Here is a 139,295-nt window from a genome sequence, read left to right on the forward strand (position 1 = left end):
GGGTGATCAGACACAAGGTGATTAACTTAAAGGAGGAACAGCTTATTTTGGCTCATGGTCTCAAAGGGGTCAGTTCACGTCCCTCAGTCCTGCTATTTCAGGCCTATGGTTGCACAGCACATCATGGTAGCAGTGAGTGGCAGATGGCAGAGGAGGTCTGTTCGCCCCATGGAAACTGGGAAGCAAAGAGAGAAAGGTGCTGGAGACACAACATTTTCCAGCAAGAGCAACGCCATCTCCCCATGCCTTCCTACTAGACCTGCCTCCTGAAGGGTTCTGTGCCTTCTCACAACACTAAGGCTGGTGACCAAGTTATAGCCCGTGTAACTCCAGGGAACACTGAAGATCCAAAACTGCAGCAATTCTTCTTTCTAGAACATTCTCCGCATATCTGACACTCTCCTATGAATTGTCTCATATGCCGCTCAAATCCATGTGTGCAATGGAGGTGCTGTATCCTGGGTGAGGAAACAGGCACCAAGAGGTCAGACAACGAACTTGCTCACAGTCACACAGCTTGTGAGAAGTAGAGCTAGGACTGGAACCTGCAGACAAGCAGCAGCAGTCTTACCACTCTTTTTACTGCTTGTAAAAGACCAGCCTAAGGCCAGGCCTACTTAACTGCTCAGCCCCAGAACTCTCCTGGCCTCAGCCCATCCTGCCACCACCCCAACCTAGGGCCTGTCTTTGGCCTCTCTTCTGGAGAGCTCCTGAGACAGTCCCTCCTCTCCCTAGACAGGCCTGAGTTTTCTTGAGCCTGAGCTAAGTCTGGTCTGTATTCCCCCCTAGCTCCAGAAGGCTGGGGAGGGGCAGAGGCTTCCTAGGTCCTTCCCAGGGAGCTCCCCCACCCCTCCAACACAGGGAAGCTCAGTTGCTTTCCACCATCCCAGTCTTCCAAGCAGCCTCGGTCCCTCCAGGCTAGGCCTCACTAAACAGTCATTGCTGTGCTGTTGACTGGAGGAGAGTCGGCTCCTGAGTCACTGTGGCTGGCTCAAGAGGGAAGGCCTTTAGGAGGGGACTCACAGTGAGAAGACCCTTGGCCCTGTCTGACAGTTGTTGGTGAGAAATGAGCAGAGAAGTGTAGAGTGCCTGTGTGAGTCTAGGTGCTCATGAGTAGGGAACTGTGTAAGCTGCACCAGTGCCCTGCAGTTGGCCTCTGCTGACACCTCAGCTTTACCTCTCATGTTTTCCACAGCCCCTCCCTCCAGCCCCTGCCCAAGCTCTTCCTACTGTCTCTAGTTCCTTCCCCTCCCCTTCCCCTCTCCCCCCCTCTCCCTCCCCTTCTCTCTGTCCTTGCTTAATACCAGCCTGTCAGTCAAATCCCAGAATGGCCATTGCTTCTCTGGAGAGCTCTCCCTGAACAGGCAAGTCCCTAATCACACGATCTTCTGGGAGCATGTCTTATTTGCAGGATCTTAGTATTGCTGTGAGTCTTGATTTATCTTTCTCTCTACTTAGACTGTTGGTATTCTTAAGGCAGGACTAGATCATCTGCACTCTAGTACAAACCTAGAGCCAAACACATTGCACATAGTAGGTGTTAGATAAACATGAAGAACGGCTGAGAAATAAGGATGCACACTTATTGACACAGCAAATGCGCATGAGCTATTTGTATGAAGAACACAGGTCACACTATTTCCACAGCTTTCTGACATTTTTGTGAGAAGTGTATTTCTCTCTGTGGAGATATATATATATATATATATATATATATATATATATCACACAGGAAAAAACCTTGGAAGAACAAATGTAAATTAGTACAGCCATTATGGAAAACAGTGTGGAAGTTCCTCAGAAACTTAAAAATAGAAGCCCCACATGACCCAGCAATGCTACTCCTGGGTATTCATCCAAGGAAAGGGAGCCGCCAGCATGTGGAAGTGCCACCCGCATGCCAGGCGCTCAGCAGCCCTGGCCACAACAGTCAGGATGTGAAGTAACCTACGCGTCCTCCAGGAAATGCACAGAAAAAGAAAATGTGGCCTTTGTGCTGTGGAATACAATTCAGCCGTTAGAAAAAAAAGAGAGAAGTTCTGATATCTGTGCCAACACAGAAGAATCTAGAGACTGATTGTTGGGTTAAGTGAATTGAGCCAAGCATAGTCCAGGGACCAGGTGAACCACCTCATGTATGGGATCTAGGAAAGTTGATGACTAAGATATTGAGAGTAGAGGGGTCACCAGAGGGTATGAGGGAAATACTGTTGAACAGGAACAAGTTACAACCCAGTTATGGTGGCTCCCACCTATAATCCTAGGATGTAAAATCCAAGTTTGAGTTCCATAAACAGGTCTGGGCTAGCCAGACTACAGCAAGTAACCCTGTATCAACAAGTCTAAACCAAACAAATAGGAACAAGTTACAGTGTATCAGGAAGAATATTCTATGGCCTTCTCTGCTTAGACAGTTCATAGCTGACAGTAACATACTGCGGCCAAAGTAGTCAAAAGAGGTGATTTTTATATGCTGTCTTCTTAGAAATGATGGATGTTGAAGGTGACAGGTGTCATAACTGCCATGATCTGACAACTATTCAATGTATACATGTCATGAAATATCACACCCCGTGAAACTGTTTAAGGAACAGATCAATTAAAAACTCAATCATGCTAAGTGATGGAGTAGCCTGTGTCAGAGACAGTAGGCACTTGGTTTTCTCCTTGCTTATCTGTTTTCTATTCCAATCAGCTCTGACCACTACCTGAGTGATGTGAGCCCATGATCAGAAGACCCCAAGTAGATCAGGGAGGGTACAGGCCATGTGTGGAGAAGGGAGGGGAGGAGACAGTGGAAGACTCAGCTGCCTCTCCTGATGGAGGGGAAAGGGAGGGACACATAGACCATAGACCAGAAAAACGCCTCAGGCGACCATGGGAGATGAGATGGGAGGGAGGGAGGGTACAGGTTGGAACAACAGAAGGGTCAGCACAGCCAGACAGGTGCAGACAACAATTCCCTAGTGGGAGCCCCTCCTTTCCCAGCAACCAGAATCCTTGGTGCTGTCACCCTCATCTCTCTCTGAGTCAAGCTGGGAGTGGATGGCTGTTGACTTTGTCATTCAGGCCTCACCAGCAAGCAACCCTTCTGACTAATGTCGTCACTAGTCAGTTTGGAGTTTGGAGAGGGGCTCAATCACCAGCTTCACCAGGGCTCTGAGGTCTGGACTCTGAGGCCACATGACAGCACCCTGCCTGAGGATGGCAGGTTTGCTCCCTGGAGGTGTGTGGCTGCAGAGGCCACTAGGTCCCCTGTTAGACCCTGAGCACAGAGGTTCGGGGCCAAGGTAGAGGGTCTGGCAGGGCAGGCAGTACCACACCAGAATCCTAGCCTCTTCCTTTTGCCTAGAGGGCACAGGGGGGACCTGGCTAAAGAACATAGGGGGCAATGGCTGCAGATGGTTCAATGGTTAAGAGCATTTGCTGCTTTGGCAGAGGATTGGGGTTCAATTCCCAGTACCTACATGGCCACTCACAACCGTCTGTACTCCAGTTCCAGGGGCTCAGAAGCTCTCTTCTGCCCTCCGTGAGCTACAGGCATGCAAGTGGTGCACAGAGATACATGTGGACATACACTTATATACATAAAATAACAAAATGAGATTTTAAAAAAGAACAAAGGACAAAGAGGAGACAGCCCAGATTCCCCCCCAAGCCCTGTCCCTCGTCCCATGATTGACCATCCATGCTGTCCAGAGGGAATCCCATTCACACACACCTCCCCGAGAATAACCTTCCTTGTCTGTCACCAAACATTTCACATCCTGCTCAAGCACCATCCTTGGTTCCCTATAGCCTGTAGGAGTGATTTAACAACCTTCTGTTTGCTCCCTAAGAACTCTGACAGAACAGTATCCCCCACAGCTTCTCTCAGCAGCATCTGTAATTCCTCTTCCTGTGTTTAGTGGTATATTTTTATTAACAGGAAATAGAAACTATTAAGCCATTGACAAGATGAAACACAATGAGGATTAACTGTGATTAGATTATTTTATGACATGACTTGATAAAATAGGTTTTAATTATCAAATTAAATAGCCCACTCAGCCTGACATCATGTAGAATTTTATCAAGTGGATCTTATCTGCTGTGTATTCTGAGAACTGCACCAGCTCCCGCTCTAGCTGGCCCTCTCTGTGGGTGTGTCTATCTGGCCCATGCACGTTGTATTGTCAAGAATGGGTTGGCTACTGATTTACTTCTGAGTGTCTGGTACGTGACTCAGGGGACCACTCAAGTAACAAGTTCTGAAGAGAATATTGAGACCTCAGGAACTGGGGGTGGCTGTCCTGGACCCCCTAACGGGGAGGATGGAGGAAAATCTATATTCAATACAGTCTCCTCTGTCACTCATGAACAGCTGTAATGCATCAGTTTACAAGACAGAGTTGTGTGGGCTCCTGCCTATAGCCCATGTCACCTGACCCACTGCATGCTGTGGCCCTGGGATGAGGTAGACTGTGGTAATGTGTGGTAGAGCAAAGTAGCTCACCTCACATTGAGGAGCAAGGAGAGTACAGGGTCCCAACAGCCCACTCGGAGCTCACCGCAGGGACCTAACTTAACTTCCTCTGGACTCCACCTCCTGTAGATTCTACCACTACCAAGCAGTGAGTGCCACAGGCTAGCTACTAAGTTTTTATCACATGGGCTCTTGTGGGACATTTAAGATCCACAAGACCCACACAGAAAGCTAAAGAAGGAGGGAAACCATGGTTTGGATGGAAAGCACACAAGGACAATTGCCTGATGACTGGCAGAGACCAGACTGCTGCCTGCACCTTGTTGCCTGACCCACAACCCTGTGCCCCAACTCACCTGGCCTTTGCTGAAGACTCCAGTAGCAAAGTCCCTGTGCTGGGAGACTGGGAAGTGGCTGATCTTCAGGTTTCAGTTTCCTGGGTCTTACCATTTGCTTTTATTTGCTTTCAGTGAACATTTCAGTAAATGAAAGTGGTCACCTGATGAGGCGGCTGCTGAAATTCTCCACAGACTTTTATTTGCTAATTACATACAACATAAAACTTAACAAAGTAATAGCTGGTCCCAAGCCACTGCTGGCCTCTGGCTCCCTGTCTTCCTCACTCTGCAATGGCTTCATGTTAAAAACACATCTTCCCATCAATTCAGTGAGGATAAACACTAGGCAGAAATGCCATGGTGTCTATGCCTGTCTCAGCTCATGCCTGCAGCAGACAGCCCTAACACTCAAACAAATAAATAAATAATAACTAAATAAATTATTTTGGGGGCAAACTGCTTTTTGAAAATATCAACGTGCAAAGTACCAGCCTGCTCTGTGTGCCCTGTTGAAGATCCCAAGCATCCGTGTTCAATGTGAATTTTTCTTTCCTTTTCTTGCCCAGGGCCTAGGACAGACCACAAACCAGTGTCAATCAAGAAAAGATGTCTTCTGAGTGTCTGGTAAGTGACTCAGGGGACCTCTCAAGTAACAAGTTCTGAAGAGAGTATTGAGACCTCAGGAACTGGGGGTGGCTGTCCTGGACCCCCTATGGGAAGAAAAGATGGGGCAGACTGGACAGTGACTCAGCAGTTAAAGAGTGAGCACTGCTCTCCGGAGTACTTCAGGTCTGTCTAAGCATCCCACCAGGAGGCTCACAACTGCTTGTAGCTCCAGCTCCAGGGAATCTGACCTCTGACCTCCACAGGCATCTGTAGTCACATGCACACACACACTGCACACAATTATAAATAATAAAAACAGAAGCTGGAGCCATGGCTCAGTCATTAAGAGCTCTGGCTGCCTTTCTTTCTTTCTTTCTTTCTTTCTTTCTTTCTTTCTTTCTTTCTTTCTTTCCTTCCTTCCTTCCTTCTTTCTTTCTTTCTTCCTTCCTTCCTTCCTTCCTTCCTTCTTTCTTTCTCTTTCTTTTTTCTTGCTTTTCAAGGCAGGATTCTCTGTGTAGCTTTGGAACCTGTCCTGGAACTCCCTCTGTAGACCAAGTTGGCCTCGAACTCACAGAGATCCACCTGCCTCTCAAGTGCTGGGATTAAAGGCAGCTGCCACCACCACTGGGAACTGGCTGCTTCTCTAGAGGAACTGGGTTCAATTCCCAGCACCTACCTGGCAGGTCGCAACCATGCCAACTCCAGCCCCAGGGGATCCAATGCCCTCTTCTGGCCTAAGCAGGCACTAGGCACACAGATGGTGCACAGGCATACACATGCAGGCAAAACACATATACACATAAATTAGAAACAATAAAACGAATCTTTAAAAATAGAATAAAAGTTGCTTTGGAAATTCTGAAACAAACTTATTAGTTAGTGAGAAAATGAGACAGAAGGCAGATATTAAATGAGATTTAAGTTATAGTTTTCTGTTTGGTTTTAGGGGAAAAAAAAGCAAAAACGTACCAAAACCAAACCCAACCCAACCAAGCTCAGAAACCCAGAACTGTGCTACCAATTCACTTCCTGAAGTGCGTGATGGGCATCAGGTCATCACACTAGTGTTTGTGCTCTTCTGTAAAGCTGGGTTCTTGTTTTGTTTGTTAATAAAAAAGAATTTTGCCAGAGTGGTGATGCACTCCTTTAATGCCAGCACTCAGGGGGCAGACAGATCTCTGTCAGCTCAAGGCCATCCTGGTCTACAAAATGAGTTCCGGGCTAGCCAATGCTACACACTGAGACCCTGTCTTAGTAAAACAATCAAACAACAAAGCCAAAAGGAACTTTAATGGGAAATTTTACTGAAACTTTTCGATCCTTTTGAGTAATTTTCTTGTGAAAAAATTTTCTTTATTTTCTACCAGCCAGGAAGATGGCTCAGTGGCTAAAGGCACTCCCAACCAAGCCTTGGTGACCTAGATTGGATCCCCAGAATTCACACAAAGGACAAAGCCAATGTCATATAAGTTGTCCTCTGACCCCTTCAAGTAAATAAATGTAACAACAAAATGCCATTTTCTTATGAAAATATTTGCTGAACTGTTTCTTTCATAAGTTAAAATGTCTTCCCTTCTGGGTCCTCCTGAGAAGCTGCCTAACTGTGGACCTGGTGCCAGGGGCTGTGAGCAACCACCTGTTTTCCCAGGCACTATCTGCAAGTGGGCTCATCTGGGATGGGGAGAGAACACCTGAGACCCATGTGCCCATTCCACCAGCACAGGGCTCCCTATCCATGGTAGAACCTTCAAACAGACTATTGCTAGCTCTACCATATAAGCTAATGAAAGGCATGTGAGCAACATGCAGAAATTTCTCTGGGCATGAAGACCTTCTGACATTCTTTGGAGAAGCTGCCACACAGACAGGCCAAGGAAGCTGGAAAGAGGGATACAGTCTGCCACCCGTTTGTTGCTGAAACTACCTGCTAAAGGCCACTTTGCTGGTATTGGGGCCCATAGAAGTAGCTCCGTTCCATACTGACTGAAGGTCAGAGAGTTCAAACCTATCCTTGCTCTTTCAAGGTTAAAGTCCTAAGAGCTAAGGATCTAAGGTGTGGCTACTAAAGGATGTTTGGCCTAAGGTGTGCATACTAGATGTCTCAATATTCAAGGTCAGATAACAGGAGGTTTGATCTAAGGTGTGGTTACTTTGAGAATTAAATAATTAAGTCTGTTCCTTGCATCACTGGTAAGGAAGACCTTCTGCCCTCCCCTTTTGGTTGGGGTATATAAGAACTTTGAGCAATAAACTCAGGTGGATCACACTATTAACTGGATGCCCTCCCAACTCTGTCTTCTGTCTCTAGCCTGCTTCTTTCCTCAATCCACACTCCCCTCTCAGGCACATTTAAACAGGTTGGCAGGTTCCCGGATGCTGGTAAAGTGAAGACGGCAGTGAAACTGGTCTGCACTCTTTCGCCATCCCAAGGTTCCAGGTGTCCTCATCAACTTAAATCCTACAGTTCAACCCGTGTCCACATTTCAGACTGCAGATGAAGAGTTTCCAGTCAGCCTGTGTGCTGTTTAGCTTTTTTGTCAATGTAACACAAGTTACATTACTCCATCAGATCGCCTATAGACAAGTCTATGGGGCCATTTCCTCGATTGAAGATTGATGTCGAGGACCCAGCCCACTGTGGAGAGAGCCACCTGGGCATGTGGTCCTCAGCTGAATAAAAAAAAGCAGACCAAGAAAGCCCTGGAAAATGAGTCAATATCATTCTCCCATGGTCTCTTCTCCAGGGTCCTGCCCCGACTTCCCTCCATGATGGACTCTTAGAAAATCACACAAACCTTTTCCTCCTCAAGCTGGCTTTAGTCATGTTTTATCACATCCATAGGAAGCAAACTTAAGAGCTCAAATCTGTCTAACAGGTGAACATACAAAGAACAAGGCTTACAGGGTTAATGTTTAAACTTAAGAATTCTAGAGAAAAACACCTCTTTGCAATTCTGTATTCTTGGTGCTAAAAGCATCTTCTGGCACCTTCAGGCAGTGAGAGCTGCTCAGCTGGGAACCCAGTCAAGCTGTGTGGGTCCCTTTGGGTTGTCAGCATGCCCAGTCAGGTTTACTACCACAAAGATCTGGCTGTTCCCCAAAGTGCTTTGAAAGGCTGCTGGTCCCTGAGGGGAAGGAGCTTAATGGCCAGCTCTTATCAGGTCCCCAGCACTCCAGGTGGGCAGAGGGAGGAAACTCAGTATCCCCAGAAACAAAGGAGACTAGAAGACACTGCAAGAGCCAGTGGCCAGCTTCCTGACATCTAGAGGCCCTCAAGGCACAGGCCAGGAGTGGCTCAGACCTTAGCCATGGAGATGGTCAAACTGTCTGTTGAGCCCTGAAAAAGTGCCTTCAGTCAGTCCTTAGGAGACAGGAGAGTTTCGTTCTGTTCTTCTCAAGATCGTCAGGTCTGGATGTGATGTGCTGCCTGGATCCTGACAACTAACTTGCGTATCAGAGGGGTCTTACCGAAGGGCAACACCAACATCATGTGTGCTATGCCAGGCAGGCACATGTACAGTAAGTACAGTATCTCCCTAGCATTTGATACTGCTGAACACCCTCCAGCTCTCCTCATGTACAGCATTCTGGGGAGCTATGAGAATGACACCATTACTTACTCCCATATTACTACTATGCAGGAAAGGAAGTGGGGGCCACACAATATTGCTAGCATGGAGGGTGCTGCAGTAACAGGTCCCTGAGGCTAAGGAAGCACCTATCCTCCCCCCTCGACCATGTCAAATGCTGCATGAGGCAGGGGAGGGGGAGGGCGGGCAAAACACAGGGAGACAGGGACACAATGGAGCAGTTTGCTGTATATGGTGGCCAGGGATGAAAGGACAGCACCTGTTCAAGTGCAGGTCCCCCAGGAGGAATGCAGCAGGACTAGTACCTGACTTGAGAACTCCAAAAAGGTAGGTGAGACCAAGGGTGTGTGTCTGGGGAGGAGAGCAGGGTGGCAGAGAGCTGGCCTTTTAGGAGAGGGGAGCAGAGGCGTCTTCGGAACACAGCCCTGGGTGGGCAGGATAGGAAAAGGCCATTTTAAGGGCAAGAGTCAGAAATTTCAGATGACAATGAAAGAAGGAAGGAGATGGTAGAGTGATGGGAATGGGGATGGAAGGGAGTCTATGCTGTCCTCCTGCAGTCAAGGTCCTGCAACTGCCTCTGGTCTCTGGGGTAGGAAGGGAGGCCCCATAGTCAGAGAGAAGGGAAGGGTACCATTGAAAACAGGTCATCAGTCATAGTAGACACTCAGGCAGAGTCAGCACCCCAGGAACTACCACACCCTTAAGAAACAACACAGAACTTTATTAAACGAATGCAGGGAAGGCTCCATAACAGCTCCAGTCAGACATAAATCCTTTGTCCCAAGCTCCAGAAAAGTCCATCCTATGGCCCAGCCTTAAAGGATGCAAGGGATCGCACATGGCCTTCAAAGGCCAACTGAACTCTTGGTGATGTGGTGCCCACACCCATCTACTTGGAGGCAAGTCTCTGGCTGTCTCTGACAGAGCCACAGCATCTGGACCTGGAGCAGAGTGGCCATGTCCCTGAGTTCAGACATGAACAGGAGTTGTGTTCTCAAGGTATCCCCTTCTGTCCCTGGGCCAGCTAGGGGAGAGGAGAGCACGTGGGCGGTGGCTCAGATCTGCTGAGGTACTGGGTGTCTTCCACGACAGAAGAGCAGGTTGCACTGGCTCTTTGTGCTGCACAAGGCACAGCAGCTTCTCAGAACAAACGAACAGTTCAGAAGACCCCTGCCAGTGGCTCCAGCACAGGGCCAAAGGTACTCCGGCTATTCCCAAGCTGCCCAGAGAGAACAAGAGGCACTCACTCCAACACACCAGTGACCAAAGCCCTCCTGCTGTGAATCGAGATTGAGGTTCTCACCAGAGTCTGAGGTGAGGCCCACTCTGCTGAAGCTCAGCCACTCTCACAGTAAGAGGGCTCAGATAGCACAGAGCTCTGGGCATAGTCAAGGGGATATCCCAGGAGACACCCACACCTGCTTGTCCCCCACATTTCCTAGCAGCAGTAGGACAAGGAGGAGAGTAGGTTTTCATGAAGCAAAAAAAAAAAAAACAAAAACAAACAAACAAACAAACAACCCACACACAAAAGGGATGGCTCATATGTGTGTGTGTGCCTGTCTCTCTCTCTCTCTCTCTCTCTCTCTCTCTCTCTCTCTCTCTCTGTGTGTGTGTGTGTGTGTGTGTGTGTGTGTGTCAGTGGATAAGCACTTGCCTAGCAGGCATGAGACTGTGGGTTCCATGCCCAGCACCACACAAACCCCAGGAGTGATGAGAAAATCCGTTCCCTGAGATTGCTACAGTGACGTCATCTACAGACAATACAGAAACAGCTTCTAGCTACTCAAAGCCATGAGCAGGGGGTAGCTTCCATGAGCAGGGCAAACACAGGATTAAGCAGCACCCACATGGGAAGGAGGGAGCTCTCAAGACTGTGAAGGAGATTTAAAAGCAATCACATTAGAAACCCCTTGCTTGTGTGAACCAGGCAGTGGCTCAGCACAGCCAGGGCAGTGAGGATGGCCCAGGGCCCAGATGTGGTTTTGTCCTGGCATGAACATGACAGTGACCCTTCCATTGAAGTGTCAGTTTAGCTATGCAGCAACAGCAGCCCAGCACACTGGCTAGTGGGAGGCATAGGCTGGGCTCCAGAGCCCCGAGGGAGGACTGGCTTTGCGACCAGGAGGCAGTGTGTTGAACGTGGCAGGCGATGAAGCAAGATCTAGGGAGGAAGGGGGAAGTCAGCATAGAGGAATAAGAGTCAATGTCCCCACCACACTCGCCAGGCAAAATCAATATTTAAGTGCCCGCAGCATGCCAGGGGATTGTACCTGGGACAGCTGGCCCTCTGGGACAGTAGACAGAAACTGACAGGGCCAGGGGAGGCATGGGAACTATGTTGCTCAACCTGTGATTCTGTACCCAGCAGCCTTCTGTCTCCTGATTCCCACTTGAGGAAGTCTATCTCCAATGAGGAATCTATGTGGGCTAATCCTATGGATGAGTTTTACAGGGGCTTGTGAGGTTTTTGAAAGAAGATAGAAGTATGGTCCTTGGGACTTAGACTCCATATATCCACTCAGCCTGGAGCATGATCCCTAACTCCTGACCTTCCTGAGCTCAGAGTCTGAATGGGTCTCAGGACATATTGTTACCTCCCATGAGGCCAAGAGGACGGAGGAGCAGACTCTTAGGCACAATGCTGTAGTAACAAGGACCCGGAGGCAAATGGAGGGTACTTTGGGGGACAGTACAGAGACCCCACAGTAACTCCAATAAACACTGGGAGGAAGGGTCAAGAAGGGCGGGAGATTGTTGCAGAACTGCTGTGTAAGCAGCTAGGCGACAAGGACAGTCACCACCCAGCATGCTGGGATACTCAGGAGCCCTGCCTGGAAGACCAGAGGCAATACAAAGAGGGTCTGATTCTGGGGCATGTTGGGAGTTTTGTCTCCCAGGGACAGGGCTTCTGACTATAAAACTGTCCTCTGTCCAAAAACCCCTTAACATTGAGATGAACAGACACTAGCTCAAGGGCCTCTTAGACATCAGCCTACAAAATGGGAATCAGGAGACAAAGGTCAGTTGGGCACAGCAGCACGGGTAGGACACTGCACAGTTCCAGAAGACTCTCAGGGAGAGGTAGCCCAGAAGTTGGACAGGGCAACCAAGACCTTAGGCCACTAGAAACAAAAAGACTATTGAAAGGATTAGAATTTCCCATCTTTCTCTACGGGGGAATCTCTCCTCCAGACTGTCTAGAATCTCCATCCTTCCATCCCAGCTTGAACTGTCAGTGGTAGCCCTGTCTGTCTTGGAATTTACCTGCTTAGACAGCACTGCCTCTATCAAGTTCTCCCATCCCATAGCCTGCTGGGGAAGCCTTGAGTCAAGGCTATTATCTGAGTCCATGTGACACCTTCCTCCCCTGCCCCATCTGTCCCTGGGTCTAGTTGCCCCTTTTGCTCTGACACAGGCTGCCGAGACTGGGGTTTGGGGCCTGGATCCCACCCTTACCCCCGTAGATGACTCTTTGTGGAGGTTATCCAGGCTGCGCCTGTGGCTAGAGTACTCACAGTTGGGGCTGTGCTGAGGGCTGGCACGGGGTGTGAGGGCCAGGGGTGAAGCCAGTTCCCGGGGTGCACAGACTGTGTGGTAAGCTGCAAGAGCACAGGCTGGTGAGACTGGGCAGGCTGAGAGGGGGCAGGGCACAAAAGGGGATATGTGGTTTGCCTCACCTATGATGGTGACTGCTGTCCCGGCCAGCAGGGCAAAGAAGGTGAAGAACATGACTTGGTAGGAGTCCAGGAAGTGTGACAGGATGCTGGCTCCATCTGCATCAGGGGAAAGACAGACATCAGAACACCAGGTCCCCAGCTGGGTCCCACTGAGTTCCTGTGCTACTAGACCTGTGCATGGTCCACCATGCCCCACTGCCTGGGATGCAGGGGACAAGCCTGTCTTAGATGTGAGGGTGATGTGCTCAGACAAAGGCAGAATCTTACTCTGTCCCTTGGGCTATCTCTGTCCAAACTAAGTTTCCTTCCAGGAACTGTTCTTAAGCACCAGCTTGGCACATCAGGCTTTAGTGCCCTTTCTGCCAGGGAGGCAGCTAGGCTGCCCCAAATCAAGAATAGTTCTGAAAAATGCCATGTGGGTTTAGACCATGAGGGATTGGTGGGACAGAAGCTCACAGGACAGCAGCCCTTGACTCCTTGCCAAGAGCGCCTGGGTGAAGGTAGGCAGCAAGTCTGCCCCAAAGCCATCAACCTCTACGAGTGGCCTGAGTCCCAGATTCTGACACCTATCTGTTACAGTATTATACTCTCCACTTGTCCCCAAGTATTCCCAGGTGGAAAAACCACCCCGATACCAGCAGCCTCCCCCAACTTTGCCCCTCTGATCTATGCCCTGTCCCAGAGGGTAAGCATGCCCTCAGGTGACCAAAGCTTAAGGGCTAGGCCTTGGTGACTACAGGGCAAGTCTTGTACTCAGCTGGATAAGAGGCAAGTACCTCCTGGCGTCGGGAGGGCCCTGAGCTAAATGCTGTCCTCAAGTTGGACTTCTTGGGGACAGGAGTCCCAGTGGTGAATAATATTACTTCTACATAGGTTAACACAAGTCTGGGAGTGAGAGTCTAATCTGCATCAACCAGGAAGTGATACTTGAAAGACAGTCTGCAGCAGTTGAAGATATTGGTTAATGGACTTGTCTGGGGGAAATGGCATTGTATCCAGAGGAAACAGAGATACCAATGCCTCAGGTAGGGTGCCTTGTGTTCCAGAAGCAGGCAGAAGGCAGAAGCACAGGGGGAGACAAGTCCCAAATGAACAGGAGAGACCAGATGGGTCTCAGGGACCACTGGGGGATGTAGGCTTTGCCCTTGAGAGATGGAGCCATGGAGGGTGTTGAGCAATGGCATTGCTTGAGGATGGGGTGACAGGGAAGGGATGTGTGGTGCCAGTGACAGCAAGAGATTGCCACTCTGAGAGACATTCTGTGTTTCTGACTCCTCCAACCTCCACACTATAGGTGCCTGCCAACACCCAAGCTCCTCTGGCCTGTCTCTCCCTGCCCAGGTCTGGGTCAGTTGACATCTCATCCATGACTCACAGGGGCCAGGCCCACGACGATCCATCACAAAGGCCACAGTGACTGGAATGGTGATGGCCTGGTTAGTGGCAGGGCTGGAGAAGGTCAGGGCAGTGGACAGAGGGCCCTGGCTGCCAGCTGTGGGATCTGAGACACCAACTGTGTATGTGATGAAGCTGGGCAGCCCAAACGACTTCTCTTTCACGAAGGCTAGCACAGCCGGGGATCCTGATTTCACCTGCGAAGAAGGTAATGTTGAGGAAGCACGCTCTGCAGAGGCTGGACCACAAGTGGGACCGCAAGTGCTCATCTCATCTCTGGGCATGCCCTTCTAACCACACATGCTGGATTTTGCTCCCAGGACCAGGTAGGCCTTGATACCTGGAAGCATGATCCACATTTGGGGTTTGCTAAAGAGGATATGTTCAATATTACTGAATTCTAGCTAAGCACAAAAATGTTTTGCCAACTCAAAGTAGCACCTAATACCTAGTCACCATGAAGCAGTATCCACAGCCCATCAGAATACATACTTATATATAGCTGCTATATACACAGTAACTATACACTTCTCCCTCATCTCTTGTGAGCAGTTAGCCACAATAAGACAAGAGAAGCAGATCCAGGGCCCCTAAACTCCTCCATCATCACATCAGAGCTCTTCTTGTAGGCTTTCTGGACAGAAGCCTCAGAGACTAGTCATGCATCAGCCTGAAAAGGGGAAGAAGGAGGAGGAAGGAGGAAGAAGAAGGAGGAGCAGGAAGAAGAAGGAAGAGGAAGAAGAAAGAAGAGGGAGGAGGAGGAAGAAGAAGGAAGAGGAAGAAGAAAGAGGAGGAAGGAGGAGGAAGCAGCAGTTGTATCATCAAGGCACGGACAAGGTATCCCCTGTTGGAATGCTACCATGCTAACTGTTCAAAGCATGTTCTACACTTGTGCTGTTCCGACAAGACTGACTTTCTGAAGTACAAAATGAAACCAAAAGAGTGAGCAGAGGACTCCAGTACTATACAATAAAGGGCATATAAAATTACTTCAAAATTTAATTTCTAGTTTAATTTTTACCTTTGAAGAGCCCGAGCCCAGGGCTCACATGCTCTTCCTTCATTACAGTATTTACACAAACCACAGCCTTCAACCTTGAAGCCTAACCCCAACTTCTAACCTGATCCGAACACCAGCATCTAACCCTCCAAATACAACCTAAAGCTATAACCCTAATCCCTAGCCATTACATCTGAATCCTAGACCCAAGTCCCATTCCCTAACTCTAAGCTCTAACCTAACTCCAGCATCTAACTCTAACCCTAACTCTAAAATCTAAATCTAACTCAAACCACTGACCCTAACCTCTAACATGTTCCACATTCTTTAGCCCAACCTTTAACACTAACCCTAGTCTGTAAACACTGCATCTAAGCATATTCCTAATTTCAATCCCCGACTGTACCCCAGTCCTACAATAGCCCTAGACACTAGCCCCAAACCCTAACTCTAACCCAAACCCTAGCCCTAACCCTAAACCCTACCTCTAATCCCAGCCCCTGACTTCCCTGACCTGGAGCACCCACAGCTGCTTACCTCCAAGTTCTCCAGAATCTCCACAGCACCAAAGACCTTGACCTCGGAGCTGGTATAGTGGTTGCTCAAGAGGATTTCTGCCTGGTTGGCATAGAGTCCTGGACTGAAGGGAACCTCAGCTCCCACCTTCTCTACAGAGGTATGGCTGCTGGGGATGGAGGCAGTGACCGACAACGATGTCTTTTTCATGCTCAAGTGTTTCAGTTGCTTATCTGTCAGCCTGTGCATAGTAACCGAGCAGAGGTACTGGCCTGTGGAGAGAAGGCTGTTCTTCTGTGTGCACAGATTCCCCAGTCTGACCTCACTCTCTGATAGGGAAACTACTAGACATACTTGGGAGCCAGCTAAGAGGTCACCTCCTCCAGGAGGCCTTCTAGAATTACCCCTTCAGAGATGCTGGGCCAGTCTGGACACTTTCTCTGTGAACAACTATCCTCTCACTATCTCAGAATATTCTGTTCATGAGGTTTCCATCTGAATAGTAGTCTAAGAGCAGCTCAAGCCCCAGCTACCCTGGCTCAGAACAAGGGCAAATAATGGCAAACAGACACATGGTCAAGACAGAGCTGATTTCAGGTATAGCAGGAGGCCTTGTGGACTATGGCTGTCTGGATCCTGTCCTTAGTGCTTGGCCCATGGAAGATGAGCCAGGTGGAATGAGCAGGGTCTTGGGCAGCTGGCAAACTGGAATCTAGAAACCTGACTTGTACTCCATATGACACACAACTACAGGTCCCTAGATGACTTAACTTCCTTACTCAGCAAGGGCCTCTCTGTGCTAGATGCTGGGGGAGGCCCTGAGTGTGCCTTTGGGATACATTTGTACTCTCTCAGCAGCAGCAACCCCTGCCATGCAGTGGGGCCAGGCAGGCTCACCAGACTACAGTGCAGTCGTCAGCCCAACCACTTTAGTGTCGTAAGCCTTGGAGCAGCTGTGTTTCAGCATGCTCAAATACAGCCCGTGACTATGTCATAGGGAGTCAGTCATCTCTTACTTGCTCTATGCAGGCAGTAGGGGACAGGGCAAGGTATTGTCATCCTCAATCTAAAGAGGGTCAGTTTCTGTCCAAAACTGAGTGGTGGGAATATTGGAAAAGACTCCAGCTTGGGTTTGGTGCTGAGCTCTGCAGAGTATGGGTGATGCCAAAGGCTAAGCCCTCTTGGCAGACATGGAGCAGCAACAGAGACTACAGTGTGGCAACAGCCTTAGGTTAGATTCCCAACAACCCCTGCCTGTCTGGACATATGGCCATCATGAAGTACACACTTATATGACCCTAGACATCCCAGGCAGACTCACTGCATTTTAATTCTTTGCAAATTTACCCAGCGCAGAATCAAATCCTGGCTCCACAGTGAAGATATCACGAGCAGGGAAATCAAAGACATCTTGTTTGAATTGGAGTTGACAGCTGATGAGGGACTCTGGGTGTAAGGCTTCAATGACTTCTCGCTGGACAGGGGAGCACTCGCCTAAAGGCACAGGGTGGGGGCAATGATCAGGTGAGAAGGGCTTGGACCAAGCACAAGACCACCACACCCATAATGACCTAAAAAGAAGGAACAGGTCTATGGAGATTGGGCAGGCATGAATGGCATCAGTGTCCCATATTATTCCCATGCAGGGAGCTCAGGAGTTCATGGAACTTGGTGAAAGTAACATGTCTTTTATTGAAACTAAGGATCCTGATCCACGTTGGGTTACTGGATGCCGGGGCCACCTCAGATGAGAATTCCAGCATGAATGCTGAGCCTGCACAGAGGGCATGGTGGCAGGCAACCTGCTGATGTGTGGCCTGTTGCAGCTAGCAAGGAGAATGGCCATTGGCCAATTGCTTCTGAACACTGGGAGGGCAGAGACTCACCATAAACACACTGCACATAATTTTAGCAACAGCAGAGTATTTTCCCACTTGTACTAAAGGAGGAAAACAGCATTTCCATGATGTCATGAGTGTGCCCCATTAATCACCATGAGAATGGTGGAACTTAATTCATCCGTTAAGTGGTTAAAAAAAAATCTGTATCGACATATTTATTTCTGGTACTTGCTGTCCAAGGCTGTCATAGGCAAAGAGTGAGATGGAATGCTCTATGCATGACTTGGGAGAGGTAATTATAAAAATCAAAACCAGTCACCAGCCTGCGATGTCATTCGTTTCCACCATCAGCAGCGGTGGACTGTGGTTGCTCTGCCTCATGCCCTAGGGCTGCAATCACAGCTCTGACTCAGCACAGGCAGTGTCTTGGAGCTCAGCTCTTAACGAAGGCGCCTTTCACGCTTCGGCTTATGGAGGCCTCAAATTTCTTAAAAGCTGCAAAGAGTGAATGAGCTGAGGCTAAAGGGTCTCTCTCTGGAGTTAGGGGTGAGTCTGAATAAGAAAAGCAGAGCTGGGGATGTGGCTCAGTGGTACAGAATGTGCCTGTGGTGTTTTAAGGCCCTGGGTTTCATCCCCAACACCACAAGACAAACAATAAAAAACCCAAACAGATAAAACCACCCCAAAGGCACAGATGTTACTCCCCACTCTCCAAACCTGGCAAGGTAAGCCCAAACACCCAGAATCCACTTGTTCTATACCAAGCAAGTTAGAGCTCCTGTCTCCCACGCTGACAGTCACTTTGGAGGCTGTGGCTTCCTGGATACTGGTCTGGGCAGAGTGGAGGCGACGGGCCACAATCTTCTGAGGGGTGCCAACCACTATCTAGGGAGACAAGGCAGTTGTGCTAAGTGCTGATTGTGTGCTGGCCTGTGCTGGGTATTTTTCATGGCCTCACCTGCAGCTCCTATTACCTATGCTCCAGGCAACAAAACATAATGGGCTTACAGCTTAAACACCTGGCTGGAGTGTGGCAGGGTATCTGTCAGAACCCTATTGGCCACCCTAACTCTCCCACCCATGAGAGCAAAGCTGGAAGTGACAGCAAAGCCCAGGCAGGTGGTAGAACAGAGGCAGAGCTGGGATCAATGGCAGGCGCAGGGTGATAGCAGAGTGAAGCTGCTTAGTGGTCCAGGCCAGGGTGCATGCTCCTGCTGTCACCGTCCCTCTGCTCACAGGTCTGGTAAACTAATCTTGCAGCAAGGACAGAAGACCCACTTAGTTGACTATACTTACTCAGAATGCCTGACTATACTGACCCAAATGCCTACATAACAAGGCCCCTGCCAGAAGCCAGCCTGGTACTCTTTGGGCATACTCTATCCCTTCTGCAGACCTCTCTCCACTGGGATATTCCTCTATCTCTCTCTTCAAGGCCTGCAGGCCCATGTCCCTCTGCAGCTAGAATGCTGGCCACCCTTTCTGGGTGGGGGACAGTATTTTGGGGGCTCTTCTTGTAGGCCTTTCCTACAGCATGGTAAGGGCATGGCACTGTACTGCCTCCTCCCAGGAATCACCGCTGCCCAAGGAACCAACAGAGGTACCCGCCACTGCCCTCCCTGGCCCTGTCTGCCACTTCTTAAAATCTCCTCTCTTCTCTTTTCCTCCTGGCCACACTGAGTCTTCTCACATTTTCTCCTCCTCTGTCTGGAGTACTTCTGTTGTGCTCACACCCACACTCAGATGTCTCCCAACATACCATCCCGGCACTAGACAGCCCAGTGTGGCTCTAGCCTTCTGGAAGGGTCTACAGACTCACCACCTCAGCCGACCCACTCACTACCTCAGACACCCATCTCAAACCTCCCAGGACCCACTCACTATCTTCTTCCAACACCACCCATGTCACAGGAGAGAACCAGGTCACTGTGACAAAGCCAGAAGAGTTACTCCAAGCCTCCCCCACACAACGCCATCCAGTCCACCAGCTGGTCATCCTGCAGCAGCTTCACCACTATATGCCTTTGATCTTCATCATTCTAATTTAAAACTAAAGCTCTGTGTAGTGTGAAGTAAGTTACCACTCTACCCTCCCTGAACAGGGACAGCAGCAACACAGGAGGAGCAAACACTTGTGAGAGCCTAAGTGCCATTTGACTTGCCCCCTCCCCATGTTAAAGCACTATGCTGTATCACAGTGTGGTCCCCATCCCTTGAACACAGTGGCTGATCTTGGATTTGAACCTAGACAGACAATATGACTTGAGTGTCTAGGCTGTCTTAAATTCCGCCTCTCAAGGAAGTGACGCTGTGGGCATATGCTGAGCTGAGGCCACTCTTAAACCACTGCACCTAGCTCCCAGGCATTTCCTGATCTGTCCATAAAGTCAGACCTTAAGTCCCTCCCACATGTACCCTATGATCCAGCTCACCCCAGGCTCTGCTCTCAACCTTATATACCTTGGAGCCTGCTGGCCCCTCTCCTGACCATTCTCAGAGGCCTCTCCTGGGAAGCAGAGCCTTATTAATCAGAGTGCCTCTATCTGCAACCACTGTCCCGAACCACGCAGCACTAAATATGCAAACTATTAGGTTAAACTGCTGGATTCAATAAAGCACATGCTGGCTCTAAAAATGAGACAGGTTTGGAACTCAGCCAGACTAGGCTCATTGATTCATTCTCGGCTGGAGAGAAAGGTTTTTCTTCTCTTTCATACAGACTCAAAGGTGACTTGCTGGGGGAAGTTTAACTTTGCTGGTGACACCAACTCACTGGGGTGCCAATCCCATGGCCTGAACTCCCTTCAGGGAAATGCCACCCCAATGGCTGCATGGCTACACTGGTTCCCAGACAAGCATGGGTGTTGGTGGGTGGGTAGAATCAACTGGCTAGATCTCTCTTCTCGTGCTGGTTTGGCCATGACAGAGAAGCATGGGATGAACAGGGACTGGCTCCTCTCTCACACTTAGTGGGTGGCTGATTCTCCTAGATCTTGACAGCTGCAGACAGCTCTAGCAGGAGGCCTGGTTATTTGTTTCTTAAAGAAAAGGGAATCAGAGGTACAGCCAGCCTTTGTACCTGCTGCTTTGGCAGTCTGGGTTTCAGTTGCATTCAACCAACAGAAGATCAAAAATATTTAGGGGAAAAGTGTGTTTGTGCTGAGCAGGGACAGGCATTTACTAAACAATAGGCTAACAACAATTCACAAGACATGGCATCAGTTAGTTATCATAAGTCATCAGAGGTGATTTCAAACATACAGGAAGTGGAGAACACCTGGAACACAGGGACTTGGAAGATTCAGATCAAGGCCAGCCTGGACCACACAGTAAGATCCTGTCTTGAAACAGACATACAAACAAAAACACCATAAAAGAAAATAAAAATAGATAGGAGGTCTTATGCCTTTGGGCGAAGAGACCTGATCATGAGCAAATTCTGGTACCAAGGGGTACACATACTATTATGTGGTAGGGGTACAATGGTCAGGATGGTCTCAAATTCAAGACAATCTTCCTGCCTCAGCCTCCCAAGTGCTGGGATGGCAAACATGTGTCTCCAAGCCTAGTTACAGACACACACTGCCTCCAACAGTGTTGGCCACAATTGCCTCTGCCTGCCTTCAAGTCCTACCTCCTTGAAGGTCTTCAGATGTCCCGTGATCTCATAGTAAACAGTCACAGACCCTGCATCTCGGGCCACAGCCACGCCTGTCTTGGAGTCAATGTAGAGAACATTGCTGGCTGATGAGCTCCAGGTCCCCGAGACACCTGGGAGAATAAGCCCAGATATCATCCATCTTGTTCACATTTGGACACGATAGGCCAAACCTAGCTCCCCAGGCCCTGTGCCTGTAAGGGTCTCCATCCTCAGCTCAGGCAGGAATCCACATAGGCTACCTCTAAAGTCCTCCCACCTTCCTAGCTCTGGCCACCGACAGCTCTCCCACCACACCTGTTCTCAGGGGACACTGACTCCCCTTGCTCATATTTTCCCACTGGAATCTATTTTTCACATGAAGCTTTCCCAACTCCCTGTCCTGGGATAGGATGGGTGCTGTGTCTCCGGGTCCCTACCGCTCCCCAGTATTATCAGTTCCTCTTTAGAAACAGAGAGCAGACCTCACTCCTGACTCATTGATAATAAAAATAAGAATCACGGGCTGGAGAGATGGCTCAGTGGCTGAGTGCTTATGCTCTTGCAGAGGACCTGGGTTCAGTCCCCAGCAGCAAACAAACCATTCATATACATAAAATAAAAACAAACAAACCTAAAGAATATTAATTCCAGCCCAAACCAACTGAATATTCATAAAATTGCTATCTGCCGTAAATAGATAAAATTTACTCTGTAAATGCACGATTTAGTAATAGTTTAATAAAAGTATGTTAACATTTTAAAAGCGTCTCTAAAAAATTACATCCTAGGCCCAGTGTCCCACAGCACTTTGTTCCTAATAAACAATAAAAATCCAACAACCTCATTCTATCTATAGCAGTTATTTCTTTCTTCCTTCCTCCCTCCCCCTACCTCCTCTTTCTTTCTTTCCTCTTCTTGAGACAAGGTTTCACTGTAGGTTAAACCAACCAGGATCTCAATGTATTGATCAGACTGTTCTCAAACTCATATCAATCTTCCAGCCTCAGCCTCACTGGTGCTAGGATCACAGGTACGAGCCACCACACCTGGCTACTATTTCACTTCCTCTGGAAGTGAATTCATGAGGCTAAAGAAAGGAAACCAACCAGGAGAAAAGCAAGTGTCTGTGTACAAGTTACAGGAGTGTGGGGACTCATTTTCCGCTCAGGTGTCCCAGGGCCATGCTGCGTGTATGTACCACTAGTCAGTCGTTCAGTAAGCACGCACTTGCAGAGGCAACTGGGTAACAGAAGATACATACGGGACACTCCCACAACTGTAAAAATTTCTACTGAGCAGTGCTATTCCAGGGTAGGAACCAGTAGACTTTTGCTGCAAACCACCATTGAGTACTGGGCTGCATGGCCAATACTATCTCCACTGCTTCCTGGCCACAAATGAACAGGCATTGCCAAGTGGCAGGTTGAATGTGGCCTTTAGGCCATGTCCTTTGAGCATCCTTTAGGTTCTACCAGCACACCTCCTGTGGTGTGGTACCAAGCACTTCCTGGGGTGCCACACTTGAACACAAACCAGTCACATCCCTCTTACCTCCCAGGCTAATGAGAACACTAGCCAGACAGAGGATGTCACCCACCACCACAGCTCCAGACAGTTCTGGGGTGATGGCCTGTAGGACGGGTAGCGGCACGAAGTCGGAGAGGCCCAGGTGCTCCACATCCCACACACGGAGCAGTGTCAAGCCCACACTGACTGTGCGGACAATGCAGGTGTTGTTGGTGGCACCTTTGCCAATCTGCACAAAGTCATCTCTAGGGACAGAGGAAAGGAGATCTGAAGCTCAGATGAGAAGCCAGAGGGGAAATATAGAGAACATTCAGCCCTGTCCTCTACTGAGCAATGCTGCACTGACTGAGGTCCCAGATATGGCTCTACTGAAGGGGGCACAGACTTGATACCCCCTTCCTTGTCATTCTTGGAACACAACCCACAGCACCCAGTAGGATCTGCCAGCATCATTACCCTCACATTTAGAAGGGAAGCAGAGGCCCAAGGAGGAAAATGACCCAGATGACATGCTAAGGAGGTGCAGGCTGCCTTTCACTGTATGGCTGGCTCAAGCACTCCTGCACTGTCTCTTCCTGTGAAGAAGGGGCAGGGATGTACATGGTGCATCTGTTATGGGGACCAAACAAGCCTGTAGTGGGAAGGCACTCCTAACCCTCATGGTGAAGGATGCCAGAGGAGAGACTGGAGCAGGTCGGAGTGAGGGCCATGTTGTTTGCCTCAATCCCAGACTCTCCCATGTCTCTGATGCTGACCGCAGACTGGTTGCTACAAGCAGGTGCTCCTACTACACAAGGCCAGAGTGACTTCTATAGTACGGCTAAGGGCAGCAAGACCTGAGTTCTATCTCCTCCAAGGCAGGCAGACATATGGTACAGAGTCCCTCATGACCACTCTCTCATTGATGGGAGTGATGGGAGTAGGTATATTCTTTACGTGACAGGTGGGAGAACCTTGGGGAGATGAACTGCATGGTCAGACTCACAGGACCCACAAAGATCAAAGCCAGGTTTGTAAACAGGTGTCCTGCCATGCAATATACCCCTTATACCTTCCTTTAGGGTTTTTAGCCAAAGAAGACATAAGTGTTTTCAGGCCCATAAGAAGTCCAAGTTGGATGGTAACCAATACTTGGATAGTTCAAAAGGCCCCAACCCCTCAGTCAAAGTGTCTCCCTCATACTTCTGTAATGCCCCAGGGCAATGGCCATCAACCTTTAAAATCATGGAGCCCCGAGCCCTGTGGAAATGTATCCCTAACTATCCACAGAGGACTACTGATGCCAGACTGGGGATGACACTCTGAGAGCTACTGCTATCTAGTAGACTCAGACATTTGGCAGGCCCACGCTGAAGCCTGGATTCTCTTGTCACCCTCTCCATCCTCATAGCAGGACTGAGGCTGCAGCAAAAGATTAAAAAGAGCCAGCCTAAAAAAAATCACGATTGGAGCTAGGTGAATATGGTATTCAAATTCCACTTCCTAGCTGTGTAGCTCATGGTAAATGGCTTGACCTCTCTGGGTCTCTGTAACAGGGCTAGGAAAGGAACCAGAAAGATATGGCCTGTGGGCAGATGCTCAGTGACAGTGGCGTCTTCATCATGTGCCATGCAGTGTAGGGCACACACCTTATCCTTCTGCATGTGTTGGTGACAGGACTAGACTGACTGCAGCTGCTCACGTTTCCGTGCTCTTCCTTTCCTGGTCACATGGAAAGCCTTCCACGAACCCTCCCATCTCAGCGCTTAGGAGGTGTGCTCTGCTTCCTGCCCATTAGGGACTGTCATCATCTAACAGCTCCTGCCACACACAAAGGCCTGTACCTATCCTTCCTCTCACTCCCTCTGTCTCTTGACTGCATCTGCTGCTTCCAGGCCTGGTCTGTGTGGTGCAGCAAGCCATCCCTTCAACCATCCTCCCACGGCATCTGCCTTTCTTCCGTCACCAAGCTGGACCTACATATGACATCTAGACAACTGAGACCAGCCTCCCCGTGAGAAATGAAGAACGCCCATGCCTTACCTGTTAGTGGCAAAATTGAGGACTGAATTGTGAGCATGGAAGATGTCTCCAGAGTTGTCATGGAAGTGAACTGTGAAGGTCACGGTCATACCCAGAGGCAGAGCCGCCAGCGCCTCCTTGTGCTGAGTGTGCAGAACTGGGCTCATAGAGATCCTCAGGTATGAAACAGGAGAGACCTGGAGGACACCATGCAGATATGGCAATCCTGCCCAAGTGAGTCCCTATCTAAGGGACACTTAAGGGGGTGGGCTGGCTTCAGCATGTGGAGTAACAGTTTCATCACCTAATAGAGCTAGTCAACCTCTAAAATACCCAGGTGAGCCAGGATTCATGACTGAAAACTTAGGTCATGGGTCACATGGCAAGAACACCCTCTGGGCTGCGACAGTAAATGCTCAGAGTCATGGGAAGAGCTGTCTCTCAGTGCATTTGAAGTAGAAGCCATGCCCACTGGATGGAGAGGGGATGTCACTTGCCTACAGGGGTGCTTATGAAGGCCAACAGTGGGTCTGTAGAGCCATCTCTGAACCAAGTGTCTACAAAAGGCAGGTAAACATTTATCCTGACTCTAGATAAGAATCCCCACCTGGCCAAAAGTTGTCATCAAAACCCAAAGTCCACTAGGAAGGTTAACTGTTATAGGGTAAGGATATGATAAGCATCTAGTACTTTCTGTCAATCAAAAAGTAGGTAGGTGTCACCTGCCAAGGCCACTAAACAAAACAAGCTACAGCCTAGGTGTGAACCAAAGCATCTAATGACAGTGCACTTTGTCTTTAGGACTCAGAAGGTGGCAACAATGAGACAGAGATGCCCAAGGAGCAAGTCTCTGTCCCTAGTAGGCACAGAATGTCAGAATAAGACCTTGGGCATGGTGAACACAGTCCGGAGCCACTGGATAGCCTTAAGTAAGGCACTCTGAGTCAATTTCCCTGCTGCAAAATGTCCTCAGAGTTGATGCAATTATTTGCATGTCTGGCACTGAGCACCCTTCATGCTGGAAAGAACTAAAGGAACTGCACTGACGTGGGCGGGGCTCAACTGTGGATGTGGAGTCAGCGGTCAGGTGCAATGGGAGAACATCAGCACACTTGTGCTGCAACTCTGTGCTTTCAGGCTATTTGTGGACTTCACAGGGCCTCAGTTTTTCCCTGTTAGGTGGAATCAATGAACTCTCCAGAACATTTGGCTCCAACGATTCACCATCTAGCCAGGGCCTCTCCCTGTGAGTGGTTCTTGGATAAATTCCTAAGCAGAATTCCTCAGCTGAAGAGTGAATCACTTTTACACCTAAGAGAGGAAGTGTCACCTCTGACCTACTGACCTTTTACCCAGACAGGATGAAAGGCAATCCTACCTTTACAGCAACAATGACAGTTTGGTTGGTGCCAAAAGGCTCCTGTGCAATCACTTCGAGGGTGGACACTCCAATTCCAGAGCCGGACACCAGGAACCCCTTCTCATCAATGTGCACAATAGGAGGCTTTTCAGGCCCATCAAGGACACGGTAGCTCAGAATGGCCGCACCATCTCTTTGGGAAGCAAGATGATCTGTTTTTATGAGGGACCAGGGCACAGGCAGGAGCCCAGTACATTATCTTGAGATTTCACATCTGTGGCTCCAGCAGTACCTCACGCTGCTACTGCTATGCAGCCTATCAGTCACCCACAGAAGCCAATGTGGAAAACTCACAACTTAGAGCACAGGGCATATCTGAGGCTGAACCAACAGGATGGGAAACTATGAGACCAGAGTTTCATCAACCACACTTTGTAAAAAAAAAAAAAAAAAAAAGACCATTTCTATGGCAAATCATTTTCTCTTACTGAAACGAGGCAGCCTAGAGTGGAGGACAGTGTGGGGACTTTGAGTTGTATGGACCAACAACTAGCCTCTATTTGCAAGAACTGATAAGGAAGGGTTCACAGCACTTCATATGCTCCTTAACATGATAATAAAGGAGAGACCTTCAGTTACCACTGAGAGCTGCAGCAAACTGCTTGCCTATGCTAACACTACTGAACCATTCTAGATGAGCTTAAGCAAATGTGACAGCCTCTGCCTGAACGTTCTTCTACCAGCTCCCTCCTAATCTGAAGAAGTCTTATTCATCCATTAAGATGTCCATAGTTCAGGCATCTCTATCGATGATATTCCTCCCCTAAATTCCACAGAGAAGTCCTTCTCTGTGCTCCACCTGAAGGTTACACACCACTTTCTCACCATCCTGTCTCTGCACTGTGTGTCCTTCAACTTTGTGGTCAAAAAGCGTAGCATAGCATCTCGGCCTGAGTTATTTCTGACTGGATGAACCCTGAGTACTTCATGCAATATGGTTGTGTGGCTTAGAGTCCCCCACTCACCAGCTGCTACTCAAGTCTAAGTCATGTTAGGAAAAGCTTCCTTGGTGAATCCAAGGGGGGTGTTATGTTTGCAGCTAGCCTTTAAAATAACATATTGCCAGCATTGGCATGTGCCATCACTGCCTAGGGACTTTGTTAAAGTGCAGCTTTTCCTTAGGTAGCCCTGAGGTGGAGCCTAAACTTTGCATTTTATCCTGTTCCCCAGTGCCACTGCTATTGCTAATTCATGGGCTCTACTTTGAGTAGCAAGTCTTGAAAACACAGGAGCATTTGAAAAATTTAATACTTCTAAGTTTGTACTTTTGTCCCTTCTAAAGACTGAATTCAACAGTGTTTACAAAAATGAGTTTTGGCTGCAGGGAACATATGAGGGACCCAGAAGAGTGAAGGAGGAGCAGAGGTCTCCACCGGAAGAGAAGGGGGTGCAGAAGCTGCCCCAATTCAAGCACATCACCCAGAAAGCCTCCCTGCATGTACCCAGGGCACCTGACAACTTTGACAAGCGGCTTTTCGGATGGGACAAGAGTGCAGCTCTTGTCCTCACAGAAAACAAGAGCTGAGTCACATACCTGTTTGTCTGCAGCTTTATAAGTGAGTTGGGTGACATCAGTATTTGTTCTGCTTCTATTTCAGGGTTCAGCAGCCGCAGCTTTTCAAAGACCTGAAAAAGAGCGAGCCATATCCCAACCAGCTCACATCCAGTCAAAGCATCTGCTCTCCCTCAGTGAGGGCTGAGGAGAGACTGGAAGTTGCCCTCAGCACCTCCCAGGTAGCCTGGGATATAATGGGAGGGCTGGCCTTTAGGGTATGACAATGTCAGACCAAATGTGATCCCGTCACTCATAGATGTTCTGAGGCCTTGATGGGGATTTGATCCTTTCTCCATATAGTCCTTTTGTTTAGACAGTGTTCAGCTTGGCTCAAGGGCCCACACATTCTAACACTGTGTATGGAACTCCCAGTTTCTGACAAGACCAGATGGGCCTTCTGAGCAGATAAACAGTCTCTGAGGGGAAATAGCTGAAGTTACCCCTCAAGACCTCTGCGTTCATCTTCTACGGTATATTTCCATATCCACAATGTGGGTTCTGATACCACCTGTCTCCAGGAGCTGGACCTGAGGCAAATAGCAGCACATCCCAAAGGGAGCAAGAAAAACAGCCTTGGGGAGACCCAGGGGGCTTTGGTGTCAGGGGCACCTGGGGCAGAACCGGGGGCCAGGGTCACCCAGGCAGGTGGTCCCGAGCATAGAGTGGCATCACTGACTAATTAGGACCTTGACTGCACAGAGGGAGCATCCACAAACAAGTTTTTTTCCTGTTCCTTTACAGCATGTCCTCTTTTTAGATGGAGGTGAACTCACTTTACCATCAACGTGAGGGTATCAGCAGTACCAGCACCTTGGGAAGCGGCACCTGTCAGGCAGGGACCAGGGAATGGGGAGGCCTTGTAGTAAATTGGAGAGCAGGGCTCCAATAACAGGAAGGCTGGGCTTCATTCATCTGCCGATTATGTCATGTGGTAAAATCATACTGGCAACAAATAAAACACATCAGTGGGCTGGACCCCACTTCCCTGGTTTAACTTATTCCAACTCCAGTGGCTGTCAAGGAGAGGAACTGACATGGAACCATCAGACTCAAAACTACAATGCCCTGCCTATTAAGTCATGTGTTCTGTTGAAACAGGGGAGCCTGAGACAGTGTCTGTATGAGTCTGTGTATATCTGGACACACATGGTCTGTACCTGCTTGTGTCTTTGTGTAGACACGTCTATGTGTCCCTGTGTGAGTGTGTGTGCATGTGTCGGCTTCTAAGTGCTTGTGCACCTGTGCCAGAAGACGTGAGAGAGTTGGAGAACAGCTGTTTCTTTCTTTGAAAATCTGCTTCTTTGTCCCTGAGCCTAGTATGCATGAGGAGGAAGGGGGTGGGTCTTTCTTCTCTAGGAGGGGATGTGCACTTTTTTCTTTCTCCTGGTAGTCAGGGAATACTTCAGTTTTTCTTTGCAGCTTACAAGGGTTCAGGGGTTGCAGAATCCCAGATCATCAGAAAGATACCCTTGAAGCGAAACACTCTCTTCAGAGGCAAGTTATCAACTCCTCGTGTGTGTGTGTGTGTGTGTGTGTGTGTGTGTGTGTGTGTGTGTGTGTGTGTAAGTGCCCATGAAGTTGTGTCTGTGTGTGGGCTCATGTAAGTGTGTTGCAGAGATCAGAGGTCATCTTCAGGTGTTATTTCTTAGGCAACATTAACCTTGTTTTTAAAGCCAGAGACCTAGGGCTTGCAGATTAGGTGAGGCTGGCTGGCAAGCAAGACCTAGGAATCCTTCTATCTTTACCTCCCCAGTGCTGGACTACAACTACAGCCACCGTAACAGGCTTTATTTTTAATGTGTAGTAGTGTTCTGCGTACATATAAGTATGTGCACTATATGTGTGCCTGGTACCCACAAAGGTCAGAAGAGGGCATCAGATCTCCTGTAACTGGAATTACGGATGGTTATGAACTATCACGTGGGTGTTGAGACCTGAAGCTGGGTCCTCTGTAACAAGGGGCATCTCTTTAGGCCCACACCCGGCTTTTCTTTTTTTATATGTGCTAAGGATCAAACTCAAGTTCCCAGACTTGCACAGCAAGCATTCACTAAATGAGCTATTTCTCCAGCCCATCTTCCCTGTTTTACGGGACCCAGAGGTACAGTCTCATGCAGAAGCAGGAGGGAAAGGTCTAAGAGAGAGATGGGAGAAACAGGCCCTGGCAGAAGAATCTCTGGGCTAGACTGAGTTGGTCTCAGTGTTGGCCAAAGGTCCTCCCTCTCTACGGCACAGAACACCTTGACCCTTTTCCCTACGGCCTCTGATTCACCCACACATGGCCTGCCTAGGGGACTCCATGTGACCACTGGATGTGTCAATGCTAGAAGTGGGGAGGAGCAAGTCTGCCTCTAATAGGAAGTCTAGAAGTGATTTCTAAATAGATGCAGGTGATTAAAATTCAGGCATGGTGAGCTCTCATCCCTATCAGCAGTCCCTAATATCAAGAGACCCCCCGACATCAAACTAAGAGTAGGCTGCACTTCTGGGATGCTTCAAGATACTGCCAGCCTCCAGACCTCACCAACCCCTCTCATGCTCTTTGGAGCAGTAGCCAGCCCCATCTCTGCCTGCCCTGGCACCTTCTATACACCCTACTTTCTACCTGCGTCCTTCCCAGAGCACACACAGTGTGAATGTCCCTAACTCCTCAGCAGCCTAAGCACTCCCAGTGGCTGGGGTGGCACAAGGCCCCCATCCTAGAACTCCCTTTCATGTGGCTATCACCAACCTGCCCCTTACCTGAATTTGGATCTCATCCGAGAGCTCTTTGCCAAGGCCACGCAGCTGCCCAGCTGTGGGGTCCATAGCTTTGACCACCAACCGCAGTCCAGTCCGACCTTTCACCCGACCATGCACATTCATGGCAAAGTTGTACTGAGGCGGGAGCCGGATAGATGCCTGGGAAAGATATCAAACACAGTTCCAAGAGAGAGGCCCAGGGCCCCAGCATCCCTAGAAGGGTGATAGATGGACATACTGGCCCCAGATAGGTACCTGACTTTTCTCAAAGGCCACTGTCTTGCTGCCAGGGTCAGATGACAAACCCAGAGTAGAACAGAGCATGTTCTTAGGCACCATGGGCTATATTGCACCATGTGGGGATGTTTAGAAAACTCTGTGTTCACACAAGAGCCACTGTCTTTAAAACAGCACATCCTCAAGCCTCCTGTGTGTACAGGTCTGTCAGGAGTCACCCAGAGGCAAGCTGGACCATGTAGGGTTTCTTGTAGAGCCACTGATACAGGGTATCTGAATAATCACACTGCTGGTGTCCTATGCAAACAATTCAGGCAATACTCTAGCCTTCAGGCCAGGGCCCCAGGAAGCACTGGTCCTGTGTTATATAAATTTGGACAACCAGGAAATCCTTCCCTGGGCTTTGGCCTTCTGTTGCCAGTTCTGCCATCCATGGCAAAGACCAGAAGGGGTCTTCTAAAGCAACCTCATTCAGGATACTGTAACCAAGGCTGCTGTGGCCAGAGCCTAGAGACATTGGGCTAGTATTGTGTAATTTCCCCCTTGCTGAGCAAGCTCTAAACAATCCTTTCCTGTTCATGGGCTTTAATTCAAAGTCTGTCCTGTCCAGGCCCAAGATCTCAGAGGTGGCTGGGCTCCGGGAGGAGGGCTGATGGACAGGGGCTAACCCTGAGATAAACCAAAGCAAAGACCTAGGGCTGCCTGGCACCACGGCGAAAAGCAGGTGCAAAGCTACAGAGCCCATCCCAGAACCTTCTGAAAGTTAGGTGACTTTCCTGCAAGGTTGATACTCTTGCTGCCATCTGTTAGCAGTCACCTGCAGTTGTAGTTTGGCTACCGTTTGCCCCAAGGGTTCCTGCATTATAAATTTGGGCACAAGAGGCGATGTGGAAGTGGTCACAGCAAGGTAATTGCTGGGGAGGGCACTGTCCTCAGAAGGGATCAGCACAGACTCTGAGAGTTCCTGTTGATCCCTGAAAGAGTGTGTTGAGATGTATGTATGCAGGCGAGTGCGCGCGCGCGCACACACACACACACACACACACACACACACACACACACACACACACGCGCGCGGCAAAGACTCTTCCCTCTCCAAGCCCTGGCTTCCTGTCTCATGCCATCTTCTCTACACATCTCATACCGCGATGCCAACTGCCATGCTGTGACGTGACCAGCAGGCCTTCAGTGGGGCAGAGCACATACTAGTGGCAGGCTGTGAAGCTCCTAAGCTGAGAACTAAATAACCTCCTTTTCTCCATGAAACATCCCACCTCTGGTATTTTATTATGGAAACAGAACAGCAATATGTAGACTCCTGTGAGACAATGTGGTGGGATCCTAAACCAGTAAGGACGCTGGTTCAGGCAGGGAGTTGGGATTTCTGGGTGGTTACCTCATGGTGCCTCCCTCGGAGGTCCAGGACATCCCGCTTGGTGACAGACCAGTGGAAGGTCAAGCCTGGCACAGCATTGCCAAAGGAGAAAGGGCTCTGGTTGCTGGTGATCCCGGTGACGTAGACAGGCATCTGGGGAAGCAAGGCCTTGTAACAGCTGGTTCCAGCACCGGGTATCCCCTCCCCAACATCCCCATCCTTACTGGTCCCAAAGCTTCCCTTATGCAGTGGGAACTGTGCCCTGGTCTTTCCTAACTTGGCAAGGGCAGGGCAGAGGATCTGGGAGTTTGAAATAATACAAATAACACACATAGGCCACATAAAACCCACGCCCTATCACTGTCACTATCACGGGGGGGGGGAGGGCTGTTCATATAAAGTCCCTTTCTGGACTAAGTCCTGGAGCTCTAGGAGGCCCAAGTTTGTCTCACAATACTGCACAACTGCCCCACACTCTCAGGCCTCTCTCCTGCTCCAGCAGGGAGACTCTGCTGTTGGGGATGGACATAATGTGGTGAACACTTCAACCTGTGTGCTGAGCACCTTCAGGATCGTGCTGGTGAAGGTGATCTGGCTAATGGAAAAAAAAGAATACCAAGCAGGTTGCCTGGGCAATTCCTAGCCCACCACTTACCATTAGACCTCTCTAGCCCCAGGTTCCTGAGTCATGTACCAAAACAGTGCAGAAAAGACTGGGCCTGTCAGGGATACTCATGGACTTTTCCTCATCTTTATTCCCTATGCAATATGGTCTGACAGCCACACAGAAGCACTTACAGCATATTAGATGCTGTAAGTCACCCAGGCACAACTGAAAGCACACAGAGGAGATGGAAGAAAATGTCACTCCATTGTACTTTGGAGACTTGCATGTCCTCAGATAAAGAAGAACCACATCCAACAGGGTGGTCTTGGGCACAACGCCACCTTTCTGCTCATCAGTAATGTGATCCAACCCCACCTTGAGTACTATTACAATCACCCAATGGAGGAAGTGTATGGAGCATACACTGTAGAGCAAAGACCACAGACCTATGACCTGCTGTGCCAGACCAGGTGCCGGCCTAGGTGCCAGTAGCCTTAGGAACAAGCAAGTGTCAGTAAGGAAGGCCACAAACATGGAGCTTGGGGGAGTGTGTCAACCACATGAGCAAGTGATCTGAGCTCCACAGATCAACACGCTCCACAGAGGGATGGTAAAGAGGGCTCCCTCACAAGGTGCACTGTTAAGAGCCTGGCCCAGAGCCTAAGGCCTCCTGACTCATCCGGCTCCCATCTCACCTGGGTTCCGGTCCTCATTCGCGTGATTGGGGCGCGAATCCTCACTGCCTGCAGCTGCAGCACTTCTACCTCCACATGGTCCTGGAACAGAGCAGGGGGCTCAGGCTACTTGGGATGCTGAAAGCCCTCCAAGAGAAGAAGGTGTCTGCCCAGCTATGAAACACCAGCAGCATATTCATTTGTCTGAGGAGGTCTTGCTTTGGGAATGGCTCACTCCATGGGACCAGCCTTTTCTTTCCCTACACACTGGAAGTCCCAGTCTGGTCCTAGGTCTGCAGCCCCATCCTATCTGATCCAGCTGCTACAGGCCAGAACTATAGACAGGGCACCAGGACCCTGATATGCTCTTTTCTAGGCATAACTAAGACATCTACCTACTGCCCTGTTATTTAGGCAAGTTCTTGTTTAATAAGAGAGAGCCATTAAGTCCTTCCTTCCCCTTATCTTTCTCATTGCTCAATTCTAGCTGTTTCTAGACCACCCTTTGGCCTTGGGATGCTGATGTATTCAGGATGGGACAGATGGAGCCAGCAGCATCTGAGAGAATCATATGCCCAGAGTAGATGTGGAAGCTACAGGCTGAGCATCTCAGAATAGCTGGTGACAAAACCCCTATACCCTGCCAAGGACCATGATGGGAGACAGGTGAAGGAGAGGGCCCAGCAAGGTGAGAGAAGGCACAGCTGGGAGGGTCAGGGCAAGAGAAGAGAGAAGGTCATGGGGAGGGCGAGGGCTGTGCTTTCTGGCTAATGGGAGGAGAAAAAAATAGCCTATTTCTGAGGCCACAGTGTTTTCTACAGAGGAAACAGAGCAGGGCATCCTGAGGTCTTTCATTTCACTCTCTGGGATGCCTGTGTGAACCCTGGGCACCACCGGGATGGTTTTATATGCTCAGTGCTTCCTTGCCACCTCCACAAAGTCGATACACAGAACTGGGACGGCTGCCTCTGTCATTCAAAAAGACTTTGTGGTTTAAGTTGGATTCTTGGAAGCAGATACTGAAACAGCTAGATAAAGGAGCCAATCAATGAACTCAATGTCAGATCAAAGTCAGCTTCAGGGAACCAAGACTACGAGACCCATGGGGGTGGCCACTCATCAGGCCCCCAGGCATGTGCTTAGATACTCACAGTGTAGAGTAGCACAGGCTGTTCACAAGGGGCCTCCTAGAGGGATGGGGCGACCGAGACTGGAATAAACTACTGCACACCACATAAGCTCTCCTGTGAGCAGAACCACAGGAGCCTTCCAAGATATCTATGTGAGCTACTGTGGCAAAGGAGCTGTGTGTGCATGTGCAGGGAGATCCAGATGCCCTTCTGGTTGTATCATTAGGCCTTCTTGGAAGTAGAGACAATCCCCCACTGCATTCTAGAAAGGGAAGGTGTCAGTCTTTGGAAACTGACTTTCACCTGTTGTCAGCAACTCCACTGGTGTGGGTCACGGAAGGCCTCCAAGAGGAGACAACTGAGGCTCCCAGCTTTCTTGCTGGCCCCCAAAAAAGCAACTGGGAAATATGCCCACAAAAGAGCCTAGGCAGCCAGAGACAGGGGGCCAGTGAATAAGGAGCAGGTGAGCGATGACTGAACTACAAATCCAGGTCTGAAATTACACCATGCTTCCAGCACCCACCTGAGAATCTAGGCACACAGTTACACACAGAGCACCTCACCAGGACTGATCCCTTCCATCCCATCACCTTATTATCAGGACCCACTGCAGACAGTGCATAAAACAACCCAGAGCTCTGATGTCTGGCTGTCCTGGGTCAAGGCTCAGAATCACCACAACAGCTGTGGGCCTCTAGCAGGTTTGTCACACAATTCACCTGCAAAAGGGGAAGGTACCAAAACACATACCGAGGGATCCAAAGTACCATGGTCAGTGCTGCCCAGCACAAGTACCCTCATTATATACCACAGAACCTGTAGGGCTGGGGATAGTAGAGACCTTATCCCAGGGAGCAGCTGGAAGAACCTAGGAGCTTCAGTCTGGAGAAGAGCCATCTTAGGTCTGGGTGTGCTCAAGGAGGCAGAGATCAAACCCACAGAAATTTGGCCACACCAAAGCCACCCCCCCCAGGAGCCAGTAACCTATGTGATACCTGTGAAACGATGATGACCTTGCCAGTCTCAGCATCCACCGCCTGCACGACCCCCAGCACAGAGCCATTGCCAACCATGAGCCCACGCACCAGCCCAGCAGGGCTCACTGCTGCCACACTCTCATTGTTGATAGAGAAGAGGATGTTGGACTGAGGCTGGGGACCACCCTCGGAGGTGATCTAAGAAGTGAGAAACAGTGGCTCTTGTCAGGACCTGCCACACTGGATTCCTCATCATCCCCCGAGGGTGAGGATGGCAACAGTGAAGGCCTGTGTTGACCTGCAGTGGCTCCTACCTGCATCATGGCTCCAATAATCAGTGTCACCTTCCTGGGTATCAACCTGAACGGAGGGAAGACCTGGATGTGGAGGTAGGAGAGAGAAGAGATGGGCATCTGCAAGCACTGAACATGGGGTATGGACATCCCTCAGCTGAGGGGACCTGGCAGTACTGGGGAAACCTATGATCACAGAAATAAGGACCTTTGATCTCTCAGTGCAGATTTCAGTGGCCCCAACTAGCAGTACTAGTACTTCCTGATGGCATTTTGGAGACCCACCAGGAATCCTCTGGTCTAATCTACCTGAAACCTACGAAGCCATAGGTGGGTCCCTGTAATATGAGATCTGACAAGCTCTGTGGTGAATGAGGGTGTCTGGGTTCCCCAGAATCCTGATTCCTCTTTGCAGAATTGCCGCTAGCACTATTGAATAGGGCTCTAATTCAACAGCTGTACCAGTTTCCTGCAGAAGAAAGGGCCCAAGAGCAGTTAATAGCCAGGTGGACAAACCCCACCTCTGTAGCAACCTTGCCCCACAGCCCCCACAAGTTCCTGCTTGTCAAACATAATAAGTGCTCCAAGAATTGCGTGGAGACTGCTCTGTGCTGAGAATTAGTGTTGGTTGGGCTGCGCTATTTATAGGCAGAAACGAGTTCCTCACCACCAGTAGGAGGAAGGCACACTTCCATCTGGAGGCACAAACCGCCTCCACCCGCTTCTGACGGCAGATCAATGAAGCCTGCCACCCCTGTGATGCCTATGGTGCTATTGCTGCTGCTAGTGGGTACTTGAGGATTCTTGGGCAAAGTAGTCTGACCCTGGCTGCCCTGACTTCTGCCTACAGTTAATGACTATGAAAACATAGATGCAGTATAGCCTACACCACACTGAGAGACAGTATAGGGGCCTCAGAGCTCAGGTGATCCTGAACAACTTGCCCCAGGAATCCCCCTTCCAGCCCCTTCTGCCTGCACAGCCCTGGCAGGTGTTCATGGCCCTCCTGGACCTGGGCTAAGGCTCAGAATTGTCTGGAGGAGTTCTACGCAAGCTAAAATCAGTCTACGGCTTCCACCTGGCCACTGCTTTCTGGAAAGAATCTGCCTGTCCCTTTGCCATGGGACAAAGCACAGCATTTCTCTGAGCTGTCTGGACACAGAAGGAAGTCATCATCTCAAGCTCCCTCTGGTTCTGCATCTCACTGCTGCCATCCACATGCTTGGGAGCTGGTGACTGTGCCTTCTGCTCAGAGGACATCGTAAGGCACAGACTTTAATATGGCTTCTCCTTTTAGCTGAAAGCCTAGCCCGTCATCATAAAGACACATCCGACCAGGATGGAGCCCACACAGAGCAAAAGGAGCAGAACTACCTCAATTTGCTGTGGGGTGGAGCTGACTCTCTGTCCCGATTTGTCCGTCACACTTGCAGACAGGCTGGTCTGGCCAATGGCCACGCCATGTACGAGGAACGTGGCCGTGTAGTTGTCTAGAGCTTCATCGAGAGTCCTGAGACAGAAAGAAGCATTGGATTCCTTCTCCAAGAAAGAGCTGATTTAGAAGCTACAATAGCAGTCAGCCCCATCCCCATGACTCCCTTCCCAACTCCTATGAGCACTCACACCAGCGTGATTATCTGGGAGGCAGCTCGCAGCTTCAGGTCCATGAAGGTGAAGTACTTGGCCAGGAAAGGTTTCTTGTAGAAGTCCAACACGCGGACATAGGCCTTGACTGCCTTACCGATCTCCACCTAAGGCACAGGCTCAGGAGTCGTCTCTCATGATCATTCCCCCAACATGTAATACCCAAGGCTTTCAGGGATAGCATCACCAAACAACAACTCAGAGTTGGGAACTGGGGACTAGTCACCCAGATGTCTGGGCTTGGCAAATCAATGAATGAAAAATGATGAGTTCATAGTGTACGGGGGCTAGGGAGGCTTGACCATAGCACGAGGCATGAACCCCACTCTCTGCTGCTGGGCTACCAATGGAATTAGGCAGACAGGACACAGTTTAGAACATGGGCACAGAGGAGCTTAGTGTCTGAACAGCTCACATCTATGCAGCATATCAGCAGGCACTTCTGGAGAGGGCCTGGAGTGCCTACTGAAGAGGAATCTAGTGGAAAGCTGGAGGGAAGCTGCCTGTGGAGGCACTCAGGAGGCTGAGGCAGGGGCACATTGAGTTGAAGGTCAGCTTGAGATATACAGTCAACCTGCCTCCATAAGAAAATACTCAGGGGAGTATTTGAGGCTGGGCAATAGAATCTTAGCTTTAGGCTACGAAGTCTAAGCTGCCTGAACATCCCTCTTTCCATGACTAACCTCTTTGTCAGCATAGGTAAACACAGACTGGGCAGCAAGCCCTGGAAGCCTAGCTTCGGCCACCTCAGCTCTAAATCAGTTTCCCATTCACACAAAAGGAAAGCCTAGGTCTGTTGTTTATTCACGCCACACAAGCACTTAGCAGTACTGAGTTTTACTCAACTGCCCCTGAAATCCCCAGGAATCTTCGTCCTACATTCTGGGGCAAAGCTCCAGGCTCAGCAAGGTGTGTGCCAGACTGGTGAATAACCTGTGTGAGCCAGAGGACACACATTCCCAAGTCAAGGCTAATTCTGTCAATCCTGAGGGCAGGATTTACTGCCAAGCTTTACTGGTGACAACCGTGACGAAGAAATATAGCAGGGACATCAGCCTGCACTGTCCATAAGAAGCACAGGAGTCAGAGATGGCAACGTAAGCCCAGCCACTCTGGAGGGGACAGAGGTGGACAGGACCCAGGAGGAAAAGCAAAGGATATAATCAAACACTTTCCAGGACATACTGTCCCTGCTTTATGTGCATCATCAGAGTGGGACATGGGGAAAAGTGTCTACTGACCTTGTCCACCACTCGGACGTAGAGCTCCTGGATGTCCGAGACATGAATGATGGCCTTTGCTGGGGCTGGGAAGGCCAGGCATAAGTCATGAACCATGACAGTTGATGAGCCGGGGAACAGAGGATGCACCTGCAAAGCAGAGGTGGACAGGGTCACAAAGCCACAGGTCTCATTTCTGCTCAAGGGATCGTTAGCAGCATCTTGCCTCCTAAGATGCTAGTACTCAAGAACTATCTGGCTAGGAGTAGACATAGAAGATCCTCTGTCACCCCAGCAGCCAGGGCAGGAACCGAAGATGGGGTGTTAGAGCCAGAGAGATCTAAAGAAGCATTCGTCTCAATTTTATACATTCTGTAAGGGGAGAGGGGTGTTGATCAAAGTGTGATGGATGAGGACACAAGGAAACCTGGAGGCAGAAGACTCAAACCCAGGATGGCTTGGCCAGGTGGCTCTAATAACAGCAGCACACTCCTTTGAATCTCATCTCATGTGAAGCTGTAAACCAGGAGCTGGTAGAACTGGGGACAGACAGCGGCTCCCAAATGAGTTTTGTCTGAATTCACAGCACGAGAGAACTGGTAACAGATCACCCACATCACCCACCTCTGGGCTCCTGTGGGCCTGTCCATCTCTGCAACCCAGCTGTGCCTGAAGTCATGATCAACTAAGATGTTTTAGGTGAATGACCAAACAAGCTTGAATTCCCTAGTCTTTTGGCTCCCATAGTACCCCTTTATCCTTCCTTACACATGCAGCCCTAGAGACTCCCCTAAGCAACGGCAGCTCCAAGCACTGGCTCAGTTGCTGTGGCTCCTTGCAGGGGACATATGACTATCAAACATGGACTGGCCACAACATGTCCTTTAAGCATGTGTTTCAGCTGGGTGGCTTCTGGGGCTGGGCAGGCAGGGGCAGGGCAGGTGACTGACTTCGACAGTTAGATTCTGTCACAGTGGGGGCTTAGGGGTATAAATGCATTCTGCAAGCAGTTTAGAGTTTGCAAACCTAGTTCCAATACCAAGCATTAGTGAGGTGGGGGTGGGGTGGGTGCGAATAGGTTCTCCATCAAAGGGAAATAACCAACTTTCTGCCTCTTCTCCCAGCTGCTGGCTCCAATTTCAAGCCTCACTTCCCTCACCAGATAGGCATGCTCTTCCCTCCACGGGCTGAATTCCCCTCATCACTGTTTGGAATTTTTCAGCTTTCCCCTTCATGCTGACCTCCACCTTCCCAAAGACTTCATAGAGCCTGGTATCTGGCACTAGTGGCCTGCACTCAACTTCAGAGGCCCGCAGCTTTAAGTGAGTATGATAAACCAGGTGCTTAAGCCTGCGTAGCTTTGCAAGCAGAACTAGTTTGGTTAAGAATGGGAGGCTCTGAAGAATTCTGCAGACAACACAGACCCTATGGATTCTGATCCAACAGCTTTAAGATACAGAGCCCATGCCTCAAAGGCAGGGTGGAAACAGCCTGAAGGGGAACTAGAGATCCAACCCAGGGAGGCTCAGTTCCCTATTCAGGAGCACTGCCTCTTTCACAGGGAAACAGGGCCTTCAACATCCAGAACAGGAGGAGAGGAAAGGAGAGGGCCAGTAGGGAAGAGTCTAAGCTGAGAAAGGCCTAAGCCCACAGGTAGCTAGAGGTAGATAAAATTGGAAAGCTGGGCCAGGCTGCTACATGCAGGTGTAACTGAGCTCCGGGGCACATCCAAGCAGATGAGGTGTGCCTGGCTTATTTAATAAGATGGCTTAAAGTGGATTAACAAAGATCCCAGGGTGGGAATCACACTTACATTCCAAAATGATGGCTGTGGGATCTGAGCTGTTGCTGCTAGCCAGCCTGGCATTAACCATGGGTGGAGAAGCCACCAGTCATCAGGCTTTCCTGTAGATGGTTATTACATTTCCCCTAAAGAAAGCTCATGCAAAATTGCATGGAGGAATGCGCACCTCAGAGAACATGACCCGAGCCCCCAGTCTGACACGCATACAGGAGCTGTTGCTGTCAGGAGCTGGCATGTCTTTTATAACCCGAGGAAATTACACACTGCACCCGCTGCAGACAGACCCATGTGGGCAATGCAGGCGTGGGTGGGCTTTTCCTTTTTTGTTTTTCTCTCCGTCCTTCAATAAAGAAAAAAAATCACTTTGCACATTTTAAACAAAAGCATAAAATGGCAGTGGGGAAATCAATTGCTCTTCCACTTGGCTTCCCAGAAGATGGACATTCAGCCACCTTCAGATGACAGAAGGGGAGGACAGTACTGGGCTGCATGTGGGGAAGCAGCGAAGTCTGCCTCCTCCACTCACTTCAGCTCACTTGGTCCTGTAATAGAGCTTTGAGTCCGGTGCGTGAAGTCACTCTGAAGACAAAGAAGCAGCATAGAGGGAAGTAGAGAGCTGAGCACTAGCTGGTAACCACATGGAGATCCTGGACCACTCCTCACTAGACTGTGCAGGTGGCTCATTCATCTCAAGAGTCTGCCACCACATGCTTCTTGATGGACATTCAAGAACATGGAAAAAAGGCAGTTGGGGGTGCCTGGAATGAGTTCTCATTTCTAAGTGTTGACAGTGCCACCTGAGAATGTCATCAAGTACTGAGCCCAAGGGAAAGTCCTGTCATCAGTTTCGAGATGATGAATGCATTACTCCTCATTAAGAAACTGTATGGCCTATGAGCTCACCAGCCCTGCCTTCCTGGGCTCCTGTTCACACTTCCAACTTGTGGCATGTGACATTTTCAGGTGGAAAAAGACTCTAGTAATATTTCTGACCATCACTGGGACCATTTGCTTTTCTCTCTCTTCTGATGTGCTCATCAATGCCATGAAGTAAGTCAAGTTACCATGCAAAAGGACTTAGATCTATATCGTCAATCTTTCACCTGGCAGTCTACAGGGATGACCAGAGTTCCAATGAAAACCACAGGTCTCCAGGAGTCTCAGCCTGAATAAAAACTTCATGCAGTGGTCAGCTCTGACAGGTCCCCAAGAGTGAGGGTAGGGGCTAAGTACCACACCATTCACAACCAGCCTCACAGAAGATGCAGGACACACCTGAGATCAAGCCCTATAACCATCACCCCTACCAGCTCATCCCCAGTGTGCTTCTACTATGTCCCAGGACATCATGGCTAGCCATGCACTGCAGCACTGTCTGAGCAGTAAAAATGCATTACTATGGCTGGCCAGAGCACAGCCTGCAAGCATTATTCCTTGTTACCACCATACTCTGCACTAGAGCTTTGTTGAATGAACACAGCAGAAAGAAGTGCCAAGTGTTCAGGGCACATCAAGCTCTCAGTGACAGGTTAAGCTCAGAGGACTCATGAAATATGAGGAATGGTTGAGAAGGAAGAAATCCTGGGTTTAAATCAGGTAAACACTCCTCTGTGCAAACCAGCCAAAAATAAAATAAAGGCCCCTTGCAGAGGGTTCTAGTGGCTGTGTGAACAAAACTAATCAGCCTTGCTCAGCCTGGGGTTCATTGTGTGGGCATGAAAACTTCCACCACAGCCTGCTGTGTGCATGACGCACTCACATCTCTTCCAAAGACACTGAGAAGCCAACTACACACATCCAGGAGCCATTGTGGAGCCTCAACTCCCTATCAATAGGGAAGAAGGAAGCATTGTCTAGAAGCTACATGAGAACGGCTGTGGGCTTTCTTGTCTGTGAAGAAGAGAAATGAGAATGCTGCTAATTAGCAGCTGCAAAATGCCAAAGAAATGTGCAAATGTGTCCTTCAGAGACAGCCTTCTGAAGGAAGCTGGGAGCACCCGTCACAGCCCATCAACACCCTGAAAGATCCTGCAGGTTGGGAGAGGAAGAACGAAATAGGAACTGATTTCCCCTTGAAGCAGTTGGAGGAGAAAACGGAGGCCCAAGGTCAGTGTTCCATGGGACCTGCTGGGACAGAAGCTACACTCAGAAGGTCTGTCTCCATGGTGCCACTTCCCAGGGTGTCAGACTTGCCTCAAGACAGAACGGCTGCAGACCACTGAGACTCTGTGAAAATGGTGGGCACTGAATACTCACACAGTGCTAACCCAAGAAGGGCAGTGTCTGCAGGAGCTCAGAGGTCTTCTATGGGAAGCTGTAGTGCTGGAGTCCTTGAGTCTTTCAAACAAAGGTTCCAGCTTCTATTTGAATACCTCCAGATATGGTGTACTCACTACCTATACACAGAAACAAGCCCCAAACTGACTCTGAAGAGCACTTGCTCCTAGATGAAAGGTCTTTTTTCTGGCCATAGTTTCACCGTCAGCTTACTCAGGAAGGGCAACCTGACTAAGAGGAACTGTAGTTGGTTGCTGTGGCAACAGACATACGTCTCCTGATTTCAAATTCCCCTCTTCTTGATAGCGAGAAGTTATTTTTAATCTCTGAAGAACACAAAGATAAGGTATGTTTCCAGATGTGTGGATGAATTTCAGCCGAAGCTTTCTTCCTAATGTCAAGCTTTGACAAGGAACACTCACACACAGGGCTGTGCAATTGTTCCCTCTGTTATAAAGGGAACAATGAAAATGCTTGGTAAAAGTATGAGCATCATACCTACAGTTCCAGCTACTCAGAAGGCTAAGGTAAGAGAAGCTCTTGAGCTGAGAATTTCAGGATCTTAAAAATAAATAAGCTGGAGAGATGGCTCAGTGGTTAAGAACACTGGTTGAACTTCCAGAGGACCTGGGTTCTATTCCCACCACTCACATGGTGGGATTAAAAAAAATCTGTAACTCTAGCTCCAGGGGATTTGATGCCCTCCTCTGGCTTCTAAAGGTACTGCATGCATGTGATGGATGCACACACACACACACACACACACATACTGGAGCAGGCAAAACACTCATACACTAAAATTAAAAAAAAATTTTTGTTTTGTTTTTTTGTTTTTTGAGACAGTTTCTTTGTGTAGCTTTGTAAACCAGGCTGGCCTGGAACTCACACAGATCTGCCTGCCTCTGCCTCCTGAGTGCTGGAACTAAAGTCATGCATCACCTCTGCCCAGCCGCTCCCCCACCAAAAAAAGCCAAAAAACTTTTCTATAGGAAATTAAAACAGATTAGAAAACGCAGACCTAAAGCATAAGAAGATAGTAAAGGAGGAACAGAAAAACAAATGATCCCCAAGCCACGAACAGAGCCAGTGCCTCTTGTAATGCACACAATCACGTCAGAGGGCTTGGGAAAGGGAGCATTCTAGCAGCCTTAGAATCTTTCAGCAGCACGTATACATGTGTCCCTCTCATACCTGCTATGACTGATTCCCACAGGCCCTAAATCAGCTGCATTTGATGTTTCTGTGCAGGTGGACACCGAGTGTTTGCTGATCATTAATCTCACCAGTATGGTATGTAGCAGCCTTGCCCAGAGCTGAGCTAGAACACAGGTAGGAACCTGGAGTGAGGTGCACCCACAGCACTCCCCTCAGCTACCCGTTTCCATCTCCTCTCACCTAGCTTCTCTGATGCTGTCTCTTCATTAACCTAAACAAGATGCAGAGATGGCTGGTTATTAACTTGATTAGGCAGCACCACGTGCATCTGTACTCATGAGCATGTCCTTAGGTTCCTCAGCTTGCTGGTCACTGAAGCGCTGGAACTCCCCTAGGTCTGCACTAACACCATCTAAGTGTCTATGAACACCTTTGTACAAGAGCTGGTCTCCAATTCACCAATCATGGAAGAGAAAGGGGATACAGTGGGCATCTGCTCCAAGTCCAATGTCATCCAGTTTTGCAGCAGAAAGACCCATGACAACCTCAACATGTCTGTAACCAGAGCCCTACAATATGACCACACTCCTTTAAGGGTGTTCTCAAAGATGACCTGCATGGTGGAAGCAGAGGTTTACTATCTGGTCAAGGGAACAGTATCATGTCCAACACCCTGCACCCTTCTCTCACAGGTGGAGAGATAAGTCTTGGTCAGAGGCAGGGCAGGCAGCTTCAGGAAGAACTCCATTCATTTCCCACTGGAAGCTCTGGGAATCAGATAAAACCTTGGAGGAACTGAGTCTGTTTCCTTCCAGAGGCCCAATCTGCATCTAAGCTAGCAGAGGCAAGGTGGGATGATGGTGGGGTGAGTAGTGTTAGCTGTCCTTATTCTCACAAACACACTTAAGAATGCTTTCAGTCTGGCCTAGAAGCTCCAGAACACTACCCCATAAAATGCCTACATCATGCTTAGTGATGGAATGATGCAAGCTTTCTCCCCATAATCTAGAGTAAGACAATGTTGGCCACGTTCATCACTTCTATTCAACGTTGTACTAGAGACTATAGCCAGGACAAAAAGGTAGGAAAGAGAAATTAAAACTTCCAAATTCGAAAGAACAGAGTCAAACTATCTGTATTCACACATGACATGATCACACAGACATGCACATGCACACATGTGAGCACGCGCACACACACACACACACACACACACACACACACACACACACACACACACACTGGCACTTTCACCAGGGCTGGTGGGATGGGACATGGGAAATAGTCAGCAGTTCCTCAAAACATTATATGCAGAGTTGCCATTGCTGGGCATGTAAACAGAGATGAAATAATATATCTACACAAAAAACATACACAGGGCTGAAGAGATGGCTTAGCAGTGAAGAACACTGGCTACTCTGGAACATTCTACATCATGGAAACACATGCTAGGCAGGGGCCAAATGCTGCATGATTCCATTCACTTGAACTGTAAAGAATGGGAAAAGCTATAGGGTTAGACAATAAATTAGTCATAAAAGCTGAGACAGGGCATGAGTTTGGAAGAACTCAAAGGTGACAGGCAGCTAGCTATAAGGTTTCCTTTTCAGGCATGCAAACACTCTAAGCATGATGGTAGGGATGGCTGCTCACACCTGTGAACCTACTAAGAACCTCTACACAGCAAGTAGTCGATGAGATGTAGGGGACTCACCCTGTAGTAACAGCATCAAAGCAATCAATAGAGACACACACTGCCACCCCTCCCCCACCCCTGGAAAGGCTCATGCCCTCCAGTTTACCTTCGTCCCCACCATTTCCTGATATCCAGCACCACAGTTAACCTTGAGTTCAATACTTCCAGGTATATTCCTCAACTCAGTTGGTTCCTCTCACTTTATACCTGTGGAGCTCAGAGCCATTAACTTTGTGATCTCTAGGCTAAGACAGCTGGTGCAGGCAAAAGTCAAGAGAAACAGAAATGTGGGGAGTTAAACCCAAAGACACCAGGACATGATTGGAGCCATGCCACCAACTCCTGAGTAGGAATGGGCGACGTGCTCCAGTGTTTCTGAAAACAAGTGCTAAGCCTAGGTCACTGACTGGGCCATGGCCTCCCTGGAAGGTAGGTGCCCCCTGTGCTGACTAGTCTTCAAGGGCTCAGGTGCAGGAGCAAGGCAAGGCCAGAAGTAAGGACCTAGAGAATCACAGACAATCAGTTAACTAGACGTCCTGAATTGAAGCCACCCTCTCCATTCCAGCACCATGTTGGCTTGGGCCTCCTCAGAGTCCAGGGGAGCCTTGCCTCTTTGGGAATGAGGCAAGTGTATTTTCAACAGAGGAAGCAGAATTTGGGCTGAGAGCTGCCTAGTAGCAATGCCCTAGCTGGCAAGTGCTGACTCTGTGTGGGTGGGTATCTTTCTGGACTTCCTTTCAGAAGGAACCTTCCATTTAATGACTGCATAAATACCCCATCAGACACATGTGAGACATTTTGGACAGTTCCTTGTCTTCACTCCTTGACACTATTAAGAAAAGAAGGTTTAGGAGGTGGAGAGATGGCTCAGTGACTAAGAATATTGTTTGGCTGCTCTTCCAGAAGGTCTGGGCTCAGTTCCCAATACTTACACGGCCTTTCAAAACCAGCTATAACTCAGTTCTGGGTAATCTAGCATCCTCTTATGGCCTCCAAGGTCAATGTATATAGTTGGTACACATATATGCATGAAAGCAAATGCTCATACACAAAAAATAAAACTAAATCATTGAAAAGAAAAAGGGCTTAAAGAACTCAGACCCTGTATAATAAAAAAAGGCTAAAAGTACAAGTAAGGTAACTGCAGGCTACACAAGAAAAAAGCAGCTTGGGGCATGAGAAAACCAGGATGCTCCATTCCTCCATACCAGAGGTCCAACCAGGTCCTTTCCTGTGAGACGGTAGAGGGTGAAGCAGGCACTATGAGAGCCAGGAGACAGTGAAGAATGGAGCTTTGAAGTGAAAGTTTCTTAGGGTTACTAAAAAGCCAATTATGTAATAAAAGAATAATTAAAAGATGAATCAGATGACTGATTAAAAGGAAAGAATTAGTTAATTAACAATGCGAGTAATTGTAATACAGAAAAGAAGGTGCAGAGGTGGCATGGGAATGAGAGGCTTCAGAGCGACTCAGAATCTCAAGGCCCCTGCTCAGGATATGGGGGGTGTTATTAAATGCTGGCTGTCTGGGATCATCTGTCAACACAACCAGACAGCTGGGAACCTGATTGCTCAAGCTTACCATAGCCACACCCCGAGTGTCCTGGTAGGCCACCTTGATGATGTCCGGGGTGCTTGCATTGAGGAAGAAGTAGCCAGAGCCTTCTGTGATGTGGAGTTCTACCTGGAGGGAGATGTGGGGATGGAAGTCATCAGGCTGGGAGGCACAGAGTACAGGGTGCCTTGCTTGAAAGGGTGGTGGGGGAAGGGTCATACCTGGACACCAGGATGGTTATAGATGGTCACTTCCTCTGGACTGACCCTCACATCCTCTACAAGAATAAGCTCGATGGAGGCTGACACAGGCACTAGAGGGTCATGCTGAAAAAGAGAGGCCAACACTGTCAGATCCAGTAGATAAGGGTATCACCAGGTACCTCCGAGAAGATCAGAGCCAGATGCCACAGGTGGTAACCTCATTCAAGGAACAGAAGCTTTAAGCAGTGTCAGTATCTAGGGGAGGCCTTGGAGGTAGAGAGAGCCCCACAGAGATCAGAAGCATATGTGAAGGTCTTAAAAGGGTGTCTGTGGGCTGTGAGGCTCCAGTGGGGATCCCAGTGAGGCCACTCAAAAGCTAACAGGTTCCTAGAAGAGGTAAAAAATGGAATACGGTGAAAACATTTAGGACAGGGATAGGTGAACATCTACCTGAAGCCCTCAAGAGATGTTGGGGAGAGAAGAATCAAGCAGGAAGGGAGATCAGGGCCCTCTGACACCAGACACAGCAGACATTCTGGTGTTGCCCGCCCATGGTCCCACCCACTCACGTCCTCTGGGACATACCGGTTGCTTCACTCTGGCTACACTCAGGTGGGACTGCTGGTAGCCAATTGCCGTGGCAGAGATAACTGTGGTTCCTGATGCCTCATGAACTGAAACTGCCTGTAAACCTGAGGGCACAGAGGGGAAACAAATGTTAATCACAACCCCTTGGTTACCTTGGGGCCACGTCCTGCTGCCGAGTCAGCTTCAAGTTTAAAAACAGGTAACTGAGTTTGTTGAGGCTTTTAGTCCTGTAAAGGTTAACAGGCTCAACACTGAGTTGCTGAGGAAGTTTGCCACTGTCACAGCACGGCCAAGGAACCTAGGACAGGAGACCTTTCTGTTCTGGGTCCTGAACCCCTAGTTCCTACCTCACATACCTATATGGGATTAAAGGAACATAGTGAAGCTGGGTGTACCAGTGTAGACCTGGAATCCCAGCACTCAAGAAACAGGAAGACATCAAGTTTGAAGCCAGCTTGATGGCAGAGGAAGACCTTGTCTCAAAAAAAAACAAAAGACAAAAACAAAACAAAAAACAAAACAACAACAAAAACCCAAAAACACAGTAGCCAGGTGTGGTGGCACATGTCCTTAATTCCAGCACTTAAGAGACAAAGATGAGAGTCTGTGTCAGCCTGGTCTTCATAGCTAGGCCAGCCAAAGCTACAGTGAGACTCTCTCTCACAAAAGGGGGATTGGGTGGGAGATGAACTCTCTCTACATTCCATGCTTTAGCTCTAAATGAGGGAAGCCCCAGACACCTAAGGTCCTAGACATGAGCAGTGTAGGACCTTCCTGGGTGTCCAGGACTCCACTACCCTCTGGCTCAAGACCTGGCTCACCATGTAGTTTCTTCTGGCCTTTCCCATCATCCTGGGATACCAGCTGCATGGGCTGGTCAGGCTCAGTGCTGGCCAGCAAAGGCCGGGAGGACTCCCACTGGATGCTCAGAGAACTGAAGTTATCGAATCGCCGACCCTGTTGATCATAGGCACCCAGATCTAACAGGGGATTTCGATGACTGGATACTGGAACCTAAAGGAAACAGAGATCAGATGCTGTGGCTACACTCTGGACTCTGCCACAGGTATGCCATGAAACCAGCTGTTTCCTTTATGAGCTCAGATGACCCTGATGAAGGGGGGGGGGTGAACTGCAAACCAAAGCTAAGGAATGTCATTAAGGTGCCCCAAAGCCCTGTCCAAAATGGGTCCTGCTTCTCCATGGGGGAATGACTCCCTCTTTCCCTAACAAAATGGCACAGATAGTCTACAGCAAAGAGGTAGTCAAGAAGAGGCAGGAACATCTCCCAAGCCTGGACCAACCCTTGGCTCCAGCTCTTCCTGCCCAGGAAAGCACAAAGGTCTCTATCCTTGGCTTCTCCAGTCAATGTAGGAAGCAGAATCAATATGGAGGTGTTCAGACTTGGGCATCTCTTTCAGATAAGTTTAGGATTTAGATGGGACAGATTTGTTTAGTTTAGGATATAAGTAGATTATAATTTGCTTATCACCTTCTATGTATATATATTGCATATGTTTGAGCTTTGTATCAAGTTTAAATCTTTTATTTAGACTAAAAGGGGAACTGTAGGGGTGAACAGTATTGTGGGTTCACCTCTACAGTTGGGCCTTTTTAAAAAAAATATTTTATTTATTTATTATGTATACAATCTTCTGCATGCCAGCAGAGGGCACCAGATCTCATTCAAGGTGGCTGTGAGCCACCATGTGGTTGCCAGGAATTGAATTCAGGACCTCTGGAAGAACAGTCAGTGTTCTTAACTGCTGAGCCATCTCTCCAGCTCCTTTTAAATAATTTTTTTAGATTTATTTATTTTATGTGTCTGAGTTTATCTGCATGTACATATGCACCCCTCTTGCCTACAGAAGCCAGAAAAGGGCATCAGATTCTTTGGAACTGGAGTTATGGATGGTTGTGATCTAAATGGGTGCTGGTAACTGAACCCAGTCCTCCACAAAAGCAGCAAGTACTTTTAACCGTTGAGTTAACCATCTCTCCAGGCCTGGGAGTTCCTTTTAAATATGAGTCCTATATGGTTATTTGAGAGACAAATTCACATTGTAATTCACACTAAAGTAGCAAATGGGGTGGGCTTTAGCGGAGTTTACCATTTACCAATGATCTAATACATTTAAGCATAGCCAGAAGGAAGAACTGTCCTCTTTCACCTAAGGGTAACTGTATCACTGAGTCTGGCAAGTGAGATATGACAGGTGATTTGGGACAATTCCAGGGCGGCGGGGAAGGGGGGGTCTAAGGTCTAAGCACAATCTCTTTCTCTGCACAATGGCTCCTAGTGATGGACAACCTGAGACTCATGCTCCACCAGGCAAGAGCTGAACTTATACCACATACTTAAGGTATGGAGTTGTGGGATTACGTTGTTACTGTGGCCCAGAGAAGTCCATCCTGACTGACAGTGCCAACAAGCTCCCTTCCTCTACCTCCAGGAGCCTCTCCAGCATCTGTTAGCTCTCCTGGTTCCAGACAATACTTGACCAAGCATGCTGCTTTAAAAGAGCCCCTTCATGCCAACAACTCAGCCCACACCAAGGGTTTTAATGACTGGGCAGGACACAGCTGGGGAGCTGTGAGTGTCGACAGGAGTTGCAGAGGTTCGTCCCCAGCCACCTCATCCCTTCTCCCAGATTCAACCTCGGGTAGAAAATCAGTGCTTTTCCGGGAAAGACACCAGCTCTATGCAAGCATGCCGACAGGCTGACTGCAACGGTTCCACTTTACGAAACAGAAGGCTGGGGTTCAGACACTTTACAGAACTTGCTCACAGTCTCAGAGGCTTAGGGTAGAACACAGCAGGTCAGATTCTCCGAGGACTTCCCGTGACATTGGTTTCTCCTCAATCACCAGCTCAACCCAGTCCTGGACTAATCAGTCCCCTGGTACACAAGTAGCACCCAAGCTTGGAGAGGGGAACACTGGCTGACCTGCCCGGAGGACCGGTCCGCCTGCAGTCTGTCATTCCCGCTAGTTGACTCCACTCTGGTGTCTCACCTTGCCAATAATTTACTCTGCAAACTTGTCTTAGGTGGCCTCTGGATTTGGAGAGCTATAAAATGAAATTGATACTGCACCCAGATGCACCTCAGGGATATATCTTCTTCAAGGTCCCCTAATGAGACCATAAATCGTAGGGGCCATGCCTGAATGGCCGGCTCATGGCTCAGGAACACAAGGCCTGATGGATCACATGGCAGTTCTGTGTCCAAGGTCCATTACTTCTTGCTGACACCAACAACACATAGTCCATTCTGAGAAAGCCCTGCAGTCATGCCGTTACCTTTCAGTTCAGAGACAGCTCTGGGTTCACCCAATCTGGCTGCAGACAGACCAGGAACATCATGCTCAGCTCCTCACCAATGTTACAGATGGGAAGACACATGTAGATCTGCTACAGCTCAGCAGCAGATTGCCAACACGGAGGCCCCTGCGCTCCAGGTAGGCATCCACTCCCCATGCCCTTGCTGTCTTAGTGTCCCTCAGTCTGCATGAGGGGGCCTCCCCGAGGGACTCAGGGACAGTGAGCAAGGTTGTTTGCTGAGCTCTTGGCAGGAGTCAGGCCTTCTGTTCCCTAATCCCCGAGCAGGATGCACTCAGGGCCCTGTGCCATCATGCTCCAGAGCGGGGGAAATGGACAGCCCCAGCTTCTGAGGAAGCAGACCAGTAGGTTTTACCCCCAAAGCTGCTGTTTGAAGGCCCACAGACTTTCTTCCCCTCTTGACACTTACTTTTGAATGTCCTTCCCCATGACAATGCAATGCTCCCAATCCTACTCTGACCACACACTCTCTACCCAGAGACAACACCCCAGCAGAACCGCTGAAACCATAGAATATTCCACAGAAGAACGCTACAGCCCCTCATGTGTCCAGCAGAGGGCGACAGTGAATCTGGAATCAGAAAGTGGGGTGAGGAGGGTTTGCATCTTACATGGTCACTGCAGAGGCTCCTGGACACACCCCAATGAACCCATCATGAATTAACACACCATTCCATAGACAGCCTATTGTGCCACTCCGCTCACCTACCCTGACCCAGCTCAGACACCAACATCAGCCGACAGCTGGGCAGATGACACCACACAAAGACTGCACTCTAAGATGGGGCTGAGTACCCCATGAGCTATATATGGACTCCAGGGCTCCATGGAGCATGAGTTACCCCTGTGGTGGTCCACTCTGCATAGCATTAAGGGAAGATGGGCTACCTGTTACTAGCCTGGGAAAAGATCAAGACTCCAAATATGACAAGTGCTTGTCACCTTCCCACCCCTATAAACTAGAAAACCAGAAGCTAAGTCTCTGTATGCTGGGGACCAACTACGCACCTGGACTTTGGAAAGTCTGCCCTGTCTGCAGGCTCTGGACTCCCCTATGTAAGGCACAAATGGAAACACACTGCACAGCACTGCTGTTGAGATCCAGGTGCGTGTGTCTGTGTGGAACCCTGGCTACCAGAACGCTCAAGACCATGGGTGCAGTGGGCCAAGAGCATCTCACCTTTGTCTCCTCCCCTCCCAAGAGAGGCCATACTCACCACTTGCTTATTCTGCTGCAGCAGTGGACAGGATAAGTCCAGCTGCGGGAGGGCATAGACAGGCATGAGGGTGAGCCTGGAAGGTGGGGCACAGATGGACTTCACCACAGTGGGCTCCACAGCGGGGAAGGGGTTGGAGAGGCTGGGTTGGTTCCCCACGGACAGGGAGATGACCTAGAGGAACAGAAGGAGCAGTCAGACATCTCAGTGCAGTCCCTTCCTCTCTGAGACTTAACTTCTACAAGACGTGGGATGATTCTTATGCCCCAAGTACCATCTACAAACATCTTAGAGAAGAGGCAGGTCAGGGGGTGCCCTGCGGTTCACCAGGACACCAGGAACACCCCACAGCTGAATCTGCATATCCACAAGGTCCTGGACATTTGAAAGAGGAGTCTACACTGACTTCAACCCATCAAGATAAAGACATCTGCACACTGAAGGGTTAGAGACCTTAACTGTGGAGGAATGGGTCAGAAAAGGGACTGCGTAGGACAACGCCGAGTGGAGAGGCCAGAGCCATAGGCAGAACCACCCTGCTCCATGCCTGCTTGCTCCTCTGAGCTGGAGGAGAGGGGCCACACTTACCATCCGCATGGAAAGGACAAAGGAGGAAGAACCGTCACACAAAACAGGTCTTTTTGGCTGCTAGAGTGGGGCCTCTGAAGTTCAGGCCTTGGTTTTACATGTAGCATAGCTAACAGCTGCTCCCGAGGGAGCATCCCCAGCCCTCTCAGTAACGGACAACTGCTGAGGACATAGCAGTCTGCCCCAGCAGCCCCTCATCTTTCCTGACCATGAGGTGATATGAGGGAGGTGCCTCCTGACTTTCAGGCTGTCTGCCCGGGACACGAGTGAGGGAGCCCAGAGGCCAGGGAGTGTGGAAAGCCTTAGAACAGACCTTGCTTAGAGTCCAACTTCTACAGGCCAGGGCAGGAACCCCACTGACCTAGTTATACCAAGCTAATCCATTGCTACCCATAGTCTTACTATTTATCTGGCAGTATTCATTTCTTGTTTTTAATGGTGTCCTGTACTTGTACTAGCACCTCTACTGGGGCCTTTCTCCATGCACTCCTTTGACCACAGCAGCCAGCTGAAGTCAGACACACCTCTGTCAGGGTGTGTGTATATATCTTCCACTGACTCTCTATTCTTTTTACTTGCAGATATGCAAGAATCACTTCACTTTTTTGGTTCATGGTTCTGCCTGCTTTCTGTTCCTGTCTGAGGACTCCCAGAAACAGATCTGTCAGAAGCCAGAAGAGCACAAGGCCTTGGCATGGTCTGAAGAAAACGGTGTTGCCCCCAGCCAAGCAGGCCCCATGGGATCTCAGGACTTAGCACACTTGGTTCAGTAGACTATTTCTGTATTTTTTGGTTTACAGCACTAAAAACAAACCCTAAAAACATTGGAGCTGGGCATAATAACTTATGCCTGTAATCCCTCCACTTGGGAGGCTGAAGCACGATGAGTTCAAGTTCAGCCTGTAGAACTATAGAGTGAGTTTCATTCAAGCTAGCCTTGGCTGCATAGGGAGACCCTATCTCAAAACAACCAAGAAGTTCACACACACAGGCACTGGCACATCTACCCCATCCTGGAAGAACAAGTTGGTAGGCCAACCCAGGTCAAGGGTCCCAATCCTTTGGACAATGGCCCAACCCTAAAACATGGGGCTTTGTGACTCCTGATCTCAAGTCTTTATTCCTACTTATAGCCCTGAGAAAGAGGCTGGCGTGTGCTGTGGAATCCAGCAGGTCACTTTACTGAGTTTGGACTAGCTTGTCTGTAAAATGGATACAACATGAACAACACCCTCAGGGCTCTCTGAGAACTAAGCAGATTTTCTGGCTCTCCCAGTAGGCAAGGTAGAACTGAGGGTAGCTGTCCACTCACCTGTTCACCCAAGGCTTGGCAGGTCACAAGGACCCAGTGCTGCTGGTAATTTCGGGAGGCTGGAGGACCCAGGAGAGCCAGGCTGATGCTGCCTGTGTCTTCAGAAGTGACATTCCGAAAGAATTTAGAAGGTTCCAGGACCCATGGCCTGGGGCCTCCTTCAAATAGCATCTCCTTTGAGGAGCCCAGTGTTATCACAGCAACAGAAGAGGGATCCACAGCCTGGAGAAAAAAGTGGAATGCTTAGTCTTGCTCTAGGAGGAAGTAATCAGGTAATGCTGGGCATCCAGAAGTCAGGTCCTCACCCTGCTTGGGTGGGTTACCAGGCAAACCCTGTGTTGTCTTTGAAATTCAGTTTCCACAGGGGCAGGATGCACAGGGTTGACATTAATTAGGGGTTTTGGGAAGAATTATGTTCTTACTGGAGCAGGGAGAACATGGGACTGCAGAGCATGGTGGTGCATAGTTTAATTCCTGCATTCTGGTGGCAGAGGCAGAGGCATGTGGGTTTCTATGAGTTCAAGGCCAGCCTGGTCATAGGCCAGACAGGGTTACACAAAGAGACCTTGACAAAATAAAATAAAAAATAAAGCCCAGGAAATTTCTACCTGGGATCTATCCTAACACAGACTAAATGGGAGAGAAACAACTTCATGAACAAAAACTGTGCGTTATGCTCATTTCTCACAGCTAAGAGCCAGCAATACACTGATATCCACAAAGAGGGTGCTTGGGAGCCATGATGGCACCTTGCACAGGTCCCAGCACAGTACTGACCGAATACTGAATGCAGGACTGAACACACACATTCCCCTCCACCACACTGCTACTTTTACTACTACATTCTATCAGTATGTTACCTGCATGCACATCCATGTATCACGTGTGTCCACAGAGGACAAGGAGGGACTGGAGTTACAGGTAGTTGTGAACAACCAAGTGAATGCTGGGAACTGAACCTGGGTCCTCTCTCTCTAAGAGCAGTCAGTGCTTTAACCACTGAGCCATCTCTCCCTGCCCCCCACCCCACACTGTGCTTTAGAAAACAGAAGCCAGTGTGGAAACATCGGCCTGTAAACCCTGCCACAGGAAATAGAGGTAGGAGGATTTTGAGTTTGAGTCCAGCCTGGGCTTCACAGCAAAACCAGCTCAAAATAAAAGATAAAAAGGTCTTAGGATGTGGTTGAGTGCTTTCCCAGCATGCTCAAGGCTTGCTCCTCAGTGGGGAATGGTGGTGAAGCACGGGCAGAAGACATCTTTCACAGGAAGCACAGCTGCAGGCAGGCAAAGGGCAGGCTTCAGGTGCCTGGCCAGCTTGGTCAGGGCCAGCTCCACAGAGCTCTCCTCACTTGCCTTTTGTCTTCCTGTTTGGTTTTTGGTTTGTTTTTTGAGATGAATCTCATTACTGAGACCAGATCCAGACTAGACTAGAACTCAAGATCCTCCTGCCTCAGGGACTTGAGAGTTGGCTGGGCTTGCAGCTGTGAATGAACACTCCTGACTTTATGGCTCTATCTTCCTCACCCAGGGCAAGTTTCTGGGTCTGTTTTGTACTTGGCAAAGAATAGCATCTAGCACACTGCAGGGTCTCAACACTCAACTGAAGTGAACGTTGAACTGGACAGTAAAACCATGAGGTTCTCAAAGTCTCCAGTAAGCAAAGGGAAAACTCACATAGCTTTGACAGAAAGCCCCCACTATTCTCAGGGACTAGAGTAGCTGTGGTGCTAAGGGACTCATGGCCTGCCTACCGGCATAAATGAGAGCAGTTGGGATTTGTTCTAGTTTGCTTTCTATTGCTATGATAAACACCATGATCAAAAGCAACTTAGGGAGGAAAGGATTTCTTTGGCTCACATGTCCCAGTCATAGTCTACTGTGAAAAAAGTCAGAGTAGGAACTCAAGGTAGGAACCTGGGGTCAGGAACTGAAGCAGAGGCTGAAGGAACTCTCTCTGGTTTGCCTACCCTGCTTTTTATACAACCCAGGACTACCCATATCAATCATTACTTAGACTTTCTGATGGGGACATTTTCTCATCTGGGTTTCCTTATTCTCACATGACCCTAGCTGGTTGTCAAGTTGACAAAAACAAACAAAAAAGAGCGCAAGATCTATGAAGAACCGGGCAGATGACAAAGGCAGACACAACTCACCTTGAGGGGCAGGTAGGCAGCGAGAGTGATCTTTGCACCCAAGTGTACATGGCCATGGGTGTAGCTCACAAGGAGGGTAGTAGACCCCTGGGCATCAGCTCTCACCCTGACCCCACTGCAGTGTTCGGACCCTGGCAGCAGCCTCCCTGCACAACGAAAGCCAAACGTTAACATGAGCCCGCAATTCAAGGGGAAGGCATGGCAGGCTGGACTTCATATACAGCCTGACATTGTTATAATTTAAATTTTCCAGAGGCTAGAGCTGTAGCTCAGTGGTAAAAGTTACCTAGCACCACAATACACAAACAAAAGAAAATTCAAGTTTTATTGATGTATATTACACACAGGTCTGGTACACATACAACTGGCAATGATTTCCCATCTCCCCCATGTGCTCAACACATCCTGTGTCCAAGATCCAGGTCAACAGAGAATTTACCAGCAGCTCAGCCTACCCTAAAGGCCCTTTATGGTCTCCAGCCCCTCCCAACTTCCATCGGGGGTTGGGGGAAGGGGGGCAACCAGTTATGGTGCTGCAGATCTTTAATCCCCACACTCTGGAGGCAGAGGCAACAGGCAGATCTCTACGAGTTCAAGGTCTACCTGCTCTACATAGTAACTTATAGGTTCGTCAGTGAGTAACAGTGAGACCTGGTCTTAAGGAAAAAAATCCCACCTCAATATTTGAATATAGTACAGTCACATGCCACAGGCCACCACCAGCTGCCACTCAGGCCCTTGGAGTTGCAAAACTGAAATGTCTAGTATTAACTGCTCTATCCTGGCATCTATGTCCCTTGTAACCTAAGTGGACTCATGTGACATTTATCCTCTTGTGTTCACCTGGCACAGTGTCCTCAAGGCTCCTCAGGCCTTCTTAGGGCTGGCCCTGCCCTGAGCCCAGTCCTCTACTGATGGGCACCTGAGCTACCCACATGTATGATTAATACCGCTATGGGTTGACAAAGACATCTTTTCATTTGTACTTTCAATAACCTTAGGTCTATGTCTAGAAGTGGAACTTCGTGAATCATATAGTAATTCTATTTAAACTTTTGAGAACCCACTACAATGTTTCCCACAGTAGCTGCCTTTAACATCTTCCAAAAGAACATGGACTCACAACCTTTATGTTTTCTGTTGCTGTAATAGTAGTTGTCCCCACAGGAGTAGTTTTCTTTATGTTTCTTCTTTGAGATTTATTTTAATTATGTGTGTATACTGCACATACATGCATGCAATACCCATGGATGCTAAAAGAGGGCGATAGACTCCCCAGAACTGGAGTTAGGCAGTTGTGAGGTACTAAGAAACAAGCCTAGGTCCTCCGGAAGAGCAGCATGTGCCCTTAACCACTGAGCCATCGCTCTAGCCCTTTCCTTGTGGTTTTGCTTTGAATTATGTGATGACTGATAGTGACGACAACTTGTAACATTCACAGAAACATGCGCTCAAGTCCTTTGTATGTTATTGAATCACTACTTTATTATTAATATAGAGAAAATATTTGTATATTCCAGATCTTAACCCCTTTCCAGGAAAATGATCTGCAAATACTTGCTCTACTCCATGGTTGCTTTTGTCCAATAGAGAACCTGATACAGTCCCTTCCTCAGAGAGTCCTGTTACATGTACCCTGGCTTGGAGGGGTCAACACTACTAACCTATCCTGAGGACTATTTGTGCCCCATGAGTCATGTGTGCCCTAGGGTGACTCTCACATACAAAGATATCTGCTGCCCCAGTCTGTTGAGCCCCATGAGCACCCTTGCCCTGACCCAGAGTTCAAGTTTCCAAGTGCTATACCCTGTACACTGAGGGAGATTCCAGAACTTTCTAGGGGAAATTTTGACCACAAAGCATTTGTTTTGGTTGCTATCTTCAGAACCCAGACTCCCTGAAAAATCCTCAAGATGTTCAGAGGGATGTCTACATGTAACTCTTGCATGTGACCCAGGAGAAACCAAGGCTTGGAGAGGTTGAACAGAACGTCAGTAAGTGAAGGAGTTTACCAGCCCAGGGCTGTTGAAATACAAGCCCTGAATATTCCCTGCCCCCAGAAGCCTGAGTAGCATTCTACAGACACCCTATGGGATGGGTAGGAGGCCAATACAGGGGACAGTCCATCTCTGGCTGCCAGCAGTCCCTCTCCCTCAAAATGCCACTTCTTCCATCCAAAATCGCTACCATGTGCCCAAGACCAGACTTGGGCAGCTCTGCGTGTCAGCACAAGCAGAGTACACACGGTCACCAGGAAAGCATCTGTGCCATTAGAGACTGCATCCCTCTCTGTTCAGATACCTTCAGGGGCTCCTAGACTCTAGGTGTAAGCCCCCTGTGAAGGAATAAGCCCTGACATTCTAGGCTCACTATGTGACAAGCCCTGCCAGAGCTGTTTACCTCTGGGGCATGACACGGGCACATTCACTAACTGAATGCTGTCCCTGTTCTCTCCAACACTCTGCCCACAGACTGCTGCTCCTTCTCATAAGCCAAGTATCCTGCAGATTTCCTAATCTGCAAATCAGAGCTAATCCTCACCTTGCCTGGACACACACCTGGGGAGGCCACAGCTCAGAAATGGGAGCTACAGGTCTGTGCTCTGACTCCACACAGGCCATGTGTGACTGTAAGCAACTAAGCTGTCCCAGTGTCTTGACTGGACACATGGCCCACCAGCAGATCCTACTATACCTGTACAGGCTAAATGAGGTCAGTCAGGCAAACTGCTTACCCAACACTGTCACAGCCATCACCAATACTACCCCTAAGACAGGAGGCTGAGAAGACAGTACTTGGGGTGGCCCAGACCTGTCACGGGCATTATGACTGAACTGCATGTCATGAACTGAAATATGAACGTGGACAGGACAGGAGACTCCTCCACTCAGGCATGGAAGAGATGCAGAGCATCAGGCAGGATTCAGAATGGACAAGAGCAGGGGCCAGGGCCATCCCTTAGGTAGTGGCCCCTCTGGTGCCCACAGAGAACCCACACCATCTTGGCCCCCATTCTGCTACTGGTTTACCTGGCAATGGCTGGAACACACCCTGGTTCTCCACTTCCACCACCAGGTCAAAGTGGGAGCAGTCGCTTAGGGTGACCACCTCACTGGCCCCACCAGGCATGAAACCACTGATTGTCAGGGGCAGCTCCAGGGTGTGGCCTACTCGAGCCTCCACCTGGCACGGGGTGAACTCCATGCTGCTGGGCTCAATCACATACACCTAGAGAAAGAGAAGGCCCAGGCCCATCAGGAGGAAGACTCGTCAGGCTGCCGGTGCTTACTAAGTTCTGCAGTAGGACAAGGTGAAGGGCTGGGCCAGCGTCTGGGAAGGGTGGGGGTGGCAGCAGGGATTCTCTCCCGGCCCTTTCCTCCCCAGACCTCTCATCCCAATGGGGAAGGCTATCCCAGTCTTCCTCTCCTGATTGGCAACAAAGCTTGAAGTGGGGCCTGAGTGCCAGGAGCACAGCTAGTGGGAACCACCATCATGTTCTGCTTAGCCATGCAGTCAGTTCTAACTGTCCATCCTTATTATGGGCCTAACTCCTTGAGATCGGGGTTGGAATGGGCTCGTCAATCCCCCACGTACCCACAACTACAGGCAGAGCTTTGAAGGAGACCTGAGGGGGCAACCGCGGCTTCTATCTTGAGCCTCTCCACCTGATATACTGTCATCACCTTACCTTCATCTCACCAAAATGCAGAGGGTTCTGAACATCATGCGCCCGGATCACACTGAGTCCAGTGTCACCGCCTGTGGTCATGACACCCTTGACGGTGACTGTGGCAACCATGTAGTTTGACGAAGACCAGCTGAAATTCCCACTGCCCCCATGGGCCTGGGGAGGAAAACAACATGGGATCCATCAGCCCCTTGCCCCTCCCTGCCCGGGGAAATACAAGGTTGAGACAAGTGTTCACTCTCACTCATTATTACACAAACATGCTCATGTATTCACACCCAAGTGTTAGTTGCTTGCACACACACACACACACACACACACAAAACCACTCACGGGCTCACTCTCAAACACACACATAGCATACCATGCACATACATTCAAAAATCACACCTACACACACAGCCAAAGTCCTGCCCATTGAAAAATGTGGTACAGGCCAACACTTCCTCAGAGGTTGCCTTTGGCCCACCTTTCTCCATCCTATCTCATTTCCAGTCTTCCTATTCTGGGGACCTGGCAACTGGCACACAGATACATAGGTATGACAGTGTCACCTCCCAGAGCTCAGACCTGGGTAGAAACCACCCTGGTCATGGATCCACCTGCAGAATTCTGCTCTGGGGCCAACACAAGCACACCCAGCACGTAGCTCTGCCTGCTCCTATCCATCCTCAGGGAGTTAATGACAAGCCCTCTTCTAGGTCAGAGATAAGTCTGAAACCCTGAGCCAAGAAAGATGACACACTTCAGTGTGCAGGTGCCAGTGCAGACAGGAAACCTGTCATCCTTTCTGGAGGTGGACACAGGAGTGATGGGGCCTGGCTGACTACGTTGGGATTCTGAGCATCAAGGGGTACTAAGGCGGGGAAGGGGTAGACGGGTGGTAATCCCACATGATTTCAGTTTTCCCTATAATTATATTTATATTACTTTCAAAAATAATGTCTTCTAGAAAAATGCTAAGCAGAACTCAGACCTATATTTCATGTCTGTTTTAGTGACTGCCTTTGTTTGATTTTCTGTGACTGTGATAAACACCAGGACCAAAAGCAACCTGGGGAATAAAGAACCTATTTCATCCTACATTTCCAGGAACAGTCCATCACTGAGGGTCAGGACAGGAGCTCAAGCAGGGCGGGAACCTGGAGGCGGGCGCTGACGCAGAGGCATGGAGGCTGCTGCTTCCGGCTTGCTCAGCTTGCTGTTCTTTTCATTTTCCTTTCCTTCTTTACTATTTATCCATTTGGTTTTTGTTTGTTTATTTCTTCTGTTGTTTTGAGGCAGGGTCTCTCTATGTAGCCCCTGGCTGTCTTGGAGCTCCCTATAGACCAGACCGGACTTCAACTTTCAGAGATATGCCTGCCTGAGTATTGGAATTAAAGTGTGCACCACCGGACCCCACTCGGTTTGCTTTCGTACACGCCCTAAGACCACCGCCCTTGCAGCTCAATGGTCAATGAAGAAACCCACCAAAGGCTTACACAGGTCAATCTGGTTACCTCGTCTCAGATGACAAAAAATGAAACAGACAAACAAGACCAACTAGGACAGCTACTGTGGGACTTTTTATCTTGTTACATTGCTGAGGAGTCATAAAAATCCTAAGGTCTGCCTCATACCTCTTGAGAATAAAACTGAAGGCAAGAGGACAGCCTGTGTAGAATACACCTGTCTCACACTAGACAGATTGAGACAGCAGGGTGGTTTGTTCTAAGCCAACCTAGTTCAGATCCTGTCTCAAAAAAAAAATCTAGAAAAGAATGTAAACAGAGCCATCATCCCAAGGAAACACCCCAAAGCAGCACCTAACCCAGCCTCTCACCCACCTTTATGGTGTACTGATAGGCTCCTGTCTTTGGTTGCCACGGAAATGTCAGGATGCTGGGATAGAGCGTGATGGGGATATGAATGTCCACTTCCTGCTGGTTCCACACAGGTACCTGAAGCACATGGACCCCTCCATCCTGCAAAGATGAGACCCATGCATGTTACCATGGCAACCACACTATCACTAGCAATTTTCTTGTCACCCAGACCCTGCCCCTCCCTGAGGACTAGGCCATAAAAGGTAGCTTTGTGCCTCTAAGAATATAGAAAAGACAGTAGGCTTTGCGGGGGGAGGCTTGCTGTAGATCTTTAATGGACACTCTCATAAATTCTACTTATTTGAGTCCTCACAGGATGGATGTGGTTGTCTCCATTTTACAGATAAAGAAACTGAGGCCTGGAGCATCTCTAAAACCCAGATCTGCAATGATGAAGCATCACTGTCTGGGGCACAGGCCCTTCCTGCTTCTCACAGTTCTGGAGGACTTGTACGAGGCAGGGGAGGAGAAAACCCTTGACAGTGTACTGACAGGTAAAACACTGCTCCCTCTAGAGCTGATGAGGCTTTTCAGTACATGACAAAAACTACAGCTGGAGGACGCAAGCAGACAAAACAGATAATGGGGTGCTGGTGGGCCTGCTGCCCATGCTACCCCCAAACAAAATCTGTATTCAGTCTTGGAAGGTGTCGACCACTCGTACAGGGATGGACGCAGGGTGGTGGAAGAGAAAGCTTGTGGCAACCGGAGGATCCCCAGCAAGCTCCAGGCAGCCAAGGGCATCTGGAGCTCACAGTGGGAAAGTCTCCTCGGGAGGCAGAGCCATAGCGCAGGGTGGGTCCCGGGGCACGGAAAAGGTTAGCACCACTTGCCTGGTCCACCACAGAAGTGAGGGATGCGCTGATGGTCGTCTGGCCACTCCGGATCGCCCTGACGTGATGATAAGACCCATTCTGGGAAGACCACAGAACCTCAAAAAACTCAGCAGGAAGCACTGTTTCAATTCGGATGTTCTGCAAAGGCAAGTGGGGCAGGTAAAGGGAGCTTCTAAAAGAGGAGTGTGACACCAAGAAACCGGGAGAGCTCCAAGACAGCAGTCAGGCCAGGCTGAGGGCCTCTACGGCCCAAAAGCCTCGCAAACAATGCCAGCACAAGGCATGAGGCCCCAGTGCCCCCTCCAGCAGCCCTCCCTACATAGTAGTCAGGCCCTAAGACCCAGCCCCATAGTTCTAACTGGATGTGTGATGCTCAGGGTAGCTGACAGCCGACTGTCACAATCCCAGGTCCTGGAGTTGCATGAAGGAACCAGTGGATTTAAAAAGAGAGAGTCCCTGACAGCAGATGCTTCAGACACAGTGACTGCCTCAGTCATTGTTCAGCAGGGGACAGAAAGACCTCTGCCAAAAGAAAAAGGAGACTGGCCTCCTTCTAAAATCTCTAACACCACTGCAAGAGACTGTGTGACCTGTGTGAAGGCACTGGGAGGAACCTAAGGGAGAAAAGGACAACTACCACTCCTCAACTCATCTTGCATGCCTTCCCACAAGCCACATGTGGTGGCCTTGGTCACTTGAGAGCTTCTGGAAGGTGGCAGATATACCCAGACACCTGATCATCTGCAAAGCAGAATGGACTCACCTCAGGGACCCCATGTAAGGAACAGGAGGTCAACACACAAAGCCACTATCACCACCACTATCCACGTAGGCCCTGCTGCCTGGGGTATCTACCACCGGCCCTGCATGAGCAGATGATGCCAACTCACAGTCTAACAGGTACTGAGGTACTCCAGGGACCCTGGGATATTTTCTCCATAGCCCTAGGAGTATCACAGGAAGCTTTGATCTACGGGGACCCTGGGGCTTTGGCTGCTCCTTGGACACTTGCTCCAAATGATCCCACATCATCCTTCCATCAGAAGTCCAGCAGGCACTCACATCAGATGGGTAGACCTTGTTGCTGGACCTATCAAATACTTCGATGGTGATAGCATAGAGACGTCCAGTCTCAAGCACCCATCTGTCACCAGGGTGGACTGTGAACCCTAGAACAGGAAGTAGAGGGGTTCAATACTCAGGTTACAAGGGCAGCAGGACTATTAAAGAGGCTGAGGCTAAGCACTACACATCCACCCCCAAGTAAAGGCCCCAGAATGTTCACCAGACCTGGCTGCAAGGGATATATGGGGTATAGAACATGATGGCCACCATTATTCCCATCTTAGAGAACCACAGCCTGTCTTTCTGATTCCTAGAACCAACATTGAACATACACACTCTGAACACTCATGGACTTATCAGCCTGAATCTGACCTTTAACAGGTTTAAGCTCTGAGGTTGTGGCAGTCAAGGTTCTGACTTCCCAGTAGATCTGAGGCTATAGAGGATCTAGCCTGAGGTCATAGTTCATCTAGATTCTGAATCCTCATCTGGTCTACTCATTGGCCAATGCAAATCTATCCCAAGGCCACACAGGTGGCCGAGACCATGGCATTCTAGACTTTGAGGTTAGAGCACTTGATAGCTCTGGACAAGCTCTATCTGGGTCTGGGCTCTGAGGTCCTAGGCTCTGAGGATATTGGGCTCTGGGGTCCTACACAGGATGCCACACTAGCTACTTCTATTCCCATGATATTGTTTGCTTTCTCATCTGCACAATGCCAGCCAAGCTGTTCACTCTGTTCACCCTTCCCACGACAGAAGTTCAGTCTGACACAGCACCTGTCTCATATGAAACCTCCTCTGCCCTGGTGATTACTCCCATCACAATCTTGCCACCTGTTTGTACCAGCCTCTGCTGTGACGCTAAGTCTCAAAACAGGCCAATCACATAAGGGATGCTGCTGAGACACAAGCAGTCACCCTTCCTGGGGTTGCTAGTTGTCAACTGGATTCTGTATCACAAGAGGCTCAAAAGCTCTCTGACAAAAGGATCCTAAGGGCTTTGCTGTCCATTTGGCCATCCTTCTTCTGACTGAACTCTGGCTGTGTGCTCCACAGGTGAGTGGCCTCAGGTCCCAGGAAATGCTGTCATGGTGACACCCATGATACATATATCCCAAATGCCTTGGTGCTGGCTATCATTGCAGCCCTCAGGCCCTACTGGGCCTCAGGGTCTTTTACTGCTACAGATGGGTCCCTGCTTTCTAATGCCTCCTTCTTCTTCCTGGCCAAGTGTCATTTAAACCTAAAGATGCTCTCCAACTCAGCTGAGCACAGCTCTCCAGCCTTGTCAGGTCCATAGCAACAGTCAGGTCTGCACGATGCTGAGGCTGAGGACTGATGGCCCTGAGCCTGGCAGACAAAGGATGTGGTCAGTAGGAGAGCTGCTGTACCTCTTCAATTTTGTGGGTTTGCTCTTGCTGGCTGGTCCTAGGAATTGAATCCAGGGCCACTTTCAAATTAGCTAAGACAAATACTGCCAAGTTGAACCTTAGTTCTTTTCTTGCTTTTACTTTTTGATTTCTCAAATTGATGGATTTACAAGCAATCGATGTTCAGGAAACCTCAAGGAGACCACACTTACCTAGGTACCCGGCTTCAACCACATAGATGGTGCTGTTGGGCAGTCTAGAAGCTCCTTGCATGCGGATACCTGAATTCTTAATTAAGGTACAAAACATAGATACAAAACGTAAAGCAGCTGAGGCTCCAGCCTGACTCCAACAGCATGAGCACCATGCAGATATTATATGTACTAGAGGTGGGTGAAGAACCCCCAGCTTAGGCCAGTTAGAGTCAAGGTGCTGGTGAGTCAAGACCCTTGCCGTACTGTCTACCCTACAAACCAGGTTCTCTGCAAGGGACCCCAGGGACCACATGGCATACAATCAATCTTGGGTTATCAACAACCTACGTGCTAGTATTCACACAGCCTCTGCCGGGTCCCCTTATGAGGGGGCTGTGGTTCCTGAGAAGCTTCCAGAGGCCTGGAATGACGTGTGCCTCTGCCACAGACTCCTGTCTCTGGGAGTCTCTATGAGTCACCCACAGAGGTGAGCAATTCCACTCAGCGGGTTGCTATTTAGGTTCTTTCTGATTTCAAACAGATGGGGAAAACAGTGCTATTTATAGTCCTGGCTGGCTTTAAAGGAGAAAAACAACTTGGCTTCAAAGTAGTAGGCAGACACAGTGCCAGAGTAGAGGATATTCCTGTGGCCCAGGACCAGGTTGCTCTGTCCCATCTGCATGGCAGTGACCCTTGATGTGTCCTGTGTCAGGACTGCCACAGGCCGGGTAGGATCTCCTTGAGGATCTGGGATGCTGTTCTGAAGCTGCAGCTCATACTGATCAGAAGGCATTGAGATTTCTGGGCATGAAAAAGAGACAAGAAAAGCCAGGAAGGTAAAGATGTGAGATGCTGAGTACCAGCACAGCTATACCCAGCCCTGACTCTTGGGACCTGCCAGCAAGACAGCTGTTGGAAGAATGCTAACACTGGTGGGCACATGGCCGTTCTCTGAAGTGAGCAAGCTCTTCTCTACATCCGGGCCCCAGTGGCATTCTCACTGGTATTATCAAAAAGGCTGTAGCCAATGGTCTCTACTGGGTTTCAAATACTTGGCTTACTAACCCAAAGAATGATTTTGCCCTGACCACTTTCTGGGCATCCCCATGTCTATTTTGTATAAAAATACCTTTCCCAACAAAAGTCCGGAGCACAGAACAATTCCCCAGGACACCACAAGTTTTGGAAAATGCAACATTTGAGCAGAGAACATAAGCACTTTTGATTTGAATGACAACTGCTGGTCAGGAGTTCAGTTCCCAGGAAAGAGAAAGTGAGAGTTAACCCAAGGTGAATGTGCCCCAGGGCTTCCTTAGGTGTCTCATGACTAATTTCCTTATCTCCTCCCTCAACAACCCTTGGAACAAGGACTACTAATACTCCCACTTTAGATAGGGTAGAGCAAGCCAGGTGAGAAGCTAGCTCAGGGTCTGCTATGATTTCCACGGCTTTGAGAACCCAAACTTCATGCACTACAAGACTAGCCCTCATTCTGGTAAAAGCTTCAAAGGGTGCAGACTGGAGCTGGAGACATGGCTCAATTGGTAAAGCTGAGTAAGGACAGGTATAGGAGTTCAAATCCCAGCACCCACATAAAGCAAGGAGCTTTATGCATGGGCCTGCAACCCCAGCATTCCAATGGCAAGATGGGAGACAGGAGAATCCCCAGAAGCTTGCACTAGCTGTAGCCTGGTGGTATATGTAGTGGTGAATAACAAGAGCCCCTGTTTCAACCAAAGTGAACAGTGAGGACCAACACTGAGGTTGTTCTCCGACCAGTGGCAGGCATACCCCATGCTCACATACTCCACCCCCAGAGAAAAAGAGAAAGAAATTCATGGTTGGGGACTGGAGAGATGGCTCAGTGATTAAGAGTGCAGAGAACCCAATTGGACAACTCACAACTGGCTGCAACTCTAGCTCCAGGGGAACTGATTCCTAAGGCCACCACCTGTACCTGCATGCATATACTCACAAAGACACACACACACACACACACACACAGCTTTAAAAACTTAATCTTTAAAAAAATTAATTAAAAACAAAACATGAGGCCTTGAAAGGAATGAAAGCAGGTCTAGAACCCTGGTTAGCTCCTGAAAAAGTGGACTAATAAAAGAGCACAACTGACTCATGAACTCTTAGTTTCCCCTCTTACCACACAATCTCCTCCTGCTGCACATGGTGCCATCGCAGTCCACCTGCCTTGTGAAAAAACAGCCACGGGGGCTGCAAACAAAAGGCTGAGCTGAACAAAAGCCAGTGCTCTTGAACCTCCAGATTGTGAGTTACATCAAGGATCAGCCTTGTTCCACCTAACAAATATCGGCTAAGTAATAGACCTATAGTTAGCTAGGAGCAGACCAGCATTTCCTGTCTCCAAGCCTAACCACTTTAGCATTCTGTCCCCTGAATCCTCAGTTGATCCTAACCAGCCACTCACTCACTGTCAGTAGAGCTGAAGCCATGTACCCCTTCTTGACCTGGAATGGAATATGGCCTGTGAAGGTGCCTAAGGGGATTTGAAAAAAGAGGCAACTTGTCTATCTTCTGCATCTCTTGAACAGATGTCCTTGTTGTATGAATGTGCATCTTTTGGGTATATGCCTAAGAGTAGAATTGCTGGGTCTTGTGGTAGACTGATTCCCATTTTCCTGAGGAAACACCATACTGATTTCCAAAGTGGCTGTACGAGTTTGCACTCCCACCAGCAGCGGAGGAGTGTTCCCCTTTCACTACAACCTCTCCAGCATAAACTGTCATTGGTGTTTTTGATTTTACCCATTCTGACAGGAGTAAGATGGTATCTCAGAGTTGTTTTGATTTGTATTTCCCTAATGGCTCAGGATGTTGAGCACTTTCTTATGTGTCTCTCAATCATTTTAGACTCCTCTATTATATGCTCCATAAGAGCACCCAGCGACTTGCTTCTGAATCATAGGTCCTCAGAGTAAAATCCTTAGACTATCAGCATCACCTGGGACCTCATATGGGCAAAGGATGTAGGTACAGAGGATTATATATGTCTGAGACCTGCTGCACCAAACTCTTGGGACAGGGCTCAACAGCACATATTCACAGAAGCCCTCCAGGTGTGTTACTGTATAGCCATGAAGCATCCTAGCTAAGTATTTCCCCATGATTTGTTTCACTGTGCTCTACTGCCTAGGCACTCAGAGGCCACCGCAGCTGAGGCCAACTCAGTCCAGTTATTGCTAGAGCTGGCAGCAGATCGTGGTTTAGCAAACTTGCAGAATGTTAAGAGGTGTAAGAGTTAAGCAGTCATATAGACTTCTGCCTAGATTCAATGGGAAGCTGTGGAGACCAGAGAGCACAATGCATGAATGAAGCTGTAAGGATACAGCCTAAGTTGTCATGGAGATTTGATGTTGGAAGATGCTAGGAGGGGGAAGCTGTAGGTAACAAGTAGAGCCAGCCCTAGAGACAGGCTATGTTGATACAAATGGGAAGGCTACAGGCCCAGGGTTGCTCAAGCATACTAGAGCTCAGTCATGCTATCACCATATGTATGGGATGCTGGAGCTGAACTACAGGACTGAGTGTTGGGCCTGCTGAGTTTGGACTTGCTTTGGTTCCATCCTTCCTTTCTGTGTCCCCATTCCTGCCTTTTGGAACAGAAAAGGACATTTGAGGACTGTTTTAGTCTGTGTTCTGTTGCCATGATAAACACCACGACCAAAAGAAAAATAGAAGAAAAGGTTTATTTCGACTTATAACTTTAAAAAAATTTTTTATGTGTCTGGGTGTTTTGTCTGCATGTATGTCTGTGCACCAATGTAATTGATGCCTAGTGCCCATGGAAGCCAGAAGAGTCAATCTGGAAATAGAGTTACAGATGTTTGTGAGCTACTATATAGGCATTGGGAATCAAACCTGGTCCTCCGAAAGAGCAGACAGTGCCCTAACTGCTGAGACATTTCTCTAGCTCCCCATCCCCACAACTTACAGTGTATAGTCCATTATAAGAAAGTCAGGGCAGGAACCTGGAGGCTGAAACTGAGCACAGACAATGGAGAAATGCTGCATACTAGCTTGCTTCTCATAGCTTGCTCAGCCTGCTATCTTATACCATCCAGGAACACCTGCCCAGGAATAGCACCCTCCACAGGGCTGGGCCCTCCCACATCTATCATTAATCAAGAAAATGCTCTACAGAGTTGCCTACAGGCTAGTCTGATGGAGATGTCTTCTCAATTGAGGCTCCCTCTTCCCAGATGACAAAACACTAGCCAGGACAATGACAAAGCTGTGGACTTCCCTTCAGGAGTGGCAGGACCTGGATACTGTTTGGGGATCCTTTATAGGACATGATGCTGGAGAAGTGCAGCAGCCTAGTGTTCCCTGGGTGACATACAAACAAACCTGAGAGAATTTGTAAGCCATTGTATGGATTTGGTTACAGTGTACAGCAGAAGACTACAGAACCCAAGTGAGAGGCCCAGTGGAGAGCAGCCAGGAAGACGAAGAGAGACATTTTTGGAACATTGCAGTCACTAATAGCAATACATCAAATGAAGGGATGGTTGAGGTTCACCAGGACTCAGGATCAGGGCCAACCTGAACAACAGAGCGAGATACCAGATCCTAAAACACAAGAAAACTTCCTTGTAAGTGGCATGACAAAAGCTAGCATCCACATGGAATGGTAAGAAAAGAATGTCAAGAACTTTCAACAGAACTTCAAACTCTTCTGGTATCAGAAATCCCATAAATGTGCTGAACACAGGGGCACAATGTAGGGAAACACATGGCCATAGCTCACATGAGTCTGCATCAAATGTTCACACAGAAGCACTACAAAAGCACACAGTGCAGAAAAGGCATTCATAAGCCACCCATAATACATACACCCCAGCACAACCTTTGTGGAGAGAGCGTATCAGAATTTTAAGAATGAATTGGGTTGGGGATGCAGCTCAGAGGCAAGTCTGTGTTCCTGTTCTTTTGTGTCAGAAGGTTCATACAGGCTGGGGCTGGAGAGAGAGTTCAGTAGCTAAGAGCAGTAGCTACTCCTCCAAAGGACCCAGTTTCAATCCCAGCACCCACATGGCAGCTCACAACTATCTAACACCCCCTTCTGGCCTCCATAGGTACCAGGCACACAGTGGTGCTTAGATAAACATGCAAAAAACACTACGTGTGGGGGGGTGTGGGTGTATTTTAATTAGAAGGTTCTGGGGTAAGACAGGTGGCTCATTGGCTAACAGCACTGGTTGGATTTATTTCCAGCACCTACATGTAGGCTTATAAATCATCTGTAATGCCAGTTCCAAGGTATCTAATGTCCTCTTCTGCCCTCTGCAGGAACACATATGTAGCACATACACACAGGCAAATCATCCATACACATAACTAGAAGGTTCATGTAGGTCATCCAAACTGTCAACATTTAGACTCAATTCAAAGTGCTCATCTTGAGAAGTGGCTATAAATTCTGAATTTCTAACTGGGAAGGTATGCCTCTTTGATCACTTTCAATGAATCGTCATATTTTTCTATTAGAGACAAGGCCTTGATCCATTGCCCAGAATGTCTTTGAACGTGTATTTTACCCCAGGTCCATCTATATTCATGATCTGCCTGCTTCAACCTCCTGAGGGCCTGATCAGAGACACTACCATGGCCAGCCACAGATTTCTTTCATGTGAAAGTGTCAGTGAAATTCCCACTTTCTAGACTTTATAAACTTATGGAAGAAAATGTCAATTAATGTAAGTTAGATATTAATCTCCAAACAGAATGGTTAAATCCAGTTCTGTAAGTTAAAAGATGTGCCAATGACTAAACATGATGAATCCACCCAAAAGGACAGAGATGGGGGGAGAAAGACCATATGAAGAAAACAGCAGAGTCTCCACCTGTGTGCTCTGCTCCTGGTAAACCAATGCCGGCAGGCTATTTCCCTGGGATTCCACCTAGAATCCTCTCCCAGCCTGGCAAACACCACCAACCATCACACAGGCATGTGCCCAAATGATGAGAGCAGGGGACTGGCCGCTTTCTGGTGGGCTTTAGCTCCTCAACTTCTACGGCAGGTGGGTGAGTCACCAAATCTCCAAAGTTCCTGAACCTTGGTAGACCTAACTCTCTGGGTCATGAACTATGTTATATCTGGGCTATGTTAGCTACTCACCAAAAAGCCTGACAAAAGAAATTTGGGGAAGGAAAGGGTTTGGGACTTACAGTTTGAGAGACGTGACAGTGGGAGTTTGAGGCGGATAGCCACACATACTTGCAGTCAGAAAGCAAAGGGTGAACTTGGATACTGATTTATGATAAGCTCCTTAAAAGACCAGCCCAGTGCCTCCCAGCCGTGCTGGCTCTCCCTCCTCTCCCGAGCTGGGCAATGTCCTCTCTCATGGACCCTGCATAGTAAACCATCTCCACCTTATTGCTGGGAGAACTAGATAGCCCAGCCACTATCCTCGTTTTTCTGACTTTCTTTAGAGGGGACAGTGGCAAAAAGACAATACTCAGTCAGGCTCTGTATCTCTGTGTCCCTGACTACACCAGAGGGTCTCCAAGAAGCTCACCTCCCAGGCTTGTTGAGTCCTAACAGGAGGAGCTCTCAGAACCAAGCCCAGAGCTTCAGAGGTGCTCCATCCTAGTGAGGCAATGTCGGCATGTCCACCTATAGCTAAAATCCTTTCTCGTGGAAATATTAGCAACAGCCACCTCTCTTTCCAAGAGCCCAATGACGAGCGGAGGCACAATTCCACCAAAGTTCACTCTGGGGAACCACTTCCTGACAGAGCTGAGGTGAGGGGTTCTTACAGGGCTGTGGGCACTCCTCTCCCCAGTCAGTCACACCTGGAAAGCCTTGCCCAGCAGGGATGTGGGCCCTCTGTAGGCCCCAGCAGGGATGCGGGCCCTCTGTAGGCCCCAGCAGGGATGTGGGCCCTCTGTAGGCCCCAGCAATTAAGGCAGCCAGGTGGCAGGGAGCAGCTGGATACTTCTCTATGTGGGATGTAAACTGTCAGCAAACCCAGCAGGGATGATCTTTTGCAAGGGGCACAGATGAATGTCCCAAGATGCCAGTTGCTTAGCTCAAGGACAAACACAACACTACCCCTTCCAGGTCCTCATCCTTCAAGGCAACGGTCAACATTTCAAGGCATTCCTGGTCAGCATATGTGTTCATGCAGAATATTATACAAGCCTGTTTGTGTTCTTTGGCCTTTCAAGACACCCCCTGATCACGTTCCTTCTTAGGATGTTACATTGGCGACCACAGAACTCCACTTCTAACTGCTTCACCAAGGTCCCAGAAACCTCAGTCTTAGAACTGTCCTTGTCCTGCCAGAAATTCTTCCCTAGAGTCAAAAGTGGTATCAAGCTTTGACAAGACCCTTGCACATCCTCTTGTACAGCATGCTAATCCTGACTGGACACTATGCAGGAGGCTGATGCAACAGACACTCACAAAACACAAGCTTGCTTCCCTCCATCTTTACCCCAAGAGCAGAAGCAGGGGGTGGAGGCCTTCAAATGGACCAAGCAATCCCCACCCAGGATGACTAACCAGACATTCCTGGTGGCTCACAGATGTGGTACCTCTCAGGTCCCCATCAATGAACTGTCATTCAACCTGGAATTCACTGTAGGAAACTGGAGGCCTTAAGTTGCTGGTAGGTAACAACCCTCTTAAACACCCTGCCACTCTGGTGGTCACCTGTGGAGACATGTGGCCAAAGCCCTTAGTGAAGCAACCCTAAATGCAGCACACTTGTCTTGAGGTTCTCTGAGGACTGTGTTCTGATGCCACACACGGGCACCTGTGAACTAGGCAGTCAGGATTCCTAGGAGGAATCCACACTCACCTTCTAAAATACATACACTCAGTTCTATAGACTCTCCAGAACAGCAGCACTCCTGTCAATCATGGTTTTCTTGCAACTTGGGCAGAAATTGCCCACCAGAGACAAAGCTCAACTTTTCTCACCAGTCAGAGGCGGACCATGGGCACAACCTGGTCCAACGTGAGCCAACAGCTCTGTAGTTGCTCTAAATGAAGCCAGAGAATTGAAAGCAGGAACTCAGCTATAAGCACACCCATGTTCATAACATTCTTCATGACAAACAAAAGATGGAGCGATGCCAACTGTCAGAGACAGACAGATGGATAAAATGTGGTCTGATGCATTCTAGATGGCAATGGATCTTGAGGACACAGTCAATGGAAGCCCAATTGCAGAATGAGCATACAGGATTGCATGTAACTGAGGTCCCCAAAGCAGCCAACTTCATTAGACAGTGGTTAGCAGGTACTGAGTGTGAGGGAGAGGGATGGGTGTGTTTAATGAGGACATCAGTTCAGCTGGGGAAGATGGAAAAGTTCTGGAGATGGGTGGTGGTGACAGTTACAAAATGCTACCAAGGAACATAATGCCACTGATCTGTACACACAAAAACTTTATGGTGGTAAACTTTATGTATATTTCATTACAGTAACAAAAAGGGAAGTGGCTGATAACTCAATTTCTTTCACAGAGGACCCAGGTTCAGCTCCTAGTACCCACATAGTGGCTGATTGCCATAGTAGCTAACTCCAGTTCCAGGGGATCCATTGCCCTCTTCTGGCTTCCTCAGATACTGCATGAGCATAGAACCCTGCCCCCCATACCATACACATAAAAAAATAAACATAAAATATTTTTAAAGGAAAGATGGAAGCATCTAACATGACTTCTGAGTCACGGATGTACCTGTAATCTTCCCCTGCCTGATCTTCTGAACCTTGTAGCGAATGGACGTCCCCACCAACAAGTAGACATCATAGGCTGGATTCAGAAGGATGTTCTCCAAGATCAGCAGCCTGACTTCCGCAGGGCGAACATTCTTAGCACAGAGAAAAGGAGAAAGAGTGTAAGGTGGGTGGGGGCTGGGGACAGAGGAGCTGTGGGTAAGAAAGGCTTGAGGTTCTTTTGGTTGTGTGATGGTGGGATCCCTGCATGTGTGTTTTAATGTGTATGGGTATTTAGTCTGCATGTGTATCTGTGCACCATATGCATGCCTCATTCCCACTGAGGCTAGAAGAGGGTGCTGGATCCTCTGGAACTGGAGTTATAGATGGTTATGAGCTGCAATATGGGTGCTGGAAACCAAACCTGGGTCCTCTGGAAGGGCAGCAAGTGCTCTTAACTGCTGAACCATCTCCTCAACCCATGGTAGGTTTTGTTGGTTTGTTTTTGTTTTGTTTTTAATATTTATTTTAAATTACGTGATTGTGTGTGTGTGTGTGTGTGTGTGTGTGTGTGTATGCACGCGCCACATGTGTGGGGGTGCCTATGGAGGCCAGAAGAAGGAATTGGATACTCTGTATCGAGATTTTGAGACACCTGATGTAGGTACTGAGAACTGGACTTGGGTTCTCTGTAAGAGCAGCAAATACTATAACTACTATACCATTTCTACAGCCCCACTTGTTCTATTTTTATGTAGAGCTGGGGACTGACCCCAGGACTGGCCAATACTCGGTACACGGCTCAGGTACAGTTAAAGCCCCAGAACTCTGTTTTCTCTTCTGACTTCTCAGTATGACCCTATAGACACAAATAAATAGGATATCACTTGCAACCCCACACCCTAGACCCCAGGAGAACCCCACAGGTATGGCACCAGGAAGCACACAAAACCATCATTGCCAAAAACATCTGACCACTCACTGTACCTTACCCGTGTTCTATCTTGACTTAAAGTGACAATAACTACACAGAAAGAAAACAGAGGAGCCAGGAGCAATGTCTACAGATGCTGTGGCTACCAGTGCTCAAGCTCTCCCTCCACAAATGCTCAGAGGTCCAGAATGACCTGAAAGGGGGAGTACTGTGTGTCCTCAGTTCCTACCCCCTGGTCTCTTCCCCAGCTCACCCCTCAGCCCCTACCTAGCCCTCAGGAAGCAACTTGAGAGACTGAGCAGACAGATGACAGAACCTCCTGTGCAGTGTACCCTGGGTGTCAGATTCCCCAGTAGCTGTGGCTTCCATTGTAGGAGAAAACTAACGGCAGAAATGATGCTTGTTGACAGACATGCCAACAGATCTAGACTGTGGATTTATGGCCATCTTCCATCTCCATGGATTTGCTTCAGCACCTCAAACGCCTACACAGGTCTGGACTCAGGGCACATGCTGGTAGGAAAAGTCTTTTACTAATTGAGGAGAAGTGGGAAGATGTGACCATCCAAAAATGGTCACTGAGCCAGTCTCAGATGGTAGGTGTACCCCTGAATCAGGATGGAGAGCACTTCCAGGAAATGAGGTAACTCCTTCAAAGCTGAGGAGCAGATGCTGTGACCTCTGTGATACTAACTTCTGGAGCCTCAACCTCCCTTCCCTGTGCCATAGCTCACACAATCAAACAAATGGAAACATACAGTAAGACTCTAGTGCTCATTCTGCAATCCACTATCACCCTTACCCCACTGTGGGGACAGCATAGTAGAACCTAGGCCCACCTTGTAGACAGCCTCCTGAATGCGAGCCTTGAGCTTGGAGCTTCCAGTCTTCATCCCAGACACTAGGATGGTGTCGCCTTGCTTGGCTGCCTTCTCCATCTCTGAGATGTAGGAAGGCGGGATATACGTGGATTCCAAGAAGGTGAGGATTCTGAAAGGGGAATGCATTACAAGACCTGAACATGGAATTTCCCAGAACTCAGTGTGGCATTCACCATTATCAGGGTCTCCTACTGAGGGCTAGACCCTGGAATAAGGTGCTGATGTCACGAATCACACTGCTTGGGAACATTAGAAACACATCTTTGCTACTGTCTGAGTCAGAGCTGCAGCATCTCTTTGGAATACACCTGGATTTGGGAATGGTCACTATGTCAGATCCATACATGATGACATACACTAGAATTTGAGATAATCATCTGGGTCCACAGGGAAAAGTCTCATTAAAAGGCAAGTCCAAGGTCCCAACTCAAAGAGGGCCAGTAATGCCACCAAGCACAGTGAACACTCCTGAGAGCATGCTGCCAAGTAGGACTGGTTTTGGGGGTCTTTCAGCAAGCAATTCACAATAAACCCCCTGCTTGCTCTGCCCAAGAAGGAACAGCTTTCAGGACATACTTTCAGTCTCCCCAGAATCAACCCAGCTGTGGTTTATCATCCTATAGCTTAGTGACAGAGTGCAACCTAGTATGCACTAGACCTAGCTAGGTCCCATGCCCAGCATCACACACATACCACCTGGACTGTCATTTTCATAAGTGTCAAGATCCTGAAAGTCAAAGAAAGGCCAAGGGACTATCCCAAGCTGACAGACAAAAAAAAAGGAAAGTGACAGCATGCAATGTGTGACTCTGAGGTGATATTCTAAGTTCCAAAGATAGCATGCATCTGGGTGAATTTCCTGAATTTTAAAAAAATATTTTTTGTATTGTGTCTTGTCTATGACATGGACATCTGTGCTCCATGTGCATGTAGTGCCTGTGGAAGTCAGAAGAGGGTGATGGATCCCCTGGAACTGGAGTTACAGACAGCTGTGAGCTACAAGGGTGCTGGGAATCAAACCTGGGTCCTCTGGAAGAGCAGCCAACTCTCTTAACCGCTGAGCCATCTCTCCAGCCCCAACTTCCTGATCTTGATAACTGTACTGGAGACACTCAAGAAAATATCCTAATGGTAGTGAAAGCACAGTAAAATGATCAAAGGTGACAGGACATCACCCTGGCAACGGGTCCTCAGGCAATTTAGGGAAACATTTTCTGCACTACACTGGCATTTTCTGCAGGTTTTAAACGGAATTACTCCACTGCCACTCCAGTCAAAAGACAGACAGCCTTCAGCCATGACTTTAAATGGAAGGAGTATGTCTCAGGAAAGAAACTTAAAAACAATTTCTTTTGTATTTATTACCATTCAACCGCATGTGTGTGCGTGCGTGCGTGCGTGCGTGCGTGCGTGCGCGCGTGTGTGTGTGTGTGTGTGTGAGTGAGTGTCTTGTAACTCACGTAAGAAGGGCAGAAGACAATTGACAGGGGTCAATTCTCCTTCTACCACACAGCATGACCTGGAGATTCAGGTCATCTTGCTGATAAGCCCCTTTGCCCACCAAGCCATCTTGTTGCCCCAAAAGGAACTTTTTCATTCTGTCAAGCATACATTTGATTCAGCACAGGTTCAGCAGCTCAGTGCTGGATAAAGCATTGAGATCTACAGAGATCTGTGTACAAATGCCAATTCAGCCACTTACCAATAGGCCCATTCTCTCCAAACCTCAGTTTCCCTGGCTGGAAAGTGGGAAGGTCAGAGGTGGGCACAGGCCAGATGGCTGCTGGGGGAGGGGTGTAATGAGTTCAGATGCTCTGACATGCTCTCTTTATGAGTCTGTCTGCACTCCATGCTAGAGACTCAGCCTATCCTAAGGACAGTTTTTTGCTTCTGGACTGTCCTATTAGCCAGAACATGCCTCCCCTTTAACTTGCTCACCAAGGAAGCACTTCCTTCTAGGGCCACCCGCATGTTCCTTGCACACCAAGACAGCCTTCCAGGGTCCTGAGTCTTCTTTGTCCAGCTAGCTATCCCAACCTCTCTGACAAGTTCCCACAGAATACACCACAGTGAGCCACAGAGGCTGCCTGAACACTTGGGAGGCACTAAACTTTCTTTCCCAATCAGTCACTGTGAGCACCAAGCATCCTGGGAGGCACCCTGGCCTCTTCACTGATAAAAGGAAGCCTGAAGACCTCCAATTCTCTGCCTAAACTCATATGTAGTCAGGCCTTGTCACAGAGCCTCTTACCGTAGTGCATTGTGGGAGTCTGAGAACCCGTTGGCCTCTGTATCCTTCACAATTGTCCAGTCAAAGACCAGTCCTGCCAGGGTGCTGAAGGTATTCCCTGTAAAAGAATTCAGAAGCAGAAATGCATGAGTTTGCTCCCTAGGGTCCAGGGACAGGGAGACAGCAACCTTGACTACATGCAGTCACAGAGCTCAGCACCACACCCCTGCAAGGCACACACCATGACCTCTATTTCAGAAAGGGAAAACTGAGACTCAAAGGAAAGCTTGAGTGGTACTTGCTTCTTATCATAAAGGGCTGAGCCAAGATTTGAACCCAGGCCTGTCCCTCCACACTTACCCTTGAACCCTCCGTAGGTGTAGATACCTTAGGAGGTCACTGAGACCTAAGTCATTAATCCCCCTCCTTGTCATCTCCTGAAGAGATAATGCCTCCCTTCGAGGTACAGGAGCATGGGAGCGTATTTCAGCAGCAGAAGCCACAAAGGGAGGGCAAGGAAAAGCTTCTACCTTACTGGAATCAACAATCAGGGACAGAGGGAGGAAATAGTGGCAAGATATAGAACGTAAGAACATGCTCCTGCCGGGCAGCGGTGGCGCACGCCTTTAATCCCAGCACTTGGGAGGCAGAGGCAGGTGGATTTCTGTGAGTTCGAGGCCAGGCTGGACCGATAGCTTCCAAAACAATACAGAGAAACCCTGTCTCGTAAAAAACAAAAACAAAAACAAAAACAAAAAACCAAAAAAACAAAAACCATGCTCCCAAGGGCCTGTTCAGCCTGGTCGCATCTCCCGAGTTTGCACCCTCTCAAAAGCTCATCGCATTATGAAGCCATCAACTGACAAGGTCAGATCCCTCATGACCCACTCCCTTCCCCAGGCCACATATCTGAGCACTCCTGCACCTGTGTCCAAGTCAACACAAGCCCATGAGAGACAGTCCAGACCCAAATCATAAAACAACAGACCACCCTGGAATCTCACCTTCTCCACCCAAGATCTCAAAGGCCAAATCAGAGCCTAGAGAGCTGGCTTAGTGGTTAAGAGTGCTGGCTGCTCTTCCAGGAGACGCAGGTTTGGTTCCCAGCATCCACATCATGTGGCTCACAACTGCCTGTAACTCCAGCTCCAGGGGATCTGATGCCCTCTGGATTTTGTGGACACCTGCATGCAGGTGGTATAGCACGTAAACTCATGCAGGCACACACATATACATAAATGAAGACTGAACTAATAAATGTTTGTTTTTAAAGCCCAAATCAAACCATACTTAGCAAAAAGGCCAGGGAAAGGTGACCTTTGCCTTTACTTCTCAGGGGAGACTAGAGGGGGTAGGGCTCTTCTTAAAGGTCCTTGGGTGTCTTTCCACCTCTGGACAAGTGGACAGAGGCAGATAAGCCTCATCCAGAATGGATGAAGATACAGGGAGGTGTTGAACAGACAAAAAGCTATGATTCTAAAACTCTCAGGAAGCCGTTGGTAGCTGTCACACTAATATCCATGAGGCAGATACTGAAATCCACACCTTGAACATGCATGGAAAGAACATCAGAGGCACTCCCATCAGCACAGCTGTTTTCATTACATGGGGACTGAGCCCTTTTTTCCACACCCCAGAGACAAGGTGAACACCACCTCACAACCTAGCCTCTTTCTGTGACACAGTTGGGACCACAGGAACCCCCCACCCACCCACCAGCCCAGCCCATTTAAGCTCCCTCATGGCATAACCAAGCAAGCTAATGCTGTAGGATGCTGACGGAGACAAGAGGATATCCTATGATCCCTTTAGGTTATACAATCACTACCAGCCATTCAATATGATAACCTAATGGGTGTTCTACTCCCTTGACCACAGCCATCTGCATATCCATGAGTACTTTGAGAGTTCCTCCTGGTCACACCAGACCTCTTCTCTCTACTATAAAATGGGAACAACAACTCCACCCTATGGATCTATTGAATCAATTCAAGAAAGTGTCTCCAGTGGGCTCCAAAGATGGCTTAGTGGTTAAAAGCCTTGTATACTATGCTTAGAGGGGATCTGAGTTTGGTTCCTAGAACCCACATAGGATAGCTCATAATCACTTGTAACTCCATGTCCTGACCTCCAAGGGCACCTGTACTCCTGCGCATAAACCCACAAATACATATAAACATAATTCAAAATAAATCTTAAGATAGAAAATATTCCCAGCGAGTAAGAGGGCCTTGTGAGGAGAGCAGGGGAAACAGACACTCCACCAGGAGCCTGTCTGGTAGAATACCTGTGGCAGCAGGATGGCTCCTGGGCTCCGATGTTACCACCTCTCTCTCCCCACCCTGTTTCCCACATTCCCAAGATGAAGAGGTGACAGACGTGATGACTCTAAGAGTATGAAGAACTTAGGGCTTCTTAAAGTCTCACCAATTCAGAAGGATGTGCATGGGGAACTAACTGGAATTTTCCAGGCTCCCTGTGTATGCAAGATGTGGGGTTCTCATTCAAAGGCAGTGGAAAGTGCCAGAAGGTTAGAAAAGAAACAGGAGGCCCTTCCCAAGGTATGAAACCAGCTGAGGACATGCTCACTCAGGGTGTGAGCTCGTCCAAAGGTGACAACAGACCCTCAGAGGGGTCTTGAAACCCTGTCCTGCAACTTGGGGCACAAAGGGGCCAGAAACAGCCAATTACTGGTTTTTCCTGTCAGCAATTGCACCACCATCCCACCTGACATGGGCTCTAGAGAACTCAAGTCACATCTCTTCTTCCTAAATGGATGGCTGTACCCTACATATGCACCCAACCCTCCCCCACCAAGACTCTCACAGGTAGAGAGTATAAACAGTTAAGAATGAGGAAAGGGAACAGGAGGACCCAGGGAACCAAGAGCCAGGGGAAGGTGGCAGCCACTCCAGGATGCATGGCAGTGGCAAAGATGCAGCAACCTGAATTGTTAAGGCTCCATGCCACCAGCATACACTCCACTGTTCAAGCAGAGGCCACAATTACAGGCTTCCAGATAGCAGGGTTTGAGCATGAAGCCAAGCCCGGCTCCTTCTGAGCACAGGACTCTGGGAACTGTCCTGTAGGCAGGGTGGACACTGATTCCTCCTGACAAGACGTAACCATAGGAAGCCATATAATGGCTCCCTTGCTGTGGCTCAGAGCCCTCCAAAAAGGGATAGGGAGGCACCACCAAGTAAGCCTGCCACCCAAAATGAAGTGGGGGTGGGGCTGTAGGTTTATAGGATGCAAAAGGCAAAATGGCCTCACAGACCAGGCCCAAAGTCTTGCTTCTCCACTTGAGAATTAGGTATGAGCACCATGTGTACAACCCACAGAACCCTTGACCCCAAAGCCTCACAGTCAAGAGATATAAACCAGGAGATACAGGGGCTTAGGCTTCAGAGGACATACTTCTGCACTAGTCCACAGGACAGAAGGGAGGAGGGCCACAGAAAAACATTATGCAACTCAAATGAACAAACAGGTGTTCAGTGCTCACTGGCTCCAAAGTCCAGAAGCAGTGGGAAGAATAAAGCTCAGCTCAACAAAGTAAAACGAGCCCTGAACACCAAGGGCAGGAGGGTGAGAGAAGCCAGCAGGAAAGAGAAAGTTGTACCTGGGAAGCCTGAGCAGAGCCAGGGAGGAGGAACACCTGAGCAGGAAGGCCTGGAAGAGGCAGGGCTTCTGACAGTTAAGACTTGGGCCCAGGCCCCCATCCCAAAGGTAGAGCACAAGCACAGGGAGGAGGGTATCTCTGGGAACCTGGAGCATGCTCAGTCCCATTTCACTGATGCACATGGTACACAAGGGGTAGAAAATCATTCTGGAAACACTCTGCAAACAACATCACCTCAAAAGAGCAGTGTCTTAGTCCCCAGCTCTTAAACCATGGGTTATCACCATGACTGAATGTAGAATCCACAAAAAAACACAACAGTGAAACATTTTTTAGAAGGGGGCAATGACCAGAAAATAATCAAAACTCAAATGTGTAATGCCACATGTTGTGCCACACAACTTTACTACAATCTCGGTTCTGAACATGCAACATGTGTACTTTGGTAGGCTTTTTGTTCTGTTTTGTTTTTCCTGACATAGGGTCTCACTGTACAGACCAAGCTAGTGCTGAACTCACAGCAGTCCTGCTGCCTCTGCTTCCCCAGGGATGGGATTAAAGGCATGGGCAACAACATCTGGCTAACATGAGCACTTTGCATTGGACATTCCATCGTGCTCAGATTTGAAACCACCATGTGTTATAAAGGCAATGTTTTAATATATGTACAAAGTTTTCTGCTCTTAAAAATACCATAATTGGGTCTGGAGAGATGGCTCAGTGGTTAAGAGCGCTTGCTGCTTTTCCAGAGGACCTGGGTTCAATTCCCAGGACTCACATGGCAGTTCACAACTGTCTATACCTCCTGTTCCAGAGGATCTGACACCCTCACACAGGCATACATGCAGACAAAACACCAATGTACATATAAATAGATAAATGATTGATTAAGAAAAACAAGGACTTTTCCATATTTTCTCGTCATTCCTCAGCACATATCAAATTAGTTTATCTTTGGGGCTATATTGCATTACAATTTTGATTTTAAAAATTGCTTGATGAGTGGGACACATCTGTAATCCCAGCACTTGTGCAGTAGAAGCAGAAAGGACAGGGGTACAAGACATCCTCAGTTATAGTGAGTTTGTGGCCAGCCTGAGCTGGCCCTGTCTCAATCCCTCCCTAACCTAGAAATATATCTGAATTGCCAACTAAAAGTTGCATAGAAAATCAGTATGTGAATTTTGGCTTGGGGTTTCTGAAATGGCCATTAATACATTTCTCCCATCTTGCACTATGTATTTATGCAAAGTGACATTCTCAGCACTCACACCTCAAAAATCAAAATACCCATCAGCTCTGAAAAGCCCAGCAGACACTCTGTGTCCTGCAGTATCAAACACCCAGCTGGGATTTAATTCTTTATGTAAAAGTGAGCAAGTGCATCCATCTTGTTAGTATGTAAATTTGCTTTCATCTTTAAAAATGGTAAAATTATACAAACACAAAAGCATTGTTTTAAAATAAATATGTGGTTTATTACAAGCAAAAATTTGACTTGATGCCTACTTTAAGTTCTTATATACCAGAGACCACATAAAAACTGCTTGGGCAAAAAGGGCTGCAAAAAGAGTCCTGTGACAGTCCATTTCCAGTTCCTAAAATAGAGCATTACAGTTTGGATCTTGATTCTCCCAAAGACTTGGTCGCCAGACTGTGGCACCATTGAGAATGGAGGCATGCTATTCCAGGAGATACTGGAAGGCAACAAGATCAAACAACCATGGACTAAAACTTCTGAACCCATAGGCCAAAGAAAACCTTTCTTCAATCTAAGCTGATTGCGTCCAGTGTTTAGTCATAGTAGAATGCTAATACCAGTAATGTGTAAAGGAAACTAGTTTATTTCAGCTCATGGTTCAAGAGAACGGATATGCAAGATTAGGTTGCCACACCCAGTAAAGAACTCATGTTGAGATGCATCATGAGGGATCAGGGACATGGCTTATAGATACAGTATTTGCCTAGCATGTATGAAGCCCTTGGTTAGAATCCCCAGCAACACAGAAAACTGGGTATGGTAAAACATGTCTATATTCCATTACTCTGGATGCAAAAGCAAGGGGGTCTGAAATTCAGCTGCACAGTGAATAGGAGGTCAGCCTGGACTGCATACGAGCCTGTTTCCCAACAAACAAGCTGCTTCACATTTTGAATGTAGTGAAAATGCAGGATAGGCAGGTAGACGGCAGACTTGCCTGGGTATAAACTGAACAAAACAAAGCTAGCTGATCAGCAAGAACTCCACTGGTCCCTCTTATAACCACCATTCCCAAGCACTCATACTCTGAGGACAGAATATGAACTTGAGTTTCAGGCAGGCAAATAGCATTTAAACCACAGCAGGCAGATGGTCTACGGCAGAGTGCAGCAGCAGCATTCTCCATCACCAGTGTGACCCGGGTAAGTTACCACAGCTTCCTTGACTACAACTTGCTTGTGGCCTAGCACAAGGATGGCATGCACAGGCTCCCACACGTCTGATAAACTGCAGAGCTAGTGTTGAGAAATCCAGGGATCTAGAGAAGACACAGCCCTTCTCGGACAAAAACGGACGACAAAGGTTGAAGTATTCCTGGCTGAGGACAGCCAATCAGAAAGCACATCACTCAGCTGCTTCTTAAAGAGTATTTACATGTATGAATGCAGGCCTAGTGTCCAGAAGAAGCTAGAAAAGGGTGTTGGATCCCCTGGAATTGAAGTTACAGATGGTGGTAAGCCACTTTGTAAACACTGAAACTCAAGCCTGGGTCCTCTGCACAAGCAGCTAGTGCTCTTAACTGCTGAGCCATCTCTCCAGCCCCACCCATCCGTGTTTACTTAAGAGAACCTAAAACATGCGTTTACACAGAAGTTCACAGTGGCAAAGTAGAAGCCCAAAATTCCATCGGCTGATGTCTAGAGAAACAGTGCCAGATGTCCACACAGTGGAATGCTATTTGACAATAAAAAGAACAAACTGATGTCACCTGGTACTGAATGCATGCACTGAAAGCACCAGGCTTAGTGGGAGTGAGAGAAGATGGTCAGAAGACTGTGTGGCTGTGCCAGATGACCACACTTTCAGGAAAAGTCCAGAAATACAGACAGGACCTGGCTGGGGAGGGAGGTCTGTGCCAGGGGCTGGGCAACGGTCAGTGAGTGTTCACAGGTTTTGGGTTTCTTTCTACACTGATGAGAAGTTCTAAAATTAGACAGTGATGTGGTGATGGTGGTACAATTTTGGGAATTAAACCAGAACCCACATTTTGAAAAGGTGAACTAGGTCTGGAGAGATGGTTCCCTGGTTAAGAGCACTTGCTGCTCTTGCAGAGGGACCAAATTTGGTCCCCAGCACCCACATGGAGGCTCACACTGAAACTCTAGTTCCGGATGATCAGAAACCCTTTTCTGGACTCTGGGGGTGCTCCACATATGTGGTGTACATACAAGCATACATGCATGCATGCATAAATGCCTACACATGCAAACACTCATGTATATAAAATAAATCTTTAAAAATTTAGAACAAAGTGAATTAATGCATATAAATCCCAGTAGGAATAATCTTTAAGTAACTTCAGGTAGAAACAGAGCAGGGGTCAGCAAATTACAACACCTGGAACAAGTCTGGCTTCTGTTTGTTTGTTTGTTTGTTTTTTAGACAGGGTTTTTCTGTTGTAGCCCTGGCTGTCCTGGAACTCACTCTGCAGACCAGGCTGGCCTAGAGCTCACAGAGATCCATCTGCTTCTGCCTCGGAAGTATTGGGATTAAAGGTGTGCGCCACCACCACAAGCTCCCTGCCTGCTTTTATAAAATAATGTCGTATCAGGACCCACCACTCATTGCTGCATACCTCTGACTATTCTAGAGCAACAAGGTCCCAGGTGAAAAGCTGTGACACAGACATATACCCAGAGAAGCTTTATCCCATTTACCATGCTGCCCATCACAGAACACAATGGCCAACTTCTGAACCAAAGCAGGACCCCTGGAGCCAGGTTACAGCTCAGATTCTGGCTCAGCTACAAGGCAACTACACTCCTACCCCACCCCACCCCAATGTACACCCATGGCTGGTAAACCCACAATCCTCACTATTCACCTCACCATCATGTCTTCCCCAAAGAGTTTTCAACATGCACCCTGCACACCAGCCTCAGCTGTCGTCAGGGTCCCTCCCAGCTCTACTGTCCCCTAGTGACCTGCAGACGCTTGGGACTGGAAGCAATTCTGACTCTGTAGTCTTCAGACCTGGGGATATTTGCATTGACTCTTCCAAGTGCTTCATGAAGTTTAAGATTCCAGATTTTCTGTTGTGGACCTCTCATTCCATGTATACACCTTGCCTATTCACAGGGAATATCCCTACCTCCCAGAGTTCTGGGAGCAACAACTCATGTATTGAATGAAGGCTTAGGTAACAGCCATGGTACTGTGCTGCTCAGAGGTGTTAAACTTTTATTTTTAATAACTGTTTAAGATGTATTTACTTTATGTATACTGGCTCTATATGCATATACACCGGTATGCCAGAAGAGAGCATCAGATCCTATTATAGATGGCTGTGAGCCACCATGTGGTTGCTGGGAATTGAACTCAGGACCTCTGGAAGACCTGCCAGAGCTCTAAACCGCTGCGCCATCTCTGCGGCTCTACAGGTGGTAAGCTTTTAAACAACTGGGGCCAAGTGGGGAGAAGTTAGGAACCAGGAGCACGGGCTCGAAGGGGATTATCAGGACCCCACTCTTTCCTCCATCTCTTTGCTTGCTGGCTACCATAAAGTAAGCAGTCTCCCGCCATGATGCCCTGCCCTGCCACGGGCCCAAAAGCATGGCCTGGAACCTCTAAAAGCACGCGTCAAAAATGTCCTGGTCTTGTTTGTCCCAGGTGTTTTATCACAAGTATGACAAGCTGAATGACATACTCCTCTTGCTCTCCTTCCAAGAGGTCAGCCTCCAGCCCAGTCTGCTCCTAGTAGGTAAGGTCACCCCAGAATCCCACCCCAGAAGTGACAGCCAATACACTGAGCCAGCAGCCCACAGCTGCCCTTACCTATACATGTGTTTGGAGGTCTGGGGTACTTAGGAAATCAAAAACAGCCTGGAACTGAACAGGAAAAAAAGGGTTCCTACTTCCCAGTGGGGTTATCGCCTCTGTGGACAGCTCTCCCACAGCTCCTGAGACAGAGGTATCAAGACCATCTCTGCATAGGCACCAAGAATGCTCCCAGAGTCAGCTAACATCTACACACACAGGCCAGACCTCTGAACATGAGGAGGGCTGAGGCTTGATGCCACCAATGGAATACAGGCTACTTAAAGACAGCTTTTACCCACTCTGCTTCTCCCTTGGCAGTGGCTCCTCCTTCCTGGCTGGAGCCGTAGCTAGTCATGAAAGGACACAGTAATTGAGGCTATGGCCAAGGTTGGAGCCTGCCAAAGATAGCCCTTGCAGTCACCTTCTGAGTCCAGAGCCTGGATCTTCAGCTCCAGTGGAGAGTCTTCAAGATAGAGTTCACGGGTAGTAGAGACGATCTGGATGCCATGGATGAGGTCAACGATGGCGTCACAGCGCAGCACCTGGCCTGTGGCTGCAGGGAGAAGAAAGGAGTCAGAACTGAGAATGGTGTTCAGCCAATGACCCACCTCCAGGGTCACCACTTCCAGTAACCAACAAGTCAATACGCCACTAAGGAAGCGCTGGATCACTGAGCTACATGTTCAGTCCCTGCTATGGAATTATTACTTTTACTTGATTTGTGTGCATGTATATGTTCTGTGTTATGCCACATAAGTGTAGTTGACCATGGAGGCCACAAGAGGGTGAATCCTTAGAGGTGGAGTTACAGGCAGTTATAAGACATGAAATGTCAGTTATGGGAACTGAACTTAGGTTCTCAGCAAGGACAATACATGTTCTTAATTGCAGAGACATCTTTCCAGCCCCACATTTTAAATGTTGAATACTATGCCCCCCACCTTTTTTTGTTTTGAGACGGGATCTTACTGTAGCCCTGGCCATCCTGGAACTCCCTATGTAGACTAATAGACCAGGCTGTGATGGGGAAAGTTATTTGTATATGTCAATAAAGCACTGTTGGCCAATAAGGAAACAAGATAGGTGGGACTAGGAGTCTAGGAGGATTCTGGGAATTGTAGTGACGAGAGCTCTCGCCATGTGATCTCCCAGGAGCAACAGGCGCTCAGGAGTGTGTCCTCAAAAAGATAAGTTCTTATAAAATACATATTAGTAATTATGGGTTAATAATCAAGTCAGAGCTAGCTGATAAGAAACTGAGCAAACGGCCAATAGCTTCATAGTTAATATAGTGGCTTGTGTGTTTTTTGGAGGCTAAAAGAAGCAACAGGAACCAGGCAGCAGGCACGAAGACTAAATGTTACAGAATGGTGGCAGAAGTGGGATATAAGTCTTCACGTAAAATGACAAAAGTGTAAAAGAGATTTTAGAAACAAAAGAACAGAGAGAAGCACTGCTTCTCGGTAGCAGCATTTTTCTCGGGTGAGCTCTGTTTTGCTAGAGACAAACAAGAGACTTGCCAGCCAGCACTGGCGGTAAACTTATGCCCTCCATCTTGCAAAAACAGCAGTTAAAACAGCTGTAGTTTTGATTAGCAATGTTGTTTAGCAGATAACAGACATGTGGCCAGAAAAATAAAGATTTACAGTGAAGTCAGATTCAGATGAAGAAAAACCTCTAAAAGTTACAGTGTGTACGTAGGCTTGGGAGAGAAAAAGAAACAAAATAAAGTGGTTTAAAAGAAATAAGAGTGGCTGGGCAGTGGTGGCACATGCCTTTAATTCCAGCACTCCAGAGGCAGAGACAGGCAGATTTCCACAGAGAAACCCTGTCTCAGAGAAAAAATAAATAAATAGAAGTAAAAGAAGTAGAGTAATAAAAAAGCCATGTAAAAATGGAAACTACACAGAGAGTCTGGATCCTGTATGTTATTGTGTTTTTCAGTTGTCCAATTACTAAGAAAAGAAAGAATTGCTAAAATATATTTGATTATAAATGCTGCTAAATTAATCCAACTTATATATTTTTAAAATGCTTTGACTTCTAAATCTAAACATAAGAACAGGTTATTTGGGGAAAAATTTTTATTTATGTTTCCACAGAAAATGGAAAGCTGTGGATTCCTTCCAGGCTTCTGTGGTTTGATGAACCAAGACCCCCAGAAAACAGTGGCCCAAGTGATCCAACATTTAAAACAGCTGAGATGATGCAGCCTTAAGGACTACAAAAACAAGGATTTGGCCAGGTTTCTGAGTTTTGTCATGATACCCATTGTATGGACAGCACCCCCTATCAGCAGGAAGCAGTTTGGAATGAACAACGCTCAATTTCCCAAATATTGTTTATAAAGTTTTGTTTTCACTTAAATGGGGTTGCTTATAATTAGTTAATGAACACAATCAATCTCTTCTTAAAGGTAAAAGGGTATTTTGGTATGAAAATGAATACTTTGTATTGGTATGATTCTTCATTTATTGATACAAATTTAAGGTCAATTTTGTGATATGTATATTTCTCCTATTGTTTAGGTATTATGTTTGTATAACTCATTTTAAAAATGTAATGTATAATTAAATAGAGATTATAGATAGTCACTTATAATAGTCAGAACTTATAGTTAGGTAAGTTAGGTTTTTTAGATATACAGAGATGTATTTAAGTTAGATAGTTTTCAAACCTTTCAAAGACCTCAGAAAATGGCATTTAAAATGGTTTAGGGTTTTTCTTGACAATGAAAAATGTCTGCTTCTGGCACATCAATTACGTCTGAGAGTAAGATGGGCATCAAAAAAACTTGTTATGGAGTTTGCTTTCAACATGGCAAGATTAGCCATTTGGGCAAGAAACTGGTCTTGCCTGGACTGTTTGACTGTTGCTGTATAAACTGGGCATGCAGGACACACAGGAAAGTGACTGCTGAATTCAAACAGTCCTTCAGGGTTCCTGCTTCATGAAAAAGTCTGCCAGATATTCTGCAGGACACAGAAAAATGACTGATAAACTACCAATGCAGATGGACAGTTTAAAATTTCCTGCTTTGCTGAGAAGTCTTCCAGACACACTGTGGCCTATGGGCTGAAGATGGATGCCCCAATGTTACAGAGGAACTTCGGGTAACTGTCCAGGCAGTGAGATGTCTCTGTCAATTCTAGTGTTTGTATATTATCCTTCTGTGGTCTTTGATGGAGTTGAAGACAGATAGTTATAATCATAGTTTTTCTTAGTTATGATAAAAGATAAACTACATATAAGGTTTTAGACTCACACAGATAGGATAGATGATAAAATACTTTCTTTAAATCTTACTAAATGTTAATGGATAAAGTATTATAACTATAGTTCTTACTTGATAACTGTCCTGTTATATATAATTTGAGTATGTTAAAGTTAAAACCTTTCTTTTTGTTTAGACAGAAAAGAGGAGATGATGGGGGAAGTTCTGTGTATATATCAATAAAGCACTGCTGACCAACAGGGAAACAAGATAGGTGGGGCTAGGAGTCTAGGAGGATTCTGGGAATTGTAGTGACGAGAGCTCTCGCCATGTGATCTCCCAGGAGCAATGGATGCTCAGGCGTGCATTCTCAAAAAGATAAGTTCTTGTAAAATATATATTAGTAATTATGGGTTAATAATCAAGTCAGAGCTAGCCAATAAGAAACCGAGCAAACGGCCAACAGCTTCATAATTAATATAGTGTCTTGTATGTTATTTGGGGGTTGAAAGAAGCAGTAGGAACCAGGCAGCAGGCTGGAAGACTAAGTGACTAAGTGTTACAAGGCTGGCTTTAAATTCAGAGATTCACCAGCCTCTGCTTCCCAAGTATAGGATCATAGGCATGTGCCCAGCCTGCTATCTCACAGACCTTCACTGTGTTAAACATTTGATGTTCAGATTCAGTTCAGTATCAGGAATATTGATTTTATGTACAAAAACTTAATCTGCCTAGTATAGATTCCCAGGTTTGTTGTGTCACAGCATATAAAATTTATTGTTCTTTAAATTGTATTTTCATTATGTGTAGGGTGTGTATTTGTATGTGGATGTATGTGCTTACGGACACCTGAGGCTTCAAATTCCCATGGAGCTGGAGTTCCAGGTGGTTGGGGGCCACCTGACAAGGGTGCTAGGAACTGAACTTGTATCCCTAGAAAAAAACTGGATGTGCTACAAACAGCTCAGACCTGTATCCAGCTCATAGTTTCATTTTGAGGTGAGTCCAGTTTGGCCCTGAACTACTAGACCCAAGCAATCCTCCTGCCTCAGCCTCCTGAGTAGCTGGGACTGTAGGTATGTACAATATAAGAATTGTTAAGGTTCTTGATATGTGGGATAATACAGATAGAACAAGTGTATCTACCTGGTGCCTGGAGAATGGTTAGAATAACTAGTACAGTTATTCTCACACTAGAGAGTTCTAAGATAAGGTGATGCTGTTATCTGCCTTATTTATGAGGAAGTAACAAATCTGTGCTTATATCCATGTATCCCCCTTGTCATACAGTGGGTAGTTTTATGGGATGCTGAAGTAAGTAAAACAAGCAGACCAGTGAAACAGCTTCACAGACCTGGAGATGAGCTCAATCCCCAGAGCTCATGTGAAGGAGGAGGGAAAGAGCTGACTCCACCAAGGTGTCCACTATGTCCACACGTGTGCTGTGCCACATGTCCCTCCACAGCCCCCACACAACAAGATATAAATAAAAATAAAACAAACACACAAAAGAACAACTACAAGGAGCCAGCACCAGCTTGAGTCCTGATCTTGGTGAACTGGCAGATGCAAAGAGTCAGCCATCATATTTGCCACTTCCCTTTGTGGTTACAGCCTGAGCACAACTTGATTTCCCTGGAGGATATCCCACAGCTTTAAATGTGGGTTCACAAGGAGAAAGCCAGAGTTTTCCTGTCTGAATGGCTAGGTTAACTGTGCTAGACAAATGCTTGACTGCTGGTGTGAACTGGGTTTAGGAACACAGGAGACAGTTCTAAGCCAGCACTGCACCAGAGAACAAAGGGGACTGGACCCAGGAGTATAGCATCCTAAGGCATCCTGGAACCGATCCACCATGGATACTGAGGAAAATTGAACTGCACATCTGCAATATGATGAATCAAATACGGACAAGGAAAAGACATGGTTTCCTACTAGGCCAATTTTCTTCACTTTAATTTTATACCACTTAAGAGCACCTGGGGTAGCAAGTATTAACTCATGAGTTTAGAAAGCCAATCTCCACAAGAGAAAACACTGCAAATTCAGTGAAGAAGCGCCAGGACAGGTGTCTCCTAGGCTCCAGGTAGAGGTCTCAAGAGGGTGTTTCTTTGTCTCACATCCCCATCAAGGATCTCCCATGACACACGAAACCCTTACTGATGTCCTCTGCGAAGATGATGCTGGTCAGCCGGGCTGGCTGGGTCAGGCGGGCCTGCACCACTGCCTTCTGGGAGCACTGCTGTTCATTGGCGCCCAGTGGCTCTATGCTGGCGACCTCTGGCCGGGTGGATGACCTGCAATGAAAAGAGGAGAGATTACTTCCTAAAACCATACTGTAGGAAACAGCCAGGCCCCGAAGCCAGAGCAGTAGCTTCCATCTGGGAATCTGTTGGATTCAAACACAGAGTACTCACACAACAACCTAAAAGAAAACAGAGAAAGCCAAGGCCTTTCTTTCACCAGCAGGCCTCTTGAACCTGAGCACAGGAGTCAATGTACACAGACCCCACTGGGTAAATCAAACCAGACATTAGGCACCTGGACATAGCCTTGGTATTCAATAGTCACTGTCAAAGATACATGGGACTGTATGAGGCCTCCTTACCTCAGGGGGAAGGTCCAAGACCCCAGTGAAACCACAGTTGGTTCTGCAGGCTCTATCTATGCCCAACCCTTCCCCTCATACACACACTTACGTGAATTTTAGTTGATATGTTAGGCCCAGGAAGAGAGGTAACATAATAAAATACAGGTTATAATAAGATTGTAAAGAAAATGATTTGTTCTTGTTTGTTTTTCAAGACAGGGTTTCTTTGTGCAGTCTTAGGTATCCTGGAACTCACTCTGTAGGCTGGCCTTGAACTCACGGAGATCCACCTGTCTCTGCCTCCTGAGTGCTGGAATTAAAGGCATGCATCACCACACCTGGCTGTGAAAGTTATCTAAAACTTATCATTTGAGGGGTTTACTTCTAGAATTTTCCATGTAATGTTTTTAGCCTGTGAGTTACTCATGTAATTCTCCATCAGCAGGAAAGGTATTTACTCAGGAGCGGCAAATACTGGTCTCTCAGCTAATCCAGGCTGGACTCAGAGCCCTCACCCAGATGTTATCCTTCCACAGGACCTAGAGACCACTAAGTATAATAACAATCACAGAGTTCCTATGAACTTGGAGCATGGGGGAAAAAGGCAGATGAGCACATCAGCAGGTAAGTCAGGACAGCCTGAGACATGGTGGGGAAGCCATTGGGTGTCACTGCCTCAGCTCCTTGACACAGGACAGCAACAGTCCCCGGTCACAGTAAGCAGAGGACAAATGTCAGAGTCTACCAGATGTGGCACTGGGAATGCTAGTGGGTATTCACTGTTACTGTGGGTCCCAGGGAATCCTTGGAATGAATGTCACAGAGATAGCAGGGTGAAGGCAAGGAGATTTGTCCACAATGGCCTTGAGGTGGAGAGCAGACAGGCATGCTGTACTCTGGGAGTATCTGTACAAAGTGACCAAGGACCCAGACCAGGACAGCCACTGAGCAGAGTGGCAGCACTCATTCCTCAGTCTCCAACACTAGTAGGCATGCTAGAGTCTGTCACAACTAAAAGTCAGCCATAGTGGTACTTGCCAGTAATCAATCCCAACAACTCAGGATCATCCAGAATTCAATAGCAAGTTTGAGGGCAACCTAATCTACATAAGACCTTGTCTCAAAACAAAACAATGGTACACAGCACACTTGACCTGACCAGACACCCCAGGTTTCCAGCCTTGTGTCTGGTATCTTTCTGGAGACCAGGTGGGCACAGGGAACATCTCAACTGAGCTGCTACAGGAAGCCTAAAACACGACAGCCACATGCACTGATGGTAAATATACTAAAGCAACCTCGCCTGCCAGTGAGGAAAGAGATGGGATCCCTGGGGAAAGGCATGTGTGGTCAGCTCAGGGTGTCCTCTGGGGAGACAACACTTCAGAACGGGAAAAAACAAAGTTGATACAAACACTGCACGTAGGCAAGAAAAAGGTCTCACACTATGTGAGAATTGGACTTTATTTAGTAATAGTTGAAGATATTTTTCAAGAGGGTCAAAGTGCAAGGGCGTGCACACACACACACTAGAATACACACCAATAAGAGGAGACCAAGGAAACAATACAAATGACTGCCTTGTAGGATGCTAGCTTGGATCAGGAAATTGGGAGAGTACCTCCTTGGAAACCCCAGTAAAGCCCAGTCTAGGGCATCATGAGATGTCATGTTCTGCTATGAATGTCCTGATAGCACAGATGTGACTTGGAAAGCTACTGGAAGAACAGTGTTCAGTGTTGGTTGTGTAACTTTTTTATAAGTCCAGAATTATTCCAAAATTTAAAAAGAGAAACAGAGATGAGGGTGAACATGTAGAGTACAGGTTTTTAGGGCAGAGACACTATGTGACAGCTATAGGTGGTGTGCTGGATGTCTCTCAAAGGCCCATATGCTACAGGTTTGTCACAGGTATACATTGCCACTGGGAGGAGGGGAAATCTCTAATGGGAGAGCATTGCATCACAGGGGTGAGCCCTTGAAAAAGGTTATTGAGACTTGGGTGTCTCATTTCCTATCAAGAGGCATTTCCGGTTCTAACCAGGATGTAACACGTCACTAAGAAAGTCAATTTTCATATCTTGGGTTCTTGTCTTGCCTTCCCACCAATAATAGGCTGGGCAGACAAAGGGATCTTTTGTCACACAGGAGTAAAAAATTGAGTGAAAACACCTCAAACATGAAAGCAGAAACTCTGAGACACTCAGTGGCCACAGGATGCGAACCAACAGGCTAAAAGTAAGACAGCCCTGTACTCTGGAGCACCAGCCAAAAGGCTACCAGCAAGGGTTATAGCTCAAAAGATCTGGGGGTGGGAGGGTTGAGGTACCAGCGAGAGCAGTTCTTGGCAGAGCAATTTTGCAGAGAATGGATCACCAATCAGAGAGCAGCTCTCCTATCTCTGGCAGGTCCTGATCCTGAAGGCTGCAGTCAGTTCCTGCCTTGCAGCTATAGCAGAGAGACCCCAGTTCACATGGTTTTCTACTCAGAGTATCTATCCCCTTGCCCAGGTTAAATCAACTGCTGTCCTCAATGGCACTTCTCCAGGGCTGCACACAGAGCCAGCAGTGCACCCACCCTTAAGAACACATGACAGGCCTCAGAGTCTAGGAATGACACACCTGTGTTTCCTGGGGACCCTGGGTAGCACAATCAACAGTAGGGCTGAGGATCAGGCAGCATAGGCTATCACTTTTGACATCTGCAGAAAGGGAACTACCACTCACCAGCCATCTGAACCACCATATCCTCATCTTCCATGGGGATGAAGTCTAGCAGCTAAGGACTAGGGAAGATCAGAGAGAACTTAATGCAAAACTCTTACCCAGATGATAGGGCTCCTGAACACAGGCCAACAGTCCTACTGTTGTAAGGGATACATGGGCCCCCAGTATGGAGCCTTCTGACCATCTTTTGGAGGGCACAAGGTTCTTCCCCTCTCACATTGGGTCTGACAGCTCTTCCCGGATTAGTCCTATTGTTCACTCTATTTGTGTGTCCACATTCAGCCAGTCAGGGACCAGGTTAGCCCAGAATGGACTCTACAGATACAGATTTGACTAGAAGAGTTCAGTGCCTTCAGGATAGGATCTACTGAAGATGGACCTGCCAGAGACTGAGGCTGACAGCACCTGAGATTTGGGCCCCCAGCAGGGAGCTCATTCAAACTAGCCTCTGGCCTTTAGCTGGGCAACTGCAGGTACAGGGACTCCATGCCCAGTCTCTAGACAGCAAGACCACACACCCCTGCAGAGACCTGCTGCTCTAGAAGTCTTTGAGAGCCGTGACATGTCTCAAACCTGCAGACTTGCCCTGCAAGGGACCAATCTTGATTGTCATCCAAAGCTTTAAATTGCAGCATTTCTCAATGCCAGTGGCTGGCATCCCAAAACTAGCATGTTTACACCCTGTAGTGGTTTGACTACAAATGACCCCCATAGGCTCATATACATGTGAATGCTAAGAGAGTGGTACTATTTATTTAGAACAATTGTTGGAGTAGATGTGGCCTTGTTGGAAGTGTGCTGATAATGTACTAAACCTCTGAAACTGAAAAGCAAGCCCCAATTACATGCTCTCCTTATGAGATGCCATGGTTATGGTGTCTCTTCACAGCAATAGAATATTGACTATTTCCTTCAAATCCTGTGTAGTACTGTTTTAAGTTGTTTTACCCTATTTAAGGCTGTTGATTCTGAACTGATGATAAAGTTCCTCTGGTTTGCACTCTACCACAGATTCTTGGAGGGGGATGGGATAAGATGCTGGATGGGAGCTGAAGACAGGACATGGTCAGTGGAGACCACCTCACTATGATGTTTAGAAGACCCTTAACCACAAGAGAAAGGAGTTGCAGGTCAGTGTGCTTCCCTGAACCTTGACCCTGGTGTCTTGTCTCTTTTAGGCCTCCCCAAAATATAGCCACAGACAACAGACATTCTCACACCCACAGAAAGGTTCAGGCCCAAGCAGGGGTTACTGCCCCAGGCCATATAACAAGCAGAAGCTTGCATCTGGTCTGACCTCTACTTACAACTCTCTCTCTCTCTCTCTCTCTCTCTCTCTCTCTCTCTCTCTCTCTCTCTCTCTCTGTGTGTGTGTGTGTGTGTGTGTGTGTGTTTCCCTCCCTTCCTCAACTTTCCCATCTCTCCCATCTCTATCCCTTTGCAAATGCTGCCCTCTGCACATCACATGACCTTGCTACCAGCTCACCCTGCCCACCTTCATGGCTGAAGCGGAGGGGACTCCTCCTTGAGGATCCTCCTCTTCCTCCTCTCCTTCCTGCCTCCTCTCTGCTCCCCACTGCCTTTGGTCCTCCTGGAATCTCTAAAGCAGTCAGTCATTCACTGAATCTACGTGGAGTAGTCAGCTTTTCAAAACAATGACAAAACACCTTTTACAAAATTCAGTATCTAAAGAGACACTTACTTAGGCCTGCGGTTTCAGAAGTTCCAGCCTACAGTTAGTTGGTTCTTTTGGTTTGGGTGTATGGAGACCAAGGAAGCTGCTCACAAGGTGAGACAGGATGGCTGGAGTCCCAGTAACCCTTCAAGGACACATTCTCAATGACAATTTCCTAAAGGTTCAGCAGACTCCCAGAAGTCATGGGCCTCAGAGGGACATTAAAGCTCTAAACCAGGTCAGTATTTGCTGGATTATCTGTGACACTGTGTAGCACACACATGAATCTCTGCCTTCATGGAGCTCATGCTTCAGAGGTAGGTAAACAGGAAAGAGAGGTAGGTAAACAGACTGGAGAAAGAAACATGTTCTCAGGAAGGAAGACTCAGGGCTCCGGTGAGCATGAACCAGGGAGGGGAAGGAAGCCTATGACTTCCCAGAGGCTGAATGGTTGGACAAGGTGTGGCTGAGGGATCCCATGCTCTTGGAAGACAGGCATGTCAGCCATCAGTGCCAATTAGTGTTCACAGCCACAAGGTTTCCTTTTTTGTTGTTGTTGCTAACATCATACTGAGTTATTTTGTTTTAGTATCAAGCCAACTTTGCATTCCTGTGATTTACCCTCTTGCCCATGCTGAACTATCCCTGTCATTTCTCTGGATTTAACTCTCATACTGTGGTGAGGGGTTCTGTGTTGGGGTCTGTGGTTTCCTTTTCCTGGACTGTTTCTGTCTGTGAGCTGCTGTGTGGGATCCCTGAACTGAGTTAGTGGTTATCTGCTGCACTTCCCTGCCTGGGGGAGCACTAGGGTCAGCCTCCTCACCAGTTCAGAGGAGGCTCAGGTGAGGAGTTTTGTTTAAAACAAAGTTTCTAACTATAAAGTAAATTTTAGCAACTGCGTAGAGTGGACTAGGAAGTCTTGCGGCTGCATAGCTTTCCAAGTGTATTCAGAACCAGCCCAAAAGTTGTACCTTGCAAGCACGTCAGGTGACAGGATCACAGATGCGGAAACTGGGGTCAGTGACAGTCATGTAGCCATGCCACCTCCTCACAGGCTCCTTCCAAAGCCCTCAGGAGACAACAGCTTCCCTGCAAGCCCAGGTCCTAAGGAGTCCTCTCCCTGACAACAGCCTAGTACACTGGCGCAGGGAAGACCTAAGTGTCATTCATACAGACGGGATCCCCTCGACCTCCAGCTACTTTTTCCTGTAACAGCACCTAACTCCTTTGCCTGGACCTGCCTAGGGTGATGTCAATGAGTCCCTCAAGTTCTCACACTGAAATCCTCGCTCCCAAGATGACAGAACTGGGAAGTGACTAGGCCATGGGGACAGGCTTCCAGGAAGGGCTCGGTACCATTTAAAGAGGCCTCTCAGAGCTGCCTGGTTCCCTCCCTCTACTCAAGGACACAATAAGAAGCTGGCAGTTTGCATCTGGGAAATGGCACACAACACAGTCACTCAGACACCAGCTGTGACTCCAGCACTAAGGGAAATACATTCTCATTATTCCAAGCCTCTCTTCTGTCTATGGGTTTTTAATGCAGGCAGATGAGATGGAGTCCTCTTCCTATCTCAGTCTAGGAGGCTCCAGAGCACTCTGGCCTGTGGACACAAGCAGACACACTACTGGGGCCTGGCTAACAAAAGCCTTGTGCACCCTGGCGGCACAGAATAATTTTGACTGACACATGTGCCTAGGGTGGGTCCAATCAAACAGGTGCTGTGGCTGATGTCCACACAGTCTGGAATGTGGGAAGCTATTAGGCTGCAATGGCATCTAGCTACCCTCAGATGGCCAAAGGACACCACAGTCAAGACCCAGGGAACAAGGAGCAGATCCTGGTGACCATGCATTCATTCCCAACCTCGACACATAAATCTGAAACAAATTCTGCCTAAGAATCTCCTTCAGGAACCAAAATTACACCCCTCTGCTGCACTGAGACCGCTCTGGCTTGCATTTCCTGTTGCATGCAGGCAGCATCACAAGGCTGAGGAAGTAAACCCTCCAGGCTGAGCTCTTACAGGTTTGCAGTAATATTTCCTCCAGACCCAGTACTCTAATAAACACCACCACGGTAATGTTCATTATTATACAATCATTCTGTTTTGTGTCAAATAGTAAAGTGTGATTGCACAGCTGTGTCCCCAACGGTCCTATGAGGACCCCAGGTGGCACATGAGGAAAACTCCACACAATGTCACCATACCCCTAGAAAGACAACTGCTTCAGCACAGCTGGGACAGGAAAGAATGACACAATCCTGTTTCTTTACACTGGGCACAGCATGCAAACACACAGTTGAGAATTTCTTGCCCTACCTGGTGCCACCCACAAAGAGGGCTGGGCTCCCAGACCCTGCAGAAGATGGCATCAGCTACCACCTGATCAGGCCCACCCCTAAACGTACCCTCTCAACACTGTTTCTTAAAGCTAACTGATTTATTTTCAAAGCTGCTGAAGGAGGCCAAGCAAGCCAGGCACCACCTGAGGAGCCCTGGTCCACTCACAGCCCTGGCACGCACTGCCGGGAGGCTCCAGGTCTCAGGCATCTCACAGTGGTGGGTATCACCCCTCCAGAGCAAGTCTGGGGGCTTTTAAGAAAACAGCTTTAGGATTGAGTGAGTAATAATATTTAAAGGGGTTAGAAGACAAGCTAGCGTTACTCTCCTGTTCCTGCTGGGCATCAGCAGGAATGCTGCAACACTGGGATTCTCCTTCTGGCCCTGTAGCTTCTGGCCAGCAAGAGCAGCTGCCTGGACACTAGCACCTTCTCATGACCCTTCCCTGCCACTGTGGTTTGGCTCTTAAATATCCCCAGAAAGCCTTGTCCTGAACACTTAGTCACTGAGGGATAGTAGAACCATAAATAAGTTACTCCTAGTCTTATGGAAGTCAGGGCATTGGGGGCATACCACTGGAGGAGATATTGGGACCCCAACCCCTTCCTCTCATCCCCCCTTTTTACTTTATGTCCACCATGAGGGAAGCTGACCTTGACGCACTCCCTACTCCCACCATGATGCCCTGCCTCACCACAGGCCCAAACCATTTTAGACTGACCCTTCTGAAAGTTTTCCCCCTTTAAGTTGCTGACCTTAGTCATTTTCTCATTGTAATGGAGACCTGACACACCTACCATGGGGCCCCACCACCACCTGACTCAACGCAGTCATATCCAAGCACTTGTATCTTTCATTCTTTATTTTATGTGTATGAGTATCTTGGCTGCTTGTATGTCCGTGCACCACGTGTGTGCCAGAAAAGAGCATGGGATCCCCCAGAACTGTGAGCCACCATGGTGGGGGCTGAGGAGTGAAGCCACATCTTCTTAACTGCTGAGCCATCTCTCATTCCTTCCATTTTTTAAAAAATTAATTCTCCTTTACTGAAAAGGTAATATACACGCCACAGTAAATAAAACTCTGCTGGGCTTTCCAGAAAACCAGATGCAAAAAACGTTCTTTACCTGGGGCCAGTGCTTCCCACAGAGGCACTTGAAGCAGGCAAACACTCATGAGTGCTAACAAGAGGGGGCTATGAAGGGGGCTGTAACTTAGCAAATAAAACTTCTGGTTGACATGTTTAAAGAAAGAAAGAAAAGCAAGTGGGAGGGCAGCTGGCAAGGGCTGAAGTAGGAGGAAGTGGGGAGCCAGCGCTTAACGGCTACGGAGTTTCATTTTCACAAGACAGTTCTACATGGATGTCAGGGTGTTCTCATGCACTGAATGAGCAAATGGTTGGGAGGCAAATTCTGTGTTACATATTTTATTGTTGTTGTTGTTTTAAAAAAAAAAAGGGAAGCCTGGCGGTGGTGGCGCACTCCTTTAATCCCAGCACTTGGGAGGCAGAGGCAGGCAGATCTCTGTGAGTTGGAGCCCAGCCTGGTCTACAGAGTGAGTTCCAAGACAGGCTCCAAAGCAACAGAGAAACCCTGTCTTGAAAAACCATCAATAAATAAATAAATAAATAAATAAATAAATAAATAAATAAGGGACTGGAGAGACACCTCAGTGGTTAAGAGCACTTACTGCTCCTGCAGAGGACCCAGGTTCAGTTCTGAGTACCGACATGGTGACTCACAACTGCCTTTAGCTCTAGTTCCGGGAGATCTGACACTCTCTTCTGGCTTCCAGGGACACCAGGAACACATGTGGCACACATACATACTCACAGGTAAACGCTCACACACATATAAGAAAATAAATATTAAAAAAACGTATCAACATACTGACTCAAGAAAACCTTTACTTTGAGGAAGTCTAAAGGATCAAGAGTGGATCAGGAGATGTTGGGGGTGTGGTTCGGTGGTACAGTGCTTCCTAGAATGCGTACAGTCCTGGGTTCTACTCCAGTACCACTAAATAAATAGTAAGGGAGAGTGAGCTCTGAAAGGATGACACTCATATGTCATCACCATGGCTGCATGAGACCCACTGACACACAAAATGTCCCAGTTCCGTGGGTGCCACTGCCTTTAAGAGAGCTCTCCCCTTATCAGAACACAGGCCAGAACCTGGGCAGGGGTCAGATGAACCCAAAGATTCAGGGAGGCCAGGCCAGAAAAGAATAATGGGGAAAAAAGGAGGGGGTAGTTCGAGAGGCAAAGAGGAATGGGAAGGTGGGACTGGTGGTCAACCCAGCCCACCCTCCACACATCTACAGCAATTATCTCTCATGAGTCTACAGAGTAGAAGCCACCTCAGGGTCAGGCAAAATAGGGGAACCCCAAAAGGGAAGCGGAAGAAAACCACCGGACTCCAGGTCAGCTGGGGTCAACAGACACTTTCCAGAACCTCACTCCCACTGGTCTGGTAAGGTGAGCACGCAGAGCTGCCTTTTAGAGTGCAACCCCTCAGGAACCTCTGCAGCAGGCAGCTCTCAGGGGCTAGCGTGCACGGTCCTCAGAAAAGCAAGGCCCCAGAGACTCAGGCTCAATGCCTCACCTGGCAACCCTTTTCCTGTCCCCTAACCAAAGCCCACAAGGTCTCATGTGACCTGGGCCTGCTGACCTGGACCTTTCTAACCTCACCTTCTGATACCCTTGTGAGATCCAGTTTTGTCTTTTTAATCAAAGGTACTCGCCTAAACAAGGGCCCATATTCCTGAACAGCCTCCCTTCCCCTTTTTGCCAGTTAGCCAATGAGACTATAAAGTCAATTCCCACCAGTGAGATGAAACACTCGCCACCTAAAAGGTAAGTTATTTTGGTGAATGTGCTAACCAGCTTCATTAGGGTCCTTGCATACCCTTCTTTGCGAAAAAAGAAATCGCCTTGCTGAACTACTCTCGTTTGTTCATGTGTTCTCCCATCACCCTAACCTCACCAAATGAACCTCCCCTTCCAAGCTGCTCCATCCCAGGCTGGAACCCTGCACTTGTGAGAACTTACTCGAGGTTCACTGGACGCCAGGGAGGTGCTATCCAGAACACATGTCTCAGATGGCCATGTTCAAATGCTCCAGGGAGGTGCTATCCAGAATACATGTCTCAGATGGCCATGTTCAAATGCTCCAGGGGCTATCCAGAATACATGTCTCAGATGGCCATGTATAATGCTCCAGGGAGGTGCTATCCAGAATACATGTCTCAGATGGCCATGTATAATGCTCCAGGGAGGTGCTATCCAGAATACATGTCTCAGATGGCCATGTATAATGCTCCAGGGAGGTGCTATCCAGAATACATGTCTCAGATGGTCATGCTCAAATGCTCCCACAGTCCAATGTTGAATTCCAGGAAGCCAGGGCATCACCCACGCCTTCACTGTCACCCTTTCTTAAGCAGTGTCCAGTGCAGAGTAAAGTCACCATAATTTGTTCCCTCTGTGTGAAGTGACTTCCTAACCCAGAATGAGCTCTGGCTGGTCTGAGAATCCTTATTGCTAGCAGTTTGGGGAACAGAGGCAGGAAGCACAGCTCCCTACTGTCACTCTCAGTAGCCTGAGTACTTTCCCCAGACTTCTAGGGACCTGACTTAGCAAAAATAAAGATTTGTGGCTTTAGCACATAAAAGAATTTCAGAACCAGTCTGTCCATGAAGGGGAGGTGGGTTCACCTTAGTTGGGATTGCTATTGCTGTGATAACTTGGTTTATTACTGATTTTTTATCTTAAAAATATATTTTCTAATTTATTTTATGGGTATGGGTGTTTTGCTTGTATGTGTGTGTGTGTGCACCATGTGTGTACAGTGCCCTCAGAGGCCCAAAGAAAGCATGTGACCCTCTAGACCTGGAGTTACACACAGTGGTGAGCCTCCATGACCACAGTGGTGATCCTCTGGAAGAGCTATCTTCAACCCTCAGATACTTTAATATAGACTGAGCACAAAGTTTACGAGAGAAGTGCTCAGAGCAGAAAAACAAAACATCCCCAAGAGCATGGTCATCACAAATAAGACGGACCCTAGCGTGTGTTCCAACTCATCAAGGGACAGTCACCTTTCTTTGTCTTTACAATACTCATATATGTAGGAGCTGGAGAGATGGGTCAGCAATTAAGACACTTGTTGCTCTTGCAGAGGACCCAGGTTTGGTTCTCAGCACCCACGTGGCAGCTACTTACAATCATCCATAACTCCAGTTCCACAGGATGTGATGCCCAATATTGGCCTCCTTGGGCACCAGGCACACACATAAAATGGAAGGAAGGAAGGAAAGGAGGAAGGGAGGGAGAGAGGAAGGGAGGGAGGGAGGGAGGAGTGTGTGTGTGTGCGTGTATGTGTATCCTACTTTAGTGGGACTTGCACACACATACACGTATGCATGGACTTAGTCTCCCCTTGCCTTAAGTGCAGACCAATTCCAGAGTCCCCAGACTTTGCCTCATCCTCATTCCACTCCCCTGCCTTACCTACCCCACTTCCCAGCAGAGCACCTTCTTAATAAACCACAGAATTCAAAAGAAACCAGAATGAGTCCGAGTTTGGGACAAAACTGAACAGGGTAGGATTTCCTTCTTTCTTTTTTCCTCTCAATTTTCCAAGGTTTTTGTTGTTGTTGTTGTTTTTGTTTTTGCTTTTGTGGGCATCATTTGTAAATGATACCTTTTAAGAGAACCAGTAAAATAGCTTTGCAAATCACTTTCAATGCAAGATAGCTAAGCTAAATCGTAACTCGTTATGTAGCAAGGTTGATTGGAGCCTGGCAAATCAGCCAAGGATGCAGGCCCATGTCCCATTCGGTAGCTGGGAGACTTTCTGCTTCAGCACCATTGTCACTACTCTATGGGAGTGAGCTGCCACCCTTCCCTCTCGTCATTCACTCAAATACAGCAATACCGACCAGATGACCTCCCAATTATGTGGTGCAAATCAGGAAATAGGGATGATAACCTTGAAGCTCAGGCTCAAACATGCAGCAACTTCAGAGAACTTGGAGCTCAGCAGTGAATCCCAAGGATGAGCAACACCCCTAGGGCCTGGCATGGATGAAATTTTCTTTGTTTTTCATTTCAGAGACTTGAAGTACTCCTGGATAAAGGGGTCATTGCCTCCCAGGTAGAGGTAACTGTAGTCATTAGTAAGTGAAGGTATTTGGAATAACACTTCTGACTTGGACTTGATTGGCAGCCCATCTTCCTGTGAAGTAAAGAGGAAACTGCAACCAAACACCTTCAAAGAAGACAGTCTGAGCAGTCAGCCACACCTTAAGATGAAAGCAACCAGACACTGAACACCCCAGAAGGGACTTAGCATGCCTCTGATGCATCCAAGGCTTTGAATGCTTTTCCCAGTCCTCCTGAGTAAATAAAAGTGTGTCAAGATCCACCAGCAACCCTCAGGAGAGCACAGTCGGGAGAAGAGAAAGAAAAAGATTGTTATTTTAGAAACAAAAGTATGACTACAGAACCTCACAGGAAGCAGTACACAAAGACATGCAAAGGGATTCACTTTGGAGACAGCTATTATAAATAGCCGGCTTCCTCTTTCTTGCCCATCTATCAAGCAGACAACTTCAACAAGAAACTGAGCGTGCATCCCTCGGAAGTATTAACTGCTGATCTTCCCGCTCAAACAAGGCCCGAGAGGGATAAAGCACCTCCTCGTGGGTAACACACTCCTCACTCCTAATGCAATGGGATCACTGCCTCTTCATACTTCAGGGTCATTTTAGAGACACAGTTTCGTAATCCAGACTATCCTCAAACTGGCCACCCTCCTGCCTCAGCATCCCCAGCACCAGGATTACAGGGGTATGATGCCACCCTTATGAGGCAGACTATAAAAAGAAAAATAGGTTTGAGAAGTACATGTAACAGAATATAGGTCTGAGCTCTGGACATCATATAGAACACACACACACACACACACACACACACACACACACACACACACACACACACGAGCTAGTTAACCCTTAGTCTAGACCTGTGGTTGTTCCCTATGCTGCGACCCTTTAAATGTTGTGGTGATCCTCAACCATAAAATTATTTCGTTGCTACTTCATAACTAGTTTTGCTACTGTTATGAATTCTAATGCAAATATCTGATATGCAGGCTATCTGATGTGCTACCCAAATGGGTCATGACCCACAGGTTGAGAGACACTGGCCTAGACACATCCTTGACAGCTAAGTGTAGCCTGAGGGGATGGGGAACTGGGGGAGGGGCAGGCACTACCTAATTATCACTAGTGAGAGTTAGGGTGTGTATAATGGGTGTGACCTGTTCACACCCAACTCAGCCTGCACCCAGCAACCAGAAGCTCTCCCGTCATCTGCCTAGCCGAACGCTGGATCACATCACCCTGCTGAGTCAGATCCATTCCACCAGCATCTCATTCCCTCGCCTCACACTTCAGAGCTGGAAAATAGACCACTAGGTCCTTTCATCCAAGACTTATGAGCTTCCAAAAGTGGCCCAACGAGTATGGTGTGCTCCCACACACGCCTTGCATAGGTCTCCACAGACCCGCTTCCCACACCAGTCAGGCGCCAGGGGTGAGTCCCCCGTCTCCCACAGACTTCAGAGCCCTGGCTGTTCATGCTGGAGTTCCTCAGGGCCCTGTCAGCAGAGGACGGAGACCACGTGCGGCGCTGTGCTCTGCAGCCCGCGATCCGTGCCTCCTCTTCCCGCGCAGCCCAGACACGAGTGGCCCGGACGCCATGCGCAGGCGGCGAGCGCGCGCGCCGCGGGGGTCACGCGGGGCCGGCTGGAGCGAGCACGCCGCGCACCTGCGGCCCAGGCCCCCTCCCGCGCACCTGCCGCCTCCCGCCGGGGCCCGCGCGCCTCACCAGCGGTAGCAGCCCTCAGAAGCTTCCAGAGTGAAGTTCACGCGTGTGGCCCGCGTGAAGGGCAGCAGCACTTTGGGGATGTTGAGCTTGGCAGCCACAGCAGGGCCGACTACCTGCAGCAACAGCAGCGCCCGGAGCACCGGCTGCAACCGCAAGGCCCGCGCCATCCTCCCGGCCTAGCTAGCACCCCGGCGCGCGCTCCCGCGCCCTCCACCGGCGCGCGCTGGGCAGCAGGTGGCCGCGGGGGGCGGGGCGAGCGCCGGGGGCGGGGCGAGCGCCGTCGGGGCGGGGCACTCGGGGAAGCAGAGAACGCGCGCTTCTGCTGTACCCCTAGAGCGCGGAGTCGTGCGCGCTTTTTCTGCTCCGGTTGCGCGTGGCCTGCGGTCGCCGCCGCCGCCGCCGCCGCTGTGCGCGTGCGTCACTGGTCGCCGGTTGCAGCCATCAGGCCGGCTCGCTCTCGTTCATATCGCCTTGTCTGGAGCCTCTGGCGGTAGAACCAGGACATCGCACCGAGACAGGCGACCCAGAACATTGTAGGTTGCCAGGTGGAGTGCCCATTGACTCCCTCATCCCAGGCCACACCAGCGGGAAGTCACCCACTGGAGCACCAACAGACTCAAGGAGGTCTTGGGGTTCTCTAGAATCAATCCGTCAGCAGGACAATACTGGGGACTTTCCAAGGCAGTTACCCCAAAAGCCAGTTAGGGTGCAACACTTGCCCTGAAGTCAAGCACAGCAACCTGAATTCAGTTGCAAGGTGAACCTAAGTTCATTCAGAACTGGATAGAGCGGGACTTGAAAAAAGTGACAGGCTGATGCCACGAACAAGGACACGGAGCTGAATTTTAGCCTCTGGAATGAACGCTAGCATCTCACTAGGTTTCTGAGAGGCCACCATCCCTGGTCTGTACTCGTTAGGATTTTGTGGTTGTTGTTGTTGTTTTGGTTTGGTTTGCTTTTTTGTCAGCTTGACACAAACTAGTATCTTCTGGGAAAAGACACCTCATTTGAGAAAATGGTCCATCACATTGGCCTATGGGTACGTTTATGGCCATTTTCTTGATTAATGATTGATGTGGGAGGGCCCAGCTCACTGTGGGCGGTGCCACATCTGAGAAGGGAAAAGAAGGAAGCAGGCTGAGCAAGCCAGAAGCAGCAAACCCTTAAGTTGCCTTCCTCCATGGTCGTGACCTGACGTGTTTTGAGTGCCTGCTTCGGCTTTCCTCAGTGATGGACTGTGTGGTTAGAATAGATAAGCCAAATAAACCCTTTCCTTCCCAAGTTGCCTTTGGCTCTGGTCTTTTTGCCCAGGGAACTTTTGGATGGAGGAGGCACCCTCAGGGCCTGAGGACCCTGCACTAGGAATGTGGAAACAAAGAAGTGTGGTGAAGTCTGCCCCGGGGTGTCCGTGCAAAGTCTTCCTGGGTGTTCTCGATTATGCTTTGTTTTTAATGTCCAGTGCTGGAGATCACATGCAGAGCCTCACTCCCGAGCATTTCATGGCTCACTTTAGGTGGGATTAGGGGGCTAACATCAAAGAGCCTCAAAGGAAGTCGTGAAAGATCCATTCTTCCATCATCCAGCCCCCCACTGTCTTCCACACAGAACACATTAGTAACTTTAAGAGTCCCTGAACCCCATACCAGAAAGGGGTCTGGTGGGGTACAAGGGAACTTTGGTCCTTGGACCAGTAGGGCCCTGTGGTTCCAGCTCTCTGGTTATTAAGAAATGAGTAACAGATATACATCAGACAGACAGATAGATAGATAGATAGATAGATAGATAGATAGATAGATAGATAGATAGATAGGACAACTCCCTGGTTTTATAAGATGCTACAGTTGGAGAAACAGGTACGGTACATGAGACTTCTCTACTATTTCTTAAAACTCTCCATGAATCAACAGAGAGGGAAGTAGGGAGAGGTGTAGTTTAATCTGGACTGTGGATCCTACCCATGATCCCAGGATTGTGATTTCTAGCATGGGCCACATATAAAAACCCTGTTATGCTAACAGTAAAGCCAGTGGGCACACTTGGTGACCGTGTGTTCCTCAGGTAACCAGGATATTTTCCTAGCTCAAAACAACCAGTGTTTATCAGTAAATGTTTAATAATTTGTCTTCCACATTGGGCACCCCCCTCTTCCCAGAGTTTACAAATTCAGGAAGCAGTGCTGTCTGGTGCCCATGGGTGAAGAGATTTGCTGCCTTCTGTGTCTCTGCTCCCTCCCACTGCTTTCCTCCCCAGACTGTTAATACTTCATCTGAGAAGGTCTCAGAAGGTACCCTAAGCAGCTCCTGTGGCCCCTAGCACAAACCCCCAGGGACAAGAGAAAAACAGATTGTGTGAGGACACTTTGTCAACCTGATAAACAAAATAAGAAAATATTTCCTGAAACTTGTCATCCAGTTCCTCCCAAACTTCTGTCATTTAACACCCTAAAAAATTTTTTTACAATATCTGAGTACCACCTGCACTGTTATTTCCCACTTGTCTTTGAATCGAAGTGTTTACATCTATTTGTTTAATAAGCAGGCTTTGCTGCCTCTCTAAATAGAAAACCAGGACCAGCTGCCAAAACAGAAGCAGCCATGAAATAAATAGAGGAAACAAAGGGATGCTCTGCTATCCAGACCATGGTTCCTGCAGGAGCTCAGAGCCAAGGCCTGCCCTAGGCCTGCACGTGGAGGACGCCAAGCCAGGGTCAGGAGCCAGGGCGCCAAGCTGGGCCTTTGTCTAGGGCACTGAAGGACCCGGAGGAAAAGTCTCACACAGCTAACTTTTTCCTGTGGGGTGTTGCCATGTTGGAGGGTACCCACCACCTTTTCGAAACAATTCCGTGCTTTTGAAAAATCATTTTATAGTGGAGTCATAACTGGTGGCAGAATAGTATTCAAAGGCCCCGGGGACCTTAAGCTTCATGACTGTCCAGTGCTGTGGCACCTGCCTCAAACTTGAGTCAACTCCACTCCCCCAGCAGCGACTTCCCTGTTTAGATGCAGAGGATGAAGACAGTGGTGACTCCATCTGGACTTCACTGTGAGTCTAACAGAAAAGGGCCCCTTCTGTATAAACTACTTCAATGTTGCTGCCACACTTAAAAAATTAACAGCAATACATTGGTCATAAAATGTACATGTAGAGCAGGTGTGGCAGTGCACACTTTTAACTCCAGCAGTTGGGAGACAGAGGCAGAAAGATCTCCGTGAATTCAAGCCCAGGCAGTGTTGCATAGGTATTCTGTGTCAAGTAAATAAATACACATCCAGAGGTTCAGAGAGATGGTTCAGCAGGTCCTGACAACCTGAGTTCCACCTCCAGGACCTATGAGATGAAAAGAAAGAACAGACTTCCACAGCTGTCTTCTGACCTCCACCTGAGTAGTAGCATGTGTATACTATACATGTACACATGCAAATTAGATAGAATTGTAAAAACTTTAAAATATACACATAGAACTCAAATGGTCAACTATCTCATAAAGCCTCTTTACTTTAAAAAAATGATTTATTTTTAAAGTCAGGATTGGGCCAGATATGGTAGTACATGTCTATAATACCAGCACTTGGGAGGCTGAGACAGGAGGATTGCTGTAAGTTTGAGGCCAGCCTGGAATACTCAATAAATGCCAGAATAGCCAGGGGTACATAGCAAGACCCTGTCTATAAAAAAATTAATAAAAAATAAAAGGGCTGGCAGTGTGTGTTTGTAGCCTGTAGTCCCACCTACTCATGGAACAACAGGGGTGCTGGAAATCTTTCTCTTTGGCCAAGTGCCTTCTAGAACTCTGCATGCAGAAGATAATGGCAGCACTTAATTAGGGAAAGTGCTCTCTCATTGCTGCCCAGGCTTGCTCTGCTGGAGGTCCATCCTCCCCTCTGCACTTACTCACTGAACATTGTTTTACCTGAGTGGCACCATCCCCCTCTGCCAGGATTAGCCAACCTGGCAGCAAATGGAGTCCAGGAAAGGGCCTGGTCTATCTGTTTGCTCTTTGGCAGGTCAAGACTTAAGAGAACTTTGTAGAAAGCGTTGCACCAGGGAGGAGAGGTAAAACAAGATGTGAAATCTCAATGTGAGATCTCTCTCTCCTCTCTCTGTCTGTCTCCCTCTCCTCTCTGTCTCTCTCTGCCTCTGAATCTATCTCTGTCTCTCTTTCTCCCCTACCATGCTGCAGCTGGCACCCAGGACTTACTCACAGAAATGATGGCGACAAGATCTTGACTCTGAGTACAGGCTGATCTAATGCCCTTTTTTTGTGAAATGAAGTTCCCGGAAAGCTTCATCTTCACACTGAAGCCCTCTGCAAGGCCCGTGAACTGGTTAAAACTTCAATGATTGTGGAGAGGGTAAAATGTTGCTGGTACTACAGCTAATTACTACTTATCTTGGCTATCTTCAGCCTGTTAAGTAGCCATTCGCTTGCCCACCTCTGTTTCAGACCTAATCTCCTTTGACTAACAGGGAAAAACTTCTGGGGAGGTATTAACAAAATCATAGTTTCCACCAGCCAGAGGCTTTAGCATCCAAGGCAGAGGTCTGGCCACTTTACGGTAACCACCTACCTAATGTTTCTGCCAATATATTTTAAAAGTGTCTTGATTTAATGGCATTCCTTTTTATGGTCCTCTAAAAACTTCATGAAACTGCTTTCACATTAGAATGTGGAATTTGGGGTGACCTAAATCTGTGATCTAGTGATAATCACTCGTATTTAGCTCTGGAATAAAAGATCTCTCATTCCCCTTTGAGGCAAGAGTTATGTTATTGAGTCAACAGATCTAAATGTTCAGCATGCCAGAAAGTGCCATATTTTCAGAGTCCTTCTCTCTGAATCCCAATGGCAGAGAACTAAAATAACACTGAAGAAACCAGCGACTGTGTAAACTACAAGGGAGGATCCAAATGGCTCCTGCCCAGAAGAGCTCTTGCTCTCATCCTTGCCAGTAAACAGAGAAAAACATCAACTCTAGGAAAAGACCAGGGACAGTGAACAATCTCACATACTAACAGAAGAGTGAAGTGGTCCTGCCAGTTTGGAGAGCTTTTTGTTGTAAGTGTCTGCAAGCCTTTACTGGAAATATCTGAGAGAGATGTGTGTCCTTATTTATTTAGTTTAGTTTAAAAGACAAATGGCATAGTGCTATTTTCACATTTCTACTCCTAAGGGCAGCTTGCTACTCGCAGCACATTGGTCTTGACACGGCAACAGTAAAGGTTCAGTGACAGAAAGCTAGTTCCTTTTTCTGGTTAAGTGGATGAAATCTCTGGCCTAGATGGGGACCTAATATTACAAGCTACCCACCCATAAACACATTAATCCAGCAGGACAGGTCCATCGCCTGGTCAATGGACCACTCCTAGGGTTGTAGGGTTGCCTTAAGCCATGCTAAAGAGGTAGGGGGAATAATTATCCTTTTAATGACAAAATGCATTTTTCCTTCCCAGAATTTCTGTCCTTAGGACAGTCCCTTCAGCCACCATGAGGTTAGGCTGGGTTTGTCTGCCTAAATTTCTTTCTGATGCCAGCTCAGGGCCCAAATATGCTTTGGGGATCTTTGGACTTTCTCACTGTGCTTCTGAAGGCCCCTCCAGTGTGGCTGCTTGTATGCCGAGGGGTTGGCCTCCATTCTGGCTTAATTTAAATGCTATGACTTTTCTCCTTCTCTCCTCCATCCTCCTCCACTAGACAGATGCTAAGCATTACAGCGTGCCTTCCTGGGATTTCTCTCTCTCTCTCTCTCTCTCTCTCTCTCTCTCTCTCTCTCTCTCTCTCTCTCTCTCTCTCTCTCTCTCTCTGGTTTTTTGAGACAGGGTTTCTCTGTATTGCTTTGGAGTTCATAGTGACAAAAACTTAAGTGAGATATTTTAAAGTTTAAAAATATAGTTGATATGTTTTTAAATTGCCATTTGATACCGGGTCTTGCTATGTTGCCCAGGATGGCACTGAACTCATAATCCTCCTGCCTCAGCTTCCCAAGTGCTGGGATTGTGAGCATGCCTCACCAAGCCTCACTGTAAAAAAGTTTAATGGAAATTCTGATACATGCTGCAACATGGATGACTCCTGAACAGTCTGAGAAGGGATGGTTACCATATGAACTGTTGAGTGTGAAATGCCCAGAATGAGACAAAGCGCAGGAGCTGGGGATGGTGGGAGCAGGGTAGGGAGTACAGAGTGGTAACTAATGGTTACAGGCTTGAGGGGCAAAGTTACAACGCATGAAATATATCTCGTTAAGACTGTAAAATAATGGGTAAGGATGCCCAGGACACAGTCTGAAAGGACAGTTGTAATATCCTCACACATTCATAGTTCATACAAGGAGAACAAATAGTTACCAGTGATCATGAGTGTGAACAAGTTAGAAGAATCTTCATTTCTCTACATCAGAGAATGGGTAATTAAAGCATGGAGTAATAGTTGAGACATTAAAAGCGCACAATGGTTCAAACTGGATCAAATCTATAGGTCAATGTGGTTAGATCTTAAAGTCGTAGATAGCATTGTGTGCTAAAAGTGTTGTGCCAGGTTTGTGGAATCCCAGAGACTAACCCAAGGAGTCGACACTTCTGATGCAAAAGCAAAAGTTTCTTTAATCAAGCTGCCAGCTCGGATGTCACCCTATGGAGGGGAGATGAGATGCCCACCAGCCAAAAAGAGAAGCTTTTAAAGGGAAAAAGGGGAGGAGGAGTCCTGAGTTTCAGTTTCCAAGGTTACAGAGATTGCTTAACATACCAAAGGTTATCATGAGACTTGAAGGCCTTGAGAAGAGGGGAGGAGTCCTGAGTCTGTAAGTCTCAGTAGGGTTCCCATGGTTACACATATTACTCAGCACATTTAAGGTTTTATACAAAGGTATCATAAGACGAAGGGTCTTGAGAAGACAATGACTGCCTTTGGTTAGGTAGAATTAACTGGCACATCTGTGGTCTGGGATTCCACAGTCGGAGCACATCCTACGATTGTGGGCTGAGGGAGCAGCTGCCGATGCTGTTGCAGCTGCTCATGGGTCTGAGCTTCTGATCACGTAACCCCCTCACTTAGTTGGGGACTTTTATTTTTCTTATTACATTTCATCAAAAGCATATTGTGAGACACAGTGTGGTGGTACATGCCTTTATTCCCCACACTCAGGGAGAGGAGGAGGCAGGTGGATCTCTATGAGTTCAAGGCCAGCATGGTTGTATTAGATAGATTTTTCTATTGTTGCGATACAACACCAAGACAATAACCAACTTGGGGAGAAAAGGATTTATTTTTGCTTACACTTCCATATCACAGTCCATCATCAAAGGAAGTCACAGCAGGAACTCAACACAGGAACCTGGAAGCAGGAACTGAAGCAGGGTGCTGCTTACTAGCTTGCTCTCATCCCTTCCTTCCTTCCTTCCTTCCTTCCTTCCTTCCTTCCTTCCTTCTTTCCTCCTTCTTTTCCTCCTCCTCCTTTTTTTTGATGGGGTTTTTTAGACAAGGTGTCTCTATGTAGCTCTGGTTGTCATGGAACTCACTCTGTAGACCAGGCTGGCCTTGAACTCACAGAGATCCACCTGCCTCTGCCTTCCCAATGCTAGGATTATAGATGTGTGCCATGTGCCACCACCACCCAGCTGTATTTTAAGTGTATATGTACAGGTGTCTATGGAGACCAGAAGAGGTTGTCTGGTCTACTAGATCTTAAGTTACAATCAATTATGAGCTGCCAAAAGCGGGTTCTGGGAACCAAGTTCCAATCTTTTGGAAGAGCCATAAGCTCCCTTTTTTTTAAATTCATTTTACACACCATTCACAATTCCCCCTCCTTCCCCTCCTCCTGTTTCACCTCCACCTTCTCCCCAACTCACTGCCCTCATCCACTCATTTGAAAGGGTAAGGCCTTCCATGGAGAGTCAACAAAGACTACACATTAAATTGAGGCAGGACCAAGTACCAATCTGACACACACACACACACACACACACACACACACACACACACACACATCAAGGCTGAGCAAGGTATGCCTTCATAGGGAAAAGGCTCCAAAATGTCAGTTCATGCACCAGGGAAGATCCTGGTCCCACGGTCAGGTGTCCCTCAAATGGACCAAGCTAAACAACTGTCACCCATATGCAGAGTCCCTACTTAGGTACCATGTAGGCTCCCCAGCTGTTGGTCTAGAGTTCATAAACTCACACAACCTCAGGTCAGCTGTGTCTGTGGGTTTCCCCATCATGTTTTTGACCCCCCTTGCTCATATAATCCCTCTTCCACTCTTAAACTGGACTCCCAAAGCTTGGCCTGGTACTTGACTATGAATGTCTGCATCTGTTTCCATCAGTCACTGGATGAAGGTTCTACAATGACAGTTAGGGTAGTCACTAATCTGAATCTATGAGAAGGCCAGTTCATTGAGCCATCTCTCCTGCTCTCTTACTATACCTGTTTCTTTTAATTAAAAGAAATTATTTAGCCAGGTGATGGTGGCACATGCCTGTAATCCCAGAACATGAAAGGCAGAGGCAGGCAGATCTCTGCAAGTTCCAGGCCAGCCTGGTCTACAAAGGGAGTTCCAGGCTAGCCAGAGCTGTTACACAGAAAAAAAGAAAAAAGAGAGAAAGAAAAAAACCCACCTGTCTCAAAGAAAGAAAATTATTTACTTTATTTTATGAGTGTTGTTTGCTTGCATGTATGTCTGTGCACCATATACACACAGCGCCTGCAGAGGTCAGGAGACTCTTGTGGGGCAATCTTTTTGTGCACTGTGAAGATGCCTCTTTGCCAAAGTGCCTTCTGATTGGTTTAATAAAGAGCTGAATGGTCAATAGCTAGGCAGGAAGAAGATAGGCAGGACTTCCAGGCAGGGAGAAGGGAAGAGATTATTTTAGGTGCAGGAGAAACGCAGGAGTACACAGAGAAGAACAGGAGGTGCCAGATGGAAGTGAGGTAAAAAGCCACAAGGCAAAACGTAGTAGATTAATATAAATGGATTAAGTTAAGTTGTAAGAGCTAGTGGGACAAGCCTATGTTATAGGACAGGCTTTCATAATTAATAAGTCTCCATGCCATTTTTTGTGAACTGGCAGCCCCCAAATAAAAAACGTCTATAGAAGAGTGTGTCAGATTCCCTAAAACTGCAATTATAAAAGGCTGTGAGCAGCCATGTAGGTGCTGGGAATTGAACCCAGGTCTTCTGCAAGAGAAGACAGTGCTTGTAACCACTTGAGCCATCTCTCAAGTTCCCCCATAACCATTTTTAAGAGTACACAGTTCAATGGTCCTGATTGTGTCACATTGTTATACAGCTATAGCCATCTCCCATCTCTGGGAACATTTTTTTTTTGGTTTTTCGAGACAGGGTTTCTCTGTGGCTTTGGAGGCTGTCCTGGAACTCACTTGGTAGTCCAGGCTGGTCTTGAACTCACAGAGATCCGCCTGCCTCTGCCTCCCAAATGCTGGTATTAAAGGCGTGTGCCACCAGCGCCCGGCTTTCTGGGAACATTTTTTGGTTCCCAAATAGAAGTTCCTCCAGGACTCCAAGTGCCTCCACATAGTACTTGTCCTGTCTGTTCACTTAGTTGATGACTTCAGATCCATCTATGTTGTCCTCTAAGAGTCTACTGTGTGTGTGTGTGTGTGTGTGTGTGTGTGTGTGTGTGTGTGTGTGTGTGTGCATGGCACTTTCTTCACCTGTAATGGGGCAGCAGACACTGGGGTCACTTCCAGCTTTTGAGCACTCAGGATAGCACTGATATGAACACAGAACAGAGCAGTTTTTAAGGAAGACACTTCCGGGTCCTGCATATGGTCCAGAGTAGAGGGTTGGTTACTAGTTGGTAACAAGTATCTCTCCAGTGTGCTAGATCCTGCATGGACTCCACTATCCGGGTGTGTGTAGCCTTCTCATCTGTATGGCAACCGCACTATTTTATTTTCCAGCAACAGTATGTGAGGACTCCACTTCCCCTATTCCCTGAATGTGCTTGAATTCTCTCAGTGCCAAATTTAATAGTAGCCACCACCTGAGTCCGTGTTCCTAGGACCTACTCATTCATATTTGATTCAAAATAAAGTTACTCTTTCTGAGGTGAGAACTCTATTTACATCAACAAAAATAAATTAGAACCACTGGGAAATGTTGATGGGTAGTGAGGGGCCCAGAAGCCCCCAGGGCAAAGAGTCAGATGCTGGTCTGCTCTGACAGCCACTGACTGCCTGAACAGGTTCCAGCAAGGAACAAACCTAGATGTGGCCTTCAGGCAGTCCTTACCTCCTACCACCGCAAACCCCCTTCCATGGCACACACACACACAAAACCCAAAAAACAGAAAACCCAGCAGCTGGAACCCACACAAGAACCTCCTGGCAAGGGCTCAAGAACTGGTTAAGAGTATTAGCTGCTTTCCCACAGGATACAGGTTCAGTTCCCAGTAACTCACAGCAGCTCAAAATGTCTATAGCTCCCATTCCAGGGGACCTGACACTTTCTTCTGGCCTCATCAAGCACCAGGCCCACACATGGTGTTCATGCACACGTGCAGGCAAAATGCCCATACACATAAAACAAATATATATATATATATATTGGTTTTTATGAGACAGGGTTTCTCGGTATTGTTTTGGAGGCTATTGGTCCAGCCCAGCCTCGAACTCACAGTGATCCGCCTGCCTCTGCCTCCCGAGTGCTGGGATTAAAGGTGCGCGCCACCACCGCCCGGCGCAACAAAAATATATTTTAAAAAGAACTGCTAAACACAGCAAGCTGTGTTTGTGAAGCCACAGTGATGGACTGGACAACTCTGGAAAGAGTTTGGGATTTTCACCCAATCAGGCTGAAAGTCAGCAGAAAAAAAAATCAAACCAAAAACAGAAATCCAAGTTCAAGTATGTGGTAGCACACCCTGTCAGTTCCAGTACTCAGGAAGCAGAGGCAGATGGATCTCTCTGAGTCCAAGTCCAGCCAGGACTCTACAGCAAGAGCCTATCTCAAAAATTAATTAATTAATTAATTAATTAATTAGCAATATAAATGAACAAACTAAATGAAAGCAAGCTCAGACTTGCTAGAGGTAGGGGACAAACGGAAATCATAGGAACTTTCCCCCACTTTTCAAATTCCCTTGCAATGTGGAGGGAAAGAGAAAGGGGAATAGAGCAGTCAATCTAATTGGAGCACCCTCAAATTTTCATGGGGTTTCTCTTACCTTAGCTCATTACAGATCTAGTTATGTAAGTGGCAAAGCCTGGTCCTACCTGCTATGGATGAGAATGTCCTAGGCCTGGGCTCTTCATCCTACACTGGCAGGAAAGATTGTACAACCACTTTGGGTAACTATGCAGGGTGTTTTTTAAGGTTAAACACACATCCATGGAATAAGCTAGCAATCTCCTCCTAGCTGTTTACACAGTTGAATAAAGCATGGGTCCCACAAGAAGCATGTAACTGTATGACAACACACGTCTGCCTTCGCCATGATCAAGACACTGAAGCATAAAGATTAGGAATCTGATTCTAGAGGCTACACAGGGAGTTCCAGGTCTGTCTCAGCTCCATTATAAGACCTAGTGTGACAAGATCTAGTGGTGCTGGAGGCAGATTGAAATGACACAACTGTTTTGAGATCTGTTTGTCAATTTATCACGAAGTTAAATGAGATCAGTGACACTGGAAGACCCTGGAAGCTGCTCACAAAGGAACTCCTCCTCCTGTGTTGGTGACAGTCATGCCTGTCCACAGGAGAGAGCATAAACAGTGCGATACTAAAAAATAATTCTCAACAACTATAAAGGAACAGGCAGTAGTACTGGTAGGCAAGTGTTTTACCTGATGCCCTGTCTGTGGGGACTGAGAAGAACTGGAATTGTTTCATAACAAGACAGTAGCTTAAAAGCACAATGATTTCCTCTTGTCCATGACTTTGAGTCACCTAAATAGTTCTTCCCTGAGCCTGGCCTGGCTGATGATGGCTGGGTTCTGCTTTAGTTACCTCACACTCAGCTGGGCTGGCAGATCTCCTATGGATTCAGACACACATCTGGCAGTTGGCCAGCTGGTGACTGGGGTGATGACATGTCTCCACCTTCTAGCAAGCTCTCAGGGCAGCTGGGCAGTTCCAGTGAGAATGGAAGCCTGTGGGGCCTGGGCTTAAAACTAGGGAGACATTGCTCCTGTCACATTATAGCCACCAAGACAAGGTATAAAATAACCACAGGGAGGCACTACAGGAGGCATGGAATTCTCACACCCACAAGATGGGCATAGCTTGAGCACAGGAGATCTCAAAACCCACCCACACAGTAACACACTTCCTCTAATAAGACCACATCTACTCTATCAAAGCCACACCTCCTAATAGTGCCACTCTCTTTGGGGGTCATTTTCTTTCAAACCACCACAAGCCCTTAACTATTGGAGGTCTACAGTGGAGACGGAAAGACCCCACCAGCACCCACTGGAAGAAGAGATGGGAAGATGACAGAATAAGAGCTCACTCAGCAATAGAAAGACCAGCATGACCCCACCAGAATCTAGGGATCCAACACCAGCAAGACCCGAAAAGCATTACATACATGAAGAAGAGGAGACAGATCTTAAAAATTATTTCATGAAGATGATGGAGACCCTCAAAGAAGAAACAAGGAAATCCCTTAAAGAAATAGAAGAAAAAACAAACAAAAAATCCATGAAATGGGGGAAAAATTCAAGAAATAAACAAATCTCTCAAAGAATCTAAAGAGCACCAAGAAAAAAAAACCAAAAAAATTAAGGAAACAACTCAAACAGTTGAAGGATTGAAAGCTGAAATAGAAATGATAAAGAAAACACAGAATGAAGGGATGCTGGAAATAGAAAAGCTGGGTAAACGATCAGGAACTACAGATGCAAGTATCACCAATAGAATACAAGAGATAGAAGAGAGAATCTCAGGTGTTGAAGACTCATTAGAGGATATAGAATCGTCAACCAAAGAAAATCTCAAAACCAACAAATCCTTAACACAAAATATCCAGGAAATATGGGACACCGTGAGGAAGCCAAACCTGAGAATAATAGGTATAGAAGAAGGCGAAGAAATACAACTCAAAGGTACAGAAAACATATTCAACAAAATCATAGAAGAAAACTTCCCTAACCTAAAGAAAGATATGCCTATGAAAATACAAGAATCTTACAGAACACCAAATAGGCTGGACCAGAAAAAGAAGTCACCTCGCCATATGATAATCAAAACATCAAACCTACAGAGTAAAGAGAAAATATTAAGAGCAGCTAAAGAAAAAGGCCAAGTAACATACAATGGCAGACCTATCCAAATTACACCTGACTTCTCAATGGAAACGATGAAAGCCAGAAGATCCTGGACAGATGTCCTACAAACGCTAAGGGAACAAGGATGCCAATCCAGACTACTATATCCAGCAAAGCTCTCAATTACCATAGATGGAGAAAACAAAATATTCCATGACAAAGCCAGATTTAAACAAAATGTATCCATGGATCCAGCTCTACAGAAATTGCTAGAAGGAAAACCTAGATCCAAGGAAGATAACTACATTCACAAAGACACAGGCAATATATAATCCCACTTTACAAAACACCAAAAGAAAAAGGGAGGAGAAACTACACAAAATAACTTCACTAACAATAAATCAAGCACAAACAAGGATCATCAATCAATGGTCATTAATATCCCTCAATGTCAACGGCCTCAACTTGCCTATAAAAAGACACAGACTAGCAGAATGGATACGAAGACAGAACCCTTCCTTCTGCTGCATACAAGAAACACATCTCAACATCAAAGACAGACGTTATCTCAGAGTAAAGGGTTGGGAAAAGATCTTCCAATCAAACGGTCCAAGAAACAAGCGGGTGTAGCAATCCTAATATCTAACAAATTAGACTTCAAATTAAATTCAATCAAAAGAGATGAAGAAGGACACTTCATATTCATCAAAGGAAAAATACATCAAGATGAAGTCTCAATTTTAAACATCTACGCCCCAAATACAAAAGCACCTACATTCGTGAAAGAAACATTACTAAAGCTCAAAATGCACATAAAATCTCACACACTAATAGTAGGAGACTTCAACACTCCGCTCTCACCGCTAAACAGGACCTCCAGACAGAAACTTAACAAAGAAACAAAAGAACGAATAGAAGTTATGATCCAACTGGGTTTAACAGACATCTATAGAACATTCCACCCAAATACAAAGGGATATACCTTCTTCTCGGCACCACATGGAATCTTCTCTAAAATCGACCACATACTTGGCAACATATCAAACCTCAGCAGCTACAAAAAATTGGAATAACTCCATGCATCTTATCTGACCACAATGCTTTAAAATTAGAATTCAACAACAACAACACAAATTGCAGAAAACCTACAAACTCATGGAAATTGAATAATGCTCAACTGCACCATCCCTGGGTCAAAGAAGAAATAAAAAAAGAAATTAAAGACTTCCTCGAGTTCAATGAGAATGAAGACACAACATACCCAAACCTATGGGACACTTTGAAAGCAGTGCTACAGGGGAAGTTCATAGCACTAAGTGCCCACATGAAAAAACTGGAGAACAGTCATACTAGAGAATTAATAGCACAGCTGAATGTTCTAGAACAAAAAGAAGCAAACTCCCCCAGGAGGAGCAGACGCCAGGAAATAATCAAATTGAGGGCTGAAATCAATCAAGTAGAAACCAGGAAATCACTGAGAAGAATCAATGAAACAAAGAGTTGGTTCTTTGAGAAAATCAACAAAATAGATAAACCTCTGTCCAAACTAACCAAAAGACAGAGAGAGAGCATGCTAATTAACAAAATCAGGGATGAAAAAGGGGACATAACAACGGACTCTGAGGAAATCCAGAGAATCATCAGGGCATACTTTGAAAATCTGTACTCCACAAAATTTGAAAATTTAAAGGAAATGGACAATTTCCTGGATAGGTATCACTTGCCAAAACTAAATCAAGAACAGATAAACAATCTAAACAGACCTATAACCCCTAATGAAATAGAAGCAGTCATCAAAAGTCTCCCAAACAAAAAAAGCCCAGGCCCAGATGGCTTCAGTGCAGAATTCTACCAGAAATTCAAAGAAGAGCTAATTCCAATACTCCTCAAAGTATTCCACACAATAGAAGCAGGAGGCTCACTGCCAAACTCTTTCTACGAGGCTACAATTACCTTGATACCCAAGCCACACAAAGACACAACTAAGAAAGAGAACTATAGACCAATTTTCCTCATGAACATCGATGCAAAAATACTCAATAAAATACTTGCAAACCGGATTCAAGAACACATCAGAAAAATCATCCATCATGATCAAGTAGGCTTCATCCCAGGAATGCAGGGATGCTTCAACATTAGAAAATCTATCAATGTAATCCATCATATTAACAAACTGCGAAAGAAAAACCACATGATCATCTCACTAGATGCTGAAAAAGCCTTTGACAAAATCCAGCACCTCTTCATGATAAAGGTCCTAGAGAGATCAGGGATAACAGGAACGTACCTGGATATAATAAAAGCAATATACAGTAAACCAACAGCTAACATCAAACTAAATGGAGAGAAACTCAAAGCAATTCCTCTAAAATCAGGAACAAGACAAGGCTGTCCACTCTCTCCATATCTCTTCAATATTGTACTTGAAGTTCTAGCTACAGCAATAAGACAACAAAAGGAGATAAAGGGGATACAAATAGGAAAAGAAGAAGTCAAACTTTCACTATTTGCAGATGATATGATAGTTTACATAAGTGACCCAAAAAACTCCGCAAGGATACTCCTAGAGCTGATAAACATCTTCAGCAATGTGGCAGGATACAAGGTAAACTCAAAAAAATCAGTGGCCCTATTATATACAGATGATGAAGTGACTGAGAAAGAAATCAGAGAAACATCACCCTTTACAATAGCTAAAAACAGCATCAAATATCTGGGGATAATGTTAACCAAGGAAGTGAAAGACCTGTATATCAAGAACTTTGTGTCCTTAAAGAAAGAAATCAAAGAAGATACCAGAAAATGGAAAGATCTCCCATGCTCTTGGATTGGTAGGATCAACATAATAAAAATGGCAATCTTGCCAAAAGCGGTCTACAGATTCAATGCAATCCCTATCAAAATTCCATCACAATTCTTCAAGGACCTGGAAAGAACATTAATCAACTTTATATGGAAAAACAAAAGGCCCAGGATAGCCAAAACAACCCTATACAATAAAGGAACTTCAGGAGGCATCACCATACCTGACTTCAAGCTCTATTATAGAGCTATAGTCCTGAAAACAGCTTGGTATTGGCACAAAAATAGGCAGGTAGACCAATGGAACCGAATCGAAAGCCCTAATTTTAACCCACACACCTATGAACACTTGATTTTTGACAAAGAAGCTAAAACTGTACAATGGAAAAAAGAAAGCATCTTCAACAAATGGTGCTGGCATAAGTGGGTACTGGTATGCAGAAGACTGCAGATAGATCCATGTTTATCACCTTGTACAAAACTTAAGTCCAAATGGATCAAAGATCTCAACATAAATCCAGCCACACTGAAACTTTTAGAAGAGAAAGTGGGAGATACTCTTCAACGAGTTGGTACAGAAGACCACTTCCTAAACATAACACCAGTGGCACAGGAACTGAGATCGACAATTAACAAATGGGACCTTCTGAAACTAAAAAGCTTCTGTAAGGCAAAGGACACAGTCAAAAAGACAAAAAGGCAGGCCACAGAATGGGAAAAGATATTCACTAATCCTACATCTGACAGAGGGCTAATCTCCAAAATTTACAAAGAACTCAAGAAACAAGTCTCCAAAACACCAAAGGATCCAATTAAAAGGTGGGGTACAGAACTAAATAGAGAATTCTCAATAGAGGAGGCTAAAATGGCCAAGAGACACTTAAGAAAGTGCTCAACATCCTTAGCCATCAGGGAAATGCAAATCAAAACAACTCTGAGATACCATCTTACTCCTGTCAGAATGGCTAAAAATCAAAAACACCGAAGACAATGTATGCTGGAGAGGATGTGGAGAGAGGGGAACACTCCTCCACTGCTGGTGGGAGTGCCGACTCATACAGCCTCTTTGGAAATCAGTATGGAGATTCCTCAGGAAAATGGGAATTAATCTACTAGACCCAGCAATTCCACTCTTAGGCATATATCCAAATGAGGCAAATTCATACAACAAGGGCATCTGCTCCACTATGTTCATAGCAGCATTATTTGTAATAGCCAGAACCTGGAAGCAACCTAGATGCCCCTCAACTGAAGAGTGGATAGAGAAAATGTGGTACATTTACACAATGGAGTATTACTCAGCAGAAAAAAACAGTGGAATCTTGAAATTCGCAGGTAAATGGATAGCACTGGAAGAAACCATCTTGAGTGAGGCAACCCAGTCACAAAAAGACAAACATGGTATGTACTCACTAATATATGGATTTTAGACATGGATCAGGATAGTGCCCGTCTGCACTTCCACTGATAGAGAGTCTGGGAAACAGGAAAGAACCATAAAAATATGCATATATGCATAGTACCCAAGAGAAGAGGATTGAGACAAGATCCTCTGAATGGATGGGGAACACGGGGTGGGGGGAGTGGGAGCTGGGAAGAAGAGAGGGGTGAAGAGGAAGAGAGTTGGTCATGGGGGAACAGGAAGTTGAGTGGGTGGGGGTAGAATAGGGGGAAGAGGGAATCATAGGATAGAAGACAGATCAGGCACCAGAGTGACCTCGAGTGATCTAAAGGGATAACACCAATTGGCAAGCTAAGCAATAGTGGAGAGACCACCTCGAATGCCCATTCCTGATAATGAACTTGATGTCTATAACCATCCGGGAGCCTTCATCCTGTGACTGATGGAAGCAGAGGCAAACACACAATTAATCACTGAACTGAACCCAAGGAACCCAGTGACAGAGAGAGAGGAGTGATGAGCAAATTGGCAAAGATTGGGCTGGCAAAACCAGCAGAGACAGCTGATCTGAACAGGGGAGAGCTCTTGGACCCCAGACCGACAGTGGGGAGGCCAGCATGGGACTGATCTGGAACCCCCAAATGTGAGTGTCAGCGAGAAGGCCTGGGCAACCCATGGGGCCCTGAGCTGTGGATCAGTGTCTATCCCTGGAATACAAACAGTCGTGTGCCTATAGCACAAAGAGGGATGCTCTCTCAGCCTGGACTCTTAGGGGAGTGCCTGGACCCTACCCAGAGTGAAATGACAGACTCTAGATATCCCCTATGTGGAAGGATTTGGCAATAGTGTGGGAGGGTGGGGGGAAGGGGAGTGCGGGAGGAGGGGAGGGAGAGGGAACTGGGATTGACATGTAAAACAAGCTATTTAAAATTAAAATAAAAATGATTAAAAAAACTATTGGAGGTCTAATTTTGCTATACAGTTCTCTTAAGCAGAGATTTTAAACTTTTAAACATCAAGTTAGCCATCAACTTACTATTAGCCAGCACAACCCCAGCCCCCTTGTGTTATACCTTAAGTCAAATCTTTGACTCTGTGGTGGGTTCCTATTCATATTGGAACTTAATTACCATCAGCTTAGTAGGTTCTAATCAGGAATTTATATATCCTGTTAAAGCATTAGTGATGCAGGGGCCTGTAGTCAGTAGGAACAAGAGAGCTAAGAGCCCTGCGACTGACAGCAGTTATCAGCCGGGAAGAAGCCAAGAAAGAAAATGGGAACCATTTACTTCCTCCTCATAGTGCCTTTTCCTTCTCTGTGAGGTGTTTCCTAATTCCAGTCAGATTATCCCTGATAATTCCTGAGTGGTTTACAGTGAAGCAACAAGTTTCCCCAAGGTCATATAGTAATCTGATTCTGCACAAAGCAGAGCAAGTGCCCTTACAATGCTGCAAGACTATCTCAGCTAATCAGTCAACCTGTTCTAATTTTGCAATAGACTTTCCTAATGCAAATAAATCCTGTGTTATTTGATGTCTTAAGTTTTTGTAGTTGACATTAGCTGCTGCTGTACCTGTTGCCCCAGGAGTGGCTCAAGCTGTTCCCAACCCTAAGCTTACTATGAGGGCGATAAAGAGAGGAACTGCATGTTTCTCTCTGTCCCAAGGAGCTGGAAGGATCGTGAATACAATTGCTCTCTCCATGGTGGACCATTTATACAAACATCCAAGGAAATAGGCTAAGAAGACGCAACATTTTGGGGGCTGGATGCATATGCCAAATAGCTAAGCAGGGATGTAATCCATCATTGCATGCAAAGCAAAAGCTTCAACTGAGAGGTGAGGAAGGAATGTCCACTTGATGAAGTGGTGGCCATGAGCTGTGAGACACTGAAAGACCCTGGCCCAGTTTAAACAGGCAGCTGAGGCTTATGGAGAATTCCGTTCCCCCACAGCTACATAGTCATTGCCTATCAGAAGGGAGCTCAGTCCCAAGGACACAGGTTGTCGGGTATCTGCAGGTGACCGGATGGCCAGCCCAGCCGGGTTGAGCAAACACAGAGACCAATTGTTCCTCAGATAGGGCCAAGGCCGAGACTTGAGTTCCAAGAAAAACCTCAATTACCTCAATTGCCCGCGCTCTGAGCCCTAGCCTCATTTAAATTGCCCAATCAGGGTCCTGTTACTAGGCTTCTCGCTTCTGTACTGCGCTTTTTGCTATAAAAGAACCCCTGAGTCCCCAGCTCGGCGCGCTCAGTTCCCCGAGACTGAGACGCCCGGGTACCCGTATGTCACCAATAAAGCCTCTTGCTGTTGCATCCAAGTTCGTGGTCTCGCTGTTCCTTGGGTACGGGTCTCACTTCCGTGAAAGTATCCCTACTGGGGTCTTTCAACACTTATGGCAAGTTTGTATCTGCTCTTAAAGGGGGATCTAGGCAATATATCCATGAAAGAGCAGGAGGGAGCACAGTCAGACAAAACAGCATTATTTGTTTGTATCCCACATCAGTCCTTCTTCAGTTGATCTTCTCAGCCTTGGTGATGGTCCATTTTCCTGCAGCCATGTCATCATCCCCTGTGACACACCTGACCTGGGAATGGTGTATCAGATACAGATGTGGTGTCCCTTGGCAGCAGTGGAGGTGGTAAGAATGGCAAAGTGTGGACCCTTCCAGTGGGGTCCCAGTTTTCTTTAGACCTAATATCCCAGTCTTTTGTTAAGGATAAGAGGCAATGTACTGTCTTCTGTAACTGCTTCTCAGCCGAAATTAGGATGTTGTTGTCAGGGCCCATGAAGGCTGGAATGCTGGTCAAAGGCCAAGGTTTTGGGGGGTGCATCCATCAGAAGCATCTGGTTCACTGACCCAAATGAAGAGACAGGGAGCAGTCACATTGACTGGGCTGCTGTATATCGGCTTTCAGTAAGTCTGGGGCTCATGGCCATTTGGAGCAGTTTGTAGTCCACAGCTGATTTGTGGATGGTATCTGTCAGCCAAGTGGAAATCTGCTGGGACAGATATATACTAGAGACAGAAATTGAAGTTTAGAGAATTTAAGGAGAATCTTACATTTAGAACTTGCCCATCAGGAATAAGCAGTGGGTGAGGAAGCTTGGGCTGTTGATTGACAGGCATGCTTATCTGGAGTCCATTTTACCAGTGACGGGTGAATCCAAGTCTTGACTCCATGAATCTTACATGAATTAAATGTTTACAGAAAGAAATAAAGGTTTTAGATATATTAGCATTGCCACTGCTTGTAATCTGTCTAGAGATTTATATTGTAGAAAAAAATCAGACCCATGCCTATGAATCACAGTAAAAGCTTTGGGACCAAAATATGATTTTGAGTTAAAAGAATTCACACATTTTCCTTTGTCAAGAGGGCTGGATATATATACAGATCAGATAAAGATACATTTTATCACAATGAGAAGCACCTTTCAGTTTATACTTAGAAAAACAACCAAAGAAAATTTAAAATTTTGAGCTTGTTGTTGGGCAGTGGTGTTGCACACCTTTAATCCCAGCACTCAGAAGGTAGAAGCAGGTGGATCTCTGTAGTTTGCGGTCAGCCTGGTCTACAAAGATAGTTCCAGGACAGCCAAGGATATACAGACAAACTCTGTCTTGTTCCCTGTTGGCTCCAATTCTCACAGGCACCAGAGGAAGCTGCCCACAAGCCCAAGCACTGCATTCCATGACCAACGTTGTTATTTAATTATTTTAGGTTGGAGCCTGGGCAGCAGTGACACTCGGTTTAAAGGAACTGCAGGTGCAGTGCTCTCATAGCAGAGTCAGCTTGTCAGTTTTTGTAAAAGAGCTATCTTTTTTAAAATATGAAACATAGAGTAACAAGCAACTAAAAAAACTACAGACAAACTAACAGACATGGACAGGCTGCTGCTCTAGGTACAACTAATAGAACCGAAATAGTCAAGGACCAAAGTCAAGGGAGAGGGAGTACTTGACTTCTGTCCCATGATGTCAGTCCTGAGTGTCAAACACAAAACAAACAGTCCAAAAGCAAACAAAAGAATGCAGATTCCTCCTGGCCACTAGAAGAAAACCTGAAACCAAGAAGATGGATTTTTGCCAATCAGCAGGTGAGACCCACCTCATCTCTTCAGAGAAACCAGAGGGATCCAGTCCCATATAGTAGCGTCCTGGGCTGTCTCCCAGTTCCTGGCCTGTGGTCCTCCTGTGCATCTGTTTAGACCTTTGTGAGCACTTCAGAAATGGGCCCAGTCAAAGTACAATGCAAGACAGAGACAAAGTGAAACCAAAGAATACAGACAGACACTCACTGGCCAAAGGCTTCATGGGTTGGGGATCCTGATGGACCTAAGGGATCCCGGACAAGCACCAGTAGTCTGAGTTCATATGCAAAAGCAAAGACTTTATTTCTTTTTTTTCTTTTCTTTATTTCTTTATTTATTTTTCAGTTTAAATTTAGATAAGAAACAAGGTTGCTTCACAAGTCAGTTCCAGGTCCCTCTCCCTTTCCCTCCCCTCCTCCCATACCCTACCCCCAACTCCCCCCATTATCCCCTCATTTCCCCAGGGAGGGTGAGGCCCTCCATGGGGGTGTCCATAGTCTGTCATTTCATATAGGGCAGGGCCCAGACCCTTCCCCAAGAGTTCAGGGTGAGAGTGCACCTCACATTGTTCTATGGGAGTCCAAAGTCCCTGTGTATACTCGGGATTGGTACTGATCTGCTGCCCAAGGCTCAATAGATTACCTAGGCCTCCTCACTGACACCCACATTCAGGGGGTCTTGATCAGTCCCATGCTGGATTCCCAGGCTGATGCCTGGGATTCAAGAGTTAACCTTTGTCAGGTCAGCTGTTTCTGGGGGTTAAACCAGCCCAGTCTTAATCCCTTTGGTCATCAGTCCTCCCTCTCTGTTACTGGCTTTCTTGAGTTCAGCTCAGTACTTAACCGAGGGAGTCTGCCTCTTCTTCGATCACTAAATGAAGTTTCTGTTTCCCAGACTCTCTGGCCATGGGATTGTAGGCTGGCACTCCCCAGATCTATGTCTAAAATCCATATATGAGAGAGTACATGCTATGTTTCTCTTTTTGTGACTGGATTACCTCACTCAGGATGGTTTCTTCTAGTGTCATCCATTTGCCTGCAAATCTCAGAATTCCATTGTTTTTTTTTCTGCTGAATAGTACTCCATTGTGTAAATGTACCACATTTTCTCTATCCACTCTTCGGTTGAGGGACATCTAGGTTGCTTCCAAGTTCTGGCTATTACAAATAATGCTGCTATGAACATAGTGGAACAGACATCTGTAAAGGGCAGCTTTTTCTTTTGATAGGGGCCTTCCCGCCAGCCTGGTTCTAGAGCCGCATCAGTCCCAAATAAACACACAAGACGCTGTATTAATTATGAAGCTGTTGGCCTTGCTTGTCTCTTACTGGCTAGCTCTACTTTAAGTAATTACCCCATAATTGTTAATCTAAGTATGTCTCTTACTGGAGAATAGTTCCGGGCTGCTACCCCATGGCGGCTACATGCTGACTCTCAGTGTTTCTCCTACCCAGAGTCCTTCTGGACTCCTAGTCCCTCCTATCTAGATTCCCTATTGGCCAGACAGTGCTTTATTCTTTATTGACAAATGCACAGGACTTCCCCAACAGACATCTTTGTTGTATGAATGGGCATCTTTTGGATATATGCCTAAGAGTAGTGGAGTTGCTGGGTCTTGTGGTAGGTTTATTCCCATTTTTCTGAGGAATCTCCATACTGATTTCCAAAGTGGCTGAACCAGTTGGCACTCCCACCAGCAATGGAGGAGTGTCTCCCTTTCACCTCTCCAGCATAAATTGTCATTGGTGTTTTTGATTTTAGCCATTCTGACAGGAGTGAGATGGTATCTCAGAGTTGTTTTGATTTGCATTTCCCGGATGGCTAAGGATGTTGAGCACTTTCTCAAGTGCCTCTCAGTCATTTTAGACTCCTCTATTGAAAACTCTCTATTTAGTTCTGCAGCCCACTTTTTAATAGGGTCCTTTGATGTTTTGGAGACTTGCTTCTTGAGTTCTTTGTAAATTTTGGAGATCAACCCTCTGTCAGATGTGGGATTAGTGAATATTTTTTCCCTTTCTGTGGGCTGCCTTTTTGTCTTGCTGACTATGTCCTTTGCCTTACAGAAGCTTCTCAGTTTCAGGAGGTCCCATTCATTAATTGTTGATCTCACTGTCTATGCTAGTGGTGTTATGTTCAGGAAGCGATCTCCTGTACCAATTCGTTCAAGGGTACCACCCACTTTCTCTTCTAAGAGGTTCAGTGTGGCTGGATTTATGTTGAGGTCTTTGATCCATTTGGACTTAAGTTTTGTGCATGGCGATAGACATGGATCGATCCGCATTCTTCTACATGCCAGCCTCCAGTTATGCCAGCAAAGACTTTATTTCAAGCTCGAGCTTGGGTTCTCTGTCTGCCCCAACACTGCGGTTGGATCAGAGAGAATCTCGAGCTCAGTTTAAGCAGGGTTTTTAGGAGTAAAAGACGGGGGTCAGGGGAATTTTAGATTCAAATGGGGGTGAACACCCGATTCGGCAGGAGTGGGGCAACAGAAGTCTTGCGAAACAGGGATTAGTCCTGGATTGCTGCAAAGAAATTGGCAACCTATATACAAATTATATAAGCTATCCTTAATGCTCTGAAGCATCTAGTACTTGTTTGTCTCAATTTTGATTGGTCCCCTGCAGGATACAGTTTGTGTTTTTTTCCTAGGGTGAGACCTAGTCCCACTATTGTTAGCCTGATGCCTGTCATGGCTGCACCGGTGTTAAGTTAGGCCTCTTCAACACAGACAAACCCTGTCTTGAAAAACAATTGAGTTTGTGGCTTTACCAGATCCACATTAATAGCTCGTCAGAACGCCATTGATTAATATGTTAAAACCCTGGACCTTTGAAGTCTTAATACCATGTATCATCTTTAAGTTTTATTAATATTTTAAAATTAGTTTTCAGACCCTTACAATTTATATAAACTTCAAACCTTTTTCCATTCAGTCATTTACCATGAGGCACAAATGGCTGATTACTGAGAGGGTTTCTGTATAGCTTTGGAGCCTTTTGGAGGCTGCCCTGGAACACACTCTGTGTACCAGGCTGGCCTTGAACTCACAGAGATCCACTTGCCTCTGTCTCCCCAGTGCTGGTATTAAAGGTGTGTGTCACCACTGCCCAGCAGGTTTTTTTGTTCTGTTATTTTGGGGGGGGTTCCATACAGGGCTTCTCTGTGGCTTTGGAGGCTGTCCTGGAACTAGCTCTTGTAGACCAAGTTGGTCTCAAACTCACAGAGATCTGCCTGCCTCTGCCCCCTGAGTGCTGGGATTAAAGGTGTGTACCCTGTGATTTTTGTTTTATATTAAAATTTACTTTTCATTTTACATACCTACCCCAGTTCCCCGGCCCTCCCCTTCTCCTGCCCCCTGCTTTCTCCCCCTTCTTACCACCATACACTCCTCAGAGAGGGTAAGGCCTTCCCTGGGGAGTCAACAAAGTCCACGCTGAGGCAGGGCCAAGCACCTCCCACCTGTAGCAAGGCTGAGCAAGGTATCCCAGCATAGAGAATGGGCTCTAAAAAGCCACTTCATGCTCTGGGATAGGTCCTGGTGCCACTTCCAGGGGACCCCCAACAGATCAAACCACATAACTGTCAGCCACTTTCAGAGGGTTCTAGATCATTCCCACGCAGGTTGCCCAGCTGTCAGTCCACATTCCGTGAGCACACTAGGTCTGGTCAGCTGTCTCTGTGGTTTTCCCCATTGTGCTCTTGACCCTTCTGGTTCATATGATCCCTCCTCTCTTCCTTCAGCTGAACTCCAGGAGCTCAGTCCAGTGCTTGGCTGTGGATCTCTGCATCTGCTTCCATCAGTTACTGTAGGTTCTATGATGACAATTAGGGTAGTCACTAATCTGAATAAAGGGGAAGGCCCGTTCATACACCTTCTCCATTATTGCTAGGAGTCCCAGCTGGGTCATACGCCATGTGTGTCCCCATTTTTACCTAACTTCTCTGTGGTTGTGGATTGTAGCTTGGTTATCTGTTGCTTTACATCTAATATCCATTTATGAATGAATACACACCATGTTTGTCTATCTGGTCTGGGTTACCTCACTCAGGATGTTTTTTTTCCATCCATTTGCCTGCAAATTTCAAGATGTCATTGTTTTTTGCCATTGAGTAATATTCTACTGTGTAAATGTACTCCATTTTCTTTATCCATTCTTTGGTTGAAAAGCATCTAGGTTGTTTCCAGGTACTAGCTATTACAAATAATGCTTACCATGAGCACAGCTGAGCAAATGTCCTTGTGGTACGATTGCATGTCCTTTGGGTATATGCCCAAGAGGGGTATTGTTAGAGCTGTCCAGTTGGGAGCTCAGACACTCACCTCTTCCTCCAGGTGTAGGTGGGTGTGTGGCTCCCTTGGTCACTGATGCAGTGGGGGATGGTTGGGTGTGGGGGCAGGGAGAACACTGCTGCCTGGTCAGGAGGGCTGTGGTAGAGGGGTTGGGGCATGAGATGTGCCCCCAAGGGTTAGGGCCCAGAGAGCAAGGCTGTCTAGGTGGGAGCTCAGATCCAAAGCAAGATTTTTTAAAATAGAAGAATAGTAAAAAGTTACATTGAAACCTGGTTTTGTGAGCTCTCCTTTCTCACCAGGAAAATTAATAGTTCTAGAAAAAGCAAGGGATGATTTTCATGTATGAAATGCATTAACTAGGCAGCTGCTGATAAACTGATAAAACTACATTTAGCCATCAACACTATCAGAGATCTGAGGATAAATTTTAGCAGGAAGTCTAACCAAACGGCCTCTTTATCAATAAAATAAGACTTACCAACTGCCTAGATTATCACCATAGGCTCCTCCTCAGAAATGTCAGTAATCTCCATGGAGGCAGAGAGGCTTCAGTCTCCATCAGTCTCACAGGGCAGCATTAAATCTGCCACATAGGACAGTGTAAGACTTCAGCTGCCAGACCCAAAAAGATGAGACACTCTCCTGTGGGTGAGGAACTTGAGAGACTGGTCTATCTTGACAAGGCAAAGAGGGGCATTATATTCTCCAGTGTTCTGCTTGTCCACAGTTTTAGCAGGGTCCAGGAGGCTGGAGAAGCATGGGGAAATTTAGCCCAATGGTTAGCATTACCACAATGCAGGTGAAGTCATCTTCTTTGGAGATCTTAGGGCTGCCTCTAGGATTTGACTTTTTGTTTGTTTGTTTATTTGTTTAATATGGGAAGCCTGTTACACTGAACACTTAAAATGCCATATTCAGCAGGAAGGTTATCTATTAAGTTCATCTGACTTATTTTGTTTTTGTTTTTTGAGACAGGGTTTCTCTGTATAGCCTTGGCTGTCCTGGAACCAGCTTGGTAGACCAAGCTAACCTTGACTTCACAGAGATTCACCTGCCTCTGCCTCCCAGGTACTGGGATTAAAGATGTATGCCACCACTGCCCAGCCAAGTAAAACTGACTTTAAATAAACTTTATTTGTTTTTAGTTACTTTGTAAAGGTTTAACCTTGAAACATATAGGAAAGGTTAAGTAAAATCTATTTCTGTCAGTGAATTACATTTGTTCTTAGCATGACTACAAGCGGAGTTCTGAGCATGTTGAAGACCTTGGTTATTTATAAGGTGACTATTAATCTGCATGTTTTAATTATAGCCTTAAAAATTATAACTCTTGAGTTGAATCTCTTTTAGTACCAAAATAAAATTTCCAATCATAAATGTAGCCCATAGTGAATCTTAATGTTGATCCTTTATAGCAAATCATCATAGAATTCTACAGTTCCTTGTATGATTTGGTTTGTCTGAATAGCTTAAAGCTTAACCAAGTTAGCAAAGACAAAAAGGCCAGATACACATTTTCAAGTCCGTTTCTGTCAGCCTGAATACACCTTAGGTAAGGAGAGAGAGATTCCATATGCTCTTGCCAAACCGCTTTGACCATTGTCTGCCACATCGTAAAATAGGAGCATCTCCATTTTGGTCTTGCCACACCATAAGATAGGACTATCTCCATTTTTTGGTGCTCAGAGTTGTGGTCCTAACTCTCTTAGCTTCTCATCTCCTTCCCCATATTTTTAATTCTTCTTTTTTATCCCTTTCCATCCTAGTTCACCCTATTTCCCGAGCCTCTCTTACTCTTCATCTAGAACAATACAGCACTGTGACATCTAGTCTGACCAAAGTCCTGGTCAGATATTATCTCATGACATCAAACCTCTGCTGGTGTTTTCTTTTTAAGTCATGCTTTTAATCTGAAGCTCCATCTAGGGATGCTAGATAGGGCTGCCAGGTTGGTATCAAAACCTGGCCAGAGGCAAGTAGCCCTGAGCCAGGAGGCCTGGGATGATTTTTTTTTTGATACAGCTTCCTTTTTGAAGATTTCCTATGTGGTTCTGCTCCTGGCAGCATTTCTGCCTTGACCCTTTAAAATGGATTGTTCAGGTCTACTCTTCTGGGTCCTGAGCTGATGTATTCTATTAGCTCAGGTATATATCTGGCTATAGTCCTCTATTTAAAATGAAAACTAGAATTGACACAATAGTAGGAGAATCCTCACACATATCAAATCGCCGATGCTTGCAGACTTGGTGAATATTGAGAACATGCAAGGACAAACATTTTGGTTTAACCCATGACATCATTCTGAGATGAAGCTGACATCCAAAAGACCTGCTATCTAGCCATAATTTTAAAAAGAGCAAAGAGTGAACACAGTAAACAAACCTCATTTATGTTGCTTTGATTGAGGAGTAAAAATTATTACATTTTAAAATCACCATAGTCTTTTCAGTGTTGTTTCCCAATAAAAAATATAAACCTTGTTTTTTTTTATTTTTCCTTCATCTGTTATTGTTTTTCAGAACAAAAATCCATCCCAATCCAAAATATCTTGGAGACCCTCTGTTATTAAAAAAAATCATTCATCCCTTTTAAAAACAAGAGTTGACTCTAAGTTACATATACAATATAGTAAATTAAGATCACTTGTGTAGTGGGGCATTGGCGGCCCACGCCTTTAATCCCAGAATTTAGGAGGCAGGGGCAGGCGAATCTCTATGAGTTCGAGGCCAGCCTGGTCTACAGAGCGAGTTCTAGGACAGCCTCCAAAACAATACAGAGAAACCCTGTCCCCCCAAAAAAAACCAAAAACAAAAAAAAAATCACCTGTGTATAGATTTTCATAATCAACCCTCATGCTGTTAACTTTTTATCACAGATTCTACATATTTTTAACCATACCCAATAAACTTACAAATCATGACTAAGGTACAGAAAGTTCACATAATAGTCTTACAAATCTTGAGATCAGAGTCATACTTTAGCAAAGTTTTAGAGAAGTGGTTCTCAACCTTCCTAATAATGTGACACCTTAATACAGTTCCTCATGTTGTGGTGACCCCTAACCATATTCCTTTGCTACTTCATAACTGTAATTTTGCTACTGTTATAAATCATAATGCAAATATTTGATATGCAGGATGACTGATATATGACCCCAAAAGGGGTGTGACCCACAGGTTGAGAACCACAGCTTGTTAAAACAAGAGAGTATGAGATGAGAAGTAATGATCCCCACTGGGAATAGCTGTGCTTTTGTCTTGTTTTGTTGTCCTTTCTCTGCCACAAAATCAGATAGCCCACCTGACACAGGACAGAGATTTTGGAGGAAACCTTTAAACAAATATGCTTGGGTCTAGAGGAGGCAGAGTCATACTTCAATTGCATAGCCAGCTTTTCATTGAAATAGAACAGTATAAAACAACATTTTAATATTATCCATTCCTAAAAAAACACCCAAATCCCTATAAAACGGAATCCAATGACCTGGGGGAGGGAACAGAGTAAGCTGAAAACAAAGAAGGCTTGGAGATAAGAAATTTTTGAGCCCTGGCTAAACACTGAGGATGCTGCAGGAGGGAGCTGAGAGACACACCAGCCAGCAAGGAGTGTGTGCCACAGCTGGCCTAGTCTTTTTTTAATTAAGAAGATGCTGAGAGACCCACACACCAGCAGAACCCTGATCCACAGCCCCTACACAGGCTCTGAGCCCTGATCCAGTGAAAGAAATACACCCTGGAAGAGTCACTCTATCCCTAAACCTAGATCCAGGGAAAAACAACTTAACTCTGAAACTAGCACCTAAAGAACATACCCTGTGTTTAGAATTGGAACCTGTAAAAGAAATTCACCTGGACCCTAAAATTGTAGCCTAAATGCCAAAAAGAGCCATAGAAAGAATCACAGTTTGTTCCTGGAATAGATGCCATCTCTGCCCCGACACAAAATTAGCCAATCCCTGAGCTGGAAACTGACCAATCCCTGAGTAGTAAAGTGGCAACCTCCAGCCTAGAGGGCAGCCTTTCTGACCCAGCAAAATAGTGAAGTAGTAACCACTAGTCTAGAGGCAGGACTCCCCGAAGACTTTAAGCCTAGGGGAGCAGTAACCGTTGGCCCAGAGACATACTTTTCCCGAAGTAAGAGACACAGCCAGTCTGAAGCCTGCAGGCCTGGAATTCCACTCACCCCATGGGGTGGGGGGGGGGAGTGCCTGGCAGTGTGAAGCGTAAGCCTGAAAGTTTGGAATTCACCAAGCCTTCTCCTCTGTATTAACACCCCCCTCCCCACCCAGGTACCTCTCTGCTTGGGGGTCTCTCCTGCTCTGTTCTTGTCTGTCACTGCTGCTGGTGCTGTCATCACTGCTTCAGACAGACAGAGGAACCCTCAAACTCTCAAATAAAGTTAACTCTCAAATAAAGACTCTGTTTTTGCAGCAGAGTCTGTCTCATGGTGGTGATTCAGGTTCCGGGCCCTGGGTGTAACAATGCTGTGAGGAAAAGGGTCCGGCCAAAGAAACACACCCTGAGCAGAGCCAAAGAAACACACTTTGCCCCTGGAATCAGAGTCAGTGAAAGAAATGTACCCTGGCCCTAAAACTAGAGCCAAAAGGCTAAAATGGACCAGAGGAAGAAACTTTGGCTCTGAAACCAGAGCCAAATCTGACCCTAACCTGTGCAGAAAACTAACCAATGCTTGAACAGGAGCTTTAGCCAGTCTGAGCTCAGCATCGAAATCTGACCCATCCCACCCTGGAAACACTTCCCCTGCCCCCCAAGAATCCCTATATAAACCCTGTGTATGTTCCACTTGGCCGGTCTGCTGCTTCCTTCTAATAAACCTCTTCGTTGCAGCAGAGCAGAGACGACCCTGGGCAGAACGGAGCTAGCGGGGCTGTAACACTTTCGCCAGGGAAACCTTTGCTTGGCAGAACAGAGTTGTTAACACTGCTCTCCACTCTCCCAGGAGCAGAACTGAACTGTAGCAACGTCTCCCAGGAGCAAAACTGCGACACTGGGCAAACATCCCCAATGGAAGACCCTAACCTGCTGGAGCAGAGCTGATACACTGGGAAAGCCTTTCCCTGGGACAGGGCTGTAAGCGTCTATGCTTACTGCGGTCCTGTGGTATTCTTTGGCTCCCGAGCTCCAGGATACCTTTCCATCTGAGCTGTGTAATAAACAGTAATCTGTGGCTCCTGAGTGCCAGAATACCTGTCCCATCCGATCTGTCAAAACGCTTACAAATGCAACACCACACACACACACACACACACACACACACACACACACTCACACACACACACGTACTCTAATCAACACAAACCAGATGAAAAAACACTACAATTTGGTGGCCACTGTGATAAACCAAAACTAAACAAAGGCTGCCTGCATCCCAGAGATCCTCTAACTCAGGAACTGGTGCTGCATCCAGCTTTTCCATAAGTCTCACAAATGCACACTACAGGCAGGATCCTTACCTGTACCCCTGGAGGTTCTCTGATGCCTCTTTTCTCACAACCTAGGCTGAGAACCTGACAGTGGCTCCCTCCAAACACTGGGCCTATCATATTTCTCAGCTCCCATTGAGCCTGGAGCCTCCAGGGTTGCAAGACCACCAGAAAAAAAAAAAAAAAAGACAGATCTGGCCGAATGCCCAATCCCAGACAAGCCCCAAACATTCCATTCTTACCATTAGTAAATTTTAAGAATGTAGAGGCTTTTATTTCACATACTGGCACCAGGTCTACTCTGGGTACTCAAGATTCCGAAATGCATCACCCAGCCATCTCAGTCGGGGAGGGGGTTGTTATAAAGGCAAGAAACACAAAGTTACAATTTGTTCTCCTGCAAGCAGAAGGTCCACTTGTGCAAAATAAGCTTGTGTACAGATGCACAAACAGCAGAAAAAATTAATTTTAACAACCCTTAACTTTTGGAGGTCTAATTTTGCTTTATAGTTCTCTTAAACAGAGAGATTTTTAAACTTTTAAGCATAAAGTTAGCCATCAACATAACATTAGCCATCACATCTCCTGCAACTGAAGGAGGGCGTCATAGCTGAAATTCCAAGGCAAGATTCTCCTGACACTTCCTAGGGAGCATCAATACCTCCATCACTGTTACCATAGACCAGGCTACCACTGTCTTAGTCTGCTCTGGCTGCCATGGCTACAGGGCAAAGTCCAGGATGGCATCTTGCTATGATTAGAGGAAAAAGTACCATGCAACACTCTGGTCCTACCAACATGTCTTCCCACTCTCTCAAAGCTTAAGCAGAAACAAACCCTTCCTTCCTTATGTGGCTTTTGTCTTAGGGTCGAGAAAAGCAACACCAGGCAGAATATGGGACTCTACAGCTATGAGGTATCTAGAGCAGCCAACCTCAGAGGGACAGGAAGTAGCAAGGTGACTTCAGGACATGGGAAGGGGTCTCAGGTTAGTGCTCATGGGACAGAGTTTTCATTTGGGAAAGAGTGTCAGGATGGACAGCTGCACAGCATTGTAAGGGAGCTTCTTGCCACTTAAGATGGTTGGGAAAAAATACGGAAAAGTTGATCAGAAATTAAAAAAATCAGTTAGATAATGATTTTTATGCCAAAAATCTTCAAATGTAATTTTGCTTCTGTTAACTAAAAATTAGTCTTTTAAAAGACACAGCTGTTGAGTCTGGTGGTTTGAAACCATGTTTGTAAACAACTCAGTACACCTTGTTGTGCCCAAATTCTGAAACTCCCACACCACCAAGAGGCCCATTTCGTTGCAAAAACAAAGAGTCTTTTTATTGTAGTTCAATAAAGCTAACCCCTTTATCTCAGGCCCCTCATCCATTCATTGCGGTGGATGGTTGGAGAAAAGACCCAGGGGAACCACGAGGTGGGGAATATATTGGATAACGGGAGTGTCTAGGCGTATGCAACAGTCTCAGGATTGGTGTGCTGCCAGGTTTGGCTGACCTGCCCTGCGTTGATTGGTCAACTGGTTGTTATGGCCCATAGGCCCTGCCAGGGTGGTTGCTCTGGATGACAGAAGAACTTCAGAAGATAAAACAAAAATTTCAGGAGAAACTATAAATCAAAATTGAAAAAGATTATATTAAGAACCTCCCCCAAATTTAGGGTTGGGGAAGTGTTTTTTCTTTTCAGGAAAATAAAAACAAACACCTTGAGGAATTTAAGACCTTTGGACAAATAAACATCCAAAGAAGAGAGAACTACCTGGAAAAAAATTACCAAGAAAAGAAATAATCTGGCCTAA

General features: G+C 47.2%; 1 protein-coding gene across 2 annotated transcripts; it reads right to left on the reverse strand.

Annotated features, from left to right (window-relative positions):
• Positions 1-10,594: 10,594 nt before the first annotated feature.
• On the reverse strand, positions 10,595-106,432 carry Nup210 (nucleoporin 210). 2 transcript variants are annotated; one of them, XM_005071160.4, is made up of 40 exons: positions 106,220-106,432; positions 92,151-92,287; positions 87,198-87,329; positions 78,156-78,252; positions 75,863-76,013; positions 74,112-74,244; positions 66,028-66,186; positions 65,404-65,472; positions 63,816-63,922; positions 62,751-62,891; positions 61,879-62,016; positions 60,053-60,208; positions 59,394-59,592; positions 56,365-56,510; positions 54,209-54,430; positions 52,309-52,482; positions 48,573-48,765; positions 47,749-47,855; positions 47,182-47,286; positions 46,988-47,089; positions 38,495-38,623; positions 37,233-37,360; positions 36,984-37,119; positions 35,631-35,693; positions 35,335-35,514; positions 33,231-33,311; positions 31,950-32,081; positions 30,317-30,475; positions 27,554-27,645; positions 25,978-26,152; positions 24,621-24,796; positions 22,623-22,843; positions 21,066-21,202; positions 18,193-18,316; positions 16,938-17,084; positions 15,612-15,862; positions 14,055-14,271; positions 12,680-12,775; positions 12,518-12,601; positions 10,595-11,163 (listed from the first exon to the last, which is right to left on the reverse strand). In XM_005071160.4, the coding sequence occupies exons 1-40, from the start codon at positions 106,384-106,386 to the stop codon at positions 11,066-11,068; spliced, it is 5,661 nt and encodes a 1,886-aa protein (XP_005071217.1). In that variant the 5' UTR covers positions 106,387-106,432; the 3' UTR covers positions 10,595-11,065. The 2 variants fall into 2 exon arrangements, with proteins under 2 accessions (XP_005071217.1, XP_040593992.1); XM_040738058.1 differs by lacking the exons at positions 78,156-78,252; positions 87,198-87,329; positions 92,151-92,287; positions 106,220-106,432 and adding an exon at positions 76,925-77,018.
• Positions 106,433-139,295: the final 32,863 nt, after the last annotated feature.

The sequence above is a fragment of the Mesocricetus auratus genome, unplaced genomic scaffold (genome assembly GCF_017639785.1).
Source record: "Mesocricetus auratus isolate SY011 unplaced genomic scaffold, BCM_Maur_2.0 Super-Scaffold_100676, whole genome shotgun sequence".
NCBI classification, from domain to species: domain Eukaryota; kingdom Metazoa; phylum Chordata; class Mammalia; order Rodentia; family Cricetidae; genus Mesocricetus; species Mesocricetus auratus.

Bases quoted from the DNA above. Each gene is read 5' to 3' on its own strand.
- Nup210 (XM_005071160.4), bottom strand. From the start codon at position 106,386: ATGGCGCGGGCCTTGCGGTTGCAGCCGGTGCTCCGGGCGCTGCTGTTG. The intron at 66,187-74,111 runs GTACATCCGTGA...TTTCATGCCCAG, and splicing joins CAGGCAGGGGAAGATTACAG to AAATCTCAATGCCTTCTGAT. The intron at 35,515-35,630 runs GTAGGAGCCACT...CTCACTTCTTAG, and splicing joins TTATTGGAGCCATGATGCAG to ATCACCTCCGAGGGTGGTCC.